General features: G+C 43.3%; 4 protein-coding genes across 8 annotated transcripts; 1 reads left to right on the top strand and 3 right to left on the bottom strand.

The window, feature by feature from the left end:
• The first annotated feature begins 14,483 nt into the window (after positions 1-14,483).
• PCSK1N (proprotein convertase subtilisin/kexin type 1 inhibitor) lies at positions 14,484-20,941 on the top strand. The gene is made up of 3 exons (XM_083351659.1): positions 14,484-14,654; positions 17,887-18,482; positions 20,043-20,941. The coding sequence occupies exons 1-3, from the start codon at positions 14,604-14,606 to the stop codon at positions 20,296-20,298; spliced, it is 903 nt and encodes a 300-aa protein (XP_083207785.1). The 5' UTR covers positions 14,484-14,603; the 3' UTR covers positions 20,299-20,941.
• Positions 20,942-22,285: 1,344 nt separating this feature from the next.
• LOC310633504 (LHFPL tetraspan subfamily member 5 protein-like) lies at positions 22,286-27,380 on the bottom strand. Its single transcript, XM_083351220.1, has 3 exons — positions 26,729-27,380; positions 23,858-24,100; positions 22,286-22,398 (listed from the first exon to the last, which is right to left on the bottom strand). The coding sequence occupies exons 1-3, from the start codon at positions 27,159-27,161 to the stop codon at positions 22,370-22,372; spliced, it is 705 nt and encodes a 234-aa protein (XP_083207346.1). The 5' UTR covers positions 27,162-27,380; the 3' UTR covers positions 22,286-22,369.
• Positions 27,381-30,104: 2,724 nt separating this feature from the next.
• HDAC6 (histone deacetylase 6) lies at positions 30,105-72,784 on the bottom strand. Of its 3 annotated transcripts, XM_083356211.1 has the most exons (30): positions 72,590-72,784; positions 72,523-72,559; positions 70,890-70,986; positions 70,616-70,720; positions 68,464-68,552; positions 58,884-58,968; positions 57,837-57,877; positions 57,646-57,742; positions 57,040-57,137; positions 55,048-55,152; positions 54,290-54,358; positions 53,965-54,091; positions 52,405-52,470; positions 50,440-50,499; positions 48,593-48,682; positions 48,400-48,506; positions 48,190-48,257; positions 47,853-48,030; positions 46,503-46,631; positions 45,993-46,161; positions 45,628-45,761; positions 45,362-45,430; positions 43,637-43,829; positions 42,305-42,454; positions 40,317-40,491; positions 36,925-37,277; positions 35,507-35,617; positions 34,526-34,672; positions 33,509-33,637; positions 30,105-31,700 (listed from the first exon to the last, which is right to left on the bottom strand). In XM_083356211.1, the coding sequence occupies exons 3-30, from the start codon at positions 70,962-70,964 to the stop codon at positions 31,632-31,634; spliced, it is 3,288 nt and encodes a 1,095-aa protein (XP_083212337.1). In that variant the 5' UTR covers positions 70,965-70,986; positions 72,523-72,559; positions 72,590-72,784; the 3' UTR covers positions 30,105-31,631. The 3 variants fall into 3 exon arrangements, with proteins under 3 accessions (XP_083212337.1, XP_083212336.1, XP_083212335.1); XM_083356210.1 differs by having other exon boundaries at positions 72,523-72,784; XM_083356209.1 differs by lacking the exons at positions 72,523-72,559; positions 72,590-72,784 and adding an exon at positions 72,187-72,466.
• A 7,660-nt stretch (positions 72,785-80,444) lies between these two features.
• On the bottom strand, positions 80,445-112,269 carry GATA1 (GATA binding protein 1). 3 transcript variants are annotated; one of them, XM_083352791.1, is made up of 6 exons: positions 111,725-112,269; positions 89,858-90,062; positions 88,345-88,737; positions 86,716-86,861; positions 83,013-83,138; positions 80,445-82,625 (listed from the first exon to the last, which is right to left on the bottom strand). In XM_083352791.1, exons 2-6 carry the CDS (start codon positions 89,961-89,963, stop codon positions 82,311-82,313), a joined length of 1,086 nt encoding a protein of 361 aa, XP_083208917.1. In that variant the 5' UTR covers positions 89,964-90,062; positions 111,725-112,269; the 3' UTR covers positions 80,445-82,310. The 3 variants fall into 3 exon arrangements, with proteins under 3 accessions (XP_083208917.1, XP_083208915.1, XP_083208916.1); XM_083352789.1 differs by having other exon boundaries at positions 89,862-90,062; XM_083352790.1 differs by lacking the exon at positions 111,725-112,269 and adding an exon at positions 92,854-92,952 and having other exon boundaries at positions 89,862-90,062.
• Positions 112,270-113,234: the final 965 nt, after the last annotated feature.

Here is a 113,234-nt window from a genome sequence, read left to right as displayed (position 1 = left end):
AAACAAGATGGTGTAGTTATACAACCATTGAGTGGTAATTTAGACTGCAGCCTAGAAAGGAGCTCTCTGTCGGATTCCATTGCATGACCTATTTCTCCATCAAAATGGGCTATAAAATGTGACTGTTGTGTGCAACTGGGAGCTGGACCTGGTGCAGATTAAAGGAGCAAGGGACCCCACGGCGAAGCTACTGCTGGGCTGCTGCTGTTTCCTGAGTTTTCATCACACTCCTAGCCAGGCCTGTCAGTTCAAAGCCCTCGGAGGCAGGGGGAAGCAGGAAACAACAGGTCCATTAACCTCCCACCCCGCTGGGGCTAAAATAACAGGAGGCGGCAAAACAGCAGGAGCAAAAGCATCGAGAGGGTTGGACCCCTGGATCTGAGGCAGGGAGAACCACCTAGTTTTAGCAGGCTGGAGCAGTGGATGGTAGGAAGAACAAGGCCATCACTTTTTCTTTCTCAAATGGCTGATCTGGTCTTAAAAATAGATGTCTGACAGGCATAAATTCAGCGACAGCATTTTCTAAAATATTACGGAGATAGGAAAAGCACCTGTGCTAAATGTTTGCTTACTTTTTTCGTTTTAGAATCCAGTGGATTTAGAGCAGACATGTCAAACACAAGGCCCGGGGGCCGGATCCGGCCCGTGAAGTGGTTTTATGTGGCCCGCGAAGCCATCCTGGAAACAGTGAGGGAAAAGCCCCCACTGCCTTGGCCCTGGCCCAGAGACCCTCCTTCTGCCAGAGACCCTCAGATCTGTCCCACTCCCGCCCGGGCCCCCATAGGCACCCTTGATGCGAACGATGTAGAGCTGGCCACGCCCACCCAGTAGGCCATATGCACTCTAGCCACGCCCACCCAGTAGGCCACGCCCACCCTGGCCATACCCACCCGGCCCCCTGAGGGCAACCGCAATGCTGATGTGGCCCTCAATGAAATTGAGTTTGACACCCCTGATTTAGAGGGAAGCAGGCAGAATAAAGTTGAGTGTCTCTGTCTAGATAAGCCCATCACGCTTAGTTCTCCCCCAAACTCTCATTTTTTAAAAGTGTTTATTTTTTATTATTTAGGCCCCATATTTCCAGATGATCCAGGTTTAATATTTTCACTGTTACCTTGTAGCTTTGCTTTTCAAACAGCAAGTAGTGAAGGAGCCACTCGCTTTCTGAATTGTACTAAGACCAAATAGATTGTAAAACAATTGTTGCTTGCTGGATTTGTGTCATTGCAGCATTAGTAAGCTAGATAAAATTCAGTTTGCAAGCTATAATGATGTAAAACAGTTAATTATAAGAAGAATAAAAGTTGTTAAACTGTCTAAGGCATCTCAGAAATTTAACATCAGTGTAATTCTAATGAATATAATCGTTAATTCTAACCATTATATTCTAATAAATATTCTAACGAGAAGAAATCTATTCTTTTGTCTTTAGTCTGTTTCATCCATATTATTCAGTTTTTGCTCAGTACAACTTTAGCTCATCAAATTAGTCAGCATGGAATTAGGAGAGGTGGAATCCACCAAGTTGGTGAGGGCTGGGATAACATTTACCAATTAGCCAATGCCCTCTAAATTTGCAACTTTGGAGCCATTTAGACTAAAACACGAAACAAATCTCTAAATTTAGGGAGATATTTGCAAAAGTAAAAGCAAAATGAGCAAAACCCAAAAACCACAGAAGTGCTCCTAATTTATCGAAGACTGAGCCTAAAGTCTCAGCCTTTCTTCCAGTCTATAGCTACATATCCCACATCTTGTATATTTTTCTTTCTTGTTGTACTAGGAACCTTTCAAAGCGGAAAATCATATGTCAGGATCCACTTCTCAGCAAACGTGAAACGGAAGGGCATAATTGTGTGCCACTGCAACATGCAAACTGTCCAACTTATATCAAAACATAAAAAATCCAGAACATTTCTTTTTAAATAGCTGCTGGAAGAATGTTGCATATAAAGGGCAGGATGCAGTATTTTCAAAAATGGGCAACAGGCCTCGCATAAGTGTGCGTATATAAACATACACACATACCCTCCCACTTCCCACAAGTCTCTGTCCTAGTGAGATCCTGAGGTACCTGTTAGAGCAAGCAGTTCACAGCTGTGGGTTCTCTTCAGAATTCCAGGATGCTCTGACCCAGCTCCTTGATTTACAAGCTGTGCACACTTGCTGTTTGGGATAGACTCTGCTCAATCTGCTTCATCCATCAGGGTCTGGCTGATGCTCCAACTTCTCTGTCGTCATCATATCCTGATTATAGCTCAGCATGGTGGTTGGGGAGGAAAAACAAATATCAGGTCATATAAAACAGCCACTCCCATCCCCCTGCCTTGCTATTGGGCTGGGCAGAGGTCCAGGGAATGGGCAGGAAAGATTCAATTCGTGCAAGCCCTTTTTATCTCTGCAAAATTCTACCAGACTGGAAATTGTTCCTCCTCCTCCTCCCTCACCAAGATGTACATTTCTTCATGTTACAGGTATATTATGTCATGAGCTCTCAAGAGCAGGAACGAGAGCACGCAGATGAGTACAGAAAAACTCATACTTTAAGCAGAAACTGTACTGAGAGATTGGAGTCACCTTGCTTCAATATATAGCCAGGCCCTATGGTATTAACCAATTGGATTGAAGCCATGTTTGCCGCCCAAAGTTGACCAATCACAGGACCGGAGACGTCCTGTCTGAGTTGCTGGAGAACCGTTAGTTCTCCAGCAACACACGTGGTGATATTCCAAAAGCCCAGTACATAACAAGGTAATTCCATCTTGTTCCAAAATGAACATGTTGCAGGTGGCCCTCAACTTATGACCACATTTGAGCCCAAAGGTTCGATTGCTAAGTGTGACAGTTAAGCGAATTTTCTCCCATTTTACGACTTTTCTTGCCCCAGTTGTTAAGTGAATCACTGCGGTTGTTAAATTAGTAACATGGTGGTTGAGTGAATCTGGCTTCCCCATTGATTTTGCTTGTCAAAAGGCCGCAAAAATCGATCGTGTGCCCCAGGGACACTGCAACCATCTTAAATATGAGTCAGTTGCCAAGCATCTCAATTCTGATCGCATGACCATGGGGATACTGCTATGGGTGTAAGTGTGAAAAACAATCATGTCACTTTTTTCATTGACGTAACTTTGAATGGTCATTAAGTGAACTGTTGTAAGTCCAGGACTATCTATATACCTTTGTTGTCTTAAACTGATTGTTGTCCCAAGGCCAATTCTTCTGCACGACTTCATTGCATGAAATAGGGAAATTGTTCTTTCTTCTCATGTATTCTTGCCCCATTGTGACGCCTTATTGCTTTGTTAGATGTCTTTTTCCCCCCACAGCTTTCGTCCAAATTGTAATCCTACTAAAATCCTATGGCTTGTGCAAACTACTTTGCATGATGGAGTTTCTAACCTCATCTATAACCTTTCCTTCCTGTAACAAACCAGAGCCAATGAGATAGTCAGATGCACCTCACATGGGCACTACCAATAAAATGCTACCCTCCACTGAGTACAGGATGTCATGACCTCATCTGAGGACAACTCTTCAAAGGATGAAAACTACATTGCCCACTCTGCAATATATAATGGGGGGGCTGGGGTTAGGGTTTTATATATAGGGGGTGGGATTTGGTTCTATTGAAGTCAACCCAGGTATTAAGAGATTCTGTGGTTAGATGAAGCTTAAGGAGACCAGCTGAAAAAGAATATGGCTACGCCTTCTAATGTAAAACTCTCTGAGAGTTTTTCATTGCTGGAAGTAATAGCTATTGGTTTTATTTGAAGCTTGATAGATCTTCAAAAAGGGACCGATCTTTCTTTATCTAATCTTTCCTCACAAACTTGCAGAGTTGATGGCCAACTTAGAACTTGGAAGAAAATTGTTGTGTAGTGGGTTTCTTGCAAGTAGGAGGTGAGACGAGAGGGTTCAAACAGGAACATTGCTTTATTGTAGAACAGGAACAGAACTGAGAACTGAAGCTTCTACGCAGCTACTTATATGGTTGGCACTAGGCGGTGGCCAATAGGTTTGAAGGAACCTATTCCTGCCCCAGAGCCAACCAATGATCGTCCTGGAGACTGCATGTCTGGGCAGCCAGCGACTGTTACAAAGACAATTTAGGCAATCTCAAGCAGCATTCAAAGACAAGTGAAAACAGTTCAAGTAAAAAGTCCCAATACATTACAAAAATGCAACAAAACAACAAAAATGTTGTCATTTAAAGTACCATAGATACATTATAAATATTATTTTGCTTATTTATATTAAGAACTTTTATATAATAAATCCTTAATTCTAGGTTGGAGAAATTTCCTGACAGCGAGAACAATAGACCAGTGGAAAGGCTTGGCTTCAGAAGTTGTGGGTGCTCCTCTCCTTCTCAAAAGAGACTTGACAGCCATTTGTCTGAAATGGGTGTAGGGTCTCCTGCTTGAGGAGGACATTGAACTAGAAGAGCTCCAAAGACCCTTCCAACTCTATTATTCTGTTTGGTTAATCACAAATCAAAGGAAAACAGGAAAAAAGAAGAAAAAGAAAATTCAGAAAAGAAAAAAAGTTAAGAAGTATATAAATAACTTCCAAACTTCTTTTCCATAGTTACATTATTGTCTGTCCTCCCTCTTAAATATTTTAGAAATCCCCCCCACCTCCTCATCTTTCTTAATCTTCAGATCCATAAATCATTAGATCATGTTTTTCTTCTTTCAGTAAAAAGTCCATATAAGGTTTCCAGTCTTTCAGAAAAGGTTTTGTGGCTATTCTCTGACCTAACAGGTCAGTGTTGCCATTTCCCACATTCTAATATTTTCACAATCTATTCTTCCATTGTAAGAATTTCATTATTTTTCCATATAAAAGAGCTGCTTAGAATCTATTACCCTATCCTTTAACATGAAGCGTTTTTCAGGTTGCATCCAAAACTATGCATAACTATGCATAACTATGCATTTACAAAAGGGTAAAAAATGGATTCCTTTATATAAACAAACAAAACTTGCCCTAACAGATATTTATACCCATTTATATGTGTAAATTATATGGAAAGATAGGGATTGTCGGTGTATTATGTGAGAGGATGAACTGACACATTTGCAGTTTTTGGAAAAATAATTCTATAAGCCTGTCCCTTATTGGGACTGCCAGAGATAAAAGTGCAGCAAGCTTTTATGTGTTGTATCATCCTGTTCCACTGCTAATTCTGCACACACACACACACACACACACACACACACACACACACAATATTTCTTATACTAATTTATATAAGTGCAACTTTTGATGCTAACGAACATTGATATCTTCAAGATTATATATATGCTAATAAAGTAATATTTTGGCTTCAAATCTTACAATACGTTCTCTAATGGGCATTAAGAAACACAATTTCAGCACCATCAAGACAACATGGAGCTAACACTTTCTATTTCAATATCATCTGTGTAAGAATAAATGAAAATGTTGGGGGCTAGTTTGAATGACCTAATGAGGTATATTTTCCTCTTTATTCCCCATACATCTCTTTTTCTTGTACTGTGTCAACCTTGAGATTAATCCTCTATAAACTAAACAAATTTGCATACTGCTCAGAATATGGTAGGCACTTCATAAACAGTGATGAGTCAGACATGCTGATTATGATTTATTATCTACAACAGCCTCCTCTTTAGAATATGTTCTAACATTGCGCTAAGCCAGAAAAGCCATTAGGTCTGTTAAATGATCTGAAGGAGCATGTCTGATCCACTCTACAGGCGGCAAAAGATTAATGCAAAGGCCATACATATGCAGTGAAGTAAAGCATTTGCATTTAATGCAAAATATTTAATTTCTAATATATTCTCAGGCATGACTCAGTATCTGTTACATTTGAAATTCAGATATATGCTGCACAATTGTGTAATAATAATATTAGTATAGTAAGCCAATGGTCCTCTTTAGCAGATTCCTAGGTTTTCAGTATTTTCCACAGCCAAATTGAAGTTTTCTCCACCTTTTTTGAAGTCCACACATCTTAAAATTGCCAAGGTTGAGAAATACTGCTTCAAGATGTTCCCAAATCTCTGACTCACCCTCGTCTTCTGAATCATATTTTGCCCTTTGAGAATATGGTTCTGTGCACAACCTTCAACATTATGCGGTGGATTCGGTATCTCCATTACCAATCCCTATCCTGCCTTGGTTCCCCATCACCATGGTTCCCCAATTCCCCAAGACAATGAGAGAAAGGCATACAGATTTTATAACTCGTAAGTATCCTTGTATGCTGTCAAAATAAGTTAGAAATATTACTATCAAGAATCAAACTTTGGCAACTACCTGCCTCTTCATTTCAACTTGCCAGTAGAGTTAAGGGGTTTGGGGAGGTGTTGCTTTAGAAGTGTTTAGATGGAGAAATAAAACCTCTACGATTCTGCTGAAGACTGTGAGAGCCTGAAACCTTTCCAAGGATACTGTAGCAGTGTGGAGGAGAAGCAGACGGTTCCCATAACAAAGTGAAATTGTTTACAGGGACTACGTGAGACGGTGGGGGGTTTGGCCGATGAGATTGTTTAATTCTATGAACTGGTGTCTGGGAACCTCAGAATTAGTTTAGCTTCGACATTACCATGCTGTGTATTGAACAAACAGAAAGATTTTCAGAAACGGAATAAACCTGGTCTTTTATTTGGATTCTCAAGCTGGATGTTGGCGATTACTTTAGCAATAGAACAGCTAAGGACGAGTTACTGGCTGGGGGTGACATGAAGGCAATGCCATGCGGAAGAAGAAAGCAAGGAAAACAATGTTTTCAGGGCACAGGGAAAGACTTTTGCATAACCATTGCAGGGAGTGCGTAGTTTTTTTTTTAAAAAAAAGAGTTGGAAATTTTAGATCCTACATAAAATAAACTGCTCCAGATCATCAGCTATATGCCAGCCCTGGACCATACTCGTTCAGTATATATTAAAAAGCATGCTCTTCTGTGCTCAGTAGGTTCCCACTGCCCCACCCTGAATTGTAAAATTGCTTTCTTTTTTGAGGAACAGGCTAGGGGGAATTGAAGCTGGGAAGAAAGGCAGCTATACGGGAGAGAGTCACCTAATGGATTGAACGTTAAGTAATTCGTCCCATTTAGAAGAGTGGGAGAGCTGGCTTCCCGGGAAGGGTGGGCTGGATGTCCCTGAGCCCCAGAGCGGGCCAGGCTAGGATTACTTACAGACAGTGCTTTTTTTGTATAAGAAAAAGGTGCCGGAACTCACACATGTCATACAACCCGCCTTGCCTACCCTACAAGGTTCCATCCAAAAAAGGTGCCGGAACTCCGTTCTGAGCGTTCTATGAGAAAAAAAGCCCTGCTTACAGATCTCTAAATAAATGCCATTAGTTCAGGCAGAATGGGAGCCAGGCCAGGAAAACTTAGCATCCACTTATTTGACAACTGTCAGCTGGAGAATAGTGGAGAATGGACATGAGATTCTGGGGGAGTCTGTGCTTGGAAAAGCGAGAGGGATAGGGTGTCTTGTTTGTAGGCTGCCCCTGAGGGTTTGAGCCTGGGCTTGGAGGAACAAAGGCCCTGGGTAGAGTCACAGGGCATCAGGAGAAGCCTTGTAGTTACTTCTCCTGGAGTTCCCGAAGCCTTTTCAGGAGTGGAGTGAGAGAATGTCAACTCCACTGCAAGCGAGTCTAGGACACTCCCATCATGCACTGTGCCTCTCCTGCCATTGTCCTCCCTCGATTGTAAATGACTCATTACATCTCCATGGTGATAGATGCTGCAGAAAGCAAGATTGCAATAAGCGCATGGAAAACGAGTGGGGGAAGGACAAAGAAAGCATCGGGCTCAAGGGCGTATGCTTGAGATGATGATGATGACAAAGCAAGATCCCAACTCGGGGTTTTCAGAAGTCCAACTTCAGCCCCCCTCCTGTACCATCTGCCCCCACCCTTCAATATTATAGTGCAGCTTTTTGCACTTTATAAAAGAAACAATTAATGAAGTTGGAGAGGAATACTTTTTAAAGCAGATTCTAAAGTATATGTTTAGTAAAAAATCTATGGGCCTTTTCACGTATGGAGTTGGCAAAAAATTATCCTTGCATGAAATTTACTGTTCCCACTTACCCACCCTGGCTGGCCATCCCTCTACTGCTCCTGTCCCGTCACCACTGTTTTAGTACTTCCCTCCAAGATCATGAGTGACCAAACGTAACAGATGTGACACATGTGGAGGCTTCCTTTGGACAGTATCAGCAGCATCCTGAGGGGGGGAAAAATGCAACTTTAACATTTGTACAGCTGAGGATAACTGAAGGCCGTTCTAGCATGAGACTGACAAAGGCAACATTACGGGGACCTGGCAAGAAAGATGTTGCTAGGGCATGTCTTGTGTCCTGGTGTGGTGCAAATGGGGAATGTGGCCTACATGTACGTATTGATCCATCTTTCTAGCTTCTTCTTAATCAAAAGAGACGTATTTGTGTGCTAGAGACACAATAGTGGAATAGAGGTTAAGATCATAGACAGAAAAGGGGACTCAAACATAGGAGTCCATCCTCAGCCACAAATGGGCAGCTTTGGGCTAATCCTTCTTTGTCAGCCCAGTCTATTGCATGTACTTCACAAGGTTGTTGCTGGGGAAAATAGGAAGCAGGATGGAACTGGGGCCCTTGAATGAAAGGGAGGATATAAATCTGATAAACCACACAACAGTTTGATTTGCAAGGTTCCAGTTCAAATACGACCACGGTCAAGCTAGTCTAGAAATGACATTCTTTATAACACACAACTTTACCATAGATAATCTTTACTTCAGCTATATCTTTACTAGAAAGTATATTTACTAGAAATTTACTATATGATCGTTACTATAGAGTATATAGAATACACACACAGAGAGAGAGACACACAGACAGAAATACACACACAGAGGTCTTACTGTAATCTACTTTTAATCCTTTCCTATCTGCAAGCTTTCTGTGATTTTGTTTCAGGGCTCTCTTCAATCCAGGAATTTATTTGCATTAAGATACAAATTGCTGTCTTGAATGAGTTGTATCTCTACTTTTTCATCACAGCAAGCCCATAAAACTAAGCATTTTCTGGAGATTTAAATGATATTTGCAGGCAGAAATTAATCGTTCTGTTTGTAGGAACAGCACCCCACTCCCAGATCATCTTTAGGATCTCTTTAAAAATTGGGGTTTTCCCTGGAGCTGGAGCTAGATGTTTTGGGGTCCCCTTCTTGGTGCAAGGGACATTGAAATATGTTGTTTTCCCCGTATGCCAAATGGGTATCTTATATTATGTTTTGTATTGTTTTATGCATAAAGTTGTTAATCTTATGAAGTCATTCATTCTGAAGCTGGACTGACTAGAAATTTGCCAGATAAATAAATATAAAGCAACCAAAGCAAAACCTTACAAGAACAAGACAATTGTATTTCTCTACAGAAACACCAAGCTATTTTATCTAATCCAGGGTTCAATCCAAATGAAAAGTTCTCCAGTTCTACATGCCACTACAAAATAAGAGCCAAATCCCAAATCACAACGGGGCTGCCTCAAAATATTTGCTAGCCGAAATTATGGACCAAAATGCTGCAACCCTGAATTTTACATTTATGATCTGAACAGACTGGCACACAAGCTTCCCTCCAAGACAGCACCCTGCATATACTTGTGGACAACAGATTAATTAATATAGAGAACTGGAGCAAAGCAGAGTGTCAAGTATCCAGCACACACTATTCTGGTTTTTCCCTCTCATCTCATCTTTTGGTTTTTCAACATTTGTATGTACAGGTAGTCCTCAACTTACGACCACAATTGAGCACAAAATTTCCATTGTTAAGCGAGACATTTGTTAGGTGACCATTTGCCTGATTTACAACCTTTCTTGCCACAGTTGTTAAGTGAATCACTGCAGTTGATATGTTAGTAACATAGTTGTTAAGTGAATCTGGCTTCCCCATTGACTTTTGCTTGTCAGAAGGTCTCAAAAGGTGATCACATGACCTTGGGACACAGCAATGGTCATAAGTATGAACCAGTCACCAAGCGTCTGAATTTTGATCACATGATCATGGGAATGCTGCAAAGGTCATAACTGTGAAAAATGGTCATAAGTCACTTTTTCAGTGCCATCATAACTTTGTATGGTCACTAAATGAATTGTTGTATGTTGAGGACTACCTGTATTCATTTGTAAATCATTAATATATAAATGCAACCAAAATAATTGCATATTATATGCTACATTTTATAAATTAATCTGTTTCAGTCTGAGACTTTTCTGCTTGGCACTTAATTCCTGGGTTGGCCTCACAGAAAAGCTTGTCTATCCTGGTAAAGTAAGGAGCAAAGCATTATATCTATATATTTTCAAAGCAGGAGATGATCCTGCTTTCATTCTATATTGAAATTGGGTGATTCAGGCAGAATGAATAGGTTGTCAATTACTGTCTCCTATTTCTTGATTTCTTTGTAACCCATATAGCAACATCCATTTATAGCAGTCAGAAAATTAACCACAAATGGCAATGAAATCAGCAGATATTGTACTAAGATTATTTTTATAGGATGTGTAGCAAACCGAGCAGCGTTTAAACATGAATGCTCTGATATTTCAATCCAATTTTCTCAAGCTGATGACCTTCAGATGTGTTAGAGCAGTGATGGCAAACCTTTTAGAGACCAAGTGCCCAAACTGCAACCCAAAACCCAAAACCCAAAACTTACGTATCCTCGGGTGCCGGGTGGGCATGGCCCATTGGGTGGGAGTGGGAGTGGCTGCGGTGGTAACGGCAGACTGGGTGGGATTAAAAAGTTCAATCAATCAATTCCAACTTTGCGAGATCTTTTTTTTCCCCACGAGAAGTTGAAATTGATTGATCGATTGAACTTTTTTTTTTTGCACACGGTGGCAGAGGCCTAAAGTGAAAAGGTTTTATAAAACCCAGCTGAAGGCCTAGGACTGGGGCGACGGCACAGGTGCCCACAGAGAGGGCTCTGCGTGCCACTTGTGGCACGCATGCCATAGATTCACCACCACGGTGTTAGAGTATAGGCTGCATCATTTCCAGCCAACATTACCAGTATTATTGGGAGATTATGGTTAGCGATATTTATCACATATGAAAGGCAGCACAATTGTATTGGCTACAATTCCTAGTGAAATACAGGCAAAATTAGGAAAATATATTTGGAGGGCACCAGAGAAAATGGATCTACGTTAAGACTAAGCACTTTCGATGTAAAGTGACCTTAATTTGAAAAGCGAAAATCTACAAGCTGCTCACTTTTCAGTTATTAAGAATTCATTCATAAATATTGTTTATTTAGCAACATGTTGAGAGATTATTGTCAGGCTTGCCTGTGGAATAGCATGAGAAGTAACTGTACTGTGAACTAAAAATTTTTCTCCCCTCAATATTAAGAGCCTTGGTGGAGCAGTGGGCTAATGCCTTCTTAAGTAACACCAGCTGCCTGCAATTAGTGCAGGTTCGAGTCCCACCAGGCTCAAGGTTGACTCAGCCTTCCATCCTTCCGAGGTAGGTAAAATAAGGACCCAGATTGTTGGGGGCAATAAGCTGACTTTGTAATAATGCCGCTTGGGGGTGTGCGTGAAAGCCCTAATAAGCAGGCATATACATAGAATGAAGGCTATTGCTAAGCTTGTAAGCCGCCCTGAGTCTTCGGAGAAGGGTGGGATATAAATGGAATTTTAAATAAAATATGGGGAAATGCAAGAGCTTCTGAATGTAATACCAATATTAATGGACTAATTACAACATTCTGTGTTTAGAAATACAGTAGGAAACAGGATGGGAGGCCTAGTTTTCTTTCATGTTCTGTTTCTCTTTTTTATGTAGGTGGAAAATTTTTTTCCAAATTAAAAAAACAACAAGCACTGCCTATCATCAAGGGACATGGAGAGACTTGGATCCATCCTATGTAGTTAAAATAGTGTGCCCTAGCACATTTCCTGTATCTTTGATGACACTGGGCTGGGCATAGGAGGGATTTCCTGTCTCCCATAGCATTTGCCCACCCAATTCGATCTGGCAGGTTTAGCGTGCTCTGGGTTCCTTTGATTTAAACAACGCCATCAAATGAGACAACAGAAGTGTGCCTTCTTCGCTGCAGTGCCTGCCTTCTGGAATGAGGCTCCCCCCAGGATTAGGATGGCCCACCCTCTGCTGGAGTGCTTTGAAGCCCTTTGATGAAGATAATTAAAGCCTCTTTGAGTTGTGTGTGCTGGTTTTTCATTCTTGTCCAGTGTTGCCATCTTGGCCATCTTTTATTCCATCATCATATTATATTTTTTCCCCTCTAGTTTTTCATTCGTTTTACTTACAAACTGCCCAGTTTTGGAGACCCCGGAGGTAGAATGAATGAATGATCGATCAATCAATCTGTCTAACTAATCTAGGAGAGACAGATACCATTGGCTGAACAACCTGAGGTTGAAGGTGGAAGCAGGAGTTGTATGTATGTAAAAGTGCCTCGGCTTAATTCCCATTAGGGACTGGATGATATTCAACCTATTGCTAAACTATTCAAATCCCTATTTCTTAAGGAAGCTGAGGCTGTTGGGAATGTTGTTTCAGCCATAGCTGGAGTTCACAAGTTCCTCATTGAGATGGATTGCAATCATTTAAATTAGCTTCTTGACAAAAGGCAAGGAAATGTGCTTTTATCAATTAAAATTTCAACATGTTCATGGTTAGAGCGCAAGGATGGAGGGGAATTAGGAACACAGATTCAAGCCTCCTCTGATCATTGAGTTATTTTGGTCTCTCTTAATTTCTTAGCTTAAGATGTGTGTGGATAGGGAAAGAACTCTTCGCATTGCCTCAATTTTCTTTTGCAGAAAATATTAGTTATAAGTGCTGTTGAAAGAAAAATCGTCATCAGGGTCCAGTCCAAGCTGGGAATAAACAAAATGGAGGCTGCTTTAGAAAGAAAGTTGTAGTTTATTGAAGAGCAGAGCCAGACAGAAATGTGGCTCTGAGAAAGCTGACCACATGTAGCTGAGAGTGGCGGGTTGTTTTATATCTTCTTGGGCTTTTGTGTTTGGAGTTCCTTTTCCCGTAGCTTTGCACTTCCTGTGTCATGTACTTTGACCTGAGGTTCTGAGCATGTCCTTTTGGTATTCTGATGGTGGTGGGTTAATCCTATTATGTCCTAAAGGTCATGGGGTTTGTCAATTTTAGGGGTCTTTGTCTTTCTAATCTCATCAGCTCCAAGCTTCCTGTCTCTAGTCTTCCTAAATAGGATTATCAAATCTGCATTTCTACTGGGGTTGGGGCTGGTTTCTGGGGGCTGGTTTCTGTCTTTTAAGATTTTTTCTTCATTACTGTATTCCTTTGGGAAATATAATATTCTGCTTTTTAATATTCCCCAAAATATTTCTTTCTCTCCTCTCTCTCTCTCTGTTTGTGTGTGTGTGTGTGTGTGTGTGCTGTCCTCCTACAGTGCAATAAATAATACCAACCAAGGGGTTACTCAGTAGAATTTCTCTATAGAAATTTCCAAAAATTAAATTCAAAAATTCAAAAAATTAAATATTCCTTTCTTGTGAAAGGAAGCTGAAAGAAATATTACTTTATAGAAGCAGACTTTAATACTGCAAAGAAGAACATTTTAGCTAAGTACAGAAAGCGCAACATATTACAGGTTTCAAAGTTTTCCCCACTTCTGAATGGAAGTGCTATCCAGCCATCTCTTAACCGGCAATTTGCATTTATCTCTGACTTAAATTTCTCTTTTCCCATTCCAATTTCTCCAAGGCAATAAATAATGGGACAGATTGTTTTTATACATCTTGGTGCTGCTCCTAAATGACGCCAGAAGGGAGAAAATGCTACTTTAAGTACAGCACAGCTAAGGACAACTTCAGCCTTTCTAATCCATGAGCTGGGGATGAGAGGAAGCGGTTAATTCCATGGGGGGCAAAACCGAACAATTCACATTATCAGGGCATGCCCGTAGGGGCAAGCAGAGAAAAGAACCTCAAGCAGCCACCCAGGCCCGACTGTTCATTGGGAAAGGACTGCACTCTGCACGTGCTCAAGAACAGTGCTTTCTACCTGTTCCAAAGACATACAGGGAAAAGCCTCAAGCAACCACCACGCCAGACTCTTTAGTGCAGGGGTCTTCAAACTTGGCCCTTTTATGACTTGTGGACTTCAAAGCCCAGAATTCCTCAGCCAGGCACACTGGCTGAGGAATTCTGGGAGTTGAAGTCCACAAGTCATAAAAGGGCCAAGTTTGAAGACCTCTGCTTTAGTGGGAAAGGAGTGCACTCTGCATATGCTCGGGAGCAGTGCTTTTTACGTGTTCCAGGAACAAGACACAGACCACTACCCGGCTCCTCACCTTCCCGCTTCTCCTCCCCCCTTCCGCCCCCCCCCCCCCCCGTTAGCCTACCGGCGACACAAAAGCTGCCGGGGAACTGAGTAACTGGTGTGGGCGGAGCCAAAGTCGGTGGGGCGGAGCGATTGGGTGGAGTTGTGGCGCTGTCTAGCGCGGTCCGCTTGGCTGGTGCAGACCAAGCTCGGCTCCGTCGTTCGCTTGCTGTCGCCGCCGCCGCTATCCGGGCAGCCTCTACCTCCCGAAGGGACTCGGGAGCGATGGGCCCGGCGCTGCTGCTCGCGCTGCTTTCGAGCCTCGGAGCCGCCAAGGTAGGAGATGCGAACACAAACTCGGTGATTGAATCCAACACGCAGGCTTGGCCGTGTGAACGCGACTGCGTTAGGTGATGCATAGCTGGGGCTCTGAGAACAAGGGAGCCAAAGCTAAAAGAGGGGAAATTGGTTACACGTCCTGGAGCCCATCCTTTAGTGGTAGGCTAATGAGAGGATTTCTCTCTTTTGTTTCCCTCCATTGCGGGGCTAGTAGTTGTCCCTAGTTTCTGGCTTGGCTTCCTTACTTGAGTCATCTGTCAGCCTCTTTGTGGCGCATCTGTATTCCTGCTTCTCTAATAATGCTTCTGCCCAGATTGCCAGGATTTGATCTGGGGGATTCTGAGGGATCAACGGTAGCAAAATAAAGTGGAGAAATGCTTGACGGTCTATAAACCACCGAGTCCCCAATTCAGAGCACGGCTCGCCAGAAGTCTCAACCAAGGGACACTTCCGCAGTGTGGTGGGTGACTGAAGGAGAAGTCCTGATTTTTCAGAGGAAGCAGGGATTATGGAAGACCAAGTGGCAGTCTCCTCACAGAGTGAAGATTTCTCTTAATGCTTCTATTCGAGCAATTTCAAACTGCAAAGGACATCTGGCTGCACTTCTGTGTGTATGAGGATGTGTGTGCGTGCATGGACATTTGTCGTAGGGAAGTATAAAATACTGTGATTCATGCATGCCTGTTTTTCATCCACCTACCCAGAGAAGTCAGTGCTGTGCACACTGTTGTGCAAGTGATTCACACATGTGCCTACGGGAAGCAGCTGTGTATGTTTCACAGGGCTGCTGAATGTGGGGGTTCTTGTGGGTGGGAGGATAACCAAGGTTTGCAAATTGTCTCTATGGCTGTGCCAGGATTGGAACTATTTTGGAGGGGGGGGGTTGCAAAAGAACAGCGCAAAAGCACTATATATGTGCAAGTGAGTGCAAAAAGGGTGAGCATTTATTTATGTATTTGATCAACAAGTGACTCTTACTGGACGTTAATGGGTGCAGTATGTGAATACGTCCGACTTTTATAGAAGGGGCGTGACAGGGGGCTATTGTGTCCTGAAGACCAGTGGGTGGGTATGTTTCTCTGCTAAGGGTAGGGTGTCCAGGTGTGTTCACAGAAAGGTGCCTATTGTTTTAAAAGAAAGTGCAGCATGGAATACATATGTCTGATGGAGGAGCAAAAGACATGTTCCGAGATGCCGTCATGGATGCTTTATGTAAGCACCAAGTCCTTTGCCACCATCCCTGCTTCCGGCGTCATTACTGATTCATCAACGCCTGGGGGACTAGGGCGGCTGCTGAGCAGTAGCAAAACATCAGCTTGATGCATGGCGGGCTAACCAGTAACCTGAAAGATCAGGACCACATTTGATTTAACCATGCAATTCTTTGATGCATTTATTTATCCAAGATTTCCTAATTCTCCTCCTGCCGGTGTGTGTGTGACTAATCCTGCAGGAGGACTGCAGAGTCTGGCATCTTCACAGATTTCTATATATTCTCTGCAGAGGTGCCTGCCTGTCGTTTTTTTTTTTGGAAAAGAACTTCCCCATTCTCCCAGATGTTCTCTGCCCTGACTTTTATTTCTCTTCATTGTGCTGAGGTTGTGCTGTGCTGAGGTTCAGGTTAATTTTTCTAACTTTATAAATTTATAGCTATTTACAAATAGCTAAACAGAGCAGGACCTTTCTTTTGTTTTCAAAGGTCTGGAGGGTTTGTTATAACTTTGGAAGAATCTAATCAGATTTACTCTACAGAAAACTGGGCCACGGAATATAGAGACCAAGATTTATTTTTCTTATTTTAATTCCATTTATATCCCGCCCTTCTCCGAAGACTCAGGGCGGCTTACAAACTTAGCAGTAGCCTTCATTCTATGTATATGCCTGCTTATTAGGGCTTTCACACACACCCCAAGCGGCATTATTACAAAGTCAGCTTAATTGCCCCCAACAATCTGGGTCCTCATTTTACCTACCTCGGAAGGATGGAAGGCTGAGTCAACCAAGATGATAGGGATGATGAATGGTAATTACAATAATCAGATGCTGAGAGGAGAGACTGATGTTCATAGATCATATTGCTATAGTTTGAGTGAATCAGGCTATGTGTATATAGTTTACATTTGTTTGTGGGCATGTGTTTGTGTGTGTGTGTGGAGAGAACAAATGGTTAATAAGATCTCTCTCTCTCTCTCTCTCTCTCTCTCTCTCTCTCTCTCTCTCTCTCTCTCTCATATTATATTTGTATTTCTTTTAAGTCTTGATAACCTCCATAGAACTTCAATTATAGGGTTGTTTAAATATTGTATAATAAATAGTCAATACACCTCAGTCAGAGAGAGTCAGTCTTCATCACAATGACCAATTAAAAATGATTAGTAAAAATTAGCTTTTGCCATAGAAACACTTAGCATTATTTTCAGTGGCACAAATAAAAACTCTGACACCTATTGTTTCTCCTCAGTGCTTTGGCATTTGAGAGAGAAACTAAAGCATTGAAAAAGAGCTTTTTCTTTTTCTTTTGTATTTCTGTGACTGTATATTACTACATACAGTCATTTCTGTGCTTATATGTCACTACAAATATTAGAATAAGTCAACTAATATCTGTTATGTATGAGGAGGAAAAATGTGATTGGATTTTTTCCTCCTAGGATCTTGAGGTGTCTGTATATCAATGTTTCTATCCATCTATGCATCCATCCTTCTAGTTATTTATTTAAAATTAAATAAACGCGGTTCCATTTTCCAGTGATTAGTTGCAGTCCTGCTGCTGGGGCCAACAGTTAGCTCTCATCTAACCGACTTCAAGAGAAGAAAATAAGAATGGACACTGGTGCCATTCTGAGCTCCCTGGGGAAGGATAGAATTAAAATACATGTCTATATATAACAAAGATTAAAAAAAAATACTGATTTATTTCAACGAGCAAGTTAAATGCTCTTGTCTGGTGAAATCAATGAGATTTAAAAGTACATTCCTAAGATCAGATAGAAGCTTTCCTTTATTTTTCATCAAACTACCTGTGTGTGTTGAGCTACTTATAGTTTGATGGGGGGGTGGTTTCCTGTTGTTTTGTGTTGATATGTAGTGAATCCATTGCCAAAGCCCCAGCTCTGAGTCCACAGCAGGAATGATCTAATTATCTCCCTCCCCGCCTGGCCCCAGGGTCTGACTGCTGTCTGTCTATATTTATTCACTTCCTGTCAATCATCTTCCCTGTTTCTTGCAGCCTCTGCCCACCACAGGCAGCTCCCATGGAGGGATGAATCACAACCTGTCAGGGGGGGTCCGGCGAGTGCGCCGTGAGCTTCAGGGGGCACCATATGAGGCTGTTGAGACCGCCTTGGCCAATGAAGTGTATTACCCAGAACTGGTTCAGCTGGCTGCCCTGGAAAGGGCCTTGTCGACTCCGGGTGGCCAGCTACAAGAAGATCACTTTGCCCAAACCTTGGAACGAGCGTTGGCTTCTTCCGGGAACCAGCTGGCTGATGAGCGAATGGCCCAGGCCCTTGAAAGAGCGGTGTCCCCACCTAGCAACCAGTTCCAGCCAGACAAGCACCTGGCACGTGCTTTGCAGCGCCTCCTTCAGGATGGGCATCGCCGGGATCAGGAATCTGTCTACCTGGCAAATCTGCTGAGGCTGTGGGATGAAGCCAAGGGGGCAACCTTGTACCCTGAGTACGATGAGACTGGCTTGGCAGGTGGCTCCTCTCCACCCAGAGCACTGCCGAATCGTTATTGGGCCCCCGAAGGAGGTTTTGAACCCCAAGAAGAGCTGGGCGCCGAGGAGGAAGCTGCTGGAGAGGTGGACCCCGAAATGCTGAGGTAGCCAGAGATGAAAAATCAGGGTTTGCTTTGAATAAAGATTTAACTCTCAAGGTTCAGAATGCCGCCACTGAGCTATATAGAAGGTAGAGTGGGGATATGCCTCTGAGCCTGTGTAGATTGGCATCAATTCATTTTCCACTGCTGAGTAAAATCAGGCCACTCTCTTACCTTTATTGAATCGATTTTTTTTAAAACAACAACAACAACAACAAAATGGTTGTTTGATAGCCTTTCAGGGAGTAGTTCACAAAAGCAGCATAAATAACACGAAAGAGGAATTTTTCCAGATTTGCAGCTCCTCCTCCTGCACTGAGAACCATCCATTCTCTGGAATAAATGTTTAAGAGAGGTGAGTTGCTGTAGAGGGAAGAAAGGAGTCCTATTGTAATTCTTCTCCCACCTCCATTCTTAGAAAATTTTCCCGAATCATGATGATGATGATGATGATGATCATCATCATCATGATAATAATCATTTCATCAGGAGAAAGATACTTTGGACCAACAGGATTGATTTACTTATTAAACATTTATACAGCCGCCCAACGCATACACAGTGACTCCAGGCAGCGTACCACATTATAAAATTATACCCATTCAATTACGATTGCATTCAGGTTTATTATTTTTTGCTTAGATCTGTGACTTTTTGCTTTTGATGAGTAAATCTCCGCTCTGGGTTCAGCAAAAGGCCCTGTGAGAGAGCTTCTAAGGCAATGGAATGGCAAGCCACTTTTTTGTGGGAGCAGGTCCAATACAACTGGACTTCTTGTGCTTTTTGGAACCCCCCAAGTTGGAATAGACTTCTTTCTTCATACGGCCATGAAAAGTGTAACCATCTCTCCGGAGAAAAGTCAGGCTTGGATAGTAGGTTCATGGGTCAAACTGAAGGTGGGAACTGCAGGGAGCAGCCCCTCAATTTCGGCTCACAACAAAGGTATCGCTGAATTACTGGCTGGTTTGTACCTTTGCCCACATGGAAACATTTCCTCTCCATTATTAAGCTCCGGCTACATTGTAGACAATCACACTGTACTAATGGAGAGATGTCTCTTCACTGATGCCACCAGTGTGACTTGGAGAAGGGAAGGCTTGGTGCTCCGCAATCCCATGTTCAGTTCTCTATCTGAATGTATCAGTCTAATGGGGAAAGGATCCACGTTCCCAATCCTCAGTGCACATATAGATTTTCCTGGATTCTGTTCTTGGGAAGGGAAGATTTATGTCTGCTTTTATATTGGGAACGTAAAATGTCAGTTCTTGGAAGGCAGGTGGGAAGGAGGTGAGAAACCTTCTAATGTGCTTGGCTCAAATGAGGTGTGAACGTGGGCTGTTGCGATGTGTAAGCCATGGTTTGAGAGCATGGCAGAAGCCCAGCCATCCTAGCCATTTTAATAAAAGACATGTTTGATAGATTATAGCTTAGTATACAGCGTGAGCTGGCCAAGTCTGCAAAACAACTCCTGTGTCTGTTTCCTGCAGAAGATTCTTGCAGATTAAAATGCCTCCAGGGGTGGGTTGCTAAGCCCCCAATTCTACCTTTCTCTGTTCTTTTCAGGTATCTGATTGGCAGGATCCTATCAGGAGCAAGCAACATGCCTTCGCAGCGCCTCCCACTGACTCCCAGACGCCTGCGTCGTGCCATCTTTGATGGAGGGGACCTACCTGAACCCCCCAATCTTCTGCGGGTCAAGCGTCTTGGCGGGGAGAGTGGAGACGAGCTGCAGCGAGTCAAGCGGACAGAGGGAGAAGGGGTGGGTGGGAGACGGAGTATGAGTGGGGGCACCCAGAGGCTTCGGTATCTCTCTGAATAATGAGAATTGGTTTCTGTGAAAACAAAAACTGGGGAGCAACCTCACTGATGAGTTCCCCCCCCTTTGAATGTCAATGGACTGTGAGTGACACCTCGTGTTCTTTCCTGCCTCTGTCCTACCTGTGACCCCAAAATACTGGGAAAGAAGGGGGGATAACCTTGGACTGGGATCCCCAAATCCCAATTATGTTCTATAAAGTGTATGCAGGGGAGGGGCGCTTTTCTCTTCACTGACTTTCTCAGTGCCCTGATGGAAAGCTCTTTTCAGCTAAGGAGATGGTTTTTCACTGATGGTTAGTTCCTACCTCCCTCCAAAGCCAGAGCTAGGTATCGCCAGCCTCATTCTTCTCACACCTTGGCTTTTTTTTTTTAATGTGGCTTAAACAAATTTCCAACCCACCCACCCACCCCCCAAAAACCTCCAACTGCCTTAATATTTCTCCTTCATTGATGCTGCCTCTCACCCCTACTTCCCTGTATCCACCTGCTTGTTTCTGTCTGGTTTGTAAGACCCCTTGTGTTCGACCCTCGTTGGCCTACATAAACACCAACGCTGCCCTTGCTGATTTGTTGCCATGTTCAGTCATGCTTGTGGCCAGAGTTTTAATGTTGATGAATTACTGAATAAAAAGTCCCACCAGGTATTTTATTGTAGCAGTGGCCTTCTTCGTGTTGTCCTGTGGAAAATTTTGGGGAAACCTTGGATGTGGCCCTCAGAACTCCAGAATTTGCCATGGAATTCTAATTTATAGAATGATGATGGCATGCATGTTTAGTTAATTAACCTTCAAATGTTTTAGTTTCAGCTGTGCCTATATCTTGGAGTGTGGACCCCACCTTTATACTCAAAAGGTCAAGGGCAATTAAGTTTGAAAGAAGTTGGGCATCCAGGACTTGGTGCAGATAGACCATTATCCTTAGCTCCACTCTGGGGCCCTGTCTCCATCAGTATTAGAAATAAGCTGATAGAACCGGACAGTAAATCTAATCAAATTATAAACCTAAAAGATACTTCAATACTTTAGATTTCCCAGACACTCCTGTTTATTGGGCTCTTCAGTGAAGAAAACTCACAAAAAAAACAAAACAAAAATCCTTACACTGGGATTTGATGCTAAATCTAGGAAGGCTTAGAGCAGGGGTGTCAAACTGCTGGCTCACAGGCCAGTTGCATCATGCAGAGGCTGTGCCTACCCCAGCTCTGGCAATGCAAAAAAAGTCTTGAAACGTCACGTGATGTGGTGAGTTTGACACCCCTGGCCTAGAGGGTACTATTAGAAGAAAGAGGTTGGTGCTGAATGAACAGTCTATCTATGGGCTTTCAAAAGTCAAGAACCTTCAAAAAATGGTAACCATGTCAAGCTATATTGGTTTTCTACTAATAGATACTTGCCTTAAACAAGAGGTGATGATCAATCCAGAGCCTCTTGAGAGTCACAGAGTGAATTGGGTGGCCATATACATAAAGACAACTTTGTTCTCTTCCAGATGTTATATTGAATGAGTTCAGTACAACTTGAACATCACAGAGTCTTTTCCTGGAAGGGTGTACCTTCTCCCCAATTCTTTTCATGTCATAGAGGATTCTGACAACAAACAATTTCAACTAGGTCTTTTTTCATTTTCAACTGTAATTTTTCATCTGCTATAGGCCTTGGCGTGTATGGCCGTCTGGATAAATCTGGAACACTCTGTCCTTTGTTTCATTTTGAAGAGGGTGGGGGAAATTGGGGATTATTTTAAATACTAAAGTTGAAACCTGCTAAGGACTACTGTCATTTCCTGCTGAACATCTCTTGGAAATCACCTTACTGTAAATATATTACTTGCTGCCAGATTTTAACTGGGTGACATTTTTGACATGCAAAAATCTAGAATTAGGAAGCTATATATTGCCTGTGGGCCTTTTGTTGTCCAGCCCTGAATGAGAGAAAAAGGTTTTACAAGCAATTTCAATTAACCATGAAAGATACTAATAAGACACCATAATATTATCATTTTCTAAAATTTATTGCAACGGGTACAGCAAAACTGTGACATATCCTCCTCTGAAGAATGTTTTCTGGTTGGAATTAATCCGGAGTCAGCGCTGAAGTCACACCTAAGCACGTGCCACAAACAAAAAAGGAACAAGTTATAACATACTTTCTAAAACCTGTGATGCCCAAGTCCACTTCTCTACCCACTCCACTAAAAACCCAGTTTAAAAGACTTATAAACCCTAAAAAGGTTGCATTGTGAGGAAGGAAGATACTTTACAAAATGATGGGCAATCACCCAGTCAGATAAAAGTACTTCATTCATTTCCTGAAGTGTGTTTTCAGAAAGTAATGGGATTAAAAAAAAAGGCCTGATATTTTGTCCTTTCCCTTGGTTGTTTCATGTATGCGTATGCGCACATGCATACACATGCTTCACAATGCATGTACATTGAAGAGGAAAGGAAATATGGAAAAGCTGGGAGTTTCACCGTTGTCTTTTCCAACATCGTTTCTGAATTTATAGGCAGCCCTCTCCAGCTGAGGGCCCTCCAGATGCACTGGCTTTAACTGCCATCATGCTTGAGCGATAATTAACCTTGCAGTCAAAGGAGTTTTGCTGGCTCTTTGAAGCTTTACACACCAATCAGTCATGTGAGCTTCCCACAGCAGGGCTTGTGAACAGAGAGCACTCTGCAAACTTGAGGGATGCTAACATCATGTTCTCTAACCTTAATAAATCTTTTTTGGCAGACACAGCAGCAACGTTTTAAACTGGAACAAAATGGTGCCTTTTTAATTTCCTATAATTGTCCTGACCTGTCAGTCTGTAGTAAAATCAAAGATTAAAAGCCAGCAATTGGGTGTTTGTGTCTATGTGAATTTCTCAACTGTTTATCATTCAAATGAGCTCTAAATGTGCATATATGTTTCAGTAAGCCTCACTAACCTGAGATCAGTTTTGAGATATACCTAGGATTATCATATCTGGGCTGCAGAAGATCAAAGAGATTCTTCATTTCTATCAAATAATCGTCTGGATTTTTTTTTCAGCCCAGCTTTATTAGCCCTAACATATCTCACAAATCAAGGCTAGTACAAACCCACACTGAATAAATTAGTCTGGGCTTCCTGTTGGCGCCAAAAGGGAGGCAGGTGAGAGAAATACCTTGGCATTTGCCCAAACCATTTAGTCACAAGAATAGGATATTTTCATATCTCTTCCAAAGATTAGCATAAACTGAAGAAGACCCAGCTTTGCAGCTCCCAGTATTTTAGGGAGTCTCTGCACATAATTTGAGAACAAAGCAGGGTTGTTGTTGGTGTTGTTGTTGTCGTTATGCATGTGTAAGGGGATATTTGTAAGATGCAAGAAAGAATGTGCTTTATTCATGTCATGGTCAGAATACCGGTGGCAGGACAGTCTCAATCCCAATTGCATTGGGGTGTCTCATTGCCTGTAACTAAGCAACAGCTCACATGGCTGTCAGCCCTGCCTCTCAGGCAGCTAGCTTTGCCGAAGCATCCATTGCCTCCATTTATTACCAAGACAGAAAGGGCCCAAGATGTGCCCATGCTTACCTCTCCCCTCTCGGGGTGGTGTGTAGCCTGCAGGCAACAGAGCATCCTGCCTGTTTCCCAGCACGAAAGCGAGGGTGGCCAGAACCAACGCGTCAGCGATGCCCAGCAAGGCGAGAGTAAAGGCCCAGTGGATCGAGCAGGTACCCAGGGTGTAGCTCCTGGCCTGGGGACCACACAGAGCCCTCACCTCTGGCGCTCCCCAGCCATCTGGGAAGACCAGGCAGCCAAGAGCCTGACAAGTCGCTGCGAGAAAGAGAGAGAGATGGGCAAAGAGGAAAGGTGTGTGTGTGTGTGTGTGTGTGTGAGAGAGAGAGAGAGAGAGAGAGAGAGAGAGAGAATATTAACAGAATCCATATAGACACATGCTGTAGAATACAAACTCACTGACTTTTCCCAGTCTTGATATCCTTCTCCCTGTGACTCGCTTCATACGACATGCTTAACCGGATCAAGAAAAGAAGGAATGCTTTATGCAAACATGAAAATGCAATCAGCTCTGCAGCTGGAGAAGGTTGGTTTCCGCTTAAGGGATCCCCAGGTTTGTTTTGGGTTGAACTGCCCCTCCCCCAATCAACCATGGAGATGAAAAAGGACAAAGGAGCTTCCACTGGGATTTCTAACCTCTTCCTGCTTCTGCATTGAACCCAGAAGTGAGAGTTTGGCATAATTCCTGAAATCTGGATTTTTATTTCTGAAAGAGACCTCCCTGCTGTACATTCCACATTTATCTTGGATTTATATTTGAAATGAAATAGAAAAGCCCAATTTTGCTTATACAGGCAGTGAGGGAATATGCTTTAACACTGTTCCTGCTTGGTGTGCACAAGCCCCTCAAACTTGCTCTGGGCCTCATAGGGAGTTGTTACCAACAGTTTGGAAAACCTGGTTTACAGAGTTGCCAAAGGCACTACTTGCACGCCCCTGTGAGCTCTGAGGTACCTTTTCCAGTCTGAATTTGAATTAGTGCATGGCCTTATCGACATAGAACTCGTATCTTCTCTCCCAAGGTTGTATTGGTAAGGTAACAAAAGGTAACAAAAAAAGGTAACAAGTGCTCTTAGAATGATCATCAGGAATTTTTGGTTCACAGAGAAAATTCAAGAAAATTGGCTTCAACCTGTGGAAGTTTCCATCCCAGCATTTCCAGCTTAAAATGGTCCATTGGAGATGCTTTCTAAAGGACCCACCATTCTGAAGCCAGTGGGGAGAGATAAGAACTGGTTGCTTTTCAGTTTGATCAGTCTCGACATGTTTGGGCATTTCAGAATACAGAATAACAAGAGTTGGAAGAGACCTTGGAGGTCCTCCAGTCTGACCCCTTGCTCAAGCAGGGAACCATATACCAAATGGTTCAATCTCTTCTTATAAATGGTTCAATCTCTTCTTATAAACAAATGGTTCAATCTCTTCTTATAAACCTCCAGTGTTGGAGCACCCACAACTTCTGGAAGTTGTGGGTGCTCCAACACTGGAGGTTTTTAAGAAGAGATTGATGGTATCAACATCCGTGGCACTATCCTCCTGCTAGTTAATAACTGACAACTGTCTGTCAAGAACTTATCCTACCCTGCCCTAATTGAAAGGAATGAGAGCTGCAGAAGAGCTCTCCGTTCACCCAGGACTCCCGAGCTCATAATTCAACTTCCCAAGTTAGCGTTTATTTCTAAACCCAGCCAGTAGCCTTTATCGCCACGGAGAACGCTTGAAAAGAGATGGGCAGCGACCGCCAACACCTGAAAACACAACCGCCCCATCCCCAACCCTGCATTTCTCCCCCCACATCCTTCTATACCATTGCAAAAACAAATCAGGGCACACTGCGCAAAAAAGTAAACACAACACACACAAATAAAACGTACATTTGCGCAACTCACGCCAGTTTCCAGAGTTTGGCTTGTTTAGCGTGGCGTCTGGTTTAACCTGGATGCAGAACTAACTTTTGCTTCCCACTGTGCCCTACCCATGGATGGCATCCCACTTTCTCTGTCTTTTGATAACTCCAAAGCCTGGTCACTGGAACCACCTTCATTCTTAAAGCTGCTGTTGCTGATCAGACCAGAAGCATGAGTTTTGCCACTTAAGATCCTCTAAGGCAGGGGTGTCAAACTCAATTTCATTGAGGGCCGCATCAGCATTGCGGTTGCCCTCAGGGGGCTGGGTGGGTGTGGCCAGGGTGGGCGTGGCCTACTGGGTGGGCGTGGCTAGAGTACGTATAGCCTACTGGGTGGGCGTGGCCAGCTCTACATCGTTCACATCAAGGGTGCCTATGGGGGCCTGGGCAGGAGTGGGACAGATCTGAGGGTCTCTGGAAGAAGGAGGGTCTCTGGGGCAGGGCCAAGGCAGTGGAGGCCGTTCCCTCACTGTTTCCAGGATTGCTTCATGGGCCACATGAAACCACTTCACGGGCCGGATCTGGCCCCCGGGCCTTATGTTTGACATGTCTGCTCTAAGGTGAATGGCCAGGTTTGCAGTCTAGCTTGATGGAGATAGGATCCCTCGTAGTGAAGGACATGCAGGCTCACTCAGATGTAAAAGAACAATTTTCTCTCGTTGCAGCAAGTGAAGAATAATCGGCATACTCGGGGACCCTCTTGGAAGGGAAACCTAACCTCTGCTTCTGAACATTTCCATTTATTTTGAATGAAGCCTGCATGTTCTTGTCTGGATTTGACTGCTCCTATCCCCAACAAGAAGAGACTAAACTTTGTGGTTTGCCTTACAAATTCAATTTTTAAGTTTACAGCATGGCTTGTGTGAGACCCGAGCTTCAGCAGCATCTCTTTTTGCAGATTCTTTCCCTATCCCACTCCCATCCCTCCCCCTTCTGAGTTTGTCTTTTCAAAAATGACGGCCCAACCTGGATTCTCTTACCTGCTGAAAGCTGCTGCCAGGCACACACCTTGTAGACGGTCCCAGCACTGCAGACCCAGAAAAGACCCAAGGAGGCCACACTGCCCATCACCAACACCAGGGCCATCAGGACAAAGACGGCAGCTGCTTTGAAAGATGGGATGGGGGTTAGAGTGACCAGCGATCCCTCACACTGGAGGACCCCATCCTGCTCCGTGCAGACTTGGTAGAGGCCGAAGGAGCCCACAGCGCTCACGCTGGGGTCAGAGAGGGCCCCGGAGATTGGCAGCTGATAGGTGAGGGGTGCTGTCTGCACCCATGCTGGCTGGATAAGCACCACCACCTCCAAGATGCCAAAGCAGAGGCTACAGCCAGCCCAGAGAGCACCCACTGCCCTGGCATTGCGCACAAAATCCGTCTGATAGAGGGCTGCTGCTTCTCGGGCTGCCAACATGGTCCACGTCTCCTTTGAGGGACCTGCTGTAAGCGTCCTTCTGCAAGAAGTGCTTTCCTTTCTCTTTCTCCTAGGAGCCAAATCCTACCGGAGCGTTCACACCTGAAGTCAGTTGATGCATCCCTTCTCTGGCAACTCTCCTTTCCTTTGCTCAGCTCCTCCTCCTTTGGGGGGAAAAACTCTCCATACCTCTGCTCCAGCAGCTCCACTTCTCCACCGAGTTGTCGTGTTCTCCACCCCTGGAATCTGGCAGCAGAATCCCACCGTCCCTCGTAGGGATCTCCCCGGGGTGAGGATTGCTAAGCTCTTTTCTTCTGCAGTCTCGGCATTCCTCCGCTGATGTTGATGGAGGAAGTGTGTGTGTATGTGGGGGGGGGGGGGAAGCAGTGCTACATTGCCTCCAAGATTGGCTTCCTTATTTTGCTGGGTGCTGCGAGAGGTGGGGGGGGAGGGAATTGATTTCTTTCCTTTGCCAAGCTCATCCATCATTCCCTACACTGCTTCTTACTTCTCCTGCCTGGGAGACAGAAGCAGCCACTTGGCCAAACTGCCCACTGGGCTTGCCCCTTCCTCTTCCCCCCCCCCGTCTTTCTGAGCAAGAGCCACTAGGGAGGAGTAGGACTGGATTCGGAGCATCTGCTGCCCGATTCATCTCCCACACAAGAGGATGGATGCAGAGGTTGACCAGTTCTCCACTGCTAAATTGTGCTCTGGCTTTGATAGACCTAGGAGAGGAGACGAAGGAAGGAAGGAGACTTCGGCGGGGGTAGAAAGAAGGTCCCCTTCCTCATTTTCGCACCAGGCGTGCAAATGCCAGGGATGGGATTAGCACTTCCAGAAGGAAGCAGCAAGCACCTTTAAATCAAATAGGCAAGTGCTTAGATACTGATACAGTCCATTAACACCCAGAACTGCTGTACGCCAGTTTGCTGAAGCAGCGATTACCCCTGCCTGGACTATACCACTTCACAAGTTCCCAGCTTGTGTGATACGTCACACACAGGGGGAATAAGGGAGACGGGTTGCAGATCAGCCATCTGCTGCTCTGCTCTGCTCTGCCAAGAGCATTCAGCCAAGCTTTCTGCCACCTCCGCTGATATATAGGCGTATATGTCAACATGGACTTAACCACTGTAGCGAGAACTAGGCCCTAAAAGATTAGGTGCTAATTCTACCTTGCCATTTTTTTTCTGCCAGAAATTCAGGGGTAATGAAGTAGGCAGCATCTTTCTGTTTCTTTCGTTTGCAACGTAGAGATGGTATGGTAATTCTTAAATACTTTAGAGCAGGGGTAGGCAACCTCGGCTCTTTTATGACTCGTGGACTTCAACTCCCAGAATTCCTGAGGTCAGCAGGAATTCTGGGAGTTGAAGTCCATGAGTCATAAAAGAGCCGAGGTTGCCTACCCCTGCTTTAGAGGATTTTTGAATGCATTATTGAGAAATGCTTGGAATGCTTAAAGCTCCCTATACAATGAATTTGAAATCTACTCCCTCAAGTGAACGTTAAGTGTCAATGGAACAGGAGCGATAAGCAAGGCGCCTGAGAAATATACACGCTGAGGGAAAACTCAAGGCTTGCTGAATTAAAGAAAATGATCATTATTATGGGAGCAAAGCTTTCCCTCCAAACAAATCAATAAGGACCATGGCTGCTTGCGGGCCCAGTCTACAAGTGCCATATTGCTCAGCCCGCCAGCATCTGAGATACTTTTATTATACTGTGTTTCCTCAAGAAAACAGGAATTCGACAAACTATGGCAACTGAGAAGAGTGGAGAGAAGAACACGGGGATCAGGAGGCAAGGAAACATTGAGAAGGATTGAAAAAGAAAAGTAAATGCTTTTGTTAACATTAGTTGGATGGGATCAGACCAAAACAGGAGATTCAGGAATGAAAATGTACGCAGACCATTGGGAAGAAAATGTGTAGAGATTGTGGTGGGATGAGGGAATTAAAAACAAGCGAGAGAGAAAAGCTATCTGCGAAGAGAAAAATGTTCAGAGACGTGATTGTACAGTATATAAAAGTGAGCAGCCTGTGGCCTTCAGACAAAAATGCCACCCCTAAATTACATGGAATCCACCCAGTTTTTCCACTGGCCAGTTATCTTTTATCTCTGTCCCCGCCCCAATTATCCTTGCAATCTATTGGTTGTCTGCTGCCATTAGCAGAAGGTAGATCCTCAGCAGACTGCATCAGCCGGCAGAAAAACAGATGACGGCTAATGCTTATCCATTCATGCCTATCAGAAAACGCTGGGGCAGGCTGCCAAGCAAATCATAGGGGACAGATGATTAGCAACGTAATTTTTTTGTCTTGTCTCATAAACAAATAGATTAAACAGATCCAATGAATTACCTAGGCCACAAAGAAAGGGAACGAGGGAAAGGGACCGATGCTTCCCGAATGCTCGATGGATCCGTCATGTGGCCGCTGTTGTTTTTCTTAGCATTTGTCCCACAAAGTTGCAAAGCCTCCCAGCTTTTGCACCGTGCTCTCCCGGTTCTTACAGCAAAGCTATCAGTGCATGATGTGACAAAGGAGTTTTGTTTATCAGCCAACTTGATCAACAGTTTGATATGGATCAGAGCTGAGGGGGTAACTGCCCCAAAAATCAGCCAGGTGGTTTCTGTGCCTAAGAACCTGGATTTCCTACTCTTAATTCAGTACTGTGACCAATATACCCCCAGACTCTCCTTATTGGGCCTACAGTATCTTTTTGAAATGCATACCTGTTACAGGAAATTGTGAGGAAGTAGGTACTGGCAGAAAGTGAGGACAGTATAAACTCAACACAGCAACCGCAAGCTGAGCTGAATCCTGGAATGAGGACACATCGGTCCCACCCTGAAAAGCTTAACACTGCACCTCTCTCTCCTCCAAGACCCCTCTAAATACAGATCCATCCCTAAATACACCCACATATACAACTGCAGGCAGAGATGCACTTTATTTGAATTAGAAAGAGTACAAATCGAGCAGAGAAGTATACAAATGTGTTTTTCTTTTAAGTGAAGGCTACAATCCAACTAAACGTTCTCCAAGTTTCAATATCAACCCTGTAATACCCATAACCCCTCACCCAAACCACCAGGGCCGGCCCTGGAAAATGATGCACCCTCATGTGGAAGTTGATGCTCTTCTTTCAAACAGACAGTGACCCCTTCCCGCTCATCTTTTTTCTTGCCACCCTCCCCCATTAACTTTTTTCAACAAATACCCTTTTTCTCCATCAGCTTTCGGAGCAGGAAGCAAACTGGTCCTCTCTAGAGGCTTTGGACATGGTGTTCAACCCAACTGACATAATCAATTAAGGACAATGGAAGCTATAAACCAAAACACCCGAACGCCACCACACTGGCTGCTCTTGTTTAAACGCTAGGTGTGTTGGCCAATTCCCGAAAGAATTTTTTTCCCCCTCCTGATCACCATTTAGCTTGACAGAAGAGATGCCGGAAGGCTTTCCTCTTGTACCCCTAAGCCACCCCACCCTCACAGCCCGTCCATCTTGGAGGAAGTGGCCAGGGAATCCATTCCAATCTTTTCCCAGTCAATTGCCAAAGGCGGGAGCTCATCCCTAAGGAAGGCCACCCTACCCCTTCTAACTTAATAAGACAACGACACCAAGTTATTTCCACTAAAGCTAGCAAAGGCCAATTCTCACATTCTCTTTTTCAACAGGCCATTATCTTGTTTACATGCACATAAATGCAGGGGTTGCCACGGTGGTTCAGATAATACCATTCTAGAAGTGTCATGACTCATCATAACCGTTGGTTTGGCTGTTGTGGCTCAGGTTAACCTGCTTCGTGTGGAAATGGAGACTTCCCTTTCTCTCTTTTACCCATACAGGCATATACACTGTGTGAACCTGGTCTTAAAATTGCAACGCAGATCCTTAACAAAGGCAAACCAACATCTGGGCTGGTCACTCATCACTTCCTACGCTAACCTCAAAAGAAATTGTCTCTCATTCACTCCAATCTCTTGCCGATTATTTTAAAATCAACATAGGCTTTTCCCAACAGAGCAAGAAATCACTGCAACATGGAGGAGATGATGATTTAGAGGAATATACAGTAATATAGAGAGGAAGTGCAGTCTTGCACAATCAGACACTGGAAAAGTGAGTCCCTTGTCCCTTTAGTAAAAAAAAAAAGAATTGGCACGGTATTTCTTCAGCATTGAAGAAAGCAAAGTGCTTCTGACTGGAAGCAAAGATATCCTTAGTGCGCTAACATTTGATTATTCCTCTTCATGGATTGGACCAGAAGAGGACATTCTGTCTTAGTGGAAGCAGTGAGGGTGCTGGTGGTTGATTTATGGCTGCTGGTGGTATTGCAATTGATGATTGCTGGCTATTTTTGGAACAAAGAGCCCTTTAAGCCTCGGATTCACTTCAGTGAGGTCAAATGATGGTTGATTGTGCAGCATTCAAACTTAGGACTTCCCTCTGGACAAAGTCACCTTAGGAAGGTAGGTGCATGTCCACTCCAAACTTTGTCCTGTGAGCCTGGCACTTGGCTTCAAGAAGGACCTGAAGAAAAAGAAACTCTGAGCATCAGTACTTGGATTTGGCCCTCCACCCCGTGTTTTTCTCTTTAGTGAGACTAATGTAACAGCCTTATGGTTGGTAAAGGTGAGAGACAGAGTTATGTATTGGTGACATTTCCGAAAACTCATTCTAGCCTCACTCTCTACTCAACCTCGCTCCATACATTAACCAAGGGCAGAGGTCCCCAACCTTTTGGGCACCAAGGGACCGGTTCCATGGAAAGAGGTGGTTACGTGGACCGGAGGGTGCCTGGTTTTGTGAGCTGCCTGCATCTCGCAGATGGGGCTTTGCTTGTTTGTGCGGCCTGGTTGCTGGCATGCTGCGCCTCGGTACTGGTCCACGGACTGGGGGTTGGGGACCCCTGACCTAGGGGACAACTGCAAGCAATTCAGAAATATTGCTTTCCATTTTTTCCTTTCTCCCCAACACAGTGTATAGAAGGAACTTTCCCCTTGAATTACAGTATCCAGAGAAATGTATTCTTTCCTTCCACAGCAGACATTTTTCCCCAAATTCTGACTCTTGCACTGTGATAAATAAAATCCTTTGTACGTTCCATATTGCATGGCCCTTAGCACTTTGAATTTGTTGGCATGAAGTTTTACTCAGCTGTTCAGTTTGTCCTCGTTCTTCTATCAACATTATTGTGCATTTTACCCCAAATAACAAATGACACCAGTACTAGTGAAAGGAAATCCATTCCACACCAGCCATTTGCTTAATGTTCTTTCTTACAAGAAGATAAGCTGCTTTGCTGCTTGTATAAAAGGGGGTGGGGGGCAATGCCTCTCTCCTAAGAGTAAGGTCTCCTATAGACATTCGTGGATATTTATTTGTCTATTAACTCTACACCCAGCCTTTCATTTAAGGCAATACACATAATTATTTCCCTCCTCTTATATGACCACGGGTGAATTTCTGTGACTGAGAGTGAACTAGTTGCCCTACTTGTGGTCTAAGTCCAATGTCCTTAAAATGATTATCAATCTAAAAAGCAATCTAAAGGCTTCCCTAATCAAGCATTCTGCTGATGTGCTGGCCTGGGATGGTGGGACTTATAGGCCAACAGATCCCAAAAGCACAAAACTGGAAGGAAACTGAAAATTCTATGCCATATGTGGTTGGGCTATACCTGCCAAACATCCAAGATATACTGACTAAAACTCTGCCTCTCAAAACACTAAGAAGGTTTTCCTAAAGGTATTCCTCCCTCCTTCCTCAACGTGAAGCTCCAGATCTATTGGATAACAACTAGTTGAATGTCCGGCGTTGCAATCCAAACTCTTCTGGAGCACACCAGAGTTGAAAAGGTTCCCCTAAATCATGCTCCGTAATTACTTCCTATGCTTCCCACGTGCAATAAAATATGATAAACTCGGTATAACTGACAGTCTTGATGGCCAACGAAAGAAGAAAATGTTGCATTTCTCTCATATTTTATTTAATTTCATTTATATCCCGCCCTTCTCCGAAGACTCAGGGCGGCTTACAAGCTTAGCAGTAGCCTTCATTCTATGTATATGCCTGCTTATTAGGGCTTTCACACACACCCCAAGCGGCATTATTACAAAGTCAGCTTAATTGCCCCCAACAATCTGGGTCCTCATTTTACCTACCTCGGAAGGATGGAAGGCTGAGTCAACCTTGAGCCTGGTGGGACGCGAACCTGCACTAATTGCAGGCAGCTGGTGTTACTTAAGGAGGCATTAGCCCACTGCTCCACCAAGGCTCTTGGTGCAGTTCAATATTAAATTTGGGGGGGGGGAGGAGGAGGAGGAGTTACTACTCACTGGGTGATGGATATAGGCTTGGCACTCATAGCACCAAGCAGAGAGATCTGCAAAGCTAAGTACCAGTGGATGCCCAGATTCTTTATTGTGATCCAGCATATGTTGATTAATGTAGCGTCCACAACAGACCTGAAACGAATAGAGTATTTCAGGAGGGCAGGGTGAAACATTAAAAGCACAGATCTAGGATGTCATGATCTCTACCCACAGATGCCTTATTGGGGAGCTGGGCCGCATATAAATTTAATAAATAAAATAATAATATAATAAAATAAAATAAATAATAAAATAAATAATAAAATAATCTCAGCTCTTCAGTTTCCTTGAAGGCATGATGCTCCCCACACAGCAAATGGAGAATATTACAGAAGAGAAAGTAATGGAGGAGAACAAACACAGCCGTTGAGTCTTTCGTTGAAGCCAGTCAACTGAAAGACGATGGAGGCAGGTCAATGAAATCCCTAAAAGAGCTCCTGGCCAAGACCACGTGGAAGTACTTCTCCTTGCCTGCCACAGAGACAATGAGCCCCCAGAGCAAGAACTCAAAACTAGCAACTCCAGAAGAAAATATTATTGGAATACAAAGAGCCGCCTTAAAGCATGAGCAATCTGTGCACAGTCAGTTCTTTTTTTTACTCCACAGAGCTCTCAAAGTTGGTATGAGTTTCTGCCAATTTGGATGGGAAACTAAAGAAAAGAGGTCTCGTATGCCATCAGACTTAGCCCTAAGTATGGAAAACTGAACATTCCCTGACAAAATAGAGAATGGCCTGAAAAGGCAGCTCCCTTTGATGATATTATTGCGTTGCTGCTCCATCAGCTATAATACTCTGTGTAGCAGAGACCGCAAATTGGTGGAGGATAAGCCCCTGTCCACCAAAAAAATCACCCACCCTAAGCTATTAGGTACACTTCCTTCAAGAACAGGGAGAGTCATTATTGGCTCTAGCTCTATCAAAACCTAACCCCTTCTAGCCGCTAACCCCGAAGCTGCAACTCCAGGACTGGTATCCTTACCTTATAGCACACCAGACAAACCCAGTTCTCCATCTCGCTACCACATTCTGTACAAGGCTCCAACACGTTCAAGCCCGCAGGAGGCACAGGCAGCACTGAGCTGAGGTGGGGGCACCAGGGTAAGGGAGTCACGGCATAAAAGAGCCCCTGGAAAGAAACAGCAGAAGAATCCCTCTATCCTGACACCCTTCTAAGGCTTGACTTTCTCTCTTCCAAGTTAGGCTCTCTTCCCTTCCTCTCCCCTCCCACTTCTGAAACTTTTGCTAAACGCAGAAATTCCCTGTTGTGCATCTTCAGCTCTCCGGGTTGTTAAATAATCCCCAGGCACTTCTATCACCCTCCTCCCTTGTCTCGCTGCTTTTCATTCAGAATCTGATTGGATTTGATAGGACTTGCATGTGCCATTGAAGGACCACTTCTTTTATTAAGGTAAAAGGTAAAGGTTCCCCCGCACGTGCGTGCTAGTCGTTTCCGACTCCAGGGGCCGGTGCTCGTCTCCGTTTCAAAGCCGAAGAGCCAGCGCTTGTCCGAGGACATCTCCGTGGTCCATGTGGCCGACATGACTAGACGCCAAAGGCGCACGGAACGCTGTTACCTTCCCACCGTATTACCTCTGTGTTAATTCTGAAGTCAGGCTTTAAGTAGATTTAATTCTAGAACTAGCAGCGTAGGTTCTCTGTCCTCTTTAACAACTTGCACATCACAGGAACATTCCTGAAATCTTTGCTGATGTACGTATGGAGTTATATCCCACCCATGTAAAATCACTTTCACTCTTATGTAGACTCCTCCGACTCTAGCCGAAAGACTCGTGTAAGCACTCAAGGCTTTTCCAAGGAGACTGGAAGCCAAACGTGCCGTTCACTCTTCCTCGGGCCACTGACATGCTGTTGCAGCTCTGTCAAACGCAGCTTTCTCCAGACTCAAAAGATATCTAACCCTGATCTCTTCCCAACAATCTCCTCCCTTCCCAATACTCACGCTGTCCGCCCCATCTTCCCCAAGCTGCTCGTCAAAGGAAGAACAGCCTCCCGCTGCTTCATCCAACAGGACAAGCTCAATGTTGACTCGGCGGTGATGCTGCAAGCCGGCCTGGATGAAGGTAAGAGGCAAGAAGAGAGGGTGATTTGAGATGACACGAGGTGATAATTTTTCCGAAGTCCTTGAAATGTAGTTATTTTATAGCAGAGATGCAGCTTCTCTGTCTACTGTTCTCGTGAACAGGGCCTGTCTTGCTGAAGGCAACAGGAGTCGGGGAAAATGAGGCCTAACTCACTCCTCTCCGATCTCTTTCCAGCCTTGACAGTTTAAATCTTTCAACTGGGCTCACCAGTTTTTACCATCTGAATTTTGAAATGAGCTGCCTTTGGTTAAAGACTATCATCTAAATCAGCTTCAGTTCCTTTAAATGGGAACTATGACTTCCATTGTCCCATACGGCAGAGGTCCCCAACCTTTTGGACACCAGGGACTGGTTGCGTGGAGAGGGGATTTTCTGCAGACCAGAGGATGGGGCGTGGTTTTGTGTGCTGCCTGCATCCCATGGATGGGGCTTTGCTTGTATGTGCGGACCGGTTGCCGCGGCCCAGTACCGGTCCACAGACCGGGGGTTCGGGACCCCTGCCGTACAGCACCACCAAAAAATGTGGGCTGTTACCGTAGGTGTAATAGGGATTGTAGTCTCACACAGCCATTCCCCAACCTTTCTGGCTCCGTGGATCGGCTGCAGCGGTGGCAGTGGGGGGAGGGGGTGGGAGGGGATAGTTTTTGCGTGTACAACCTAGCTCCTGCGAATGTGCAAATGAAGCTTCGCACGCTCGCCCGCCGCTTGCAGACCAGGGGTTGGGGACCCTGGTCTAACACATGCAAAGAGCTTGCTAACAGACGGAGACTCTCAAGTGTACGCTTCTTAAAATCAGATGTTACTTTCTTTTCAATTAAGAGAATCACTGACACGGAACCAAGTTAGACAACTAGGGAAAAACAGAAACAAGAGTTTCCTATGCAGGGAGTTGTGGGGGGTGGGGGGGGAGAGAAACAGGAAGAAATCACAGATGCAGAGTAGTTTGGCTTATTCTTCTCGGTCCATTCGGTTAACTGTGAGCTCTTCCGACAATGAGGGTAAGCATTCCCAGCGCTGACTATCTTTCTCTTTTAATACGAAGCAATATTAAAGACGATTGGCTTATTCCTAAATCAATTCTCGGCACGATCAGTGGAGAGAGGCCAGGAAGCCTGAGCTGGGACACACATGGACTGAATGCACAAGCCCTCAATGGCTTTGCAAGAGTCGTACCTTCGCGAAGATGTGAGACAAGCTGATGTGAGAAATATTCCCTAAAAGAGAAAAGCAGCCTGGTAAACCCATGATCTATAAAGGAAAAAGCGGCGGTACTCACTTCTTTGTCAGGAGCCATTACGTCAGCAGAGGAGCCCTCTGCCGAGACGCCTTCCTTTGGTGCGTCCTCTGTGGGCTCCGCTTCCTCAGGGGATCCACCAACTTTGGGTTGAGTTTCTTCGCCCACCGGACTAGAATCAGGAGAGAGAGAACTCGAAGCCGTCTCGCCCTCTTCCATGAGATTGTCTTCTAGCTGGAGGGAGCCCAGGCCCACCACGGCATCACTTAGAGCTTCCACCGACTGAGCTACAGGGCTTTGGAGCAACTCCTGAGGGGCTTGATCAGGAATTTCATGTGGAATGGGAGCTTCCTTCCCAGTCCGAGTCCTGGGCTTCTCCCACAGGGTAGCAGGCACTGGGGAGGAAAATAAGCCACCTTTCAGATGCTTAGTTAAAATGACGGGAATGGAAAAGCTGGGAAGGTGAATCCACAGAGTTACTAAACGGACGGGCACTCAAGACCGACGCCAACCTCCCTTTAAAAGATAAAGGTTCCCCCGCACATGCGTGCTAGTCGTTTCCGACTCTAGGGGCCGGTGCTCATCTCCGTTTCAAAGCCGAAGGACATTGTCTGAGGACGTCTCCGTGGTCATGTGGCCGGCATGACTAGACGCCAAAGGCGCACGGAACGCTGTTACCTTCCCACCGCAGTGGTCCCTATTTTTCTACTTGCATTTTTACGTGCTTTCGAACTGCTAGGTTGGCAGAAGCTGGGACGAGTAACAGGCGCTCACTCTGCTATGCGACACTCGGGATTCGACCTGCCAAACTGCTGACCTTCTGATTGACAAGCTCAGCGTACCTAACCCACTGAGCCACCGCATCACTCCAACCTCCCTTTAGGGGCTGTTATTTGCACACATATTCCCCTGCTTCTATTCCCCTGACTTCACCTTATTCCTCTTGTCTAAATTCTTACATCAGGTCTCTTCCATTCCCTCCCCAGCCTTCTTTGCCCTGTTCTGCTGCAGTTCATCCCCGTGACAGGATTATGCAGGGAAGAGTGTTTTGCGACATCAGCAGGAATTCAACCAATCTCTATCATTCTTCTCCTGCACTGTAGAGTTGCTAGGCGCCCACAAACATCACACTGAAAGGCCTTGATGCTATGGGCTGTGAATATCAATTGTATTGTTTTGTTTTTTTAAAAAATGTAACATTTTATTATAGAATAAAATACAAAAATACAAAAGCAGATAGTAGGACACAGTGGGGAGGGAAAAGGGGAGGAAAAGTGAGGCGGAGAAGGGAAAAAAAAAGAAAGAAAAGGCATTGACTGCCGACTTCCTCTGTTGCAGTGGAATGAAGCATTAACATCGAACCTCGACTTGAATCAGTGTGAAAGGCCTTGATGCTATGGCTGTGAATATCAAATGTATTTTAACGCAGGGGTCCCCAATCCCGGGCCATGGACATGTACCGGCCTGTGGCCTGTTAGGAACCATATACTGGAGGTGAGCGGCAGGCAGGTGGGCCAGCAAGCCAACGTCACCTGTATTTGCAGCCACTCCTCAGTGCTAGCATCACCACCTCTAGCTACATCTCAGATCATCAGGCATTACTTCTTGTAGAAGCGTGAAGCTTACTGTAAATTGTGCAGGTGAGGGATCTAGGTTGTGCGCTCCTCCCCTCCCCTCCACCCCATCCCCACCCCCCAGGTCTGTGGAAAAATTTTCTTCCACAAAACAGATCCCAGGTGCCAAAAAGGGCTGGGGACTGCTGTTTTAATGGATCCCCCACTTTTACCGCTTCTTGGAGTTTAGGCTCCTTGCAGGCTTCTCCAAGGTCAGACGTGCCCTTGGGTTAGTAACCCCACTGGACTGAGCTGAAAGCAACTAATATATACTGTACGTAATGTAGTCCAACTCTCTATTCACTATAGCAAACATCTGACCTTCCAGCCTCCCTATGAAAATTAACTTCTGTGGCCTCTTGTCCTCAGAAATTCATTCTTTTTGCTTTCTCTCTGAACACTATTTACGTGATCTTCACCTTGGTGAGCCTTAAAAGGAGAAAGGCTGGCCTCCAATCCTTTTACCTTCCTCTCCAGCAAAGAGACAAGCCCGGAGATGTAAAAAACAACAACAAGCTCTTCTGGTAAGAAGACACACGCCTTGCAAATCACACAACTGCCCCTTCCTTTTGGCAGAATCTGAGTTTGTTCTTTCCCCTGCTAAATTGCCTCCAAAACTCCCTTCTTCTGGTTTGCTCTGCCCCGTCTACGAATAAGCTCCTAGCTAAGAAATTACTCCACCCTCTAGCCCAGACATGTGAAACACAAGGCTCGGGAGCCGGAGCCGGCCCGCAAAGTGGTTTCATGTGGCTCGCGAAGCCATCCTGGAAACAGTGAGGGAACGGCCCCCACTGCCTTGGCCCTGGCCCAGAGACCCTCCTTCTGCCAGAGACCCTCAGATCTGTCCCACTCCTGCCCAGGCCCACGCAAGCACCCTTCATGCGAACGATGTAGAGCTGGCCACGCCCACCCAGTAGGCCATACGTACTCTAGCCACGCCCACCCAGTAGGCCATGCCCACCCAGTAGGCCACGCCCACCCAGCCCCTTGAGGGCAACCGCAATGCTGATGCGGCCCTCAATGAAATTGAGTTTGACACCCCTGCTCTAGCCGGTCACTTGATCGGGAAGTCTGCTATAGCTGTAAGCTTCCATACCTCTTATTTAGACTGTGTGTGGAAAACAAGGAAGCACACAACCTCTCAGCCAGAAAACTACACAAACCCCACACAGTCAGCCTTGCTCTATAATACACAGGTCAAAAACTCCCATGCTCTTGTTGCCTTATGCTGACTGCCTGTGGTTCATCCTGCACAAGACTATGGCACATTCCCATTTTACAAGCGCCCCAAATGCATGATTCAATAGTATTATTTTTTTATTTTTAATTCCATTTATATCCTGCCCTTCTCCGAAGACTCAGGGCAGCTTAGCCCCTTGTGAAATAGAAGTGGGGGCAAACTGTGAGAAATACTGATACTACAGCTTCCAGGTAACAATTAGTGCAGGTTCGAGTCCCACCAGGCTCAAGGTTGACTCAGCCTTCCATCCTTCCGAGGTAGGTAAAATGAGGACCCAGATTGTTGGGGGCAATAAGCTGACTTTGTAATAATGCCGCTTGGGGGGGGGGCGTGAAAGCCCTAATAAGCAGGCATATACATAGAATTAAGGCTATTGCTAAGCACCTTGGTTTGTGCTTCTTAGATTGTAAGCCGCCCTGAGTCTTCGGAGAAGGGCGGGATATAAATGGGATTAAAAATAAAAAAGTAAAAAAAAATAGCAGATTTTGTTTTGGTCAGCAGCCACTAGGTTGCAGCAGTTGTTATGAAGAGCATCAGTCCAGACAGAACAGGGATACTTTAGATAGAACAGAATTATTCACCTTCCAGTCGGAGGCTTGCCCAATATTTGCGGTGCACAGCAGCCACACGGGCCAAGGACTGCAGGGCACTCAGATGGGGGGGCTTTAGGCGTCCGAGTGGGGGTGGAGGATCCCCCAGGAGGCTGCGTGTGCACATAGTCATGGACTCTGAGATAGATTCTAGGTTGTAGCCACCCTGAAGGAGAGAAAAACAAACAAAACACCATTACTCTGACATTAAAGTAACTGGTACCAGCCTATGTGCAGACTGGCACGCAAGAACAGAGCTGCTATTGTAAAAAAAAATCTTCATTGTAATCTAAAATAGAAACAGCAGGTTTCTAGTCCTCAAGTCTATGCTTCCAGACAGCAAAGGCAACTCAGCCTCTCCAGGGAACATAAGCTACCAATCACACTTGGGGGCTCCAACTTAACACCAAGTATTTGCCTACTGGTGAAGGATGGAAGATTATGGCTGCTGTACGCACAAGAAAGAGAGGGAACGAGGAAAGGAAAAAAGAATGGCAATTAACCTAGGGCTTCAGCACTCACAATTCACCTACAGGTAAACCACCTCTTCAGCAATTGTTCAAAGTTACAAGAGCACTGAGTGAGGGGGACTTACGATCCTCACCACTCTAGCTATCGCAATGTGCCCCCGTCATAGGACGGTCATTTGTAACCTTCCCTGCCAGCTTCTGACCGGGGAATCCAGCAGAAGGTTGCAAATGGCAATCAACAAACAGCAGGATGCTGCAACTGCATGAGATTTGCCTAACAATGGCCACTGGGACTGCCAGAACTACCATCGCAAGCTGGGGCAGTCACGTGATGTCACGCCTTCTGACCATGTCACTTAGCAATGGAGGTTCCTTGTCCCGATTACTGTTACTATACCTATTACTGCGGGGTGGATGACCTCTGTAAGACAGATTGGCAACTCTGAGAATGTGCTGTGGGCCTTCTCATAAAAAGAGTTGCAACTGTGCTGGCCATTATGGCCAGACTTTACGCTCCAATTGAACAGATGACAAGCTTGTGGGGATGCAGCTTCTGGAGCTTTCCAGGATCGTCTGTCCCACTTTAATCTTTGTCGTCTCAGCAGGTCCCCTCCTTCCAAATAAAGCGCCGAGTGACAGCCACTGTGCTTTTTCCTTGATCAGAAGCTTCTGGAGCCCACATGGAGCCCAAAGGCATTCTTGTAAACAGTGCTGACATAAAAAAGCTTGTTGGCTTCTGCTTCCTTTAAAATGACAGTGAATGAAAACGTTAATGTCAGGGCTGGGCGGCAGCATTAGGGCTGATGGGTAACGTTCAGCACATTTCTCCCCTTCTTCGCAACAAAATTGTTTTGAAATGCTGCATTTGAACTATTCCTCATAGGAACGGAAATGTCTCTCCCCGCGCAACTGTGCGGCAGCTATAGTAGCCCTTTTCTTGCTTTAAAATGGAGAACATCAACAACAGCAAAAAGGAGTGGAGAAGAATAAAAAGGTAAAGGTAAAGGTTCCCCCGCACACGCGTGCTAGTCTTTTCCGACTCTAGGGGCCGGTGCTCATCTCCGTTTCAAAGCCGAAGAGCCAGCGTTTGTCCGAGGACGTCTCCGTGGTCATGTGGCCGGCATGACTAGACGCCAAAGGCGCACAGAATGCTGTTACCTTCCCACCGGAGTGGTCCCTATTTTTCTACTTGCATTTTTTACGTGCTTTCGAACTGCTAGGTTGGCAGAAGCTGGGACGAGTAGCAGGCGCTCACTCTGTTACGCGGCACTCGGGATTCGACCCGCCAAACTGCCGACCTTCTGATCGACTAGCTCAGCGTCCTAACTCACTGTTTGTTTGTTTTTTCCTCTTGAAACTCCCTCCTCAAGTCGTTTTCACCCCACTGGATTTCAGGTCCAACTTCCTCGTGATTTCCCACTCTGTGTATCTATCTACCCGCGCTCCAAAGTAGCTCCCTGGCTCACAAGCACAGCTCTGCCAGATAATAAAGACAGACTTCTGACTTACCTCTAGGACAACGGCTACTTTCCCTCCTGCCAAACCCAGGAGGAGGTGGGTCATATGGGCGTAGCATTCTGGGGTCACGAGACAGCCCCCCAACGGGTCCCCTCGAGCAGCATCGAAACCAGCCGACACCAGGACCAGCTCCGGGTTGAACTAGAAAAAGCACACGTTGTGATTGAACCCTCTGCTTTTCCTGTTAGCTCATCCCTTTGCCTGGCCAGCCCTTTGTACCACTTGGAGGCCAGGCGCAAGCAGCTTGGTTCTCTTCAGATACTTCAACTGGAAAGTCGCAGAATCCCCAAAAGTAAGCCAGGATGGGTTGGATTCTTGAGAGCTGTAAGGCAGACTACCTAGTGCAGGGGTCGGCAACCTTAAATACTCAAAGAGCCACTTGGACCTCTGTTTCCCAGAGGAAAAAAACACTGGGAGCCACAAAGGCTGCTGTGTGTGAGTTCTCTCCCTCTCCCTCTCTTTCTCTCCCTCCCTCTCTCTCTCCCCCCCGTCTCTCCGATCTGCTCATCTGGCAAGCTGGCTTCGCGCTGTCTTGAACAAGCTGACACACATTCTTATTGGGCTGGCTCTCCTGGCCTTGAGAGCTGCTGCTTCCTGCTTCCTGTGGATACGCAGCAAAGACAGGAGCTCCACTCAATAAGCTTGTCAGCTTGAGTTACAGAGAGAGAGAGAGAGAGAGAGAGAGAGAGAGAGAGAGAGAGAGAGAGAGAGAGAGGGGAAGTGCAAGTGCCTCTCTCTATCTCTGTCTCTGTCTCTCTCTGCAAACTGGGAGCCGCAGGAGAAGGCTGAAAGAGCCGCATGCAGCTCCAGAGCCGTAGGTTGCTGACCCATGACCTAGTGGTCACCCAGTTACCCTAGCCCAGGGGTAGGCAACCTTGGTTTTTTTAATGACTCGTGGACTTCGACTGCCAACTTCCTGGCTGGCTTAGGAATTCTGGGAGTTGAAGTCCACGAGTCATAAAAGAGCCGAGGTTGCCTTACCCCATGGCTAGCCAAACGGAACATCCCTACAATCTCTAGATTAGTGAGGAGAAATCTTAATTTTTGCATTTCCCTGCAAAAGACTGTTTGGCCCCTAAATGCCTTGGATATCTCTGTAGAATGTTTTCATTGTTGTTTATATGGTACACCACCCAGAGTTACTTGTATGAGATGGGTGGCCATATAAATTTGATTAAATAAATAAATAACATTCAATAGCTACCTCTGTCCACCCACCCCCACCCGCCGTTTTTCCTTTCTCTTTTATCACATCTAGCAACTGCCATCCTGGCGCCATTCAAGCCACTCCTACATTTCCCATCATGACTATTCACTGCCTACCTCATAGCCAACAGGCATGACGATCTGATGGAAGGCCGCCAGATACTCAGAGTCTCCCATCCGGGAACAGTTCCAAGGCACGTTAAGAGTGAAGCCTTCACCAGGCCCCACACCCACTCGGTCATAATCGGCATCCTCAGAAGTGGGGAAGAAAGTGCCATTGTCGTACCGATGGAGGGAGATGTACAAAACACTAGAAAGGAAGGGAAAGGTGATCAGGAAAGAAGGTGCAGGGGCAAAGGCCTTGGCAGCTCCAAATCGAGATGCCTAGGAACTACAGGTCACAAGTACGTATTTAGACTCCATTCTTCCTTTTTTCCTTTTCTCCCTCCATTAAAACTCTGAGTTCTTCATGGGACAATGGTTTCAAGAAGTTGAAGGACGATGCCTGCCTGCCTTATCTTATCTTATCTTATCTTATCTTATCTTTTCCTATCCTATCCTATCCTATCCTTTGCTATCTGTCTATCTATTATCCAGCTGTTATCTATCTATCTATCTATCTATCTATCTATCTATCTATCTATCTATCTATCTATCTATCTATCTATCTATCATCCATCCATCCATTATCTGAGTCAGTCAGTCTGTCTGTCTGTCTGTCTCCCTCCCTCTCTCCCTGCATGCTGCCTGCCTGCCTACCTAACCTATCCATCTAAATTAAGGAGCAGAACATCTCTTGAGTATTTGCTACCCGATGAGTCTGATGCTATTTTAAGTAACACTAATCTTTTTGTTCCAGCAGCCAGTTATCCCAGATCCCGAGTCAGAGAGCTACCACTTTTGATGGCCTCCTAGATACTGCAGTGGCAACGAGGGAGGGAGGGAGGGAGGGAGGGAGGGAGGGAGGGAGGAAAATAGATCCTAGAAGGACCCAGCTACTCTCTGCTAGCAATGAAAAAAAGAGGTTTAACCATTTTGGATTGTACGTTTGGCAGGGAGAAACAATATGGGACAGTTTGGGAATTAAAACTAAATCCTTCTAACACAGCACTGACTGATCTTCAGATGATACACTACTTCTCTTGCTAGGCATGCCTTGTGAACACAATCACATCCAGATTTTTGTGTTAACAGGAGAACTGAACATATAGCCTTTCCGTATAGAAATCTATTACTAGTTTTCCCCCCAAAAAAGTTATCTTTATTTCAACTGCCAAAGTTAATAGCCAGAAGAGCAGAAGATCCATTTCATTCAACAATTGGAAGCTAGAAACCCTTGTCATTTTATTTTATTTTTATTTTTTGCAATTTAACCCTCTGTTCCTATTTGCAGACATGCCATCATGGTATGGCTTTATTTCTAGAATTTTATAAGGAAGGATGGAGGCTTTTTCAGCCAAACAATTCTACATGTATTTAAAATTAAAAAAATTGATGAGTCTCCTTTCAGTCTGAGCATGCATCAAAATTAACACAAGCACCAGAAGCGTGTTTAAATTTTGTCCTTTTGATTTAGTTCAAGCATGGAGGGAAAATTGGTTCCAGGGTCCAACTTCCCTTCCCTGTTTTAATATACTTGTGTTATTTCATGTCTCAAAAAACTATTCTGATTATGAAAAGGGGGTGAATGGAGAAGAGTGTTACTGTAGAATATTTTAAAATGCCCCTTGGTAAAAACTGATCCATAACAGTGACCTCTAGCTGGACAGGGGAAAAAGAACCCCGATTCCCTATTCTGTGGGATATATTTCTTCAAATGGGGGAAAAAATGATATACAGCACCTGGGATCCTTTTCAAACATGTGCTGTGTTCCATTGCCATGGTGAACATCCCAGTCTAGTATCATAACCCTGAGAGATAAAAACCAAAATTAGGTCAGTAAATTAAACTCCCTGATTCAGTTCAATGAAAATATACGTTAACTATTCTGGAGCTCCCAGAATTACAATCCCCCACTCCCAGGAGACCTCTTGGGGAACAAAATTAAAGAACTAACTCTGCTTTAATTAGTCAAACAAAATGTCACGTTCTTATTCAGCATATTCACCTCAACGGCCTCTGGGCCAGGCGCTGGGCATAGCGTGCTGCCAAAGCCACCGAATTGAAGAAGCAGAAGCCACAGGCAGTATCTGATTCAGCATGGTGTCCAGGCGGGCGGACGATGGCCAGAGCGTTTTGAGTCTAAGGCCCCAGAAAAAGAAACAATGGGGGAATCAATGCAGTACAGAAATTCAGGAGAGCAATGGAACCTGTGCAGAGAATTTTCTACCAAGCTGAAAGGGATGTGCAGAACAGGCCATTTGCTAGAGGCAGGCCTGTCCAAAGGCCCTAGGAAAGCAACTGGATAAAAGGAGATCATCTGCAGCGGACTGGCTGAATTAACTGCTGCTCTTTCTCTGCCCTGGTGTTTACCTTCCCAGAAAGCACAGCCTCTACTGCACTGAATGCGGATCCAGCGGCCAACCGGGCACACTCGTAGGAGCTGGCACAGATGTAGACAGAATTGTACTGGTCCGCCTGGCGATGCAGGTCACGGGGCTTCATGGCGGCTGTGGACTTCAAAGTCTCCACATAAGCCAGGCTGCAGAGAGGAGGAGGAGGAGGAGGAGGAGGAGGAGGAAGAGGAGGAGGAGGAGGAGAGGCAATGAAGCAGCCTTTCTCGTCTGGATGCCTGCTAAACAGATTGGCCTTCACAAGCCCTACAATTCGGTCAGCAGGTCTAAAGCCCAATGCCTCTAGAGGGCATCTGGTGGGAGGACACTGTAATAGGGACTCCACTCCCTCTTCATGTTAAAAAAAAAAAGAAGAAGAATGTGAAGCTTCGGGCATCACTGATGGGGATCAGTCCCAACCCTATTTTGTGAGACCTCCCACCCTTCTCCCTGTTGTTGAAGAGGCTGTTGGAATTAAACTCGTCGGAACCTGTGGCACATTTGTAGCTCTTCTTCAGAGGCAAGACGGGCTGGGAGCCGGCAGCACCTTTCGGTCAGATGCAGCTCCCTGTGGCGCTGGAAGATCCTGAATACTCTCTGAGGCAGCTCTGGATGTTGGCTACAAAAGAAAGGCAAGAAACTAAGAACGACAGAAAGTCACGATTCCTAAGGAAGCTTCTTATGTGGGGAACTCCTCTGCCCTGCCAGCAACCTTAAGAACAGAGTCACACCTAGATCTCGAATCTGCTCGGAGGCCATGTGGCTGAATCACTTGATAATATCGTTTGATGTTTTGGGTGAATATCTTAGAAAAGCATGGCCCTTGAAGTCTGTGTTTCCAAAAATACGAGGGCAATTCGGAAATAAACCTCCGTTTATTTCAATGACAGACGCTCGCAGATACAGAACTTTTATTGTACGCATTAGAAAACTGCAACATTACTTTTAGAAATAATCGCCATTCAAATTGAGGCACTTGTCAGAACGTCTTAGAAGGTTTGAAATTCCTTAGCGGTAGTTGCTCGGCACCAAATCTGGGCTAGAGGGTGGGGGTGGGGGGGCTGATCAAAAACATCCCAACGGAACTTCTTCAAAAGTTCTTGGGTGTGTCTAGCGGTATGCTATGCAGGCATTATCGTGAACCAACGCCACACTGGAAGTCAGCATGCCCCGACGCTTGTTATGGATGGCTCGTCTTGAGTTTTCGTCACGTTTCACAGAAGACTTCTGAATTGATGGTCGAACCAGGCTCCATGAACTTCACTAGCAGTACTCCTTTGGCATCTTCACATTTGGCAGGATTTTTTATGGTGTTGGTTCACGATAACGCTCGCCCGCACACCCAAGAACTTTTGAAGCAGTGCCATTGGGATGTTTCTGATCACCCTCCCCGCCCCCATATAGCCCAGATGTGGTGCCGAGTGACTACGACTGAGGAATTTCAAACCTTGTAAGACGTTATGACAAGTGCCTCAATTTGAATGGCAATTATGTCGAAAAGTAATGTAATGTTGTAGTTTTCTAATGCCTGTAATAGAAGTTCTACATCTGCGAGTGTCTGTCATTGGTAACCCAATGGAGGTTTATTTCCGAATTGCCCTCGTAATTAAGATATTCCCTTGAAAGAAACTCAGTCAGAAGCGGAGGCATCAACAGTGGTGACTTAATGGGGCACTAGTGCCCTACGTGTGTTCAGAAACGTTTTTCTTTACCAGCTGGTTCACAGTTTGCATTTTATTCTACCATACCAGCTGATGCAAAACCACATGTACACATTACACACAGAGAGAAGATGGAAACCTTCCTTTCAACAAACCTAACCTGTATCTGAAATTCTTACCTGTCCCACATATTGTAGTGCTCCATCATCTTCTCATCATAGACCAGCCCTGTGCAAGAAGCGGGCTGAGGCTGTGTCGGTTCAGCCGCTGACCTGGAGAGGGTATCAGCTACAGAGACAGGGCTGGCTGACGGCCAAGCTACGCTGAGCTTGCCATCCTCCTGAGGCACATCGGCACCTGAATTGCGTGGAAGAGGCAGAGGAAAGAGTCGCCGAGCGTCCTAAGCAGAAACCGATTGCCTGACAGTCAATCAGAGTAGAGAGGAATTGAGAGTAACGATGCCCCCCGACTGCTTGGCTTTTGAGGAATGGGGAAAAGAGAGCTACGTTCACTCACTGATCCTCCGTAGATTCTTCCAGTACTTGCCGTGAACTGCAATGGTCTGAGACACTGAGCTGAGAGCGCTGACAGGAGGGAAAGAAGTTGCTTTAATTAGACTTCTGCTCAGAGGAGGAGGAGGTTGGATTTGGCCCAATGCGTCGATTCTAAAAGCACCAGGCAGCAAGGAGCTCCGGTTCAAGGCTCAGGAGCCGACAGCATTCTTACCTGCTACACGGGAGGAAAGGTAATTCCATCGGCGGGCAGGGATCTCCTAGAAGAGTCTTAAGGACCGTGCAGGTTCCCTCTGCCAAAGACTGGAGATTATACCCACCCTGTGTACGTGAAAGGAGAGGAGCTAGGTGCTTCCTTAAGAGACGGTCCACCCGCAGCCCTGGCCCCAAAGCAGAAAGTCACCCACCTCCAGAGATAAGATCAGCTTGCCTCCAGCCAGGGACTTTAACAGGTGTGTCAGTTGTGCAAAGCACGCTGGGGTGGCAGCCATCTCCCCCTGGGGTGGGGGGCAAAGATTAATCAATTTCAATCTCCTGACTTACTTTTGGAAAAGGGAGCCAGGCATGAATTAGGGAGGGGATACACTGAATGAAATGGGGGGAAAAAAGCAAGACGTCGGACATATTACTTCTATTGGAGCAGACTACTGGAAGCATCTCTAAGGCTGTGACAAGAGATATGGGAATGAAAAAGAGCTTGGTCCTCAAGGTTGGTGGAGCTGTTTCTGCATTGCCTAATCCAGGGGTAGGCAACCTCGGCTCTTTTATGACTCATGGACTTCAACTCCCAGAATTCCTGAGTCAGCACAGCTGACTCAGGAATTCTGGGAGTTGAAGTCCATGAGTCACAAAAGAGCCGAGGTTGCCTACCCCTGGCCTACTTCTATTGGAGAAGACTACTGGAAGCATCTCTAAGGCTGTGACAAGAGAAATGGGAATGAAAAAGACCTTGGTCCTCAAGGTTGGTGGAGCTGTTTCTGCATTGCCTAATCGAAGCTCTAGCACAGTCCCACACTTCAAAGCCCTCTTTCTAAGTCAGGTACATCCAGCCCTCATTCTCAGTAAATCCACCTGTGGCTTCAGGGACGGTCTTAGGTGAGCAGCCAGTCTACTTCATCAAATTATTCATCAAAGCTGCCATGAGTAACCATACCATACATAAAGGCATGATTAGACATACAACTTTCGTTTTATTCCTCTTACGATAACCTGGAGGTCTTACAAGCAGGACAGGGGGTTAAAAATTGTCCAAAAAAACCCCAAAAACAAAACCCTTCCAAAAAGATTAGCCATTAATCATTCTTTATTTTTCTTGCAAAATTGATCGAGCATATTTATCAAGAAGACAGTTAAGTGAGTTTTCTCCTATTATGTCCTTTCTTGCCAGAGTTGCTAAGTCAGGAGTGTGGGCCGGATGCGTCACGCGCAGGCCATGCCCACCCCGTCTCCACAAAGGCAAAAAAAACCAACAACCATGGCGATACATCACGATACGCAATCGAGTTTGACACCTGTGCGTTAAGTGAATCCCTGCAGTTGTTAAAATTAGTAACGTGGTTGTTAAGTGAACCCGGCCTCCCATTGATTTTGCTTGTCAGAAGGTCACAAAAGGGGATCACATGACCCCGGGACACTGCAACTGTCATAATATGAGTCGGTTGCCAGGCTTCTGAATTTTGATCAGGTGACCATGGGGATGCTGCAACGGCCGGAAGTGTGAAAAACGGTCATAAGTCACTTTTTTCAGTGCCCTTGTAACTTTGAACAGTCACTAAATGAGCTGTTGCAAGCTGCTGTAAATACACAAGCTGTTGCATGTGTGAGTTGCCACTGAGTTACAGTTTTAATGAGACAAAAGAGGAATTTATACTTTATAGTTTATATTTATAGTTTATTATATTTGTATACCGCCCTTCTCCCGAAGGACTCAGGGCGGTGAATTTATTGTTGCATGTGTGAGTTGCCACTGAATTACAGTTTTAATGTGACAAAAGAGGAATTTATTCAAAACACCAGGAATAATCAAATTAATGACTGAATTAATTTTTTTTTGAATTACAATTAACATTAGCGTTTGCTCATTTTTGCCTGGTCTATTTCTTTACCCTAGATCTCCATGGTACCTGATTCTATCCCTGCTCCAGAACATAATTGTGATTTTAATCTGGGGTGCCAGGAAGAGAGCAAGAAAATAGATTGTAACATCTAAAAATTGCTGAGAAACACTCTGCAGGGAACAAAAAAGTCATCTTACCTTAGGGTCACCAATTGCAGCATCAAAACCCGCAGCAACCAGGACCATCTGGGGTTGGAACTGCAAACAGAGTACAGTAGAGCAAGAATAAAATATCCAATTGGAAAGCCAATGGAACAAATAACAGGGAATTCCCATAATTCAAGAACAATAGTAGCTCTATGCTAAGAATTGTTTGTTATGTGATTCTTTTATATAGAACAGACATGTCAAACACAAGGCCCGGGGGCTGGATCCGGCCCGCGAAGTGGTTTCATGTGGCCCGCGAAGCCATCCTGGAAACAGTGAGGGAATGGCCCCCATTGCCTTGGGCCTGGCCCAGAGACCCTCCTTCTGCCAGAGACCCACAGATCTGTCCCACTCCTGCCCAGGCCCCCATAGGCACCCTTGATGAAAACGATGTAGAGCTGGCCACGCCCACCCAGTAGGCCACACGCACTCTAGCCACACCCACCCAGTAGGCCACGCCCACCCTGGCCATACCCACCTGGACCCCTGAGGGCAACCGCAATGCTGATGCGGCCCTCAATGAAATTGAGTTTGACACCCCTGATATAGAACAATGCCCGCTGAAGTGCTACTTAATTTTTGTATTATGACATGACAAAAAAAGAAGCTGCCTTAGAGGACCAGAGTGGATAGACGAGGAGAGGAGAATGCTGACTTCACTGAATTTCTCCTCCATGAAGCAAGAAGAAACTTTTTCAAAGAATTTGGCCAGACCATACAACTCAAATAGATGACAATGATATCCCCAAATTTATACAGGTCGTAAAAAACAGCTTTCAGCCACAAAAACAGAATGGCACAAAAGAGGTTTTAAGCATCTGTCAAAGATTCTCTAATGCAGGGGTCCCCAACCCCTGGGCTGCGGCCCACTACCGGCCCATGGCCTATTTTGCAACCAGGCTGCGTGAACTGGTGGAGTGGTACGCATGCGCACGCACAGCTCGACTCGCACGAGTGGCAGGCTGACACACACATGTGCGCTCACCGCTCGCATGGCTGGGGGGGGAGAGGGAACCAGCTGCATGAGTGGTAGGCTGGCGCATGCACAGCTCGTCTAGCTGCGTGTGCATGCACATGCACACCGGCCCTCTGCTCGCATGAGCTGAGCTGCGCATGGGCCTACTGCTCAAGCAGCCCGGTTCCCCTCTCTCTCCTAACTGGGCCGCCAAGCCACAAAGGTTGGGGACCACTGCTCTAATGGATCCTACACCGAGCAGAAAGCTGGACTAGATGACCTCTAGATACATTCCAACCGTATGATTCCACAAATTCCACAGACAATTCCCAATTCTGCACAATCTCAGTTGTGTGACTCTGGGGGGGGGGGGTTAACAACATTGGCTTGAACACAACCTGCTGTTTTAGATATTATGCTTCCATATAGCAAGAGAAAGAAGAAGACACGAGGGTCAAGACCAGTTGCTGAACAGCACACTAACACTGTTAAATAGCATGTCATCCAACCAGATTAAGAAATGCTCCCATCAGCATTTCCTATTATATGATCCTGGATGACAACAAGCTGTTTATGATCCTGGGCTACTCTTTTGGACAATTACAAATACACAAATAAAAAATAAATCAAGAAATAGATTGGACAGATACATTTCGGTCTGGAGAAGATGGATAGATTATATTCAGAAAAAATATGGGACTATAAAGTTCCATTTAGCTTATGAGTAAATTTTAAATTAATTTTAGAATGTTGGTAATTATGTTAAAGGCGGGTTGAAGTGTATTATGTATTTGGTTTTTTATATAGTTGATTAATGTTAGATTGTGATTGCTATATATTTGTAACCCTGTAACCAGCTTTGGGAAGTGGGGGAGGGGGGGTTAGGGGGGGGCTTGGGGATGGGGATAATTTTGTAACTTTTTATAAAAATTTTCAATAAAAAAAAAAGAAATAGATTGGACTGTCCAAATTTTCAAAATGCTGTATGCCTCATTGCTTACCTCTAAGGCCACTGGTAGTAGGACGTGTAAAAAGGCAGAGAGGTAGTCAGCATCCCTCATTCCTGTCTAAAGGGATAGAAACACACATCAAAAGAGTTTAAAGCAAATCCCCAAGGATTATCTTTATACGCACACATACATGGGCATTCTATCTAAGATAGCAGCCACTGTTGACATAACACAGGAACAGTAAGGCAGGTCATAAACTTTGATGGATCTGTTATTACGTATGCTAAATCAGATCCAAAACCTCTGCTTGTTTGTTTTTTGACTTAGTGTGATGTGTGAATCCAATCGTAAGAAAGAAACCAAGCTGGTATCTGTAGTCCTGGTTTGTAATTGGCTTCTGAAACTGGGCTCATTTCTAGATTCTAAAAGGCAATGGCTGGTGGATTCATGTACTCCACTGAACCACAACCCCAGTATGCTAAACTACAATGTAACCCATTTTGAGGCTGATTTACCGTAATGAAAAAGCACACTGAATTTGTGAATGAAAACTTGATGGGTTTACCATTCAGTGTCAACTCAGCCAACTTATTCAAGAACTTCAAGAACAAGGTTTGGAGTGATGTGTGAACTTCGTTTATTAGCTGTAAGAAGCACAGTAGCACTGGAGCCTATACCAGTGGTGGCAAACCTATGGCACGGGTGCCAGAGGCGGCACTCAGAGCCCTCCCTGTGGGCACCCGCACCATGCCTCAGAAGTGGCAACTGCCCTCTTCAACCAGCTGCCCCACACAGCTGTCCCTCCCCAAGAGTGATACTGAGGTGACCACACCCACCTTGGCCACACCCACCCAATCTTCCATGACCACCACAGCCACACCCACCCAGTAGGCCACACCCACCTGGCACCCAGTGATAAGTAAGTGGGTTTTGGGTTGCAGTTTGGGTAGGTAAAATGAAGACCCAGATTGTTGGGGGGGCAATAAGCTGACTTTGTAAAATGCCGGGGGGGGGGGGGCGAAAGCCCTAATAAACAGGCATATACATAGAATGAAGGCTATTGCTAAGCACATTGATTTGTGCTTCTTAGATTGTAAGCCGCCCTGAGTCTTCGGAGAAGGGCGGGATATAAATGGGATTTAAAAAAAAAAAGGTTTCGCCATCACTGGCCTATACTAACCGGTCCTGGGACCAGTGGCTACGGCAAAGGGAAAAACCCATTTCCAAGCAACTACAGAGAGTGGAGAGACCTTTCTCATCTGAAACTTACTTCACTCCCTCCCTAAAAAAAGCTGTATCAGAATCTGAACTTGGATCCACATACAACTTTGGTGCCCTCTTGTATTTAGGCTCTTACACCTTCCTACCAGCAAAGGAAGGGATTTGCCTATTTGTAAAAGATGTTCAGCTCCCCCCCCACACTTTTCCCCCCAGTAGTCAGGAGAGTCATTTGGGATATTGAAACCGTATTAGGTGGCTAGCCAAATGGCTCCATTTGCAACTGCTCTCAAGCAACTTTAGCCAGAGTGGAGAATTGCCAGATGATCACTCCCAGCAGTCTCAGCCTACCGTGTCCCTACCCGCCTGGGAAGAGTCCCTACTCTTCCCTACCTGGTTCCAGGGCACGTTGATGTTGTAGCCCTCTCCCCGACCTCTGCCCACTGCGTGACTGTCAGATTCTGGAAGGTGGGGCCAGAAATTGCCTCCTTCGTAGCGATGGATGGAGAAATAAAGGATGCTAGGAAAAGCAGTCACGGCAGATTCAGCAGTGAAGAGAAACAAAGCCACTAGCCAAGCCCCAGCCCTCTGAACCCAATCTGGGTGCAGCCTGAATTTAACCCCAAACTGGTTTGCTCTGCTTCCGCCAACTCTCCTCATCCACTATGGGATGTCCCGAGTTCTCCGGATGAACAAAACTCATCCCTTGATTAGGCACCTGGGATTCTCCTCAAAGAGGTATTGAAGGCCTTGCCCATGGTGCACATCCCAGTCAACAATCAGCACACTAGAAGAGAAAAAAAATGCAAAACGTAATGAATGAAAAAGAGAAGCACACAAGAGGCAGCATCTGAAAAAGTAAGCTAGCATCAATCCCGCATCTCGTCAAAGAGTCATGGGAACTGTAGTCCTGCGGCAGGCTGGGAGACATCTCAGCTTCCTCACTGAACTACCATTCCCAATATTCCTTATAAAAGTAATGGCATCGTCATGGCCACTGACGCAAGTATGGATTTCACCAGTGCTTTTTTTGTAAAAGAAAAAGGTGCCGGAACTCACACATGTCATACAACCCGCCTTGCCTACCCTACAAGGTTCCATCCAAAAAAGGTGCCGGAACTCCGTTCTGAGCGTTCTATGAGAAAAAAAGCCCTGGATTTCACTACTCAAAGTTCTAGGGGCAGTCACAGAACGGGAATGACTGTTTAGTAAATGTTCAATGAAAGATTGAAACAGATTGTAATTGGATACTGAAACACATCTTCAAAAAACTGAAGTGTGTGGAATGACTAGCACCAGTTGTTCAAATATCTAGCACTTTGTATTTATTCAACACCTTGGCTAATCCTCAATCAGTCAATCAGCCAATCCACATAATGCAGAGGAACTGAAGCTCAAAGAACACTGGCTCATCCTTGGGGCAAACTGTCCAGCAAACAGCCTTAACTGTTGCCTCACCTCTTGGTAGCTACTCACCGCTCCACCCCGAGTTTCTGCCGGGCATATTGCGCTGCAATGCCTATGTTGTTGAACATGCAGTAGCCATTCATCTTGCTGCGGTGAGCATGGTGTCCAGGAGGCCTGAAGCCCAAAAGATACAGGGGGTCAAAGTAGGATTAGAAAATCACAGCCCAGTCGCGGAGGAAAAACAGAAAAGAGTGCCTAAAGGTTAAAGTGTGACTACAGTGAAAATTATCAATTGCACTGTGCACCTTCTGCTCTAAATGCTAAAGAGAGCATGCTTGGACCACCATTCCCATGTGTCTTCAAGGACATAAAGTTCAGTGAGAGTGAGGAATGACTCTGGCTACTTTCATACAAGATTCTTACAATACTGGGTAAGGGGAAATGTTCTCATAGAGCCTTGGTGGAGCAGTGGGCTGATGCCTCCTTAAGTAACACCAGCTGCCTGCAATTAGTGCAGGTTCGAGTCCCACCAGGCTCAAGGTTGACTCAGCCTTCCATCCTTCCGAGGTAGGTAAAATCAGGACCCAGATTGTTGGGGGCAATTAAGCTGACTTTGTAATAATGCCGCTTGGGGTGTGTGTGAAAGCCCTAATAAGCAGGCATATAACATAGAATGAAGGCTACTGCTAAGCTTGTAAGCCGCCCTGAGTCTTCGGAGAAGGGCGGGATATAAATGTAATAAAAATAAAAAAAAATAAAAAAAATAAAAAAATATGAACACAAATGTTATAGAGATCAAGATATGACTTCCTTTTGAGTCAGTCATCATTTTTTCTCACATCCTCTCGTCTTTTCATTAAGAGAGAAAGACAGCAACACAATGCTTTGGGCTGTTAATTCTAAGACGAGTGAATTTCGTCACATTATTTTCTTTCTGGATCGGCTGGACTATCATGTCCAGCCTCCATAAACAAGCACATGCATACACACAGAGTTCAAGACATTGACAATCCTCCCTTTACAGATAATCCTCCACTTACAACCACAGCTGGGCCCCGGAATCTCGGTTGCTGAGTGAAGCGTTTATTGCTGGAATTGTGGCTGTTAAGCTTTTTTTTAAACAACCACAATTCCAGCTCTCTCTGCTGCAGTCATTAAGCATCCCTTCCAAAGGGAAAAATGCTAGTGAACGCCAACACCGTGAGCTTTTTAGAATGCTGGCATTCCCCAGCATTTTCACCAGATTTGAGGGCCATTTCTCCAGCATATGGGACAATTTCTCCTCTCCTCCACGGGAGGGGAAATCCCTCAGCTTGCTGGGAGAATGAACCTCAAATCTAATACCCCGTCTGCTTGCAACCTACTCTGTCAGCTTCCCCGCTGGCTTTCTGGACAAGCAAGCAGAGAATATTGCAAATGACAGTTGTATGATCGCAAGGTGCTTAACAAATCACTCATAAATGTGAATACGTTACCAAGAATCTGAAATGGGATTATGTGATCAGAGGGGCAGAAACACAACATTTTACAGTGGCTAGAAGTGCTTTACATTCTGATGCTGTGGTGACGGTAAATGATTGTTAAATGATCAGTTGTAAGTCAAAGACTATCTGAACTGTGTTATCCACTAAGGATATTACCCTGTTTTTTCTTTTCCATCTGCTTTACTGTAGTTATACCCTGTTGCTATTTAATGTAACCTTCCCCACGTGAGGCCCTCTGGATATGAACTGGCTCCCAGAATCCCTAGCTAGTATGGCCAACCAGATTCTGAGACTTAAGTCCAACAAATCTGGAAGGCAGCAGATTAGAAAGTCTGATTTGTAGATAAGGGAAATTTGTAGATAAGGGAAATCTCTTCTCTACTGGCTATAAATAAAAAGATAACAAATAGAAGTTAGGCCTCTGGGCTTGAACTGTACACAAACCACTGTGAGAATATGCCCTTCCCTTACTGCCATTATTAAATATACCATCTGACAGGCCTGGTAAGGGGCACAGCATATACCTTTACCATTTTGAGCCAAGCAAAAGTGAAAATAATCTCTATTTGCACCTTACCTGACCACAGCCAGCCCATTACGGAGTTCTCCAGACCATACTTTCTCCACAAGTTGCAAGACAGAACCAGCAGCAAGGCAGGCACAGCGGTAGAAATTCTTTGGCAGGAACAGAAAATCAGGTTAGCAAACCCTACTACAGCATCAGGGTTTCTCCTGATGCAGAAGAACAGATGGAACTCTGCGGAAGTGGAAGATCTTACGATATCATTTCTGTCCAAGATCTTCCTTCCACAAAACTGTGATACTATTATTTCTGCAGAATTTCATCCCACGTGCCCATGTTTCTCCAAGAATGTTCCATAAGAAGATGCCAGAACATGACTGCAACACATTGCTTCATCAACTTTTAGATGTGCTGCTTTGCATAGTATTTATACAGTATAAATTATACCCATCGTCTTGGTTTTGCCCCATGGATATTAGGCAAACATATGTCTAACAGAGCATTAGAGTGAATGGCATTCCCCAACTCAGTGCTGCCTGCAATTCAGAAAAAGACCGCTACAAGTTTCCAAAGGTACAGCCTGCCAACTCTGCACCAAGTATTTTAGTTACAAAAGGTAGAAATGTCTGCCTTTAAACACAGCTCACTGAAGATACTCACTGGATGCAGGTAAACAGAATCAAAGGTATCTGCCAGAGATCTTAACTCAGTCTCACTCATTGTTTCAGTCGATTTCATGAGCGTCAAGTATTCTTGACTGTTAAGAAAGAGACAGACACATGTTTTTAGCTGCAGCTCAGTCACTGCCTCCCACCCCTCAGTTCGGCCACAACTCCAAGATTTGCTTTCACCTGTGAGCCAAGAGGATCTCTTCCTCAGAAATTTCTCTGCCCTGCCAGGAGAGATAAGAATATTAACATTTCATTCTCTACTGATCGCTTATTTGCATTTCCTGATTTCTCCAAGGACCTCAGGACGTGTCGTAGATGTCTAGCTCATCTCTCCCCAAACACTGATTTTCTAATCTGGGGTGGGAGACTTTTTGGTGGCTGGGGGCAGCCCTGTTCTGTACCAGCCTACTACCGGCCCTGCAGTAAAAGGCAGGGACAACCCCTTTACAAAACGGCAAGAGGCTGGAACTAAGCCTGCCAAATTTATTGACATAAAACAGAGCAAACAGAAACACGAACCATGAAACAGGAGCTATTCAAACGGTTGCCTTCAACAAACCAGCCCTCCCACACATTCCCTTTTTAAACAGTTCAAGGCGTGGCTTCTCTCTGCCTCCTTCTGAGGTGCCCCATTGCCTTCCTCTGTTTACTCCTGATTGACTGCCTCCTGCGTCGGGCGTCCTTGAACAGGGCCAGCTGTGGGTCATCTTCATCCACGCTGTCAGGCTCACACAGCTGGGTCTGTGTCGTAACCAGATGGGAGGGGCCTGGCTGAGGGCTCTGCGGAGCCTCTGGGCTATCCTCTGGAGGCTCTCCAACACCCCCCTCCTCCTCCTCTGAATCGTCCGACCCAACTGCCGAACCCACAGGCTGACCCTGAATCACAACAAGCCCTTAATGGTTTGAGACCATTGCAGGTGGGGATGATGATTCAAATAGGGGCAGCCACTGCCAGATCATAGCCTTTTCTGTTCTCTTAGAAGATCAGGGTGAGGCTTTGATAAGATACTAGATTTAATTTGTTTATTTTTAAATGCCTTATCTGTTAGGTGGACTTGGCAGTTTTTGTGCTTCCCACCTCACAATAAAGAGCGGAGTGGAGCTCCAAAGACTGAAAAAAAGGAGTTGGGTAGCCACACAGAGCTGCAGGTTGCCTACTGCCTCACTGCAATGTATCCTAAACGGGTCTACCAATTCTTGCTTGTTCTCATCTGCTCCCTCACTTACCAAAACTGGGACACAACGTTCCAACAGTTCATATTGAAGCAGTTTGTCCCGAATAGTCACTAACCGCTCTGGGCACTCTGGGAAACTAGGGGGGGAAAAAAGACAACAAAGGTGATATGTAGAGACAGATCAACAACTCATTAACTAGGAGGCAAGTAGTGGAGTTGAGATGGTTTGGAGAAGCAAAAAAAAAAAAACAACAAGGGTGGGCTGGTAGTCTTTCTCCAGAGCCCAGAATTTATCTGAATAATTCAGGAATGCAGTAAAACAAGCAAGAAGGGAGAAGGATAGGGGAGTGTCAACTACGGTTGCAGTGGAAGAATGGCAGAGGGCGTTTAAACCCTTGTAATAGGTATCAGCATAACAAGTGGAGCAGAATAAAAGGATGAGAACAGGAGGAAATAAAAGGGAAGGAAGACGGTAGGGCTACAAAAGTTAGTGCTAGGGAGCAGAGGCCTCATTCAGGAAACAATCTGGGAATGCCTGTGAGAGCAAAGTCCTTTGAATCTGCATAACCGAGATTGTGCAGAAGATGGTAATTTACGGAGGATCGGGTATTTCACACAGACATATTAGCAGGGCTGAATTTGCTACACTGAAAAGAGTTTCCAGACCTTATGGTGAAGATGTACTATTTTGGGAACACCCTGAAGCCGAGGGCATGTAGATATTCCTCTGTGACTTCTACAGATAAGAACTTCTATACACTTAGCTGGGAAGCTAGCTCTGCTCTTTTCACCCTTCTCTTCCTCAAAACAACTGAAGAATTGTACAATCAGGTCCATTTGCAGCTCATCCAGCACTTACACCAACACAGTTTCCTTCAGAGGCAGAAGAACAAGGAAACTCAGAGTTTCCAGATGGTTTACTGGAGGCAACATCGAACAATTCTAGCAGTATAATCCTGTCAATTCTAAAAGACAGCATATTGAGGAAAAACTGCTCTGTAGAATTTCAGAGCTCTTGTCAAGCACAAACGTTTGATTTGTTAAAACGTCTGGAAAAATTCCCTCCTAAAACTGGCTTAGGGAGGCATAGTTTCAAAGTGTGGTCCAGACAACATGCAAAATCTGCTGTGGCCTTTAAATCAATAGAAGTGGTATGCGCCTAGTATAACTGCTGCGAAGCAGAGACATTAGCTAAGCAATCCCAAGCAATACTGACACAAATTCTTCATACATTGCTGGTGGTGGCTTTTTAAGGTCCTCCGTGGAAATAACATTTTGGAACTAGGGGTCAACACTACAAACGAGCATGAGGTTGCCAGGTGCTTTGCTAGTCAAAATAAATCTTTTGTCCCGTGGGAACCAAGGTCATCGGCTGCTCCAGAGACTGCAGGCTGGGCGTTGTGTAAAAGGCCCACCAAGAAGATGTATTAGGGAACGTAGTTGCTTGCACAGCTTTAGGGGAGGGATTTTTTAACTTTGTATTGGGGAATTGTTACGTGTATCTCCAGACTTGGTTTCACTTTTGACGCGCCGATACTTAGTAACTAATAAACATGTTCTTTCAGGAATTTCCAAGCCTCGGAGTTCTGCTTTATTTGTCTCTGTCTGTCAGAACCTTGACACGAGGGATGAAATCAAAAGACTTATACTGCTAAAAAAAAATCACTAAGCAAAACTGAAATCACTAAGCAAAACTGAAACTTAGCCTCACTTAATGCAATAGGAATAATTTGTGCTACATCTTCTAGGACTGGAAGCAACCTCATGTTTAGCCAACGATTCTCTATGGGCTATATACAGTGGCAGTTTTTATGTGCATCCTTCCAATCCGAGTGGACAGAAAAGTAAGTCAGCATAATTTCCCTTCGGGAAAGGGCGGTATACAAATCCAATTAAATAAATAAATAAATAAATTTGGGCTGTGCCGACTGCCAAGCAGTAATCTGCCTCAGTAATAAGACTGGTGAGTAGTCCTGCCCTCAGAATTTTATTGCAGGAGAATTTAAGGGCAGTGATTGATGGATTTCCTAGCCGTGTTTCCTCTAGCTCACCCAGTACCACCCGCTGGTAGGAAGAAACACCACCAGTCTTCGAAATGAGTATGGAGCCTGGGACAGAGGTTATAACCAACTTTCACAAAGTCCAACTCCCCAATGCCTGTCACTCAATATGCCCACCTCAATAAGCTGTCACTCAGGCTGACGATTAATATGGCCTGCTGGTCTTAACATATGCCCAAAGTTAGCCTTGTGGCATGAAAGAAGGATGTGAAGTGGAAGAAGAGAGGGAACTCGTAAAAACACCTTTCAGAGAGCTCTCGTCTACTTCATGCCAGGCCCATGCTCCTTTTCTAAACCTGTTAATCAGCCTGTTTTTTAACGTATTTCTGTCAGTCTTCCAGAAAACCAGTAGATCTAAGTTCAGACATAGATTGGGTGAGAGGTCCTACGTATAACAGAGGAGCTGAAAGAGGCCTATGGAAGCACCTTCCTTCTGACTCACCTAAAAAGAGAAACCGACAGAATTCTTGTTAATTTCATGCTACTTCCCAAATGTCCCCCCTCAGCTAAGTGCTGGCAATCCTGACAGCAAATAGTTGCAAACTGAGAAGCATCTTACAAATTCACACAATGTCACTTGGAGTAGTAGATAACTGGTACCTCCCATCCAAAGTTAAAAAAAAAGCAATAGGAAGTATGGGCCAAACAAAAGTTTTTGTCAGCAGAAGCAATGAGAAACCTGTAATTTGGCTCGGAATCAGACACACAGCTGGTAGCCATGCTCACTTCTCTGATTAAAATCAACCTTGCATGCAGAACACATTAGCTCTATTGTTTTAAAACAGGTTTGCTGGCCTTTCAAAAGACCAGTGTGTGTGTGTGTGTGTGTAAAAAAAAAAATCTGTTGCTCTTCCAGAAGAACACTAGCCTGTGTTGGTGCGTCATGAAGCACTGGTCAAACTTGAAGCATACTAAAGCAAAGGAAAGCTAGATAGTTCTCAACCTCCGACCACATCACCCAGAACATAGAAGATGAGGCAATGCAGAATGCTTGTCTGGTAACATTTGTGTCAAGAGAAAAAGAAAAATATTACTTTAAAATCAGAACAGCTAAATATGAATGTTAGCTATCTCCACAGTTGACTAAGATAAACATCTTTGTGCTGAAATCAGAAACATAAGGACGAGTCTTCTCTTGTATGCCCCAAAGTAGACTTTTTAGAAATATTTCTAGACCTTATCAAAGTCAGTTCTTCCTAAGCTGATGCTCTACAAATATTTTGACTCTCATCATCCCCCTCTCTATGTGGTGATAGCTGAGTGGGAAATGATGGAAGTTGTCCAATACATCTGGGGAGAGTTTGAAAAGCCATGTTATAGGGCTTGTAAATGTAGACCACAAATTCACTGGTATTATGAGGAAAGTGATTTAGAGCTGTACAGACTGGAAATGAAGAGTCAACAGTTATTGCAAATACGGAAGTGCTGATGCAGTGTTCTCACAAATTTAGAACACCTATATATAGAAAAGAGCTATTTTTAAAAGGTTATTAACTCTTTTCCTATTCCACTGAAGACAGCCATTTTCTAGAAGCAGGGAAATTCTTTTCATTACTTATACTTTGGGCCTACTCACACTTGCAAAGGACAAAATAAAAGTTGTAATAGTATATTAATTTTTTTTTAATCTAGTCCCTTTGCTTTGTTGATTTTTGCAAAATGGCTCTAATATTATCAGAATGGAGTAGACACCACTTTCACAGGTTAACCTCTATGCTTTTTTAATGCCTTCACAACCCATTCTTCTCAGGTAGAATCTACCAAGGAAAAGATTCTATAGGTGCCCACTCCTAGAGAGCGCCAGCAAGTGGGGACCTATGAGGGGCATTTTCAATGGCAGCCCCTGACTTTTGCTTACCCCCTGAGCTCAAACTAGTCCTCACCCTATTAGGAAACAGGTTGAAGACATCATCTTCTGCAGGCATTTGGGAGCTGGCTTTTAATGGAAGATAGCGGTAAATATTTTAACATTTTTTTAAATCCCATTTATATCCCGCCCTTCTCCGAAGACTCAGGGCAGCTTACAAGCTTAGCAGTAGCCTTCATTCTATGTATATGCCTGCTTATTAGGGCTTTCGGGGGCCCCAAGCGGCATTATTACAAAGTCAGCTTAATTGCCCCCAACAATCTGGGTCCTGATTTTACCTACCTCGGAAGGATGGAAGGCTGAGTCAACCTTGAGCCTGGTGGGATTCGAACCTGCACTAATTGCAGGTAGCTGGTGTTACTTGAGGCATTAGCCCACTGCTCCACCAAGGCTCTTTTAAATGTCAGCCCTTCAAGACAGTCCAGATAGGAAGCCAATGCCATTAGTACTAACTCCATCTTTATTGTCAAAAATCTTGCAAGCATGAAAGCACATTTCTCTCCCCTCACCTTTAGACTCGAAAAAACTAAGGAGAGTCTCTTCTGAGACACTTACATCCCCATTTCTTCTGTGGGCTGGGATGTCTCTTATCTGACCTGTCCCCGGCTTCAGTTCTTCCTTCTCCTGTCTTTCGAGGATATTCCCCCAGACCAGGGGTAGGCAACCTCGGCTCTTTTATGACTCATGGACTTCAACTCCCAGAATTCCTGAGTCAGCTATGCTATGCTGACTCAGGAATTCTGGGAGTTGAAGTCCATGAGTCATAAAAGAGCCGAGGTTGCCTACCCCTGCCCCAGACCATTACATCAATCTATATTAAATGTATGGATGTTCTCAATGTAATTGGTTATAAGCTGCACATAATCATTCAAATATGCAGCTTATTGTGATTGATCCATCTTTTTGTTGCCATCTAGAGTGAGTCTCTTCTGCTTCACACGTTTCCCGTAATACTATGAAATTAGAAAGGGCAAAATGGGTAAGGATATTGTACAAAAATCAAGACAGGAAAGTTACACTCTGAGTCTACTTAAGTATCTAACTTATGTTCTAAATGAAAATGGGTAAGATCCAATTTTGAGCTTAATATGAAGTGAATTTGCTTGTGTTCTTCCTTTCACGTACTAACAGGCATTAGGACTCCAGTCAGCATTACCCAATGGCATTTCTTGCCCAAAGTTTAAGAACGATTGCATTTAACGAAGAAGGACGTTATTTTAAGATGGAAACTTCACAATGAACAAGGATCAAGGGTACAGGACTGCTATTTAGGACTGGAGATGAAGAATCCGATGAGGAATCAAGGAAGAAATAAAAGGATCATGGTCATCATATCCAGGGAATCATGTTGAGATTACACAGAAAAGTGAGCCAAGTGGGTGGAATAAACACACACACACACCACAGAGTTACAGGCAGCACAAAGGGAAATAAGAACAGAATTATATATTTACCCACATCCAAACCAAGGTTACTCTTCCTCCCTCTGCCAGGAAAAAAAATTAATGGTTTGGAATGATGAAACATATCCACTTCAGACTTTTAATACTTTCAGTTGATTACAAAAGGGAAAAGCAGTCCAGCAGGGACATGGACTATTACATCCTCACATTTCCTGCCCTATTATTTTACACGAGAACCTTTCTTCCATCTTATTTTCTTGCAAAATCCAGAGTGCCACAAAATGAGTGAACCCAGACGCAATCAAAGCTGAAAACAAGCTTCCTGGAAGTGCATTCACATATTGGTAAGCCTTGGGTTACGACGGCAAACAAATGGGAACACGATCGTCATCACTTAGGAACGCAGTCTCAAAGTCTAAGATGTGCTGTACTCCCCCAAGATATGCAGGTCATTAAGTGGGAAGGGACAGAAGACCCAGGTAAACAGCAAGAGAGTTCTGCAGGGGGGTGGGGGAAGCTATGGGATGGCCTGGTACAGCTGGCAAAGGCTGTGCATGGGTTGGGCAGGACCGCGGGGGATTGGTGCAGGTGGGAGAAAAGGTGGGAGTGACTTACCTGAGTAACATCTCACTTTCCGTGCCGGCGTTCCCACTTACTTTGTGGAAAGCCAGCAGGGAAGGTTGCAAATGGCGATAATATGACTGCAGTTCCCTAACTGCAAATGAGACACCTAAGCCCCCAAGATTGCAATCACATGACTGTGGGGATGCTGCAATATCTGGAACTTCCAAGGATTGGTTGTACATTCATTTTTTTCCAATGCCATCATAACTTTGAACAGTTGCTCAATGAATTGAAATAAGCCAAGGACTACCTGTACAATATTTTGGTCAGGTATACAATGGGTGTTTCCGAGACAGAATATTGGGCTGGAGGGTGGAAATCTACAATCATTTGCAGCACTTCAAAGGATTCATTAATCATCCTAATCCAACTCTCCGATTTTGAGAAATCTATCTCCTATCCATATCCTTTCATTATCTATTTAGAAGGAAGTTCCACTGCTTCCATGGGTATTTCAAGTAAGCAACGTATGGTAGAAATCACCAGCTCTGGAAGTTTGCAGGCACTTTTTAGTATCTAAAAAGATACTCCAGGCCAGGGGTGTCAAACTCAATTTCATTGAGGGCCGCATCAGCATTGCGGTTGCCCTCAGGGGGCTGGGTGGGCGTGGCTACAGTGCGTATGGCCTACTGGGTGGGCGTGGCCAGCTCTACATCATTCGCATCAAGGGTGCCTATGGGGGCCTGGGCAGGAGTGGGACAGATCTGAGGGTCTCTGGCAGGAGGAGGGTCTCAGGGCCAGGGCCAAGGCAGTGGGGGCCATTCCCTCACTGTTTCCAGGATGGCTTCGCGGGCCACATGAAACCACTCTGCGGGCCGGATCCGGCCCCCGGGCCTTGTGTTTGACATGTCTGCTCCAGGCAATCACAAAATCAGTTCAGCAACACAAGAATAAATGATATATTGGTTTTGGCAAGGGAAGCCCCACCCCCCACCCAATTCCAATGATTAGAGAAAGTATCTCCATGCTCTAAATGGAAGGAATCTCCCCTTTATAAAAAGGTCCTTGAGGGAGAAATTCTCCATCCTCTGCAACCTCTTTTCACCATTGTTATTGGGTGTTTCCCCCCCCAAAGCAAATGAAATAAAATAATGCTCCATTCAGTACAAGGTACTATAGTTACAAACACCATGCTGGTGTCAGCCTTTGAGGTAAACCAAGTGTGGGGGAAAATCAGTTTTTAGATCAATGGAATGAGTTAAATCAAGTTGATAAATAGAGATATAATGATTTTGGTTTTGAACCACAGCCTGTTATCTTTATTCAAACAATTCTCATTGATTTGTCCTCAAAGTACCAATGGGAGATTTTTTTTCCCCTTTTATTTATTTATTTATTTATTTATTTATTTAGTTATATTTATATACCGCCCTATTCCCTGAGGACTCAGGGCGGTTTACAGGAAATTACAGGAAATTTGGTTATCTGGCTTTCCCAAACTGCCTCATCTTGATCTACGGGAGATGCTATCCTCTGGTTTCATTGCTTTATACCTCTCTCTTCTTGTTTTATTGCTTTGTTCCTCCTCTTTGCTTTCTTGAAGGTAAACAGGCACAGGAAGTAAACTGCAATCCATTAACTACGAATATGCATGATTATCTTAACTGTTGGTTATGCATTAATTTCTCCCTTCTTTCTGAGATCTATAAATATGTGGGTCCCTTTGCCGGCTGGCATCTTTCTCAATATTCTTTAGAGGGAATCCCACCAAAACATACTGTTTAATAAACACTGCAGTGACCTTTTGTATTTGCTTTGGTTCCTGTGTCGAAATCCACATAGGTCAAGATTTAGATGCCATAAAATTACTGAAACGTTACTTTGCTGTTACAGGATATTATAATAGAATCTTGATATCCTAACAGTTTCCCTCTCTTTCCCTCTTATACTAAAAACAGTCAAGGTGGGACAACTTGGAATTCTTTCCGCAACCCCCCCCCCCTTTTTCAAAGCTAAGATGTTACCTAGCCTGGCAACGAAATGTTCAGAAACCAACCCATAAGCTCGGAGGACGAACTTTCACTTAAAAATGTTTTCAAGTTGCTAAATCTCATGGCACTTTGATTTTCCTACTGAATATTCTACAAGAATTTTGGTGAAAACATCAATGTGTTACAAGGCTTTGAGTGAGATTTCGGAATCTCACAATGTATTGGCCACTTATTGTTACACACATTTTTTTATATTGGCATGCATAGCATGGGTTACCTGCAACAACTCAGCAGAAGTTGAGAGTAAGTACTGTGATTTGAAAAGCAAAGATAGAAATGAGGCTGACTCTGCAGAGTGAGTTTTTAAGGCATGTCTACATGTACTACAAATTATGTTAGGATTTCTGAAAAAACAGAACAGAAAAACTAGGACTAAATGTACGATTCAGAGAAACTGAGGCAATAATTAAAACGAGGACAAAATATTTGGTCCGTGACTGATGGATTTGATAAAGTTTACATATGATATATCAGGTTCAGATAAAAATCTACATCAAGTAAGACAACTTGATACTCTTATTTTGGACTATAGATCCATTGATCATGCTGGCTGAGGCAGATGGGACAGGAAATCTGAAACTTATAGAAAGCATCAGGTGCCTGGCCCTCCCTAGCTTGCCTGAAGCAGGAAGATGACTTGGCACTTCACCACTAAGTGACAGTTTTATTCACACAGCCAATGCATTTTCTTGTGTTTAAAAACATCCTGAGCAATTACAATTGATCAAAAACAAAACAAAAACTCCAAATCCATGATTACTGAAATGAGGTTCTACTTTACGGAAAGTATGCATTTGGACCTTAGAAGAATTTATGAAAATCACCAGCAAATCAGTGTCATGTTCACTTTCATCCTAACTGTACTGATTAAGAAAGTTCTGTTAAACTGAGTGCTGATGAAGCTTGTTTCTAGCACTCACTGGCCACCTGTCTGGAGGAAATTCTGAAGCAAAATAGAAAGGAAAAATCCTTTTCATTTCATTCAGTAATTCATTCATTTCACCTAACTTTTCAGCATTTGGGATTCTAAAGCTGTTTCTGAATATGGCCATCCTGTGTAGTTCCTGGTTGAGCTACCAATCCTCCATTATTATTTTTTTAATTTTTTAACTTATTGTAATTGGGTTTTTAATCAGAGTTATAGGGGTTTTAGATTTTAATTAAGGAAAATTTAATCTATTTTAATTGCTATTAATTTTTGTATTGTAATGTTGTTTTAATTGCCTTGTGAACCGCCCTGGGTCCTACAGGAGAAGGGCGGTATATAAGTTTAATAAATATAATATAATATATAATATAATTTGTCTACTAATATTTGTTTAAAAGCAAGCCAGTTGAACTTCAAGAAGGTTCTTTGTGAAAATATTATTTGTTATACCAGTATTTTGTTTTACTTTTAATCCCTGGGATACTGTTGAGATTTTCATCTACCCCACACCAAGGACCAATATCCACCATTCTTAAGAAACTCTCACTGGGTGAAAAAGTATAAAAAATATACAACGAATGATTTATTATAAGAGAGTAGAAATAAAAGTCAGATAAAGTCTTTTAGGATTAAGAGCATGCAAAACTGAGATTAAGAGACTGGAAAAAAAATCCTGAAAGTTAAGTGACCTACAAATTAAAACAATACATCTCAACTGTTACACTAATGCTCAAAACCCCGTCCTTTCAACCTAGATACCTTTCATCCCACGGGCAGCAAAATTCTGTCATTCGATTATCCCAAATCAGTCCAGTTCCTAAGGGAGCAGCACATTCTGAAGTAAGATCCTATTTAAGAAAAAACAACATGAAAGTGGCATGCAGGAAAAACTTTCTAATCCTAACCCTCCCCAATAGGGACATACCTTATTACTCTCTCCCTCTCATTCTTGCTCACAGGAACAAAATTACCGTAGATATGATATAATCTCCTCTATTACTCTTCCTAACCTGATGCTCTCCAAATATGTTGGACTAAATGCTAGATGACTGCAATAGTTTAAGAGTTTACACATTCTGGTAGAGAGACGTTCCTTGAGGATGGGCATCCACACGAGTCTGAAAGCTCAGAAGAGTAAACTTTGGTCCCAGGGATTGACCCAGATTGGATCTTGCAACACTATCCTGAAACGTGTATATTTGCCTTCGTTCGCAATAGTTTAAATTAAATATTCAGGGAGAAGAGTACGTGCAAAATGACAATATATGTATATAAGAGGATAAATTATTATTATGGATGGTTGCACAGTCGGCCAGATGTTTAGACTGGATTTGGCATTTTTATCCACCTATTGAGACATGAGATAGGCAGATGTTATTGCTTCATGGGGTTAAAGGTATCATTGCAGGATGAAGCTATTCCAAGTAAACCTGCCTTTGCAATTGACTGATGTTGATTTTGTCAATGGCCAAGGTGTTCAAGTGGTGCTGCAGGAGTTTTGGAATTGCACGCAAGCTACCTATTATTATTGGTACTATTTTTGCTTTCTATTGCCATCCTAGTTCTTATTTCTTTTTTTGCAGGTCTTTATATTGTGTGATTTTTCTCCAGTTCTTATAAATTAATGTAATTAAGTAATGTTAATCAATAGTATTATTGTAGTTTGTCATGGTCTGCCAGATGTTTAGACTGGAGTTTGCATTTTTATCTGGGATAGGGAGATGTTCTTGTTTGATGGCGTTAAAGGTATCCTCACAGGCTGTAAGCTGTTCCAAGTAAAGCTGCATTTTGCAATTGACTAATAGTGATTTTATCAATGACCATGGTGTTTAATATTATGGTTCATCATATTATTTACATTTATAAAACTGCCAATGACAGAATCTCAAGATAGATTTATCAGCAGACTTGAGGACAGCTCAAAGAAAGCATTCATATGAGAGTTTCTTAAAATGAATTACTTTCCTTATTCCATTTTAGTGTATGGGTGCTTGCGTTAGGCATTATATATACCACTAACTAGTTTAACACCACTGTTAAATTATTTTAAGAAAATATATTATGAGTAAATTGAGAGAATTGAGTAAATGAATACAGACTGTCAGTTGAGAAGGACCAGAAAATTTAGGTAAAAAGGTAAAGGTTCCCCCGCACATGCGTGCTAGTCGTTTCCGACTCTAGGGGCCGGTGCTCATCTCCGTTTCATAGCCGAAGAGCCAGCGCTTGTCCAAGGACGTCTCCGTGGTCATGTGGCCGGCATGACTAGACGCCAAAGGCGCACGGAACGCTGTTACCTTCCCACCGTAGTGGTCCCTATTTTTCTACTTGCATTTTTACGTGCTTTCGAACTGCTAGGTGGGCAGAAGCTGGGACGAGTAACAGGCGCTCACTCTGCTACGCGGCACTCGGGATTTGACCCGCCAGACTGCCGACCTTCCGATCGACAAGTTCAGCGTCCTAACCCACTGAGCCACCGCGTACCAGAAAATTTAGGTGAGGGAAAAGCAAATCAGCAGAAAAGCAGAAAACTGGCTGGGATCCTAAAGAAGAATCCCTCTCATTGCTAAAGGACCATAAAAAGAAAACACATCTACACATCATCAGGAGCAAAATCATGTGGCTTCCTCTAATGTTTATAGTAACAAAAACACATCTTTTTTTCAGGATCAGGAATAGTCTTAGGTTCTTTTAAGTTCTGGCCATTCATCTTGACAAAATTTAAGTGGTATTTTCATCTCTCTCAGCAACACAGTTACAAAAGACCCTGAACTATTTAAAGGTGCCACTCATGATAACCTTATTTCTACCATCACTGCAAGACTTGCATCTTCCAGTTCTCTCCCAAGAGTGAATGAAGAATCCATAGCTGCTTTTTCAGCCCAGAGCTTGGGAATTGAAGGGAACTACCTACCAATCGCTGCAGGTCCAAAAGTAGATCTTCAGCATCTTTGTTCATCTTTTTTGCCCGTCCTTTCCGCTTGGCCTCTGGAAGCCCCCCCTTCTTGTTAGCCTTTTTCTAGGGAAACCAAGAGGACATTATTTTGATACCCCTCCCTGCAACAGAAGTAGCCAGGCTCTCTTCTCTCCCATGGGACAGAAAGGGCAACTGCCTTGCTCAGCTAACCATAATCCAGGTGAACTATTGACTCCCACAGTCTCCCATCACAACAACAGGTTTACTTTACCAATGGAGCTTGAATGTCCAAAGCAGGCACAGATATGGGATCCAATACTGAGGCATTTCCCAAATCAGAAGCCATTGAGATACTGCCTCCTTCAATCCTATGAAAGAAAACCAAACACACATTAGAGAAAGTTCCATAACTTTCAAGAACATTCAATTCTGAAGTCACCCTATATCTAAATAATATCTTGTTCTCTGAAATAATCACCAAGAAAGCAGTTGCTTAAGAGAAAATCTTAGTTGTCACTGAGTGATTTCTCTTGACCTATACAACCCTTATCGGTATCTAGTTATCTCCATGGTTGGAGTTTCCAGTTGACATTTCTAAGAAATAATGTCATCAAGGATGTAGTTTCTTGCTTCCAGTAAGAAAGAGCTGCTAAAACTAAACAATGCTGCTTTTCACTAGCAACGCTTGTTCTCAGGAACAGCCTTGCAATGGGAATTAAATGAGTCCTCTCCTTAATTTCATTTCAAAAAAATGAAAACAAACAAAAAACTGACTCATTTGCAGAGTATTTACAACTTAAGCCTAACTGTTTATATGTGGCTTAACATGGCAGTGTACACTTTTCCAATCATATCTATTTTTGTTGTTTTATTTGATTTTAGGTATTTATAGTATAGATTCACTGGAGATATTTCTGATAGTTTCTGTATGTGTCATATAAAGTTTCAAGAGTTTTGTTTGATTTAATGGGATATAAATGTATTAAATTAATAATGGGGGATTCACTCTTTGTGCTAAGCCATAACACAATTCATTCATTTTAAGCTTAGCATACTGGATGACTGCAGCCACTGTGGTTTATAAACCATTGTCTACGGCTTATTGTTATCTGTGCAAAACAGCTGCTGTGATGTATTCAATAATAAATAAAATTATGATCAGTGAACCCAACAATACACAACTCCTCTCCTAAGTGTAGGATTATCAGTTAAAATGCAAACTGCCCCAAATCCATACCTGTGGAAACAAATAGGACAATACATTGTTTTATAAATCTCAAAGTAAACAAAATTAGAGCTACAGTTTACCTTTTACGCAAATGGAACAACAGCAGAAAGGGGTTCAGATCTGATTAAAATAACAGGGACAGAAATTGTCCTATTTCTACCCAAACATCCGCCTATGATCAGAACCAAACAATGGGTCTTTCTCCCATTGGCATCAGCTGAACATCTGTTCTTTCTCTGAAACATTTTCCTCACTGACAGCATTGCTATTTTGCATCGGAGCCATCAGCTTCGTTTTTGACAGAATCTTTCTCCAACCATCAGCAATTCCACAGGCTTACCTGAGGGTCAAGCTGGTTGATCTTAGTGGGATTTACTTCGGAACAAACCTGGGAACACTGCCAGGTGCAGATCTGAGGTGTGTCTCTTTGCACGCGCGCACACACACACACACCCCTCTGCTCACAACACCTTCTTTGACCCTTCTGATCACCGGATCTTGTTAGCAGAAGACAGGACAAAGAATGAACGCCTTCCCTCTAGTGATGCTGCATCCATACGGTGATGCTGCATTTCAACCGGACACACACCCACCCTCGCCTGTCCGCGTTGCCAAGGTGACTACCCTCTCATTCACCCACCCACCCACCCTGCAACTAGAAGAGCCACTTCCCCACCCTTGAAGGGTCCAGTCCAGATGAAGTGACGGCGGCTCAGGACGCGGTTCCCCGCTGCCCCTCTGCTACGGGCTGGGGGCGACCTGCTCAAGACGAGCTAGCCGGAGCCAAAGGCAACCAGGATCTTGAGTGAAGGCAGCAATATCGGATCGTCAGCCCAAAAAAAGGGGAGGTTTGAAGGATGGCAGGGCTGGAAGGGGGCGGGATCTCCTTTGCACGCCCCGAACGGCCGGCCAGAGCGCCTCTCCACCTCACCTGGCGCTAAGGCCACGCCCTTCCTACGTCCTGAGCCCGGTCGGTCTCTCTCTCTCTCTCTCTCTCTCTCTCTCTCTCCCAGGGCGCCGCCTGATGCTGTCACCTCGCGGCGCCGCTCCCCCTCCGCGAGGGAAACCATTCGCCGCCCTCGGCAGAAACTGGGCGAGACCATCCCGTTCGGGGGTGGGTCGAACCAACTGGCGCGAACAATTGGGCGGGGCCGTTTAGAGAGCGGTTGGTCGGTGAAGATCGCAGGAGGGGCTTGGGCGAGTCCACTTGCCTTTCGGGGCAGGGGTGGAGAACGGGTTGAGGAGGGGGTGGCGTAGAGGCTTCTGCATCGGCGTCCCTTTTCTTTGTTGTTCTCCATGTGCAGGGGTAGGCAACCTCGGCTCTTTTATGACTCGTGGACTTCAACTCCCAGAATTCCTGAGCCAGCTATGCTGGCTCAGGAATTCTGGGAGTTGAAGTCCACGAGTCATAAAAGAGCCGAGGTTGCCTACCCCTGTCCATGTGTGTCGCTCTTCCTCCACTCCGGCTCTATTATGATTTAGGCCGCAGGGGGTCCTCAAACTTTGATTTAGGCCGCAGGGGGTCCTCAAACTTGGCCCTTTTATGACTTGTGGACTTCAACTCCCAGAATTCCTCAGCGAGGATGTCTGGCTGAGGAATTCTGGGAGTTGAAGTCCACAAGTCATAAAAGGGCCAAGTTTGAAGACCCCTGATTTAGGGTTTAATTGAGAAGCCGTGCCATATTTGTAACAGCCTTCAAGATGGTTCAGTCTGGCTGCCTAATTTTGGGCCGTGGACACACGCTTTGGATGCTCTGAACATGTGCTCAGGTTGTGACTTTAGAAACTGCCCTAGGAAGTTGTTGAATAGGAAAGTTGTGACTGGAGGTGGAATGCGATCATTGAGCATCCCTTTGCTGCAGGGCGAGCTATTAAGTATAAACAGGCAACCAACGCCATACTCGGTCGCACTGAAGATTTTACCTAGTTGAGTACCAAGGACTCTGCAGTTCAACTCTGAGCTACAGATACTCTCTTATATGTTTCCTATACTGTAATTATCCACCCTTTCCACTCAGCTAGACTGAGGCTTCAATGATTAGACACTCCCATTCACCTCCCTTGATTATTTGCCCAATAAAACATAAAACATTAAAATAATTTAGCCCAATTCCTGTTTACATTACTTTTATTATAGTATAAGTGTTAATAGACAAAAAACCCAGATGAATTAGACAAGAACCAATGAAACATGGGCTGTATAGATGGGTTGGTTTGTACAGAGCCCCAAGACTTCTGGAACATTGGCTGAGCCTCTCCTGCCAGCTTACAACATTGGGGTATTCTTCTAACTTAAATTAGTATTAGAAGTTATGAAATTGTACTGTTAGAAGGTAAAACTTCCATGACGCCTTCTAGCCAGATCACACACCAATCTTGGCCATGCGTGGCCCCAGGAAATCCCAGGCCACAAAACAAAAAAAATGATTTGAGCCTTTTGGTCAAGTTTGACACTTGGATGAAACTAATAAGAATTTGGCAGACATCTCAAAACCATTAAAAATCCCATTCAGACACACAGAATCAATTCGTATTGGTTGCAGCATAATAATTTATTGAAGCCTTTATGCAGGAATCTGGTCAATTAATGATCAGCACTAAAATGGTGCTACATAAAGGTCAACAGAATTCATGGGGTTTGTGTGTGTGTGAACTTGGATCTCTTGTGGCAATCCAAGGACTATAAACATGACATTTTTAACACTGCTCCCCAGCTCTGCCTGTTCTTCTCCTACATCCCTTCTGGATATGGACACCCTTTACACACAAAGAGGATAAAGTTGACTAAAGGTTGCAAATCCATTCAGATAAATACCAGCTATCACACCTATTAATAAACAAAAGATCTCTTCTCTCTCTTCCTTTTGACTGCCACCTCCAACCACAATGTTAATTAAGCAGGAAAGCAGTTGATATAGTAAATGAGTGGAAAAAACCCACAACTTCAGCAGCATACCTAACCAACAAAACACCTGTTTTGGGGCATCCAGCTAATTGCAGTTCCCAATAATTCCTAGAAGGCAGGTTGTACCCCTGGGAGGAGCAAAAGGATTTGCTTTTCCTATAAACGTAAGCACCTCAAATCTGTGATTCTGTAGCATATAGAGCTGTACTGCACTTTATGCTGTCAATACCTGCAAGCAAACAAGCAAGCTCAGAGAGTACCAAGGCAGATATCAGCCTCTGCTTCAGGTAACTTGCCCTGTGTGTTCTGTGGAGGACCTGGCTTAGATTCAAACCCAGAATTTTGCTTCTAACATTAGAAAGTTATATCTTTGTTCAAGGAAAGGAGAGCCCATGTCATTCCTTTTTCTCACCTTCATAGTATCCGCAAATGGTGCAGAAGTGAAATACTTTACTCCTTGAGAATAATATGCTGGCATTTGGAAAAGTGTTGATGTGAATAAACACAGACAAGCTAATACAGATTGCTATGGCCTGTTCTGGAAGGAGGAGAGGTGACAAGATTGGACCTAGGTTGTGACAGCTGATTCTGAGCAGGTCTCACAAGTTTTAAAAATAAGGTAGAGCTGTGAATTGGGCGTAGGCTGAGAGAACAGGTGAGAAGGCCAAATTGCAGTGAAGAATGGCGAAGTCAGTTTATCTTCTCATCTTCCATAAAATTAGAACTGGAGTTTGATATATATCATAGAATCATACAATTGGAAGAGGATGAGCATTGGATAAACACTATGTTATTGAAATAAAACAGTGTGGGATGTAAATTTTTTAGCAATATTTTAATGGAAAAAGTCAAGATGGCAGCTACAATCAAAGCCCTGCCCCAGTTTAATGTACATAGGTTATGTCCTTTTCCACACAGGTCATGCACAAACATTTCTTTTAAAAAAGCAAGGCTTTCATTTTGCAGCTGCTATCTCATCTTTTTTTCCCCATACCATCAATTTTCCACTGATGCTGCTGGAGTTAGAAGGAACATTAGAATGCTGCCGTCAGTAGTATAAGAAAAAAGCATGATGATAATAATAAATATCTTCTGTTCTGAAGGCTTAAAATTATGCCCCCAAAACCTCTCCTCAAAAGACTTGCTCCCAGCCCCAGATCATCTAGATTGCTGACTTCTACACCTGTTTTTTTCATTTTCTTTCATTCCTTCTCAGAACTTGACAGGCCATTTAAGATGTATCCAACTACTAGATGCAACAGAACAATTCCTTCCCCTAATATGTATATTTCTATTGATGCAGCATAAAATTTGCAAGCCATAACATACCAGTGACTCTTATCCAGTTGTAATTAGCTATAGTTCCAGAATCCAAGATACAATTAGTATCTTGTATCTATAAATGGCAGTTTTTCCCTTAACTGAAGACCTTTCATGTATATTTTTATTATAATTTTCAGCTAACCGATTATGATTATTTTTTCTACCTTCTAAAACAGTGAATGAGGCTGGGGAAAAAATTCCTGAGAATACTGAGGATAGCCAAGAAAATAAACAAATGGGTCACTGAAGAAATTAAGCCAGAATTCTTACTCGAGATACAAATGACCAGGCTCAAATGGTCAAATAATTAGGGACAAATTATTTGGACAAATTATAGAAAGACCTTGTGAAGGGTCAGATGAAAGAATGTGGAGATAGGACCCAGGTGTGATTGTGATGGACATGGAAGTGAGGGAGATAAATTCTGAGGAGAAACATTTATTCTTAAACTTTTCTTTAACAGTTTTTTTTCCTTTCTGATCACTGAGGGTTTTGCAGCACAAGCTTGCTAACAATTGAGCAATGTTAGGGGGCTGTGGGGGGTGGGTGGGCTGCAAGGGGGGACCCCACCCTCCCCGCAGGGACAGTGAAGCGAGACAGTTTCACAAGTTTAACCATTTAGCCAGGATGTTGAGCTTCATTTACAAGAAATGTTAAAACTACATAGCTGGCACAGGAAACTAGAAGCTTTGCAAGATTCCCGTGACCTAAGGTGGGCCAAAGGTGGTGTGACATTTAGCTATTTTGCATAGCAAGCAAGAAAGGTTTAGGGGGCTGCAATCCAGGTAACCAATCAATATTATATGTTATGCATGTATTATGGGGGGGAGGGAAAAGGGTTGTGTTGGGAGGGCAGAGAGGTGTATGAAAATCACCTTTGATGATAAAAACTGTCATAAATAGGTGCCATTTTCAAAATACCTAAATGTTAATCATGACTGGGGGATGCTGTGATGGCCATAAGTGAGAAGACTGGTAATAGTTATTTTTCCAGCAGCCTCATAACTTTGAATAGTCACTAAGCAGGGCAGTTGTTATTGAGGTCTACCTGTATTTGTCATTCCAATCACTCCCAACTGGATATTAGAGTTGGGCAAGACATACCACTTATATATTAATTACACATTATCTGTTTCAAACTGCCTTCTGAGGGCTTATGAAGGCAAAATAAAGCTCAGAATGAATTCTTCCAGTGCTTTGCAAATAGGAGCATTGTTACAATGACAGCCCATAGCTTGCACAGATAAAGTGGGGAACAAAGGCCAGGTTATTTAACAATGTTACAATAATGTTAACCTGGAGCACTCACTTGAGCAAGAAAGCAAGAGAATGAATAATAGATGGATGGATGGATGGATGGATGGATGGATGGAGTGATAGTTTCTCCAAAGGGAAAAGCAAGAATCAAATAGACATAGTGATTTAGCAGGGGTAGATATTAAAAAAGCAGGTAATGTCTCTGATCTGTTAGAATATCTGGAATGTCTTTTACTGTTGGTCATGGTCTTAGGCATAAGCCTTGCTTTAGCTGCTGATGGCATTACCTGAAACATGGCCCTCTGCTAGGATGATGATAACTGCAGCCAATATATCAACAATGCATGTCTTTGCATACAGTACTGTATGAATTTTGCTGATCACTTTGTCAACCAGCTAGTCAGGGGTAGGCAACCTCGGCTCTTTTATGACTCATGGACTTCAACTCCTATGCTGACTCAGGGTTTCTGGGAGTTGAAGTCCATGAGTCGTAAAAGAGCTGAGGTTGCCTACCCCTAGTGCTTGAGATGACAGGAAAAAAAATATATGACAATGATGAATGGGAAAAATGCAAAAAATCTAAGTATTCAGGGCTGCCTTTGGCAGTATATCATTTTCATCATCATTATTATTATCTTCATTATCATTTTCTAATTATTGCTATTTTTCATAATATTATTATTAATGCTCTTTCTTCTGAAGGAACCCAGAATGGCTATATAAAATGAAAACTAAAAACAATGTTAAGTAAAGTATTCTTAAAAGAGTTTCAAAAGCCGACATTAAAACAAAATTCATTTAAGAACCACCAGTACACAGTTCTGATATGGACGCCAAATAAGCAAGGCACAAGAAATGGACCGAATTATGATTAGCACGTGAGATCATGGATTTGCGCTTTAAAATGTTTTGGCTTCTCCAGCTAATCAACTTTTAGATCTGCCTTTGTAAGGCAGTGTAACACTTTTGCTGGATGGGTGAATGAAGCTTATGTATGGGTGGGAGGGAGGAGGGGAATGCCTGCCCAGCTACATCCTCCTCTGCCTTTTGCAATCCTGGAAGCTGTGTTCCCAGTAGCTCTGCCAGCCCTTTATCCCAAAAGGAGAGGATTGCGTGGGGAACAAGCAATGATCTCACGGTGACTTGATGGGCAAGATAAAATCCCCACAGCCTCCTTTGATGGCTCTATTGAAGCACATGGGAAAAGGAGAAGCAGCGATGTTGAGTGATAAAGACTCTTCACCACCCATGCTTCAAGAGAGTCTAGGGCTGACTTTGGAGGGATTCTCCTAGATTTTAGTTATAAATTAAGGAAATCATCTCACAATTGACACAAGATGAGAATCAACCGTCAAGTAAAGTTGCTGGATTTCCACCTCCGCAGTCCACTAAAAATGGCGCTTTCTTGAGGAAGTAAAGTAGAAGGAGATGGCCCAACTATTCTTGCAAGCCAACTCTGCCCCAGCTAAGTGACAGCTCCCTAGCTGTCAAAAAAAAATTAGGCAGGATGGATGATTGTTACTTGGATAGAAGGAATTGCAAGGATATAAGCTAGACTAGGAAATTAGGGGGGGGGGGGAAATCCCTGAAGAAGTCTCTCAAACATCTCAAGTAGCAAATAAAATCAGAAACAATCCAAGGAGCAAGTCTGTCTGAGCACAGATTAATAAGCAATATTAAGAAAAGAGTAACAACAAGGTTATTTTCTAAGCTATTAACTTGGGCATTCTGGTAAGTACTTTTTTATTTGAGAGAACTTTATGTAGTATAAGCAAATCAAAGCAGTTAGATTCTTGTTATTTCCCCCCCACTTTTTAAGACATATGGAGAGAGGCCTCCCATACAAGCCCTAACCAGGTAGAACCCTGCTTAGCTTTTGCGAATTCACATGAGGTCAGATTCTGCTATAGAGTTGAACTTTTTACTAATTGTGCCCACAGTGTACCATAGTGTAAAAACTAAAGTATCCTTTAAATCAGGCTTGACCCTGGCAACTTCATGCACAAATCCACATACTGAAAAATTCAGTCCCTGAACACCTCCCAGATTTCATTCCTAGTCTCAAGGTCATTTAGTTAAGGGGGAAATTAAATTACTTTTGTGTTGAGAATTTACATTCAGTCCCACAGTGGGTCTGTGAAATACAGGTAGTCCTTAACTGCTCGACCTTACAATGGCACTGGAAAAAGTGACTTATGGCCATTTTTCACACTTACGACAATTGTAGCATCTCCATGGTCATGTGATCAAAATTCAGATTCTTGACAACGGATTCATATTTATGATGGTTGCAGTGTCTTGGGTCATATGATTACCTTTTGCGACCTTCTGACAAGCAAAGTCAATGGGGAAACCAGATTCATTTAACAACTATGTTACTAACTTAACACTGTAGTAATTCACTTAACAACTGTGGCAAAAAAGGTCATAAAATGGGACAAAACTCACTTAACTGTCTTGCTTAGCAACAGAAAATGGGGCTCACTTATGGTCGTAAGTCAAAGACTACATGTATAACAGAGGGTGGGGGAAGAAGATGCAGGAGAAATCAGTATTCTGATGCACGTTAGTAACTTCAGTGTGGATCACACTTCCAAGTATGATTGTATTCAATAGCACTGAACTTTGAACTGTGTCTCCCTCTGAATTAAAGGAAAACCTGAGTCCTGGGGGATTCCATGGGGAAGGATACCTGGATTTGATCCTTGCTCCAATAGCTGTATTTGCTGGATTCATTGCTGGGTTTCTTATCTTTTATTTTAGACCTACCATATGCCAACTGAGATCCATCAAGCACAGTCTGGAGAGTATTTCTCTGCATTTGCTCTCTGTGCTTAGTGCTCAGGAAAGATCATTCACCTTAAGAGCCATAGGCTGAGTGACTAAGCAGCATGGCATGTTTTCCCACCTACTCAAATCAATTTATCTTGCTAATAACACTATCACCTACCACAAATCAGGGTGTGTCAACTAGCATTTCAACCATCTCACATAAAACTTGCCCAAGGAGATTGTCATGTGCTCATTTTTCTGCTATGAGAATATCATGGGATAGCATTCCTTTTGCATCAAAGAGAAGACAGAAAAAGAAAAAAGTACTTCCCATTTCCCTATGAGTTTTCATTCAAAACATACATTTAATGGTACAAATAATTTTCAAAGACACTTAAGCAAAAACTGTCATTCTTTGGGGGAACTTGCTTCATGCCGTGCTGAAGTTGCCTCTGCAGAAAACGCATTTCAACCTTGTCCGTCTGTTGCTAATATACTGTAGAAGGGGAAAGTTCATAGAAATATATAAACCTAGCAAATATGTAAGCCCGGCAAAAAGATTGGAGTGAAAAAAGGCAGATCCTGTAAGTATCTCAGCCAGAACATGATATGTCCTCTCTTTTCCTCTACTCATTGCAATGCTTCAGAGGTGAGAATACAGTAAAAATAACTCATAAAGGGAAGAATATAATGAGATTGGGCAGATATGTTTGTGAATAGGCTGGTATGATAAGAAAAGGATGATAGAAGAAGAAGAAGAAAGAAGAAAGAAAGAAAGGAAAGAGAAAGAGAAAGAAAAGGAAAGAAAAGGAGGGATGGAAAGAAAGAAAGAAAGAGAAAGAAAGAAGAAAGAAAGAAAGAAAGAAAGAAAGAAAGAAAGAAAGAAAGAAAGAAAGAAAGAAAGAAAGAAAGAAAAAAGAATCTATGGGAGAATTTGAGGGGATCACATAGTTGCCAGCTAACTGTTGGGAATTAGGATTCTTACAAATAATCCTGTCTTAGTAAACTTTGGTCTGGTTTATCTAAGTGAGTTTTCTATTCACAAAAAAGCACACACTTTCCCCATTGGTAGGAAATGGGCTAGAAAGAGAATAAGAAGTATTATTAAGATTAGTTATGTTTAAACTGTTAAGAAATGTTTCCTTCTTCATAGATTCAAAACATATTATTGAAGGGCCTTTTAAAAAAAGGTCACAAAAAGATCACCAGTCCATTTCTTGGTTCAGAACTATTGCTGGATAAGCAGTTTTAAAGTGGAGCCCTATTTCAAACCAGGAAGGGACAAAACGCACTGCTGATGCACAAAATGTGTATTTGAGAAGGGAGTCCTTGGAACTAAAATTGCGAGGACAACTAGGATTTAACCTTTGGGAGAATGTTCCTTCAAAACGGTCTTCCTACAATGACCAAGATTTGTCACATATGGAAAGTATCACAGAGCTGGTGGTGGAGAAATTCTTGGGAGAGATCTATAGCCACGCAGTCAGGGTAAAACATCCACTCACACCCACAGTGCTCTCACAAATGACATGTGTCAAGGAATATTTAGTTGTAACGAGAAGCAGGTACAGATTGTTTCTAGGGTCAGAAATACTCATCTGGGTTACAATGCATGTCTTGCAGCGTGGATAGGATACGAAATAGTCATGGAGCTAGTTATTTACAGATGGGGGTAGCAAGTTGGATTATTAGAGCATTATTACCTTACTTCAGTCTGCATTCTAATTGGCATAAACAGTTGATGAGGGGGTATAATAAAATGGCAAAACTTTGAGGACTTTCTGGATGAAGGAACAAACAGATCAACTTTCACACGTAAAGGTATTGATCCTGGGAACCAGAATGTGAGCCTAACCTTTTCCCTCACTGTTTTTTTTGTATAACCAGCAGTTACTTTCTCCCCAGGGGAAGCTTTCCACATTTCATGCTGGCCCTTCAAAAAGATCCCTTCACAGAACAGTTTTGCCCCTTTATCACCAGCTCCTCCCTCATTTCTATGAATTACCCACAGCGACTTTCTGTCTGCTCTGATAATCTGGGGGGGAAATCTCAGTTCTCACCCACAGGGGCCATTTTCAAGGGGCCCAAAGTGATAATAGAGCTGTGCCAAAAGGCTATCCTTGTTTAGGAGTCTCTTCTCCCTACGTAGGTTCTCAAAGTCTCCCTGCATAAAAGTGTGTGTGTGCGTGCACGGGCTACAAGGCTGTTTACCCCAGAGCAGAGACCACCCCTGGGGAACCATGTGGGGCTGGGGAAGCCTGTGGAGAAAAACTTGCTGGAGATGCTAGAAAATGAGGATTGGCTCCAAAGGGGAGCAGGTGTCCTGGTAGCATCATGGGGTTGAGAGGATAGAGGGCAGCAGCTTCTTCCCCCAAGAAGGAAGAGGGCATCATCTCCAAGGGTGTGTTTGCAGGCATTGTGGCTTCCCCAGAATTCCCTTTGCGCTTTTTGGATTTGGCGGAGGAGACCTTGCGGTTCCGTGTTTGGATCCCGTCTTTGCGCATTGCCAAGGGGCGATTCACCTGCAAGAGAAATGATGAAGGTGAGATTAGGATCTCAGAGGATATTTCTTCTGGGGATACTATTGAGAGGTATTACATCATTGTAATATATTTAAAATAATACAATTACATTATGATAGGATGTTATTCTGTCGGCATAAATTCAAGGGCATGCCTCTTGTCTGCTAAATGGTTCATGGTGTGAGCGAAACAGTGTGGACCTACATGACATATAAGAACAATAAGCACCCAGATCTTTTCCCCGAGCTATTCAAAGATGGCTTATACATATTAAGTGCCACTAAACATGTGGGAACGTCCCCAGTATATTCCTGGAAGCAACCAACTCCCACTCACTCCCTTTTTCATGTACATATACACTCCTCCACTCTTTTCCTAGTGTCTTACATTGTGGAGTTTGTAATAGAGGCCACAGGCATTGCATACAGGTTCTCCATTCATGTTGCGGCGCCAAAGAGTTGTGGTAGTTGTTTGGCAATTACTGCACTGGGTTCCAGCTCGCTTGCTGACAATCTGCATCATGGAACAAGGAAGAGAAATAGGTACATTATTAAGTTTGGAAATGATACCCAGGGCCCATTGGGTTACCTTAGAGCAACATGTCTTAAAGTGTGGCCCCAAGACTCTCTCAGGGGTCCATGAAATCAAAATTATTTGCTAGATATTAAAGATATTTGAAAGAAAATTAAATAATTTTAAATAATGTCACTTCTCTCTTATTATTTTTAATTTTGTTTTAAATATAGGATTTTTCATGAAAATGTATTTATTTATTTATTTATATTTGACACTTCTCAACCACCCATCTCCCTCAGAGAATTTATGTTAACGTCTAATGGGTTTAATTATTATGTTTTAATATTTTGCCTCTGAAATGAGCAATTGTTATAAATATTGAAAGAATCATATGTACATTTTCTTTTTTTTTCTTTTGATGGCTCTCTCTGACTTCAATTTTTTTCACCCTACTCCAAAGTTTAAAACAGTAAAATCTAAAAGCTTGAAATATGTTTGATATCAAAACTATTGCCAGGGGGAATCTAGTCAGTTGCATAGGTACCCAACAAATCAAAACAGCTGAGATGTAATGGGTGGTCAGATCCTCTCCCCTCCCCAATTTTAATTACAGTCTCAGTTGCTGTAATTAATAGCACAGTCTGAATTCTGTTAATAAAGAGATACAGTAAGCTTAAACAGGGAATTAGCCATAAACAATGGCAATATGTATATTTTCGACTGACCTCGAGCCAGACATCCTAGAATGTGAAGTGAAGTGGGCCTTAGAAAAGCTGAGCAACAACAAAGCTAGTGGAGGTGACAGTATTCCAGCTGAGCTATTCAAAATCTTAAAAGACGATGCAGTAAAAGTGCTACACTCAATTTGCCAGCAAATTTGGAAAACTCAACAGTGGCCACAGGATTGGAAAAGATCAGTTTACATTCCAATTCCAAAGAAAGGCAGTGCCAAAGAATGTTCAAACTATCGCACCATTGCACTCATTTCTCATGCTAGTAAAGTTATGCTTAAAATTCTACAAGCTAGACTCCAGCAGTATGTGGATCGAGAACTACCAGAAGTACAGGCAGGATTTCGAAGAGGCAGAGGAACTAGAGATCAAATTGCTAACATACGCTGGATCATGGAGAAAGCTAGAGAGTTCCAGAAAAACATCTACTTCTGCTTCATTGACTATGCTAAAGCCTTTGATTGTGTGGATCACAACAAACTGTGGCAAGTCCTTAAAGAGATGGGCATACCAGACCATCTTATTTGTCTCTTGAGAAACCTATATGCAGGCCAAGAAGCAACAGTGAGAACTGGACACGGAACCACTGATTGGTTCAAAATTGGGAAAGGAGTCCGGCAAGGCTGTATACTGTCGGCTTGCCTATTTAACTTATATGCAGAGCACATCATGAGAAAGGCAGGGATAGATGAATCAAAAGTTGGAATTAAGATTGCCGGAAGAAACATCAACAACCTAAGATATGCAGATGATACCACTCTAATGGCAGAAAGTGAAGAGGAACTAAAGAGCCTCTTGTTGCGAGTGAAGAAGGAGAGTGCAAAACTTGGGTTGAAACTTAACATTAAGAAAACCAAGATCATGGCATCTGGCCCTCTCAATTCCTGGCAAATAGATGGGGAAGAAATGGAGGTAGTGACAGATTTTATTTTCCTGGGCTCCATGATCACTGCAGATGGGGACTGTAGCCAAGAAATTAAAAGACGCTTGCTCCTTGGGAGGAAAGCCATGGCAAATCTAGACAGCACACTAAAAAGCAGAGACATCACCCTGTCAACAAAAGTGTGTATAGTCAAGGCTATGGTCTTCCCAGTTGCAATGTATGGCAGTGAAAGCTGGACCATAAGAAAGACTGAGCGCCAAAGAATTGAAGCCTTTGAACTATGGTGCTGGAGAAGACTCCTGCGAGTCCCTTGGACTGCAAGGCGATCAAACCGGTCAGTCCTAGAGGAGATCAACCCTGACTGCTCTTTAGAAGGCCAGATCCTGAAGCTAAAACTCAAATACTTTGGCCACCTAATGAGAAGGAAGGACTCACTGGAGAAGAGCCTAATGCTGGGAAAGATTGAGGGCAATAGAAGAAGGGGACGACAGAGAATGAGGTGGCTGGATGGAGTCACTGAAGCAGTAGGCGTGAGCTTAAATGGACTCCAGAAGATGGTAGAGGACAGGAAGGCCTGGAGGAACATTGTCCATAGGGTCACGATGGGTCGGACACGACTTCGCAACTAACAACAACAACAATATTTTCGAATTGTAAGCCACCCAGAATCCTTGATTGAGATGGGTGACTATAGAACTGAATAAATAAATAAATATCTTTGCACATGTCTGTGAAATCAAGCGACTGGCCACTCTATTGTCTAGCCGCTAGATGACACTGAACTTTATTGTATCTGCTGAGGTCAGAAGTTTCCTGTTCCTGTTCTGTTCCTTTGTAATAGAGATAATAAAGTTCTTGTCTCACTTCCTGATTTATTTGTCCCCAAACTATCCATGACTTGCTGTTAGAAGTCAGGTTTTTAAACCCACAGATTCCTAACGAGATGAGAAAAGTGACAAGGTCCTTTGTGCTAAAAGTCTTAATTTCTAATAATACAGCAGGGCAATAAGAATTGGGTGGGAGGGAAGCTCTCTTAAGCCTAGGTACGATCTCAAGGAGAAGCTAATGGTACAATTAGGTTCGCTCATTTACATATATGTTATTGAGAAGAAAGCCAGCAATGTCTATAATGCCTTTCCCCTTCCAAAGAAAGGCATAAGTCTAACTTTGTGATTGTTCTCAGCAAGGCTGATATAAAGTATATCCCCAAGAATAGTCATTGAGATTTTGTTCAGTTGATTTGAAAAAACAAAACAAAACATGGCAGATCATGGAGACTACAGAACACCCTTTCAACACTGAACTCAGAATATTTAATTTTTTTTAAAAAAATTAAATACCTACATAGATTTCTACTGGTTGAAGCCAAAGTCCAAGTAGGCCACATGGTGGTTCTTTAATACATACATGAACTTCACAGTAGAATCTGGGAAAGTATATTTCTCAACTAGTACTTGAAAACCCAATTCTGTACTCGTTGTCAAAGATCTTCCAGATCCAATTCATAAGCTGGTTATTATTAACTATAAAGCCTCTGCAATGTGGTATCAGAGGACTTTAGCTATCACCTGTCCACCTTGTAAGAGCATCAAGAGAGGGTTTGCTCAAGGTCCCATCCTGATGAAAGGTGAAAGGGACATGTGACAGACAGTAGCCACACCTTTCCTATGGTTCCCAGCACACGAGCACACCGCCTTGTAAAAGGGGGACGCTTCATTTTGAGACCAGAAGACTCTCCTTTTCAAGCAGACATTTATTCTGAGCTGAGGATGGCTGGGCAACCATTTTTAGCTTGGTCTGAGGGTGCCAGGTTTTGCTGCAACCATCTACTGTATTTAAAAAAGCATCCTTTTTTAAAAAAAAATGACACTGTTTAAATAAGCAGAGAGTTGCAATGTTGAGATGGAATTCTTAAGACGATGTCCAGAATCCACTTGCTGGAGAGTGAATGTTGACTTACCAGGCGTTTCTTGGGTCGAATGAGGGGCCGGTTCTGGCCATTCATCTTGTGGTAGAGCCCACAAGCATTGCAAAGATAGTGGCCAGTGCCATCCCTTCTCCACAGTGGGGTGGCTGTAGCTCCACAGTTCACACACTCACGTGCCTCTGCGGAAAGAGGTGGAAGCAGACATTCAAGGAGAAGTTAACATGATAGTTCAAGTGGGAGGATACGATATGATTTTTCGTTTCTAGGAAAGATTGTCATTCTTGTTGAAACAAGAATATTGTGTTGGAGGACAGTTTGGGAGAGGGCAATAAACTGGTAGGACCAATTTTATAGAATTTTGCTTAAGATTCTGCTTTCGATATACAAGGCTTCAACAACTCAGGACCAGAAAAGCTGTAGAGACCTATTCTATCATGAGAGCTTTCATTCCTGCTGCATTTGACAGACATCAACTTCCATTTAGCTGCAGATGGACCTCCTCTGGAGTGGCATTTGCTCTTAAGATTGTGATATTCATGAAGCACCTCTACTATAGTAGAACAAGAAAGGTCTGGCCTCATGGGATTCCAGGTGGGAGAAATCACATCCAAAAGATTGGAGTGCACAAGGTTATGAAGGTAGCAACTTTCTGCAAATCTGTAGTTAAATAGTTGGATCTTTTCCTAGGATCATGGAGGTAGTCATGGTTTAAGAGCTGTCTCTTTCAAAAACCAAATCAAGACTAAGGCTGGGAAATGTGTATTTTATCTCATTATATAATGTAACAATTAGTGACACTAGGCAATTATATTTGGGTAAAATTTTGTTTTTCCACCATTGGTCTGTTCTTATTAGAGAAGCAAGCATGCAATTCTTTAAAAACACAACAGATGGAAGAGTATTTAAATGCTTGCATTAAATAGCTTGGGGATGTTTCCAGGATAAAGGTCAGCCTGATCTTAGGGTAAATTCATTTCTGCCCCTTAAGATTTGGCTCTGGAGAGCATGCTCTTATTTTTAATTAGAGGCATGAAGTAAAGTAAGTAGGAATTAATTAGTTTGGGCTAACCCTGTCTTCCCTAGCCATGTTTCTTCCACATGACTGCACAGCTGCTACAATAAATTCATTCTATCCTCCCAACAGTCTTAAAAGGTAGACTGGACCCAAGCCATGGGGGAGCACGGATCTGTTTCCCAGATCCAAATCAAACACTGTTATTTGTGATGCTGCTTTTTCAAAAATGGTGGCTCTCCCCTTTGTTGGTCAGATTTGATCAACTCTGCATGCCTCCTTGAGCTGCAGCTTGGACCCGGCTCATCTTGTAGGCCGATGCACCGCAGCTATTTTTCAAGAGCAATTTTAAGATGTTGCAGATAGGTGTTATGTTCATGTCTCAGCCCGCTTCAGATCATCTTTTTCAAATCAAATCCAAATTGCTGCCTAGCCTGATTTGCTAATATTGGAAACTTAGAATATTTTTTTTAAAATTATAATGCATGTCAATAGCAGCAAAAAAAAGCACTCCAGTTTCTTTCTCTTATGTTAATGCTGTGGATACGACACAGATTTTTAGCACAAGGTAAGCCTGAGATTAGGGTTCTCTAGTATCCCAAACCTGCAGTTATTTTATAACATTTAAGATATCCAACAAAAGATCTCACCACTGGGGGAGAGCTGCGTTGTCCCTCGGAGTTTGGGGGAATATCCAGCTGTCAAGGGGCTTCCAGGCATCGGAAAATATCCATACTCCTGTCCCATAGTGTAAGGACTTAGGGCTGGGCCAGTTGGGGTCCCCAGGGGCAGCAGTTCAGCATGAGTGGGGCTGATCCGTTCTGTCTTCAACATCTCCAGATATCTGGGACTGCTCTTGCCATCGGGGGAAAGGTCTCTGGGAGAGGCCGGCGCATGCAGAGTCTGGTAGGAGGACGTGGCAGAGGTATAGACAGGAAGTCCAGTGTGGGTTTTCCCAGAGGCATTGGAGACCCAAGCTGCTGTGCTGTAGGGATGGCTGTCCCCCCATTGCAAACCATTGAGAAGAGGGTATAATTGTCGCACTGTTGTAGAGATGTGGTAGTGATGATGACGACGATGGTGGTGGTGGTGGTATGGAAGAAATAACCAACACTAAAGTGAGCATGATTCATGTGCATGCATGCAGACTGCGGAAAAGTGCACTACTTAATGAAAGATATCTAGTAAATAAGTTGCTACACATAGTTTCACCTTATAAGCAACAAACGCGCCAGCTTTTGATTGCATCTGAAGAAAAGCTTGATAGATTTCAGTACAGGAAATGAAAGGAAAACATGGTTTACACACACACACACACACACACACACACACACACACACACACACATACATGTATGCATGTACAAATGTGTGTGTGCATTTCTATGGTATTTTATTGAGTCTAAAATTCTTTATACTAGAATTCCAGGTTCTTAGATTCAGCATGATGAAGTTTTAACAGTAAAGTTTGGAAAAATCTGTAACAGGAAAACACAATAATAGCAGGTAGGATTTATACATAAAGCTAAACCACAATCTTTTTTAATGTGGCTTGTTGAATAAATTGGATTTTCTGGCTATACACTGCATACTTAGCCATAAACTCTGCTTTATAAGCCACAATGGCTGTGTTTATACAACTTACTAAACTGAACACAGCGTGTGAACTTAGGTAATATTAACCAAGCAGCCAGAATTTCTTAACAGGGTTGACACTATGTAGAAGAGCAAAAACGTTATGATAAAAAGGGAAGCTGATACACAGAGAATTAAATCTAAGCCAAGGCTTACCAGTGCTTGACTCTTAATTCATTTTTAATGCTGCGGCTCACATCTATCTTGTAGCATAGAAAGCCATAGGGGGGAAAAAACCCCATTGAGAATTTAGTGAGCAATTTTGCCAACACAACTGATTTGCACAGCCACCTGTGATTAAAAAGAAGAGTATTTTCTAATATGATATCCTCCAGTGTGTTAGGCTACAAGGATCACCATCACTGTCTTTAGTGTAAATCTCCGTATGACTTTAAATTGGGAAAAAGCTGCAGACAAAATTGTGGTTTCCGAGCCTGTCTTTAAAAACTGAGATCAGTTTACAAAAATTACAGCATCAATGGCCTCCGTGGAGCAAAGCCCTAACCTCTTCCAATTGCTACATTCTTACCTACCTGGAGAGTGTCTGTAGGATTCAGGCATACGAGAAAAATATGTGGGCACAGAGTTGGAATCAACTTCCTCAGGACTCGTAAAGAAAAGGTCTGAATTGTCATTTCCTTGCAAATGAGAAGACTCTATGTATTGTGGGGCAGAATCCTGATTGGAGTAATCCATTGTCTTGTCTTAGAACTTTTTTCCGCAAACGATAAAGCCTATGTTTAAAAAAAAAAGGCTGTCAAACAGAACAGACAATACTAGGTAAAACAATACTATTTTTGCAATCGAGTATTATTTCAGAGTCTAGTACTTAGAGCAGTGTTACTCAACCTTGGCAACTTTAACTCGTGTGGATTTCAATTCCCAGAATTCCCCAGCCATCCATGCTGGCTGGGGAATTTTGAAAGCTGAAGTCCACACTTCTTAAAGTGCCAAGGCTGAGAAACACTTGCTTAGAGGGATGATAGAGGGAACTGGAACTCTGGGATCTATATCTTCACTTATGAAACATGGAATTTTCAAGGATTTTAATTTTAAATTGCCCTATCAAACTTGCAAAGCATAAAGTACGTAAAGATTAATTTTTCCTGAAACATCCTCATTTCCATGGGTAATGTGGAATTTTCAAGCTAAAGGGTTTTCAACATGTCTCCCCAGATGGCACAATTTACAGGCTATAATGTACGCATCGCAGATGATACCACTCTAATGGCAGAAAGTGAAGAGGAACTAAAGAGCCTCTTGTTGCGAGTGAAGAAGGAGCGTGCAAAAGTTGGGTTGAAACTTAACATTAAGAAAACCAAGATCATGACATCCGTCCCTCTCAATTCCTGGCAAATAGATGGGGAAGAAATGGAGGTAGTGACAGATTTTATTTTCCTGGGCTCCAAGATCACCGCAGATGGGGACTGTAGCCAAGAAATTAAAAGATGCTTGCTCCTGGGGAGGAAAGCCATGGCAAATCTAGACAGCACACTAAAAAGCAGAGACATCACCCTGTCAACAAAAGTGCGTATAGTCAAGGCTATGGACTTCTCAGTTGCAATGTATGGCAGTGAAAGCTGGACCAGAAGAAAGGCTGAGCGCCAAAGAATTGAAGCCTTTGAACTATGGTGCTGGAGAAGACTCCTGCGAGGCCCTTGGACTGCAAGGCGATCAAACCGGTCAGTCCTAGAGGAGATCAACCCTGACTGCTCTTTAGAAGGCCAGATCCTGAAGCTAAAACTCAAATACTTTGGCCACCTAATGAGAAGGAAGGACTCACTGGAGAAGAGCCTAATGCTAGGAAAGATTGAGGGCAATAGAAGAAGGGGATGACAGAGAATGAGGTGGCTGGATGGAGTCACTGAAGCAGTAGGCGTGAGCCTAAATGGACTCCAGAAGATGGTAGAGGACAGGAAAGCCTGGAGGAACATTGTCCATAGAGTCGTGATGGGTCGGACATGACTTCGCAACTAACAACAACAACAACAACAATGTATGAATCAGCAGGCACTTGGGGCATTCTGTCAGTCTAATCACAGATTCATTGTTGGAACATCCCACTGCAGAAAATGTACTAATGTAATATCTATTGGCAACCCAGTCTCTCTCTCTCTCTCTCTCTCTCTCTCTCTCTCTCTCTCTCTCTCTCTCTCTCTCTCTCTCTCTCTCTCTCTCTCTCTCTCTCTCTCTCTCTTTCTCCTGTGAGGAAGGAAAGTGTACTATCACCTACAACTTCTTTTCACATTTCTCTCATACTCTAATTCCTCACCATCCTTGTCATCCTTCTCTGTCCTGTAGGCATATTCCACCTTATTGTTATTGTTCCTGAACTGTATTTTAAATTTCCCATGATAGAGTCTGCTTATATTTCAACAAACAGATTAGCCAAGTGATTTGTATTCTTGATAAGCTTTCATTCTACTTTATCAAAACCCTTTCTGTATTTGAAGAAAATAATTTGAGAAATAGTTCTAGGCTCTATTTTATTTATGATTTCTCATTTTATATCTGTTGTGATAAATAACTTCAATTTATATGCTGAAATTGCAGACAATAATTTGAGTGATCTTTACTTTCTCTTGTTGATTGTGGAATATCATAGGCATAAGATGCGACAGTCAATTTTTGAACTGGCCAGGCCTTTTTGGAGTAGTTAAAGATGCAAGCATTGATTAAAAAAGAAAAAAGTACCCAATATTTCTCTCTTTTGGATTATCCCACTGATCAGCTGAAATGATGTTTTAAAAATCCCCTTTCCATAGAACAATACAGTATCCTGTCTCTATAAAACAAAATAGAGGAGACAGTAGCATTGCACTGGTGGATTAACAATTCTCCTTTCAAAAGACTGGATGATAAATAGTAAGTACTGTACTGTATATCATGGGTACCTCAGGGTAAAAATATACTTTGCATATTTATGTATCATCAACTGGACATACCCATGCCTTTATTGTGTGTGTGCAGTTGTCTTCTAGCAACATTATGCCTGGTCTAAAACTAGTCTGAAATTAAGAAATGGAGGCATCAGAATTACTATTCTCTATCTTTCTCTCTGATCTCTTTCTCAGAATTGACATCTCATTTTAGACCGTGCTTTCTTCTCAGATATCAATTTACACATCTGATTACATTACTCCCCCAAAGTGTGCTTTTCTATGCTAGCATTCTATGTACGTGTGTGTCCATGCATACAATAATGAAAATTTACTAAGGGACTCCCCTTACTACACTGAACATAATGGAGAAAGGCAATGTGTCAGACATCGGGGAACCCCTGTTCAAAAATCCCCGTTTAGTCATGAATTTCACAAGAAGACTTGTTGTGCATCACAGAGTTGCTTTCAATAAGATGGGCACCTGTATAAATTAGATAGATAGATAGATAGATAGATAGATAGATAGATAGATAGATAGATAGATAGGGGTCAGTCTCTTGTCTCTGCCCACTCTTCCTTAAGAATTTTGTTGCAATAAAACAGCAATGATGGTGATGCGACCATGCAGATCAGAAACACCCACCTTTTGCCTTAAACACGATCCACCTGTGAGAAAGTCATCAATGATTTTTCTACTCATAATGGAACTGAGACAGAATTTCCTGAAACATGCTTTTGTTGGACTTCATAGCTCATTCTTAAAAAGGTAAAGGTAAAGGTTCCCCCGCACACGCGTGCTAGTCATTTCCGACTCTAGGGGCCGGTGCTCATCTCTGTTTCAAAGCCGAAGACTTGTCCGAGGACGTCTCCGTGGTCATGTGGCCGGCATGACTAGATGCCAAAGACGCACGGAACGCTGTTACCTTCCCACCATAGCGGTCCCTATTTTTCTACTTGCATTTTTACGTGCTTTCGAACTGCTAGGTTGGCAGAATCTGGGCTAATTCTTTGCCCATGTTTATTAACTAAGTCACAATTGGCTGAGTTCACTTAACATGCTAAGGGGCTTTCCTGTAATAATGATTGGAAATACTGTTTATCCATCCCAGAATCAGAAGAAAACTCTATTGGGTCTGTTCCAAATTCCAATTTTGCCTCTGGCCTCAGTCGCCGCAGTTGCCTGGTTTCCTTTCAGAGGAACTGAGATTACCCTTGGTAGGTAGCATTTTAGGGGCATGGTAGAAAAAAGAAATGTTACCAGCCAGAATATGCTTTGTCCCATAGTTATCAGCAAGGGGGAAACGGCCATAAGTCATTGTAATAGCCAAATTCAATCTGACCTGCTCAACCTAAAATGAACAAGTTTTATTATTTATTTATTTATTTATTTATTTTATTTAGATTTATATACCGCCCTTTCCCGAAGGACTCAGGGCGGTTTACAGGGCATTTAAAAAACAGTCAATACAAATGTTAAAACAAATTAAAAGAGATTAAATAGAACCCTGAGAAAATTAAAACCCAGTTAAAATTAGAATTAAAAATATTCTCAGCCTGGGCCAGAGAGCTCGAAGAGCCAGGTCTTCAGGTCCCGGCGGAATGAACGGAGGTTGGGGGCAGTCCTAAGCTCCGTGGGCAGCTGGTTCCACAGGGCAGGCGCACCCACTGAGAAGGCCCTACCCCTGGGTGTTACCCGCTGGCAGTCTTTAACCGGCGGCACCCTGAGGAGACCCTCCCTGTGGGAGCGCACTGGACGAAGGGAGCTTGATGCTAGCAGCAGGTGTTCCCTCAAATATCCTGGACCCTTGCCATTTAGGGCTTTATAGGTCATCACCAGCACCTTGAATCTCACCCGAAGGGCAACTGGAAGCCAATGCAGCTCGCGGAGTAGAGGTGTTACATGGGAGTATCGGGAGACCCCCATTTATTATGACTTAAACAAGCTGAGCGAGCCTTTACTGATCTCTTGATGACATGTTAAGCCTTAGTCTGGGTTGGAGTGAGAGACTGCACTTGGAACCTCACACACTTGAATGTTTTTTTTCCTGAAAAGAAAAAAAAACACACTTCCATACAGAAAACTAGCATTTCAAGGAGAAGACCAGACCAGAGAACCAGCATGGTGAAACCACTTGCATTTTATACCAATAGTTTACTTAGCAAGGCAAGTTTCTATCCATATTTAGCATATGCAAAGTGACACTGGGCCCCTAATATTAAATTACTTGATAGACAACTTTGAGATAAAAAAAAGCTCTTCCCAGATAGGTTCCTTGGAGAATGCTACTTTGCTTATCAGATTTAATATTCTCCAAATATTATTAAATTTTATTACCCCAGACAAGCCCCAAAACAAATGTAAAAATTGTCAGAACAGGAAAAATGCAAGAACGTCTGAATTTCTGTTGTTCCAGCCCTTAGGGATGCTAAGAATAATGTTGGCAGTGAGAATATGGCAGGGTTTTAAATGAGGATAGATCAGGGATATTATAGATTTAAACATGCTTTTTTCTAGCAGGGAGCACCAGACACATGAAAGATGGTCCAAAGTTGAAAGAACCAGAAATTTTCATGTCTCTTTGAGTTAACATATTAACTTGAGTTAAGTTATTAACTTAACACTTTAAGTTAACAGAGCCAAAAAAGGCATGTCATTACATCTTGCAATAATAAAGACAATATTTTCATGGTTTTCTCTTTCATGGTTTTATTACTGTTTTTAATGTATTTTAACTTATTGTTTTAAGGTATTGGGCACTGTTTAATTTTTTCTTAATTTTTGTACTGTTGTATTAGTATTTATTGCCCTGTTCACCGCCCTGAGTCCTTTGGGAGAAGGGCGGTGTAGTGTATGCCTTTAAAGCATACACGGAAATGTCAGCACAGCAGGGGGCTGGACAGCTCCAGGCTAAAACCGCTTTGGCGGGAAAGCCTGAATAGGGCGAGTCGTTGGACAGCCCCAGGGCATGGTCAGCTCTGGCGGGAAGCCAGGGTTTAAATCCATTGGCCACCTGCACTGGCGGGAAGCCCAGGTTTAAATCTATTGGTCACCATTCACCTGGGCAGGTATAAAGAGACGCCAGGTAACCCCTTTGCTCCAGCTTCATTTATGACTCAATAAAGAAATACTACCCAGCTCAAGTGTCCGTCTCTCCGTTCAACCACGCGACATTGCAGGCGGTATACAAATAAAATTATTATTATTATTATTATTATTATTATTATTATTATTATTATTATTATTATTATTATTCTGGGGACCATCAATAGTGGTTCTAGTGCTCCACTCTTCTTTGAGAACCAATAGTCCCATCTACTCCCCCATACTGCTATGCCACAACTTGGCCAGCATATTCTTGTAACTCATTCATAAAACAATATTTTCCCTTCTCCGTCCTTCCAGAATCCTTGGATGGCAATTGGGTCTGCATGCAAGCCTTATCCTCCCATCTCTGCAATGTGCTCAAGGAGGGGGTACCAAAGGAAGCTTTTGAAATCAAGCATGAACAAAACCAACTTCCTCTGAATTTGGAACAAGCAGGGTTGTTCTTTTCTGATTCATTTCTTCCCTCTTTCCACCTCTGGGGACCTATAAAGGACTTCTTGGATTCTCTTCTCACCGTGGAAGAGGAATGGACAGGACTGGAATTCATTCAGCAAACCTTTTGGCTAAATGGGATTTTTGAATTGGGGTTCTCCAGGTCTAATCTGACATGTTAGCTTACATGTAATAAGGGGAGTCCCTAGCAAGCTTTCATTACTGCAAGCTCAAGCACATAGACACACAGAGAAACTCACTTGTATATAAGCAAGCTTATCTTTGATAGCTTCCTGTGTAGGGGTAAAACCTAACGTCAGAGGAATTGGATTTGGCCAGCATACAAGCAGAATTGCCAGATGGTGTGGGTTTTTTTTTCTATTTTGCTTCTGAACTTCCCGAAGCACTGGACCATTCACAATACTAAGCAGATTAGACAAAGATCCACTTAAGAACTTCCATCAGTTTCTCATAAACCAGAACAGACACTTTGCAGCTAAGGACCACAAGCAGCCCACAGCCTAACTTCATCTTGCCTTTGGTACTGTTGTGAGGAAGCTAGAGAGAGAGAAGCAAAAGAAAACCCAAAGTGCTGAAGGGTTAAAGAGAAAAGTTATGGCACACAGAAATAACAGGAGGGTGGTTCTGCTCACCTTTAGTTCCAAACCTGCCTCCCTCCTTCCATTGTGGCAGGTATTTCCCCACTCCTATTTTAAACCTGCCCTTTGTCAGACATGTAGATACTGCTTCACCCATCAAAGTGAAATTAATGAGTTCCAGATAAAGATATTTCCTTCAAATGACGAGGCCTTTGCATAATCTGCTGAACTTCTTTAATGTATACTAATAGTCTTCCCAATAGGGACGTGGTGGCTCAGTGGGTTAGGACGCTGAGCTTGTCGATCAGAAGGTCGGCAGTTTGGTGGGTCGAATCCCGAGTGCCGCGTAGCAGAGTGAGTGCCTATTACTCGTCCCAGCTTCTGCCAACCTAGCAGTTCGAAAGCATGTAAAAATGCAAGTAGAAAAACAGGGACCACTACGGTGGGAAGGTAACAGCGTTCCATGCGCCTTTGGCGTCTAGTCATGCCAGCCACATGACCACGGAGACGTCCTTGGACAAGCGCTGGCTCTTTGGCTTTGAAACGGAGATGAGCACCGGCCCCTAGAGTCGGAAACGACTAGCACACACGTGCGGGGGAACCTTTACCTTTACCTAATAGTCTTCCCAAATAGCCAAGGAATGCCCAGAACAATATTTTAGCAAAATTTGCATTAGGTGGAAAAAATTCTAAAAAAAATCGTAAATATTAACAATCCAGTGTTACCTTTCATATAAATATGACGCAAATACATTTACTAAAAATATGAATCTATAAACAATATCTAGATATCATACCAAAATCATAAATCTGCTTCTACCAGTCAAATCTAATTTGCCATCTGGGGTATGATACATGGGCTGGGTTCATGCAACATGCCAAGTCCTTACTTGAAGAGGTGACGTTCAAACAGATAAAACGTACCAAAACCTAGCATGATGGTCTGGTTCAGGCAACATGCCATAACCCAATCCACACAGAATCACAAACCTGTCGCCCTTTCCTTTCTTCAAGTCTGCCAGTGGAATATTAAAGCCATGAACGTTCATCAATCAAGATCCTATTATCCATAATAAACAGAATTTTCTCCAGTCAGGGTTAGACACCTGATTTTCTCTAGATGTTTGAACGATGATTCCTATCAATCCAACCATCATGATAAATGTCAAGGGTTATGGTACTTGCAGTTCAAAATATCTGGAGGACACTAGCTTGTCAATCTGCCCCCAACTCTGGTGTTCTCTGAATGCTGGCTGGGAATTCCGAGAATTATAATCTCTAAATATTCAGAAGAAACCTATTATGAATGGCTCTGCTATCTTCATTTTATTCATCTAGTAGGGGACATTGGCCCCAACCGGAAACAAAAGAAGATCATGAATAAAATTCTGACAGTAAAGTAATAATAAGTTCATACAGACAGGACAGCAGTCCCTTCTGATGCTCTGACAGGTTGCTGCAGTATCAAGACAGATGGACGGAGGATCTCACTAGAGTACTCTCACGTTCACATTGTTCAGCTCTTAAGATTTTTAATGGATGTTTTCTGGGAAGAGAGAATAGGAATACAGTAGTGGGGAAGCCCTGGAAGATCAGGGAAGGTAGAAAAGATGCTGAATGAGGTAGGGAAATTTTGCTGAATAAAGTAGGGAAACTTCATAATTTATTTTTTTATTTTATTTTATTAAATTTATATACCGCCCTATTCCCGTAGGAATAATCAAAGTCTCATTTCACCTTCATTTTAAGGCAATGTCTAAACCTGATGCTTAGTCTCCCACCATTTTAAGCACAAGCAGTAGCTGCCTCCCTCCACAGAAGTGTCAAAATATAGAAGTCTTTTTTAATCCAGTGTTAAAAACAACAAACGTGAGCTTTGTGTTTCATCTGGAAATTCCCAACAACAACACAAAATAAAGAGACCTGTGTGGTTGTGGAGAAAATAGGAGGAGGAAGGAGGTTTGGACATGTTCACCACCTTCAGTTGTTTGTAAAAATAATAAAGGCAGGATATAAATAAATAAAAGTTAAAAAAATAATCCTGATAAATCAAAATCTCTTTTGCTTTACTTCTCTGCTGTAGCAGGTGTTCAATAATTAAGTTTAGCTAAGGCTCAAGGAGGGGTCATAATGTTTGTCTTAATCCTGCTCCCTGCAAACCTTTCTTCATGTTGATGAAGACTTCTGAACCTAGGGCAGGGCTTTTCAACCAGTGGTACGGATACCACCTGTGGTACATTGGTACCTGGCAGGTGATACCCGACCATCCTAGAAAAGAGGTAGCAGAGGGGGAGGGGAATGAGCTGAACTGGTGGCAGCACCACACAAGCCTGAGCGAGAGATGGCTGGAGCTGCAGGGCTGTCAGGGCTCAGTGGAAGGTCAGGATCAGCGCCAGGCTCCAGCTAGAACTCGGTGCTGATCCTGGCACTTCAGAGCCCAGAAGACACGCTGAACAGATGCTTGGCAACTGATTCATATTTATGATGGTCACAGTGTCCCAGAGTCATGTGAAGTGACCAAAACCTGCTGCAACCACCCAGCAGATGGGGGGCAATAAAAACCAAACACCCCACCCCCACCCCTGCTGCCAATGCTCAACAGAAATGCTCACAACAATGAAAACCTCGGACAGGAGGAAGAGCGCCACCGGGCGGGCAGGCAGCTGTCTTGCTCGGCTGTGGCTTGGCGGGCACTTTTTCAGTGCCATTGTAACTTTGAACAGACACTAAGCGAACTGTTGTAAGTCGAGGACTACCTGTACTTCATCACTTTTTTCCTTTTTTGGGGGGGAGGGTCATCAAGTTTTTGACACCTTGCTAGGCGACTGGTGGTACTCGGATGTTGCCATATTCTAAGAGTGGTACAATGGGTGAAAAGGTTGAAAAGCCCTGACAAAGGGCTTTGGTTTTCCTTCTCAGGGGGTGTTGACATCTTGGGGAATTAGGGTTTGCATAGCATGAGGAGCCTACATGGGTCCAAACATCACCTTGCTTTTGAAGATCAGAAGAAAGTGAGGATGGCAATGGAGAATGTAAAGCAATGGAAGTGTGTGACTGAAGTTCAAAGTAGCTTTTGTTAATCATGAAGAGCCTGGAAAGTAAGCTAGTTTGAGGTTAGAGAGTGTGGTCGCACTTCCTATGTTGCCTGGTATGCTCCTAGACTCCTCATTGCTCCTGATTGAGAAGCTGTGGCCACCAGTATCTTTGCAAGTCTTTCTTTGGTACTCCCATTGTACTCTCTCCTGAGAAACAAATCAAACCATTGTCACATAGATTATCGTAGCATACATAATTTGCAGAACGTTTACTCTATAAAATAACTTAAAATGTCAGCTGGTTCTGTTAGATGTTTTTGTGCCAGCCATGGCAGTTCCCCAAAAAGGTCATCAGATGGGAGCAAAGAGGCTTCTTTGCTTCCACTGATGAGTCAGGGGTCCCTGGCCCCTGCAGCCCCATTGGCGAGAGGGTTTTATGGTTAGGGAGGGGCTGAGACCCCCCATAAATACCTCTGCTCAAGGGGCTGCTCTTTGTTCTTCTTCTAGTTCTGCTCTCTTCTAGTCTACTTCTGTTCTTTTGTTCTCTCTCACATGCAGGCATGGATGCCTCCATGCCAAGTAATTCTTTCTCTCTAATCTATCGTTGAATAAAGATCATATGATTGCATCTCTGCGTTCTGCTTTTCACTTGGAAGCACCTTAACGGTCCATCGACCTCGTGAGACCATCTCACAGGTTCCAAATGCAGACATTAAAAATGTGAATACAGAACACTGAAGGTATATCGTCAAACCAACTAGACATCTCAGAAGTTCACACTACGGGTAGTCCTTGACTTGCAGTTGAGCCCCAAATTTACGTTGCTAAGTGAGACATTTGTTAAGTGAGTTTTGCCTCATTTTACAAACTTCCTTGCCACCGTTAAGTGAATCGCTGCAATTAAGTTAGTAACGCAGTTGTTAAGTGAATCTGGTTTCCCCATTGACTTTGCTTGTCAGAACATTACAAAAGGTGATCACATGACTTCAGGACACTGCAACTGTCATAAATAGGAGTCAATTGCCAAGCTTCTGAATTATGGTCATTTGACCATGAAAATGCTGCAGTAGTTGTAAGTGTGAGAAACGGTCATAAATCAATTTTTTTCAGTTGTAACTTCGAGCAGTCACTAAATTTTTTTAAAAATTTTAATCCCATTTATATCCCGCCCTTCTCCGAAGACTCAGGGCGGCTTACAAGCTTAGCAGTAGCCTTCATTCTATGTATATGCCTGGTTATTATGAACTGTTGTCAGTCAAGGACTACCTGTATTTCACCGACTCACGGTAGGACTGAATGTAAATTCTCAACACAAAAGTAATTTAACTTCCCCCTTAACCAAAATGACCTTGAGACCAGGAATGAAATCTGGGAGATGTTCAGGGGCTTGGGTGAAGAAATAGAGTTATAGTAATAGAGGTCAGTTTGGATAAAAGCCTGTTCTGATCTCAGAAAAGAAGTGAACCAGCCCATAACCAACTGCATAGATTTTAAGAATTACAAATTTAATTATAAATGGGGGTTGCTGCAGATTTGTGAAGGATATGAATCTTCTTTCAGCTGAAATCACCTACGCCAGCGGCCCCCAACCTTTTGGGCACCAGGGACCGGTTCCATGGAGAGAGGTTTTTCCGCAGAATGGAGGGGGCCTGTTTTCTTGTGCTGCCTGCATCCCACGGTTGGGGCTTCGCTTGTATGCGCGGCCCGGTTTCTGGCATGCTGCGAACAGTTGCCGGTCCGCAGACTGGGGGTTGGGGACCCCTGACCTACACAACCAGGAAGAAATGTTTTGGGTTCCTCCCATCTGGAGTGGGTGGGTGTGTACCAGAGGGGGGAGGTCTTCTCAACGGCTGGCCTGCCCCTATGGAACAATCTTTTGCAGAAGCCCAACCTGTCCCAAAGGCAGATTTTTATTTCATAGGGGCTTTGGGTGTCTAAGAAGCTGCTCCTTGCCTTTAACTGGGAAAGGCTGGGGGAGCTTTATTTTCCCACGTTTTTAAAATTCTACACCAACATATCTGATTCTCAAAAAACGAGTGTCCTCACAAATCAGCGGAGTAGTAAAAAGCATGTTGAAAAAACAAAAAAAAATATGAAAAATTGCTCCAAAACGTGTGGGAAATATATCAACAAGAGAAAAGAATGGGAAGGTTTATCTCAATGAGAAGGATATAAAGGAATACAATCACATGCAAAAGAAATGCAATTTCATAATAAGATTGTTTTTGGGGAAAAAAGTAATATTAAGAGAAATAATTGAATGTAGCCAAATATATTAGAGGCAGAAAATCTTGTAGGAGGATGGTTGGAATATAGAATTAGAAGAATAATGACACGGCAGAGAATGTTTATGAAGAACTGAGAGCTTTTCTCATGACATAAAACGTAAGAGAGAGAGCTCTAGTCTGAACTTACATTTTCAGGAAAAAAAAACTTCAAGATGGCATGACAGATAATAGTGATTGGAAATGCAGTTCTAGGAATTGACAAATTGATAGCAGGCAAATTGCTTGATCAAGACTCTGCTCATTGATTAACAAAATATAAGATTGCTCCTTCTGGAAGATTGAAAAAGAGATCAATGTAATGCTATTTTTAAAAAAAACGATCAGAATTTAAGAGAAGGGAATCCAAATAACTTGACATGTCATGTTGGGAAACTGGTGGAATCTATATCTTAAGAACCAAACTATTCCATACAGCAGACAGGTCTTACAGAAGAAAAAATTATCTTGGCTTCTACACACATTACTAATTTTGAGTTCTTAGGGAATATCAGAAGTAGGGACAGGGGTGATCTAATGGATGATATTTATTTTCGGAACGTTTTGAACTAAATGGTATTTGCAACCCCAAGACAAAGAAAAGAAAAGTAAGAGGTCCCAATGGTGCTTTTCTGGTTTTACTTGGGTTTTTTTCCCCTTGAAAACATTTCACTTTCTCATCCAAGAAGCTTCTTCAGTTCTATAGTGAACTGAACCGAACTGAAGAAGCTTCTTGGATTAGAAAGCGGAACATTTTCAAGGGAAAAAACCCCAAGCAAATCCAGTTGCCTTTTGAATAGCACCTTTGGGACAACCAGGATCTGGAATTGGGTATGTGTAGTCTAATGAAGAAGGGACGCAGTGGCTCAGTGTGTTAGGACGCTGAGCTTGTTGATCAGATGGTCGGCAGTTTGGCGGGTCGAATCTCGAGTGCCGCGTAACAGAGTGAGCGCCTGTTACTCGTCTCAGCTTCTGCCAACCTAGCAGTTTGAAAGCACGTAAAAATGCAAGTAGAAAAATAGGGACCACTAAGGTGGAAAGGTAACAGCGTTCCATGCGCCTTTGGCATCTAGTCATGCCGGCCACATGACCACGGAGACGTCCTCGGACAAGCGCTGGCTCTTCGTCTTTGAAACGGAGATGAGCACCGGCCCCTAGAGTCGGAAACGACTAGCACGCATGTGCGGGGAAAACTTTACCTTTTTTAGTCTAATGAAGAGAAGGACGAGGGGTGACATGATAGCAGTGTTCCAATATCTCAGAGGTTGCTACAGAGAAGAGGGAGTCAAGCTATTCCTCAAAGCACCTGAAGGCAGGACAAGATGCAAACAGTGGAAACTAATCAAGGACAGAAGCAACCCTAGAACTAAGGAGAAATTTCCTAATAGTTAGAACAATTAACCAGTGGAACAACCTGCCTCCAGAAGTTGTGAATACTCCAACACTGTTTGAAATGGTATACAGTTTCCTGCCTGAGCAGGGGGTTGGGCAAGAAGACCTCCAAGGTCCCTTGCAACTCTATTATTATTATTGATCATCGCATAGTCAGCCAGATGTTCATACTGGATTTGGCATTTTTGTCTACCTATCGAGTCCTTACCAAGGACGTGGGATAGGCAGATGTGGATGTTTGATGGTATTACAGATATCGTCGCAGGATGGAAGCAGTTCCTAGTAAGGCCGCCTTTTGCAATTGACTAATGGTGAACTTGTCAATGCCAATGGTGTTCAAGTGGTGCTCCGGTTGTTTTGGGATTGCACCCAAGGTGCCTATTACTATTGGTACTACCCTTGCTTGCCTTTGCCACAGTCTTTCTATTTCTATTTGTAGGTCTTTGTATTTTGTTATCTTCTCCAGTTCTTTCTCGTCTATTCTGCTGTCTCCATGCACTGCCATGTCCACTATCCAGACTTTTTTGTCTTTCTTATCGACAATTGTTAAGTCCGGGGTGTTATGTTGCAGGTGCTTGTCTGTTTGAATTCTGAAGTCCCAGAGCAGTTTAACTTTATCATATTCTATGACTTTCTCTATTTTATGATCCCACCAGTTCTTGCTTACAGGCAAATGATATTTCTTGCAGATCTTCCAATGCACCATTGTTGCTACTTTGTCATGCCGCTGCTTGTAGTCAGTCTGTGCGATCTTCTTGCAGCAGCTTACCAGGTGGTCCACTGTTTCTTCAGCTTCTTTGCATAGGCGGCACTTACTGTCTGTTGCTGTCTTCTCAATTTTGACTTTGTTGTTGTTGTTGTTTTGTTGTTGTCTGGATGATTGAGAATCTCCATTGACTGTCAAGGAGGATATGGCTATCCGTGATCATTGCTGATAATAACAATAGCTCAGAGTCATTATCAGTGACAACCTGCCTTTTGGAGTAAAAAAATAGCTTTTCCCCTCCTGTTTGCTTCTAAGCTTATCAGAAACCAGTTGGCCACCATGGATATGGAATACTGGACTGGATAGGTCTTTAATCTGAGCTCACAGCGCTCTTCTGGCTTCTTGCATTTCATCTTGTTTCATGAGTTTATGAAGAATATTATTGTGGTATTGCTCTCTGACACCTGTTCTGGGTTACTTTGTGTTCCCGTATATATGGAGACATATCAATTATTTATCAGCGGTGAGAAAAGTGAGGTCCTGCACTTAGGCAGGAAAAACCAGATACATAGGTACAGGATAGACACCACAGTAGTACCTGTGAGAAGATCCTGGGAGACCACCACTTAAGTATGAATCAGCATTGTGCTGCATCAGCCAAAAAAGCCAATGCAGGCCTGGGCTGCATCAACAGAGCATCAAGATCATGGGAGGTGATAATGCCACTCTATATTAGAGTAGTAAGGCCACATTTGAAATACTGAGTCCAGTTCTGATCACCGTGATTTGAGACTCTAGAAAGAGGGCAGAGAAGAGCAACAAGGATGATTAGAGGGCTGGAAGCTAAATTGTATGATGAACAGCTAAGGGAACTAGGTATGTTTAGCTTAACAAACAGAAGGCTTAGGGGAGACCTGATAGCAGTCTTCCAGTACGCGAAGGGCTGTCATAGGGAAGGGGAAGCCAATTTATTCTCCATAGCACCTGAGTGCAAGACAAAAAGCAATGGATGGAAGCTCATCAGAGGGAGATCCAATATGGAAATGAGGAATTTCCTGACAGTGAGAACGATTAATCAGCCGAATAGCTTGCCTCCCGGACTTTTGCTGGAGATTTTCAAGAAAAGATTGGACAACCATTTGTCCAGGATGGTATAAGGACAGGGGGTTGGACTAGATGACTTCCAAGGTCCCTTCCAGTCCTATGATACTATGATTCTATATTTACTTATTTTCTCTATTTTATTGTGCCATTTGAGAAGGCTTTTTAAAACCGCATATTTACAGATCAGAAATCCTCCAGGTTATGTCCCTTCCCTTGTATTCCTTGAGAATGTAAAGCAAAGGGAAGGTGAACTGGTGCTATCAAATGTCCATATAACTTTAAGTCAGACATGTCAAACACAAGGCCCGGGGGCCGGATCCGGCCCATGAAGTGGTTTCATGTGGCCCGCGAAGCCATCCTGGAAATAGTGAGGGAACGGCCCCCACTGCCTTGGCCCTGGCCCAGAGACCCTCCTCCTGCCAGAGACCCTCAGATCTGTCCTGCCCAGGCCCCCATAGGCACCCTTGATGCAAACGATGTAGAGCTGGCCATGCCCACCCAGTAGGCCATATGCACTCTAACCATGCCCACCCAGTAGGCCACGCCCACCCAGGCCCTACCCACCCGGCCCCCTGAGGGCAACTGCAGTGCTGATGCGGCCCTCAATGAAATTGAGTTTGACACCCTTGCTTTAAGTGTAGGAGCGTTAATTCTGCAATCAAGCCTACAGTGTCACAGAATTAAATCCTCCTGAGTACAATAGAATTTCAGACTCTTTCATGGAAGGAATGGGCAACTTGTGGCCCTTAACCTATTTCTTTGCAGCTCATGGGCTAATTCCAACAAGCAATGACTCTGGATCTTGAAGAACCGTGGTGGTGTAGTGGTTAGAGGGCAATAAAATGCAGTATTGCAGGCTAATTCTGCCAACTGTTAGGAGTTTGATCCTGACCGGTTCAAGGTTGACTCACCCTTCCACCCTTCCGAGGTCGATAAAATGAGGACCCAGATTGCTGGGGGCAACATGCTGACTCTGTGTAAACTGCTTAGAGAGGGCTGTGAAAGCATTGTGAAGCGGTATACAAGTCTAAGTGCTATTGCTGTTGCTATCTTAGTCTGTCTCTTGAAACCTACGATGTGGAGGCATGAGTGGGGAAACTGAGAGAAAAAGAAAGTAAGTGAGAGGGAAAAAGGGAAGAGGAGAAAGTAAAAAAAGAGAAAACAGAGGAAAAAGAGGAGTCAGATGAAGAGAAAGCGTGGCTCTCCCCTCTTCCACCAAACGTTTTGGCCCTACTTGGTGGAGCAGTGGGCTAATGCCTCCTTAAGTAACACCAGCTGCCTGCAATTGGTGCAGGTTCGCATCCCACCAGGCTCAAGGTTGACTCAGCCTTCCATCCTTCCGAGGTAGGTAAAATGAGGACCCAGATTTTTGGGGGCAATTAAGCTGACTTTGTAATAATGCCGCTTGGGGTGTGTGTGTGAAAGCCCTAATAAGCAGGCATATACATAGAATGAAGGCTACTGCTAAGCTTGTAAGCCGCCCTGAGTCTTTGGAGAAGGGCGGGATATAAATGGAATAAAAATAAAAAATTAAAAAATAAATAAAATACTTATTTATTAGCATGCAGACCCCACAGACTTTTCTCCATGTCAGGTGAATTCTTAACACAGAAAGAAGTTGCTCAGGCCTAAGATGATAGATTGCAGAGCACTTGTCAATTTAGATGCTGGCAGGGATTTGGACTGTTTAAAGATCAGGGTTTTATTATGCCATTATCCGTTTGGAGTATGGGGAGGTGTGCCCATTTTCCACAGCAGTCACCTTTCAGTACTTCCCTAATACTTCTGGTGTTCTTCTCACACACAAAAATGCTGCTTCGTGACTTTTGACTGTTAAGTCTAGGACCTGAGGACTGTTAAGTCTAGGACCTGAGGGTGCAACATTTTTTTGTAGATGTTAGCCTTACTAATTGAGTTGATATGCATTTCAAAAATTAGTCAGCCGGCACCATGATAAAACTAACTAGACTTTAACTGTTTTTAATTTAAATAGAATTACCTTTAAATAAATATAGTTGCCATTATCCCCCAGGCATGTAACGATTTCCCATTTATTATATATTAAAAAATATCAATAGGTAGCAACTTTTGGAAAATCTTGAGAATTGCATTTAAGATTTCTGAGGACCATTTGCAGTTCCAGAACCTCATGTTCTGCCTTTTTGCTTTAGAAATTGCCCATGTATAGGCACTTCCTTTGGCAATATGGTTGTAGAAGGCTATTTTGCAGTCCATTCAAATTTTGTAATAGGAGAATTATTAGAAGCACATTTTAACTTTTGCCAAGTAACTCTAGGACAAAACAAGAGTGATGTTTTGAGTTTTTGTTTTTTGTTTTGCAATGGTAGGCATGTTTGCTGACATCCAACATAGCCCCAACAGTAAAAATGTTCCAGATTTTCTATTCCCTTCCCCCCTCAACAGTGATACATCAGACCAACTCTGTCACAAACATTGGAGACATCACCTTATCTTTCAGCCGCACCAGCTGTTATCAGCAAGAATGAAATTTCCTTTTTAATATTTCATTTTAGCCCAAATTACAGTTGACGCCCTACCCATAAGTCAACCTGCTGTTTCTCATCTATGCAGGGAAAGAGAAGAAGGGATGTGGGTCCCAGAGATAATTACAGCATTTTATCACTGCCAACCCCAGATAATCCAGACAGTTATCTCTAGGGTATTTGTTATTGGGGTGCCTGGGGAACTGAAGCAGCAACGTTAATCCATCTTGAAACAGATCAGATGCTCCTACAATGAGATCAGCTTGCCTCTCAACTCACTGCATCTCCCATCAGAAACCTTGCAAGATGACAAGAGCCTCAGCCTTTCAAAGAACCCAGGGATTTAAGAGCCAAGGCTGAAGGTAAAACAGCAGCTTGGGAAAAGGGTGTGGAAATGTTGGGTATAGATGTCATTCTCTCCAAACAGCTGCGGCAGGATTCTCAGTTCTGAACCAAGGTGGAAAGTGAACCACTTAAAAAAAAAACCAGGCAGGAAAAATCTAATTTATTTTCTGAACTTTGCATGGATTCTCACCAAGACAGATTACTAAATCCAATATTTCTGGGAGAAGGAGGAGGTTGGCAGGGAGGGTATATGGAGAGAGACAGAAACATTAATAAACATTTCCTCCCTTTCATTGCATTCTAGTTTTGCGTATATTATCAAGCCAGATTTTCATTGCCAGTCTATGCCTTTATGAATTATTCATCCATGCAGTTTCTTGTAACATTTCTCCATATACCGTTAAGGTACAATTCTTTTCTCTTCTCTTTCACTTTATTCCAAACTCATTCTTAAGTAACCTCTTCTTCCCCAATTTCATGTTTTTCGTCTTTCCCAGTAGTCCTTCTTAATAGCAGCAAATTCTTTTTGTGATGATGGAGAACAAACTGTCATTATAATGATGGCTTCTCTTGACTCTTTTGTCCTTCTTTCTCTTTTGTAGATGTCAGGTACTTTATACTACAAAAAACTGTGGGAAATTCTGGCTAATTGACAACACCAGTGTTCACAAGGACTCAGGATAAGGCCAAGGTTGTCAGAATATTCTACTGCCAATAACTAAAGACGAGAGTTTTAAAATCTTGCCTTTATAATTTTTTATAAAACATAAGGTGGCAAAGATATCTAGTACTCCTTCATCCTCCTATTTTCCCCATAATAACAAACCTGTGAGGTGGACTGAGAGAGAATGACTGGCCCAAAGTCAGCCAGCTGGCTTGCATGCCTGAAGCAGGATTAGAACTCACAGTCTCCCGTTTTCTAGCCTTGGAGCCTTAATCACTAGACCAAACTGCTTTTCTTTTTTAATAATAATAATAATAATAATAATAATAATAATAATAATAATAATAATAATATAAAGTTGGAAGGGACCTTGGAGGTCATCTAGTCCAACCCCCTGCTCAGGCAGGAAACCTTATACCATTTCAGGCAAATGGCTGTCCAGTCTCTTCTTAAAAACCTCCAGTGTTGGAGCATTCACAGCTTCTGGAGACAGGTTGTTCCACTGGTTAATTGTTCTAACTGTCAGGAGGTTTCTCCTTCGTTCTAGGTTGCTTCTCTCCTTGACTAGTTTCCATCCGTTGCTTCTTGTCCAGCCTTCAGGGGCTTTGGAGAACAGCTTGCCTCCCTCTTCTTTGTGGCAGCCCCTGAGATATTGGATCACTGCTATCATGTCACCCCTCACCCTTCTCTTCGTTAAACTACACATACCCAATTCCAGCAACCGTTCCCTATATGTTTTAGCCTCCAGTCCCCCAATCATCTTGGTTGCTCTTCTCTGTACCCTTTCTAGAGTCTCGACATCTTTTTTACATCGTGGTGACCAAAACTGGATGCAGTATTCCAGGTGTGGCCTTACCAAAGCATTGTAAAGTGGTATTAACACTTCACGTGATCTTGATTCTATCCCTCTGTTAATGCAGCCTTTTGGTTCTAAAGAGGGAGGGAGGGGGGAGGGGGAGGGGGGACTGTTAAAGATAAAATGTATGTTAAAACTTTTCAATAAAAAAATAATAATAAAAAAAAAGAATTTTCATTAGAAATATAATTCCTTCTATCCTGGAACTTTGTGTGGGTAGCAAATATGTTTACATTTGGTGTGGGATAGTTGCAAAGAAATAGGCTTGGCAGTTCTCAGTTCCAAATTGCCTCTGAAAGTAACTCACTGGGTGGAAGGGGGGGGTTGTCTATTTTTTCTTAGCCCACCCGCCCACCACAATATGGGAATAATGACGGTGGCCTGCATTGTGAGATCATTGCAAGGACACAGTGTCATGAGAATTGTGATTATATCTTGCTAATGCACGAAAGGGTTTTGTGGCTCCATTAAAATTTAAATTAATTATAGCATAACCAAGTCTCTTTAGCATAAAGGAAAGCACAGTCCTAGGGTCCCGGCGCCAATAAGCTTCCCTTTCTTTGTTCTTTGGTCGCAGACATTTGAGGCCTTTTTTTTTTGTCCTCTAAAGGAAGATGTTCAATTAAAAATAAACATATCTGTTTATGTATCCATGAACGTAACTTGGGATGTTATATCCATTTTATAGAAAAGGAATCAGTGTTTAAATCATGGCTTGAACTCAAGTTCCCTGTCTCTAAGGCCCATTCATGAGATTGCACAGTTCCAACCTCACCTTAAGTGCTTGGTCCATTTTTCCCCAGGAAGTTCAACAACCAGATCCTAGATATGGTTATATGGAATTGCTGCTCAAGTACATTCAGACATAACCTGATTTGCCTGATCACTGGCTTCTAAAAATGTTCTCAAAAGCCTCTTTGGCTGAAACGCAAGGGCCCAGAATTATAGTGTAGGAGGGGGCTTCATATGAAAATGAAGTTTCTCTGTAGCGGAACTGGTTAGGTTGATATGTCTGGATCATCTATCACATTCTTCCAGTATTGTGTAGTGATCATGATTGATGCACACATTGGGGCGAGTGGGGGACCTCACTCTTTCATTTTGTGTGTATTTAAGAAATTGCTTTCCTTCCGTTCTTTACTCAATACAGTTCTTTTACAGTATGTCGGTCTCAATCCGGCATTTCAGCTTTTCTAAAAATGACTTATACCACTCTCCGTTTCCAAGCAATGCTTTCCTTTCGCCATTCTGTTCTGTCGGCCATACAGTATGTTTTCTTTTTAAAATTTATATTTTGCTCCCTTCATAACTTGTAGCATCTTGACGGATCATTAGTTTGACAAGCCGTTTTTTCCCCTCACACCTGATGTACTCCACATTAATTTTTCATAGTAAATGGACGAGAAAGAATGCCATCTTTTCTCTGATTATTTTTTTTTGCTTCGTTTCTAACAACTGGAAGGCTTCTTCACTTAGTAAGAAGAAAAATTCAGAATTCCGACCCACTTTGGAAGAATTCAGAATACCAGCCTGCTTTACCTGATACTTTGTATGTTTATACAGAAGAAAGTCTTACTTGCATTCACCAGGTCCCAATGCCCAGTATGACTGTTTCCCTCTATCTGTTAATTATTCTTATTCTCCAGATAATCTCATCTTGCTCTGGCAAGAAATGGACATGCCTCGGCTATCTGTTTATTTATGCATCTATTTGATCCGCCTCTTCGATTATCAAATCTATTTTATTTGTTATTTTTTACAGAAATCTTTCTGAACCACGGCTAATCTGTCCCCATGATCCCCCCAACCGTACAGCTTTAAAAACAATCTCAATTCACTAAGATACCTTTTTCACTTGTCCGTTTGTATCACAGACTCTTAAGACCACCTTATATGTCCCTAGAAGTAAATACTTTCTTCCATTGCAATCAGGAGCTTTCTGTAATGTTTCTATTATTTCTAGCGCATTTGGTTGGATCCCTATCCCTTTCTTCATTTTTAGAAGAGGGAGAAAGCAGGCAGGAAAACCACCCATTTTACTACTTCCAGCAGAGAAGACATCTAATTTTTCCACTGCCTATGGCTGTGGTTATGACATACGTAAAGGCAAGAAGCTGCCCTCAGCATTAGAAGTTGCCCAAATCCGCCTGAGAACCGGTTTTCTTTATCAAACCCAAGTATGCAAAACAAGAGCTAAGACAGGGTACCTCTACCCATGTGCCAAATGCATTTCCCTTCTTGATGAGTACAACCAGCCCTGTTTTATATTTCGATTTCAGCAGACCAAGCTCAGCTAGATAGAGCTTATTTTCAGCTCTCTAGCCAATCATGGTGCCATCTCTTTTTCCAGCTTGTATTTTTTCAGTCTGTTTTTTTTATTTTCCCTTTAATACTAGTTCCCCTTCTGAGCATTTCCAGGCCCTCTCTTGATCATTAAAATCCCAACCATAAAGCAACGGGCATCTTTTAAACCACAGTGTTTGGGCCATACAGTGGATCAAACTGACCTGATGCTGAGGGCAAACCTTCTCTACGTTCTGAACGTCTCCTGGTCCACAAAGTTGGAGAATAAGAAAAGTTGGGCTGACCTTGGAGAAAGCGGTCCCACTTCTGGCTGCTGATCTGTTCAACTGAGCCCTCTTAAAAGATCCCAGCCTGTTGATGACAGAGGAGACCGAAGAGAAACAGGGAGGAGACCAAAAAAAAAAAAAAGCAAGCAGACACCCAAGTGATGTCTCCGCCTTCTCCAAAAGGCCCTGGCAATGAGGATGAAGAACAGGGAAAAGAACTGCATGTGTGTTTATATGTGGGGGGGAAACACGCCTATGGCTTGTATACGAACCCAATGAAATTAACACTTCCCTACTTTCCCAATTCAAGGATCAGCTCCAGAGTCTGAAGTTGGGAGAGTTGAAATCTAACATCAGGGAACCTGCCTGAAATGGCCGTTGCATTTAGTAGGCTGAGGTCAAGCCTACTAAACGCAACTCCAAACCTCATCCAAACTTAATAGGAGAATTTTAAGTTTCTGCAAATTAAAAACAAAACAAGGAAGTTAATCGTCAAAGTAACATATCTGTTGTGGTCTTATCTCTTACTAGTTGAATCCAGAAATGTAAGATATCGTTCGCGTAGTCTTTCATGGTGGGAAGGATGTAGCCTCTCTCTCCTTCCCTCCCTCTCTCTTTTCTCACATTTTTCCAGCTTCATATTACTGCTCTCCAGAGCTTTCACGTAAAGAAGGTTGTATAAATTGCAGGTGGTAACTTCTGGGTCTGGATAGTGAAAAGTATAGATGGCACCACAGTGAATGTAAAAGTGAAAGAATATAGTTATTGAGTGGAGGACAAAATTATCAATGTCTGTAGATCACAAAGGTATGCATGTCCTGCACTGGAAATAGGGCACCAATTGCTGGGAAACGTAAGGAGACATAAGATTGCTTGGGGTATCTTGAAGGCATCTGGTTGGCCATTATGGGAACAGAGTGCTGCACTAGCTAGTTCTTGGGCTGATATATTTGTTTATTAAATTTATTTGCCGCCCATCGCACCACAAGGTGACTGATCCAGCTGAGCTGTTCTTCAAAGCAGAGCTCTGACTTTATTTGTAATTAGTCTTGATTGAGAAAAATAGGTCTGAGAGTGATCCTCAAGGACAGAGAGGTAGAACTAATAACTGGCTTCTTTGATTTTTCTAAATTAGTCTCAGTTAAAGCATGGATGCTCCTACCCTGTCCTTTAGGATGAATTTCTACGGTGCTTTTTACAGATGGAATTGTCACTCTTCACACTCTCCCCCCACCATTCCTCTTCTCCCCCCAGCTTAGAAATGAAATGCTTTTGAAATTAGAGCTCAAACACCTCTTGATATCAATGCAGATGCCTAGAAATAGGTACTTATGAGTGCAAAACGGCAGTGCACAATCTCCCCTTCCTCTCCTTGGAGCTGTAGGTCTGCCTGTTCAGATAGTGAATTGCAGCAAGTGCTATCAGGTTAAGTTCTGAGGTTTGGAAA

The sequence above is a fragment of the Vipera ursinii genome, assembly GCF_947247035.1.
Source record: "Vipera ursinii genome assembly, chromosome: 2".
Classification (NCBI taxonomy): Eukaryota; Metazoa; Chordata; class Lepidosauria; order Squamata; family Viperidae; genus Vipera; species Vipera ursinii.
This window is presented reverse-complemented; position numbering and strand designations above follow the sequence as displayed.

What these genes read in the sequence shown, in the direction of transcription:
- GATA1 (XM_083352789.1), bottom strand. Translation starts at nt 90,024, where the DNA reads ATGGATTACTCCAATCAGGATTCTGCCCCACAATACATAGAGTCTTCT. An exon ending in TTCGACCCAAGAAACGCCTG is followed by an intron (nt 83,139 to 86,715) that starts GTAAGTCAACAT and finishes TCCATGATGCAG; the next exon opens with ATTGTCAGCAAGCGAGCTGG. An exon ending in TCTATTACAAACTCCACAAT is followed by an intron (nt 82,626 to 83,012) that starts GTAAGACACTAG and finishes TTTCTCTTGCAG; the next exon opens with GTGAATCGCCCCTTGGCAAT.
- LOC310633504 (XM_083351220.1), bottom strand. Translation starts at nt 27,161, where the DNA reads ATGTTGGCAGCCCGAGAAGCAGCAGCCCTCTATCAGACGGATTTTGTG. An exon ending in CTGGCAGCAGCTTTCAGCAG is followed by an intron (nt 24,101 to 26,728) that starts GTAAGAGAATCC and finishes TCTTTCTCGCAG; the next exon opens with CGACTTGTCAGGCTCTTGGC. An exon ending in ACCACCCCGAGAGGGGAGAG is followed by an intron (nt 22,399 to 23,857) that starts GTAAGCATGGGC and finishes GCACGTGCTTAG; the next exon opens with GTGTGACTTCAGCGCTGACT.
- HDAC6 (XM_083356210.1), bottom strand. Translation starts at nt 70,964, where the DNA reads ATGGCTTCTGATTTGGGAAATGCCTCAGTATTGGATCCCATATCTGTG. An exon ending in TCAACGTGCCCTGGAACCAG is followed by an intron (nt 52,471 to 53,964) that starts GTAGGGAAGAGT and finishes CTATCCCTTTAG; the next exon opens with ACAGGAATGAGGGATGCTGA. An exon ending in AGCTGATCTTATCTCTGGAG is followed by an intron (nt 48,507 to 48,592) that starts GTGGGTGACTTT and finishes TCACGTACACAG; the next exon opens with GGTGGGTATAATCTCCAGTC.
- PCSK1N (XM_083351659.1), top strand. Translation starts at nt 14,604, where the DNA reads ATGGGCCCGGCGCTGCTGCTCGCGCTGCTTTCGAGCCTCGGAGCCGCC. An exon ending in CGAGCCTCGGAGCCGCCAAG is followed by an intron (nt 14,655 to 17,886) that starts GTAGGAGATGCG and finishes TGTTTCTTGCAG; the next exon opens with CCTCTGCCCACCACAGGCAG. An exon ending in GTGGACCCCGAAATGCTGAG is followed by an intron (nt 18,483 to 20,042) that starts GTAGCCAGAGAT and finishes TGTTCTTTTCAG; the next exon opens with GTATCTGATTGGCAGGATCC.